This window comes from Furipterus horrens, unplaced genomic scaffold, assembly GCF_987537825.1.
Source record: "Furipterus horrens unplaced genomic scaffold, mFurHor1.1.pri manual_scaffold_13, whole genome shotgun sequence".
Classification (NCBI taxonomy): domain Eukaryota; kingdom Metazoa; phylum Chordata; class Mammalia; order Chiroptera; family Furipteridae; genus Furipterus; species Furipterus horrens.
The window spans coordinates 55,801,532-55,908,370 of NW_028327183.1; the positions used below are offsets into that span (position 1 = coordinate 55,801,532).

The 106,839-nt window shown below is 49.6% G+C and overlaps 3 protein-coding genes, 1 long non-coding RNA gene and 1 pseudogene across 4 annotated transcripts; all 5 read left to right on the forward strand.

The window, feature by feature from the left end:
- The first annotated feature begins 259 nt into the window (after nucleotides 1–259).
- LOC149995471 (leukocyte immunoglobulin-like receptor subfamily A member 6) lies at nucleotides 260–14,381 on the forward strand. The gene is made up of 11 exons (XM_090259243.1): nucleotides 260–382; nucleotides 463–498; nucleotides 662–946; nucleotides 1,091–1,438; nucleotides 1,681–1,731; nucleotides 2,013–2,063; nucleotides 2,442–2,591; nucleotides 3,293–3,394; nucleotides 13,300–13,584; nucleotides 13,729–14,034; nucleotides 14,320–14,381. The coding sequence occupies exons 1-11, from the start codon at nucleotides 349–351 to the stop codon at nucleotides 14,379–14,381; spliced, it is 1,710 nt and encodes a 569-aa protein (XP_090115369.1). The 5' UTR covers nucleotides 260–348.
- A 1,065-nt stretch (nucleotides 14,382–15,446) lies between these two features.
- LOC149995472 (uncharacterized) lies at nucleotides 15,447–17,592 on the forward strand. Its single transcript, XR_016507867.1, has 3 exons — nucleotides 15,447–15,470; nucleotides 16,253–16,305; nucleotides 17,114–17,592. It is a non-coding gene; the product is annotated as an uncharacterized LOC149995472 (long non-coding RNA).
- A 7,000-nt stretch (nucleotides 17,593–24,592) lies between these two features.
- LOC149995473 (leukocyte immunoglobulin-like receptor subfamily A member 6) lies at nucleotides 24,593–38,841 on the forward strand. The gene is made up of 6 exons (XM_090259244.1): nucleotides 24,593–24,695; nucleotides 24,776–24,811; nucleotides 24,975–25,259; nucleotides 25,404–25,709; nucleotides 38,148–38,450; nucleotides 38,735–38,841. The coding sequence occupies exons 1-6, from the start codon at nucleotides 24,662–24,664 to the stop codon at nucleotides 38,839–38,841; spliced, it is 1,071 nt and encodes a 356-aa protein (XP_090115370.1). The 5' UTR covers nucleotides 24,593–24,661.
- A 10,289-nt stretch (nucleotides 38,842–49,130) lies between these two features.
- On the forward strand, nucleotides 49,131–65,387 carry LOC149995474 (leukocyte immunoglobulin-like receptor subfamily A member 6). The gene is made up of 11 exons (XM_090259245.1): nucleotides 49,131–49,200; nucleotides 49,364–49,648; nucleotides 49,793–50,098; nucleotides 50,392–50,409; nucleotides 50,692–50,742; nucleotides 51,169–51,261; nucleotides 51,961–52,062; nucleotides 61,580–61,855; nucleotides 62,019–62,303; nucleotides 62,448–62,746; nucleotides 64,654–65,387. Exons 1-11 carry the CDS (start codon nucleotides 49,131–49,133, stop codon nucleotides 64,774–64,776), a joined length of 1,908 nt encoding a protein of 635 aa, XP_090115371.1. The 3' UTR covers nucleotides 64,777–65,387.
- A 9,040-nt stretch (nucleotides 65,388–74,427) lies between these two features.
- LOC149995475 (leukocyte immunoglobulin-like receptor subfamily B member 3) lies at nucleotides 74,428–98,193 on the forward strand (annotated as a pseudogene).
- The last annotated feature ends 8,646 nt before the right edge of the window (nucleotides 98,194–106,839 follow it).

A 106,839-nucleotide genomic window follows, 5' to 3' on the forward strand; every position in this document is an offset into this window, starting at 1 on the left:
TGAGTGGTCAATCCGTTCTGGAATCAGCCTGTTGAGGGTGGACTGCGGACCAGAGTCTGGGTACCGCCCTCTCTGAGCAGGAGCTCAGACCAGGCAGAGGGTCCTGGGAACAAGCAGAGACCCCACAACTGGGCTGAGTGGCTCCAAGGGACCTGCCGGCCTCCTGAGCTCACGTCACGGAAAAACCCAGCGCCAGGCCCAGGGCGGGGCGTCCACCCGCAGCAGGTCCACAGAGGTGGGAGCCCGGAAGGGCGGCAGCAGCCCCGGACTCACCACATCCTGTGCGTCTCTGTCCTTCAGGCCCAGGGTCTCGTCCCCCTGGGGAGCGGGAGCACTCACAGCGACGGCATGGTGTCCATCCTCCCTGCTCTTCTCTGCCTCGGTCAGTGTGGGGACGGGCAGGGGCCGCAGGAGGGCACAGGGCACTGACGGGGCAAACCTCTGACAGGGACTCTATTCCAGGGCTGAGCCTGGCCCAGAAAACCCGCGAGCTGAAGGGTGAGTCCTCCCCAGGGTCCCTGTCCCAGCTTCTACTTCACCCCTGGGGCTCGGGAGGCAGCAAGGGGTCCTGGGATGAGGTGGTAATGAGGAGGGACCTGGGCTGAGCGGGGGAATGGGGGGTGGGGGAGCCCTTTCCAATGCAGCCTGTGGTTCCTTCCAGGGACCCTCCTCAAACCAACCATCTGGGCTGAGCCAGGACGTGTGATCCCCAGGGGGAGCCCCGTGACCATCTGGTGTCAGGGGACCGTGGAGGCTGAGGAGTACTATATGGACATAAGGGGAAGACCAGTTCCCTGGGACAGACAGAAGCCACTGGAGCCCAGGGACAGGGTCAAGTTCTCCATCACACGTGTGACAGAGGGACATGCAGGGAGCTATCGCTGTCACTACCTCAGCCCCGCTGGCGGGACAGAGCGCAGTGACCCCCTGGAGCTGGTAGTGACAGGTGAGAGGACACTCAGGGGACCCAGACTCAGGCTCTGTCCTCAGGAAGGGGGTGCTCTCAGGGTGTCTTCCCCTCACAGCCCAGCCCTGGGGGACGTGAGGGAGGTGTGAGCCCCATTTCACACGCTGCCTCCTTCTCTCCTAGGATCCTACAGCAGCAAACCCAGCCTCTCAGCCCTGCCCAGCCCTGTCGTGACCTCAGGAGGGAACGTGACCCTCCAGTGTGGCTCAGGGCAGGGATTTGACAGGTTCATTCTGACTGAGGAAGGAGAGGACAGGCTCCCCTGGACCCTGGACTCACAGCCACACCCCAGTGGGCAGGAGCAGGCCCTGTTCCCCGTGGGCCCCGTGACCCCCGGCCGCAGGTGGACGTTCAGATGCTACGGCTGTTACAGGAACACGCCCCATATGTGGTCACTGCCCAGTGACCCCCTGGAGCTCCTGGTCTCAAGTGAGGCCCGTGACCCCATTCTCCCTGAGCCGTCAGCTCTGGGTTGTGTCCCCAGGAGACATCTGAGGTTGGAGGGGACTGAGGGGTCTAAGTGATGGCCGCCCAGCAGAGGTGTGCCCCTCAGAGACCCTCCCTGTCCTGCCTCCCCTCCCGCTCCCCTGGGTTCAGAGGTGACAAGTGGGCAGGGAAATGTCTTGGGGGCCACACAGCTGATGGAGGAAAGGGTCTGATGACAGCTCCAGGGTTAGTCCCTGACCTTCAGCCGCTTCTGTTCCCCTTCCCAGGACCCCCTGGGGGCCCCTGCCCCCGACCCACAAGGACAATCCCCACAGCAGGTGAGTCACTGAGACCTCTGCTCAGAGGGAGCACAGAGCAGCCCTGGAAGCTCTGAGGGTCCATCAGGAGTCTCATATCCCCTGGCCACTCAGGGATGGGCTGGGTCCCCAGGGCAGGGAGTCAGGCAGAGGTGCCTGGAGCCAAAGGCCCTCAGGGCTCTGAGGGTGCATGTGATGGGGGGGCATGGCAGAGGGACATGTGGGGCCAAGGCTGGGGGAGGAGCCAGGCTCAGGTGCGGAGAAGGCAGCCCCCACCACTCACCCTTATCCTGAATTTCCAGGCGGCCCTGAGGATGGAGGACCCCCCACCACAGAGTCAGGTCAGCAGAGCGGTAAGTGAGGGTCCCTATGGGGGGCTGGTGGTTTCCTCGTTCTGGTCCCAGCTCTGCTGCTCCCGCGGTGGGGTCAGAGATCCCTTTTCTGCACTGAGGGTCGGGTTCATGTCTGTTCATCCTGGTCACCCTCCTTCTCACGGACTGCAGTGACATTAGCTGACATCAGGGACCTCACAAGGTCAGGAAGGCAGTGCCCCAGCCCAGCCTGCCCCCTCTCTCTAGAATGAATGCATGACAGCCCCTCCCTCTCAGTGCAGCCAGGCCCAGCGTTGGCTCGGCTCCGGAGAGAACACGGCCCTGCTGGGTCAGTCACGGAGCCCGGGAGTCACTTTCTGTCCATGACATATCAGCCCATTCCCCTCCCCCATGTCGTAGATAAACTACTGGACTGGGTAGACGTAGGCCCAATTCTTCATGAGCTCTGTGACCTCAGCCCACGGGGGCACCTACAGGTGCTACAGCCCACTCAGCACCTCCCCCTACATCGTGTCACAGCCCAGTGCCTCCTGGAGATCCTGGTCTCAGGTGAGGAGACCCCAACTCTGTCCTTCCTAAGCTCACACTGCGCAGGGCTCTGTCTCTCCAGGGTCTGAAGCAGTAATAATTGGGGAGTTGTTGGGACTCCACTGAGGAGGCTATTCAGGAACCCCAACAGCAATCCCTCCCCCATGGACCCTGGGATGTCAGCTGCTGAGTTAGTGGGGTCTCAGAGCTGGAGGGAAGGAGGTGGATGGGGTCTGTCCCCCCCCCCACAGGACACAACCATTTCTATATGGTGACCATTTTCCTTACCACCCTTGGGCTCTGTGGGACATTAGCTGCTCCAAAGTGAATCCAGGCACGTTCATACACCAGAGGCTGAGATCACCCAAGGAGGGGACAGGTCACCTGGCAGAGATGGGACGGAGCTCATGGAAGGACTGTGAAGAAGTTGTGATCTGAGGGTGGGGCATTGGAGAACACAGACCCCAGGAGGAAGGTCTGTGGTCCCCCCAAGTCCTCACTCACACCCTCATTCATGATTCTCAGGAGCAGCGGGCACCATCCGCCCATCACAGAACAGCCCAGGTGCCAGGAGTGGGGATCAGGGGAACTCCTCAGTGACGGGGCTGGGGCAGAGGGTCAGGTCCTGTCATAGGGACGCAGGTGCCCTGGGAGGACAACCATGATTCAGGGGTGACTTCTATCTTTCTTATTTCTGTGATCTGTTTCCCCACAATCCCTAGCCTCCCACCCCCAGGACTACACGGTGGAGAACCTCATCCGCATGGGCGTGGCTGGTTTGGTCCTGGTGGCCCTCGGGGTGCTGCTGTTTCAGGCTCGAGACAGTGAGAGGAGGGCCCACGCTGCAGCCGGGACGTGAACACAGAGGGGACGGGCACCGTTCAGAGTGGGGGAGCGTGGAGCCCATCTGATGACCCAGGACGTGGTGGAGGACAGTCTGGGCCGCAGCTGGGGCAACTGTCTGCGAATCTGTCTGGGAGAGGAAACATGGTTTGGGTGCATGGGGTGCCTGTGGACCCCTGTACAGGACTCTGCCACAGTAAATGTGTGTTTTCTCTCCCTTGGTCTTTGCTGACTTTCTTTGTTGACTCTCTGTAATGACCCCCCTTCTTTCCTCACCCCTGTGACATCAGGGTCCACCTGCATGGCTGTCTGGGTCCACACATCTAAAACCTCATGCCCTCTTCCACTTGTAGATGATAAAATGTCCTTAATTTCTAACCACCACACAACCCGATGCATGTCATGGGGTCTTCATCTCCTCAGATCACAGGAGTCGCCTGTGAGCCACAAGTAAATAAATGGGCAAAAGCAGAGACAACCCTGAGAGATGAATGCAAACCACTGCCTCCTGCCCTCTCTGGGCCCCCCGTGCTCCCCGTCTTCTTCAGATGCCGCGTGTGCTTTCCCCAGAACTGTCCTCCCTTGGTGTTTGAAGGGACAGCCTGGTGGGGGTGTCACCTTAAAATGTTACGATGTTTAAGAATGATAGGATTTGTGGAATATTCCAAAGTCTGAATATAAATAAAATGGAATTTTACTCAACCATGAGAAAGAAGAACAAGTAGAAACAGAGGCAGGACACTTGGAGCAGACAGACAGAGGTCAGAGGGGAGGGAGGAGGGGACCGGATGAAAGAAGGTGGAGGGATCAGTCCAGGAACACACATGCATGACCCACAGACACTGTCGGCAGGGCAGTGACGGCCAGAGGGAAGGGCAGCGGGGGCTGGGTGGAGGCGGGCAAAGGGGGTGGGGTAGAAATGGGGACACCTGTAAGAGTGTCACAGTAAAAATAAACAAAAAGCCCTGCCATTTGAGGCAACGTGAATGGACCTGGAGGGCATTTGTTAACCCAGCTTGATCGCACAGAGAAAGAGAAATCCTGGATGATCTCACGTACATGTGGGATCTCTAGAAGCCGATCTGTAGACACAGGGAGTGGCACGGTGCTCACCAAGCAGAGTGCAGGACAAGGAGACGGTGGGCAAAGGGCATCGGCCTCCAGTCATAAGGCTAACAATTCCCGGGGTGTCTAACGGACAGCCTGATGGTTACACTGAGCTATACTGTGTTATGTACTGGAGAGTGGCTTAGGGAGGTGCATCTGAGATGTTCTCACCACAAAAAATAAGTGGCAATCATATGACTTCTTTTATTTTGTAAGTATATTTTATTGATTATATATTTGCAGTAGTTCCAATTTTTTCCCCTTCGCTCCCCTCTGCCCAGTACCCCCCTTTCCTCCAGCAATCCCACCCCTCTTAGTTCATGTCCATGGGTCCTGCATACAAGTTCTTTGGCTTCACACTTTCCTATATTATTCTTAACTTCCCCCTGTCTATTTTGTACCAACCGATTATGCTTTTAATCTTTGTACCGTATCCCCATTTCTCCCCTTACCCCCTCCTGGCTGATAACTTTCCAAAGGATCCCCACACCTATGATTCTGTTCCTATTCTGGTTTCCTTATTTGGATTTTGTTTTTATTTTTTTAGATTCAGTTGTGAATAGGTGTGAGTTTGTTGTTATTTTAATGTTCATAGTTTTCATCTTCTTTTCCTTAAATAAGTCCCTTTAACATTTCATGTAATAATGGCTTGGTGATGATGAACTTCTTTAGCTTCACCTTGTCTGGGAAGCACTTCATCTGCCCTTCCATTCCAAATGATAGCCTTGCTGAATACAGTAGTTCTGGTTGCAGATTGCCTTTCATCACATTGAATACTGCTTTCCAGTCCCTTCCTGCCTGCAAAGTGTCCTCTGAGAAATCAGCTGATAGTCCTATGGGCACCCCCCTGTATGCAACTCTCAGCCTCTCTCTTGCTGCCCCCAGGTCTCTGTCTTTACCTTTCACCTTTGGCATCCCAACCATGATGTGTCCTGGTGTGGTCCCTTCTGGGTCCAGCCCGCCCGGGACCTTCCATGCTTCCCAGACCCGTATGTGCATCCTTCACAAGATTTGGGAAGTTTTCCTCATGTTTTTCAATTCTTGCTTCCTCATTCTGTACTGGCTGACAGTTCTTTTCTTCCTTATGTTCCAAATCGTTGATTTAAACCCGTTTCCTTCCCTTCATAATTGGTTTTGTGTAGATTTTCCTTCGTTTCACTTAGCATAGCTTTCACTTCTTCCGTTATGTGTCTGCCGTACTCAAGCATATCTGTCAAGTCTGTGAGCTACTTTATCACCAGTGTTTTGAATTCTGGGTCTATTAGGTTGGCTATCTCCTCGTTTGTTAGGTTGGTTATCTTCTTGTCGCTTAGGTCTCCCACTGGAGCCTTGATCCGTTTCCCATTTTGGGTCATACTTCTCTGTCTCCTCATTCTGACAGGTTCCTGTGTTTGTTTGCCTCCGCATCCCAGGTAGAGCTGTCGCTCCTGTTACATTGTAAGAGGCAGAGCCTTAGGTATTCTTCAGTACAGGGCGATCTGTTTCACCACGTTGTGGCGCTGTATGTGGGGAAGGGATTTGGGAAGGAAAAATATCACTGGCCCAGCATTTGCCCCTTTTCCAGACACCTCTTTCACTGCCGCTCCGGAATGGGCGCCCCTCTAGCTGCTGCCCTGGTTATCGTTCCCATATGAGGTGGCTCTGTGGATGTTCTAGGACCATGGGGGCTCTTTAAACAAGTGGATTCTGCTGAGACAGGCAGTTTCTGCCTCTACCCCAACCCCACTGGTCTGCACAGTCAGGAGCAATGAGGCTTGATTTTCCCCCGCGCTGGGACCTTGAGCTGTGAGGTCCAGTGAGGAGCTGGAAACGCTCCCCAGGTGTCCCTCCTGACTGCGCTTTCCACTGGCTTGCCAGTGCCGCCACCACACCACATCCTCTCCACCCTGGCTCTGCTTCTCCTGCCTGTCTCGTTGAGTATTTCTTCTTGATAGCTTTGTCTGTTGGACTTCCATGCAGCCTGATTTTCTGGAACTTCTGGGTGTCTCTGGTTCTGAGGTAGTTGTGTTCCTTCTAATTTGTGGAGGGAGACACAGCGTGTCTGTCTATGTCTCTGTCTTGGCCAGAAGTGTCTGTCTGCATTCTTGATGTAAAAAATATCACTCACAGCAGACAAATGTCATGTGATCTGATGACTGAAAATATCACAGAGTTTGTGAATCTATGTATTTATGTATCCATTTCTCTCTCTCTCTGTATCTCTAACTCTCAGGTGCTTTTTCTCTCTCTTTACCTATCTTTCAATCAATTTATCTATATATCGCCATCTGAGAATCATCTATGGCCTTCTTTCTGGAAAAAATAAAATAAATTTCTCTTTTCCAAAGCTACCCAGTTATTTGTAATTTGTTACAACAACTTGACAAAGCTCCTCTCTTTTCTTCCTGTCTCTTTTCTTCTCCTTCTTATATTTTCCTTATTGCGCTCCTTCCTCTCTCTCTCTCTCTCTCTCTCTCTCTCTCTCTCTCTCTCTCTCTCTCTCTCTCTCTCTCTCTCTCTCCTCTCTCTCTCTCCCTCCATAGAGGGAGAAAGAACTCGGTTTTGACTAATACACAAGAAATACTTTCAGCTGAAATAAGACTCTGCAAGTTTTCTTCTCATCTGAAAACGCAGTATCAAACTGCCCAGTTAATGACTTTCTTTTGTAGCAGAGTACAAAGACAATGGGGGGGAAACTGACACAACAATAAAAAAATATTTTTAAACTTCACAAATGTAAACAGGTATAAGTGATATTTAAATAATTAAACTTAAAAATGATTTTTTGATATGTTTGCAATCTCATACTTCTTGTGTTATTAAAGATGTAAACTATAACAAATATGCAAGTGATACTAGGCGTAATAAATATTAGGTGGAAGTCAATTATCATATGCCTTCTGAGAATGGTTTTTATTATTAACTCTTCTATATATTCGCTTTGCCAGGAAATGCTGACTGCTATAAACTGAATAATTGTTATGGTTCTCCAATAACAGCAAACTAGGCTAAATCCTCCTATGACTGTAGGGTTTAGGAAAATGAATTGTGACACCTGAGACGTGAGGGGTGTTTAGTGATGTGGCTCAGCTCAGTCCCTCAGCACCTGCTATTTGTAGGGAGAGGAGAAGCTGGTCTTCTTCCTGTGTGGCAGGCACCTCGTGCACAGAACTGACTGTGCTGTGGGGACAGTGCCCACCACATCCTATGCCTCTGTCTCCTGAGCTGCACTTGAACGACGGAAAAACGAGTCATCAAAAGCTCTGCTATAAAAAATGTCCACTGAGAGTTTGCCCCTTTTCCTAAGGCATGGACAGGAGGAACATGATGCAGCAACGAAAATTCAAAATAGTTGTCCCAGGATCCAAAAGTCAGGACAGTGTGTCTCCTGCCCAGAGGCTGTGCTGACCCAGGCCCTGTCCAGCCTTGAACAGAAATGCGCATGTGTATCTAGGAGGCTTTCCTCAGAACCATGGGTCACCTCCACTTCCGCTGATTCTATCCTGGTTTGCACATGAATCCCAAGAGGTGGTGGAGAATTCAGCACTGGGTCCTGGACAGCTCCACCCCACCCCCACCCCAGCACACCTAGCCATCTAGCTGTCTCTTTTCTAATGTTTCTTGAATTTTATGTAAAAGGAGCATGTAAATATGAGTATATGACTTACATATACTTTATGCAGAATATTTTATGGGTCTCTGTATTCTAAAGTGTTTCTCTTCACTACAGTTGTGTTTTAATCTTATATAGGTATTTTATCCTCTCGGTGGGCTGAGCACCAAGAACACATTCAACAGAAGGAATGACAGCTTGTTTTAAAAGCAGTGACAGAACCACATAGTTCATTTTAGGTCCTCGGAATTGGGGCGATAATTGATCTGAACACAATAGTGAGGTAGATTCACGTTGCCAAAGAGTTGAAATTTCCCCTGTACACCCATTAATTTACTCACAGGAAAGTATGCATGAGTGCCTGGGGATGATCCTTTGTTGAGTTCTCTTAAAATTACGAAGAGGATTGGACATTGACTTAGAAGCTGAAATCTTCCTGTGGACAATCTGTGTGTACTGTTAGGAAGGATATAAAACTGTCCTGAGTAGGAAGCACTGTCTGGGTGGATGAGCCTGAGAAGCATGAATGATGAAATAATCCTGGCATTTCCACGACATAAAAAGTCAGCCACTCAACTCCCACTTTCCAGTGTAAGTGTCTGCACAGAGACACTTTTAAAAACTTCACTAGGGTGAAGCATCTCAAGTTCATGCTTTACATATGGACAAGATGATTCTGAAGTTTATGTGAAACTCCACAAGATTGCCACAAGAGCCAAAAATAATTCTGAAGGAAAACATAGTGAGAAAGGAGGACTCACAGGATCACATTTCAAATCTTACCACAAAGTTCCCTTAATAGAGGAATTTCGGGTTTGGTTAAAAGATAGACATGTAGATCAATGAAATATACTAGTGATCTACAAATAGACCCGCACAAGGACAGTCCACTGAGTTTAGACAATGATGCCCAGACAAACCAAGAAAGAAAGGATGTTCTTTGCATCACATGATGCTCAATATTTGGATATCAAGGCTGTTGGCTGTGCTGACTTTGATAAGATGCCAGGAAGGCCTTGCCCATGGTGGCCACACTATTTCACTCCCATCATCAGTGCCGGGCTCTCACAGTCAATCCACACCGTTGTCAACTGTCAGTGCTCCTGCCTTTATATTTGAGACACTCTGTGTGTGTGTTGTTACCACACTGATGGTTCATGCTCACTTTTGATAAATTATGAAGTCGAGGAACAGTTTCAAAAATAACCGCACATTGGGTAGCAATGTTTGTAAGTTGCATGTTAAAGTATTTGTTTGTCTCCTATTGATGTCAGCTGTCATCTTACAGATGTGTAGATGTTTTAAATGTTCTCAGTCCCAGTCCCTTGCCTCATTTTGCCATTGCTAATATCTCCTCCCACCGTTTCCCATTGTGCGGCTTCAACTTCCCTCTCTTGTGGGTGTCCACAGGAACAGTTATTATTTTTAGTGCAGCCCATTTACCAATTTGTCCCCCATTGGCCTCCACTGCCCCTCCTACACCCCGCCGCCACCGTCAATCCCCACCATGTTGTCTGTGTCTGTGGATCATTAATGCTAGTTCCTTGACTAGACCCTTCCCCTTCTTTCCCCACTTCTCCCCTTACCTCACCCCTCTGGTCCCTGTCAGTCTGTTCCTTGTTTCCACGCTTCTGGTTCCATTTTCCCCATTTGTTTTTTGTTCATTAGGTTCCTGTAATACATGAGATCATATGGTATTGGCCTTTTTCTGCCTGGCTTATTTCACTGAGCACAATATTCTCCAAGTCCATCCATGCTGTCATGAAAGGTAGGAGTATGATCTCACCTATAATAGGAACTTAATGAAAAAAATAAACTAACAAACAAAATAGAACCTCAGGCATGGAACCATAGATCAGATTGATAGTGACCAGAGAGGAAGGGTGATAAGGAAAGAAATAAAGGGAAGAGTCTAGTCAAAGAACATGTATGAATGACCCATGGACATGACATGTGTGGAAAACAACTGTGGGTGAGGTGGTGGATTGGGGGGAAGAGGGCAAAGGAGAAAAACTGGAACAACTGTAATAGAATAAGTATAAAAAACTTTTAAAAACAAGTTAGGAGCAGGGGTGGTATTCTGAGTTTGTTTTCAGCCAGCCAAAATGTTTCTGTCACCACCTTCAACAGCCCCACACTGATGTGGTCACTTTATGACGTGCTCTTTGAACAACACTTGCTCTTCAAAATGCTGACATTCTATTGCTGTCAAGCTGAGGCTATTTATTCATTTCCCAGTAAAGCCTTCGGGGTTTGCAAAAACATCTACAGTTATGGAAAGTAGAAACCTCTGGGCTTGCTGTTGAAGAAAACGTGTAACCAAATACAAGACAACACTTTAGAGAACCCTCGAGACAAAGCGACTCTCTGCACTGCAGCAAAAGAGGGTGAGGTGTTGACAGGTCACGGGCATGCTCCCTGCCAGGCGAGGATGTTGGATTATGTTTATAAGACAAGAAGAATACACAGGGGAACCGGTATGGCCAAGTTGAATAATAAATGTCTTATGTGCCATGGATTACCAGTGAACTAGAGATAAACAATATGTGTCAATAAAATATAACATCAACAGTAACTGAACTCCAGTCTTGCATGTCCAACCATGGGACGTGGATGGCTTACATGGACTTACACACCATCCTTGCGTACTTCTTCCCAGCTCTCAACACATGTGAAGACGAGAAATGAGAAGGAGGAATCTCCATGTTCCTTCCATTTCTGAGCTTTTAGCTGGGGGCTTCGGAAGGGGTTGCCAGTTCTATAGAACGCTGAGAAAGCAGATATGGGGGAGAGCCGAAATGTCAGTAGCACCTACTGTGAGCGTGAGTGTCTGCGAGTGTGTGAAGGTTTGAGTGTGAGTGCGTGTGACTGAATGTGCTCATGGGGTAACGACAGCTCTGGGGGGCTGAGGAAACAGCAGTGAGAGCTGAGCTTGGAGGGTCACCTGTGGATGATCATGAATAGTTTTCAGTTCAGAAAGAAATGGCTGGAGGTACCTGAAGACAGGGCCACGGAGAAACTTTCAGCAGAAAATGGACAGAATCTGAAATGTAATTTGCAAAGACTGATGTGAAGGGTGAACTGAGAGGAAAGTGAGGGTGCAGGACTCAGTACCCAGGCAGGTGGAGGGTGTGACCACTGCCTGGGGTCAGGAAAGGTGACCATCTCTCCCCACCTCGTTGACTGGAATCCAAGGAGCCCTCAGGACAGTGAAGCAGGGGTCGCAGGGATGAGCCTGGGGTCTTTGCAATGCACTCTGCTTCCGCAGGGGATCCCAGCACTTCCACCTCGCCTGCAGCTCGGGGCTGAGTCTCACTGTTCCCACGTGACTTTGTGTCTCTGAGAGAAGTGGGCTCTTTCTCCTTCCCTCCCCTTGGGGGAATCATTGGAGTCCTTTCTGCCTTTCAGGGCGGCCAAGATTCTGGGTGTCACTGTCCTCTTCGAACTGTGGAGGCTCTTCAGGACTCAGAGAATCTTTATGCATGAGAGTCCTGTTCAAAAGCAGTAAACACACACACACACACACACACACACACACACACACAGACACACACACAGTACCACTTCCTGGATGGCTGAAGGACCCTTGAGCAGCCTACTTCCTCTCTAGCTCTCAGATCCCTCAGTCGAAGCCCAGTGAGACCACCCAGCCCCCACAAATGTCATCAGAATCCTTCTTGCCTGAGACATGGGGGAGAGGAAGCCAGTCACTGAGAGCCGATGAAGATTCTGGAGGTTTGAGAAACTGAAAAGCAGAGGTACCTGGTCCATGGAGCAGAAGGAAGGCTCAGACTCAGACCACAGCACAGTCACGTGAGTCACGGCAGAGACCCTCACAGGGCCGCGGGGAGCCCCTGGCCTCCCCATCACGGGCTGCAGGGTCAGCTGTGTGAGTGTCCAACAAGGTGACTTTCATACCTGCTTCACTCCGTACACAAAATGGATGCTGATGGGCCACAGGCTGAAGAGTAAATCAACGACTTCTTTAGCAAACAATGTAGAAAATGTCTTTTCATCATTTTTTATTGTTCTTCTATGACACTTGTCTCCATTTCTCCCGTTTGGCCTCCTCTGTCCATCACAACCCCCTACCCCGGCTCCCACAGTCAGTTCCCACCCTGTCGTCACGCCATGGCTCATTCATGCGTGTTCTTTGTCTAGAGATTTTCATGCTACCTGTTGTTCAATGCCTTCTAACATAATTATAATCACATAGAAGTTTTGTCATAATTCACAGAACATTTTAAATATTTATAATGTTTGGGGAAAATGTTTTTTCAAGGTCCCTGGTTCTCATAATTTTTCTCATTTCTCCTTTCTAAGCACCTTAATTGCAACAATCGCCTTAGAATGCCGATTTCTTGCTAAGAAGGGTTCTCAAAATACAGGAGATCAGTCCCCTGGATCTCAGACGCAGTTCTGGATCTGGCACAAACACCCGGCAGGTAGTAGGAGATCAGCGAGTGTCTGTCTACGGACAAGTCAGACACCAGAAGTATATTTTGTGTGTGGGCGGTGGAGAACATGAGTGGTCAATCCGTTCTGGAGTCCGCCTGTTGAGGGTGGACTGAGGACCAGAGCCTGGGTCCCGCCCTCTCTGAGCAGGAGCTCAGACCAGGCAGAGGGTCCTGGGAACAAGCAGAGACCCCACAACTGGGCTGAGTGGCTCCAAGGGACCTGCCGGCCTCCTGAGCTCACGTCACGGAAAAACCCAGCGCCAGGCCCAGGGCGGGGCGTCCGCCCGCAGCGGGTCCACAGAGGTGGGAGCCCGGAAGGGCAGCAGCAGCCTCGGACTCACCACATCCTGTGCGTCTCTGTCCTTCAGGCCCAGGGTCTCGTCCCCCTGGGGAGCGGGAGCACTCACAGCGACGGCATGGTGTCCATCCTCCCTGCTCTTCTCTGCCTCGGTCAGTGTGGGGACGGGCAGGGGCCGCAGGAGGGCACAGGGCACTGATGGGGCAAACCTCTGACAGGGACTCTATTCCAGGGCTGAGCCTGGCCCAGAAAACCCGCGAGCTGAAGGGTGAGTCCTCCCCAGGGTCCCTGTCCCAGCTTCTACTTCACCCCTGGGGCTCTGGAGGCAGCCAGGGGTCCTGGGATGAGGTGGTAATGAGGAGGGACGTGGGCTGAGCTGCGGAATGGGGGGGTCGGGGAGCCCTTTCCAATGCAGCCTCTGGTTCCTTCCAGGGACCCTCCCCAAACCCACCCTCTGGGCTGAGCCAGGCCCTGTGATCCCCTGGGGGAGCCCTGGGACCATCTGGTGTCAGGGGACCGTGGAGGCTGAGGAGTACCGTGTGGACAGAGAGGGAAGCCCAGGGTCCTGGGACAGACAGAAGCCACTGGAGCCCAGGGACAAGGCCAAGGTCTCCATCACACAGATGACAGAGTACACTGCAGGGAGCTATCGCTGTTACTACCTCAGCCCCGCTGGCTGGTCAGCGCGCAGTGACCCCCTGGAGCTGGTGGTGACAGGTGAGAGGACACTCAGGGGTCCCAGCCTCAGTCTCTGCCCACAGGAAGTGGGTGCTCTCAGGGTTTCTCCCCCTCACAGCCCAGCCCTGGGGGACGTGAGGGAGGTGTGAGCCCCATTTAACTCACTGCCTCCTTCTCCCCTAGGATCCTACAGCATCAAACCCAGCCTCTCAGCCCTGCCCAGCCCTGTCGTGACCCCAGGAGGGAACGTGACCCTCCAGTGTGGCTCATGGTGGGGATTTGACAGGTTCATTCTGACTGAGGAAGGAGAGGACAGGCTCCCCTGGACCCTGAACTCACAGCCACACCCCAGTGGGTATTTCCAGGCCCTGTTCCCCGTGGGTCCCGTGACCCCCGGCCGCAGGTGGACGTTCAGATGCTACGGCTGTTACAGGAACACCCCCCAGGTGTGGTCACAGCCCAGTGACCCCCTGGAGCTCCTGGTCTTAGGTGAGGGCCCCTGACCCCATCCTTCCTGAGCCGTCAGCTCGGGGTTGTGTCCCCAGGAGACATCTGAGGTTGGAGGGGACTGAGGGGTCTAAGTGATGGTCGCCCAGCAGAGGTGTGCCCCTCAGAGACCGTCCTTGTCCTGCCTCCCCTCCCCCTCCGCTGGGACAGAGGTGACAGGTGGGCAGGGGGAGTGTCTTGGGGCCCACACAGCTGATGGAGGAAAGGGTCTGATGACAGCTCCAGGGTTAGTCCCCGACCCTCAGCCACTTCTGTCCCCCTTCCCAGGACCCCCTGGGGGCCCCTGCCCCCCACCACAGGACCCATCCCCTCAGCTCGTGTGTCACTGAGACCTCTGCTCAGAGGGAGCACAGAGCAGCCCTGGGAGCTCTGAGGGTCCATCAGGGGTCTCATGTCCCCCGGACACTCAGGGATGGGCTGTGTCCCCAGGGCAGGGAGTCAGGCAGAGATGCCGGGAGCAACACGCCCCCAGGGCTCTGAGGCTGCAGGTGACAGGAAAGGGGGGGCATGGCAGAGGGACATGTGGGGTCCAGGCTGGGAGAGGATCCAGGCTCAGGAGGGGTGAAGGCAGACCCACCTCTCACCCCCATCCTGAATTTCCAGGCGGCTCTGAGGATGGAGGACCCCCCACCACAAAGTCAGGTCAGCAGAGCAGTAAGTGAGAGACTTTGTGGGGGGCTGGTGGGTCCTCGTTCTGGTCCCAGCTCTGCTGCTCCCACGGCCTGGACAGGGCTCCCTTCTCTGCACTGAGGGTCGGTTTCATGTCTGTTCATCCCGGTCCCCTCCTGCTCACAGACTGCGGTGACATTAGGTGACATAAGGGGTCTCAGAAACCACAGGAAGGCAGCGCCCCAGCCCAGTCTGACCCTCCCAAGGGGGTGCCAGGACCCTGTAGAGGGGATACAACCCAGGAGACACAGGACCCACCCCGTGCCCCTGCCCCTCCCGTGTCCCTGCTGTGCTGGGGCAGGTAGTAAGGAAGGACCCTCGGCTCCATGTGAGACAGGACAAGCCCCCTGCTGAGGAGGAGCCCAGAGCTCAGGGCTGGTGTCCACCTGGGGGGCAGCATGAGGAGAGCACAGGGACCCCACGTCCCAGGTCCCGTCCCCGCGCTGCCCGGCCAGGCTGGGTGACCTGGGGCACGTGGGTAACCTCTCTGAGCCTCAGTGCACTGGGGGTGGGGCCTCAGGGCTGTGAGGTCAGCGGAGATGAACAACAGACCCAGCATGTGCCTCACACACAGTAGGTGCTCATTAAATGGCATCTTTGGCTCACAGATGACGTCACTCCTGCCCAAGGTCTGCCATGGTACTGGGTCGTCCTGATCAGGGTCTCAGTGGTCGTGCTGCTGCCCCTCTTCCTCCTCCTCTTCCTCTTTCTCCAATACCGACAGTGTCAGAACAAAGGCAGGACATCAGGTGAGTAGGGAACGGGGTGGCTGGGACCAAGGAGTGAGGTGCCCAGAGCATCTGCCACAGGAGAGACAAGAAGATGGAGACGCTCAGCTGAGAAACAAACTTCTCCAGAATCTCAAATCAGAAAACCTAGAAAGAGCCCTCGCTGCTGTGACTCAGCGGATTGAATGCTGGCCTCCGTACCAAATAGTTACCAGTTCGGTTCCCAGTCACGGCACAGGCCTGGGTTGCAGGCCAGGTGCACAGTTGGGGGCGTGTGAGAGGCAACCACACACGGATGTTTCTCTCCCTCTGTTTCCCCCTCCCTTCCCCTCTCTCTAAAATAAATAAATAAAATCTGTTTTTTTAAAAAAGGAAAATCTAGAATGAAAACATCCAAGGTTAGCACAGACATACAAATAAATGTAAGTTAATTTTTCATTTTCAATCTCATGGAATTTGAAAAGCACCCATCAAGTCTGTTAAGGTTTCCTTCTTTCGTCTGGAATCACACGGGAGGGGTCCCTCCCCTCCCAGGGCTGAGACTCTCTGTCCTCCAGCCCAGCTGCAAACACCCAGGAAGAGCCCCTCTGTGAGAGGAAGGGACGGCTGCCCTGGGGGAGGGTTCATGGGGAAGGGGACAGCCTGGGAGGTGCAGGATCAGTGGGGAGAGGGACTGAAATCCACCCTGCGTGACCTGGCGCCTCCCCTCCCCCTGGGTTAGTGGCCCATCTGGGAGCAGGCGGGTCTGCAGCCCTGACATCCCAGGGACCTACCTGGAGACACACCCCGTTCTGTCCCCACAGATGCCACCATGAAGGACCCACAGCCTGAGGAGGGCGTGCAGCTGGACCCTCGGGTGAGATCCCTGCTCCTGTCCAGGCCACCAAGGACCTTCCTGCCGCCCCCTTTACTCCAGTGGTCCCTTCCCCGTCCTCACCTTACCTGGTTCTCATTAGCGTCCATGCTGACCTCTCCTTCTGGTCACCACCTCTTGCTGTGACTCACTCCTCCCACTTTCCTGTGGCCTCCTGGCCCTCCTAGGTGGTCCTCTGGGCTGGCTTCTTGTCCTCTGTCTGACCTTGTGCAGCCCCAGGTCTCAGGAGGAGGCATGAATAAGTGAACACCCACAGGTCCCAGGGTCCCCCGCACGCATTCATGCAGCTGCAGTGACAGGGTCACTGTTTACCGGCTGCAATTAGGTGCCACAGGGCAGCCCTCTCTCCACACTCCTCGTGCTCACCTGTGGGTGGGGGACACACAGGCACACAGGCAGATGGCATCCTGGAGAGCCAGGGCTGTGAGGGAGAATAAAGCAAGAGCAGGGGACAGAGTGTGTGGTGGGGGAGGGGCCAGAACAGAGACAACAGCAGGTGCAAAGGCCCTGAGGCAGCACATGCTTCTTCAGCCGGATGGGCCGTGTGGCTGGAGCCGAGTGAGCAAGAGAGACAGTGCGTTAGGTTAAGAAACAGATCCATGGAAGTACCAGATGCCCAGGGCTCAGGCAGTCCCTGCAGACGCCATCAGGACAGTGACCCATCTGATCTGCAGTGAACTTGTCACCTTGACGATACAGAGCGAATTGATGAAGGATTTCCACAGTGGCACCAAGGGGACGTGTTTCGGTCTCACTGTCTCTCCAGGTTTCGGTCTCACTGTCTCTCCAGCAGATCAGGTCCAAGGACGACCCCCAGGATGTGACCTATGCCCAGCTGAACCATTTGAGCATCAGACGGGAAACAAGGGCACCCCGTTCCTCCCCGTCAGAGGAGCCCCCAGATGAGCCCAGCATGTACGCTGCTCTGGCCGTCCGCTAGCCCAGGATGGACCCAGACCCCACACTCCAGGGAGGGGGACTGCAGGTACCCCAGAGGGTACAGGAGCTGCCCCCAAGGACACTCAGCTAGTGACCCCAGCCAGCCTGGAGGCCTAACATGGGCCCCCAGCAGTTCCTGGGACCCTGTGGGGGTCCCCAGATTTCATAGTTAGTGATAACTAATATCCCCACATTTTGGGAATAAAGCAAACAGACTTCTCAATGACCAATGTGTGAACCAAAATAGAAGTGAAGAGTTTAGATTAAATGATTGTGTAAATATTACGAGTCAAACCTGTGAAGTGAGAACAGTAAAAACCAGGAGTGAATTATCAGAAAATTAAAAGCCTTTAAAAATCACCAGCCTGAGCTATTCTATCAAGGGTTTAGAAAAAGATCTCATTGACTTGTTAGAACCACAGACCACTGGTTAGAAAGCTGTGGCCTGTACACCCAATGGAATGAAAATCTGCCGTATGAAATAATGCATCCTTCCATCTGTGACCGCCTGGATGGACCTAGAGCGTATCAGGGTGAGTGACATAATTCGGACAGAGAAAGATTTCACTTATATGTGGAATTTTTAACATCATGCAAACAAACAAAACAAAACAGACCCATAGACAGGAAGAAGAAGTGATGGTTGCTGGAGGGGGTGCAGCAGAGGGGTGGATGGCAAGGGGAACACAGTCAGTAATGTGTAATAACTTTGCACAGGACGCGTGCTTACTGGACTTAGCGTGGGAAGCGCATGGTAAGATCCACAAGTAGAAAATCAGTGCTGTACACCTGAAGCTAATATAATATTGCCTCCGGTTATATTTTAATAAAAGTATTCAATTAAAAAGAACTTGTATTCTCCAGGTCCATCCATGCTGTAACAACACAAAACATCTTGTTTCCTTTTTATGGCTGCGTAGTATTCCATTGAGAAGCACACCAGTCACAGAAAGACAAACACCATATGACTCTTTATATGTAGAATCTAATGGGGAAAATAAACTAACAAACAAAGCAGAAAAGGACTCATGGGGACCGAAAACAGATTGACAGCTGTCAGGGGGAGGGGATTGGGGGCTGGGAGAAAACGGGAAAGAGATTCAGCAAAGATAAAACAATCCCAGTATGGTGACTGCAAGAGGGGAAAGCATTTGGGGGAATAAATGGTGATGGAAGGAGACTTGGCTTGGGGTGGTGAACACAGAGTATAATTTACAGGTGATGTATTATAGAATTGTACCCCTGAAACTTATATACTTTTATTAACCAATGTCACCCCAATAAAGTCAATTTAAAAAGAAATAAACCCCAGAGCAAAAAGAAAAAGTAATAACAACAAAATGATAGTCTTTTTGTAACAAAATAACAATATGAAAATCTTTTTTAAATGATTGTTTTAACTCCTCAAAATAATTGTAAAAGAATAGCAAATTTTTCTAAGCAACAGTGTAACTCGGGAAATGATCATGACAGAAGTTACTATTGAGGAAAAACAAAAACAGATAATAAAGTCAAAAATTCAGTGTTTTTTTAAAGTATATTTTATTGATTATGTTGTTACAGTAGTTCCAATTTTTTCCCTTTGCTCCCCTCTGCCCAGTGCCCCCCTTCCCTCCAGCAATCCCACCCCCCTTAGTTCATGTCCATGGGTCCTACACACAAGTTCTTTGGCTTCACACTTTCCTATATTATTCTTAACTTCCCCCTGTCTATTTTGTACCAACCAATTATGCTTCTTAATCCCTGCACCATATCCCCATTTCTCCCCTTCACCCCTCCTGGCTGATAACTTTCCAAAGGATCCCCACACCTATGATTCTGTTCCTATTCTGGTTTCCTTATTTGGATTTTGTTTTTATTTTTTTAGATTCAGTTGTTGATAGGTGTGAGTTTGTTGTCATTTTAATGTTCATAGTTTTGATCTTCTTTTCCTTAAGTAAGTCCCTTTAACATTTCATGTAATAATGGCTTGGTGATGATGAACTTCTTTAGCTTCACCTTTTCTGGGAAGCACTTTATCTGCCCTTCCATTCCAAATGATAACTTTGCTGGATAGAGTAGCCTTGGTTGTCGGTCCTTGCTCTTCATCACATTGAATACTGCTTGCCAGTTCCTTCTTGCCTGCAAAGTTTCAATCTTATAGGCTCCCCTTTGTAGGTAACTCTCTGTTTTTATCTTCCTACTCTTAAGATTCCCTCTTTATCTTGAATCTTTGGCATTTTAATGATTATGTGTTTTGGTGTGATCCTCCTTGAATCTAGTTTGTTTGGGACTCTGCTCTTCCTGGACTTGCATGTCTATTTCCTTCATCAAATTTGGGAAGTTTTCCTTCATTATTTTTTCACATAAGCTTTTTATTTCTTGCTTTTCCTCTTCCCCTTCTGGAACCCCTATGATTCGGATGTTGCCACATTTAAAGTTGTCCCAGAGGTTCCTAAGCCTCTCCTCATTTTTTTCAATTCTTGTTTCCTCATTCTGCACTGGTTGACAGTTTTTTTCTTCCTCATGTTTCAAATCATTGGTTTGAACCCCAGTTTCCTTCCCTTCACCATTGGTTTTGTGTGAGCTTTTCTTCATTTCATTTAGCTTAGCTTTCATTTCTTCCCTTATGCGTTTGCCATACTTAAGTATATCTATCAAGCCTGTGAGCATCTTCATCACCAGTGTTTTGAATTCTGCATCTGTTAGGTTGGCTATCTCCTCGTCACTTAGTTCTCCCACAGGAACCTTGATCCGTTCCCCCTTTTGAGGTCATACTTCTCTATCTCCTAATCTTGACAGGCTGTGTTTGTTTGCCTGTGTGTCTTAGGTAAAGTTGTCACACCTGTTACGTTGTAAGGAGCAAAGCCTTAGGGATTCGTCAGTACAGGGTGACCCGTTTCACCACGTTGTGGTGCTGTGTGGGGGGGTCTGAGAGGGAACAATGCCGCCTGTCCAGCACTCGCCCCTTTACCAGGCACTTCTCCCACTTCCGTATGGGACTGACGCCCCTCTAGCTGTTACCATGACCATTGTTCCCAGAGTGGGTGGGTCTGCAAATGTTCTAGGACCGTGGGGGCCCTTTAAACAAGTGGACTCTGCTGAGAGACCAGCAGTTCCTTCCTCCGCCCCAACCCCCACTGGTCTGCACAGTCAGAAGCACTTGGGCTTTATCTTCCCCGGTGCTGGGACTGTGAGCTTCGCGGTCTGGTCTGGTGCTGGGAATGATCCCCAGGTGTCCCTCCCGACTATTTTAAATGTGTGGCTCTGCTTTCTGTGGGCCCGCTGCTGCCACCACATCACACCTTCTCTGCCTCGGCTCCGCCCCTCCTACCTGTCTAAATGAATATTTCTTCTTTATGTCTTTGTTTGTTAGATTTCCATGGAGCTCTATTTTCTGAAACTTCTGGTTGTCTCTAGTTCTGAGGTAGTTGCATTCCTTCTTAGTTGTGGTGGGAGATGCAGCGTGTCTGTCTAGGCCTCCATCTTGGCCGCAAGTCCCAAAAATTCAGTTTTGGAACTATTAATTACACTCATAAATCTAACCTTGAAAGACCAAGAAAATATGGAAGAATGCACACATTTCTTTTTTTCACATTAATTTTACTTTTTTATTTTAAATCAGTTTTTATGCCTTTTTAAAAATTGTTGTATTTTCCTTGTGCCCTGTGGGCGGGAATGCAGACTGGTGCAGCCACTGTGGAAAACAGTTTGGGATTTCCTCAAAAAATTTAAAATGGAACTGCCTTTTGATCCAGCAATCCCACTTCTGGGAATTCATTCTAAGAATTCCAAAACACCTGTTTGAAAGAATATTATGTATGCACCCTATGTTCATAGCAGTGTTGTTTGCAATAGCCAAGATCTGAAAACAGACAAATGCCCTCACTTTGAAGTCTATTTTGCCAGATATAACTATTGCTGCCCCAGCTTTCTGTTTGTTTGTTTATTTCCTTTTGCATAGAATTTTTTTATCCATCTCGTCACTTTCAGCCTATGTGACTCTTTTGTTCTGAGGTGGGTCTCCTGGAGACAGCATATATATGGGTCAAGTTTACTTATCCATTCCCCTACCCTATGTTTTATGATTGGGGCATTTAAAACACTTACATTAAAAGATATTTTTAATAGGTACTTATTTATTGCCATTTTTATGCCTACGTTCCTCTGTGTGTGTTACTTCTTAAGGCATTCCCTTTATTTTATTTTATTTTATTGCAGTACTGGTTTGGTGGTAATGAACTCCTTTAGTTTGGGGGCTTTTTGTTTGTTTGTTTTTGGTCTGGGAAGCTCTCTATTTTGCCTTCCATTTTAAATGGTAATATTGCTACATAGAGTATTCTTCGTTTCAGATACTTGCTTTCATTGCTTTGAATACTTCATGCCAATTTCTTCTGGCTTGAAGTGTTTCTGGTGAGAAATCAGCTGACAGTCTTATGGGAAGTTCCTTCTGGGTAACTGTCTCTCTCCTGCTGCTTTTAAAATTCTCTCTTTGTCTTCGAACTTTCACATTTTAACCATGAAGTGTCTTGGTGTGGGTCTTTTGGGATTCATCTTAATTGGGCCTCTCTGTGCTTCCTGAACATTTCTGCCTTTTTCCTTCACCAGGTTGGGAAAGTTTTCTGCCATTATATCCTCAAACAGGTTCAGATGTTGTTACATTTTATGTCGTCGCAAAGTTCCCTTAAAACTATCCTCATTCTTTTCTTTTTTTAAGTCATTTTTCTTTTCACTGCTCAGATTGGGTGTTTTGTTCTACCGTGTCTTTCTTTAAAGATTTTATTTATTTATTTTAGAGAGGGGAAGGGAAGGAGGAAGAGGGAGAGAAACATCAATGTGTGGTTGCCTCTTGTGAGCTCCCAACTGGGGACCTGGCCCACAACCCAGGCCTGTGCCCTGACAGGGGATCAAACCTGCGACCCTTTAGTTCACAGGCAGGCACTCAATCCAGTGAGCCACACCAGCCAGGGCTCTCCTTGTCTTTTAAAATCACTGATACAATCCTCTGCTTCATCTAGCCTACTTTTAATTCCTTCCAATGCATTCTTGATGTCAGATATGCTATTCTTTATCTTTGACTGGTCTTTTTATATGGTTTTTATGTCTTTTTTTGTGCTCTTGTAGTTCTCACTAAGTTCCTTGAGGATCCTGACGACTATTATTTTGAGCTCTAGAGCTCATCAGTTGTTTGCCTCCATCTTATTTAGCTCTTTTTTTTTCTTCTGGAGATTCCACCCATTCTTTTAAAATGAGGGTCCATTTCTTCGTCTCCCCGCTTTGGCTGCCTCACTGTGTTTGTTGGTTCCTTGTGCTGCTTGACTCCCACTCTCTGTGGGGTGGCTTTCTGTTGTAGGTGTTCTGCGGGGCTCGGTGATTGATGCCCATTGATCTCCTGAGCTGGGCACTCTAAGGACATCTCCTGTTTGGGTTTTGTGAGCTCTCCTAGTGTAGTCAAGTCTTGATTGCTGTTGACCCATTTGTTTGTGGGATCAACCCTCCGCGTGGATGATCATGAACAGTTTTCAGTTCAGAAAGAAATGACTGGAGGTACCTGAAGACAGGGCCACGGAGAAACTTTCAGCAGAAAATGGACAGAATCTGAACTGTAATTTGCAAAGACTGATGTGAAGGGTGAACTGAGAGGAAAGTGAGGGTGCAGGACTCAGTACCCAGGCAGGTGGAGGGTGTGACCACTGCCTGGGGGACAGGAAGGGTGACCATCTCTCCCCACCTCGTTGACTGGAATCCAAGGAGCCCTCAGGAGAGTGAAACAGGGGTCGCAGGGATAAGCCTGGGGTCTTTGCAATGCACTCTGCTTCCGCAGGGGATCCCAGCACTTCCTCCTCGCCTGGCGCTCGGGGCTGAGTCTCACTGTTCCCACGTGACTTTGTGTCTCTGAGAGAAGTGGGCTCTTTCTCCTTCCCTCCCCTTGGGGGAATCATTGGAATCCTTTCTGCCTTTCAGAGCAGCCAAGATCCTGGGTGTCACTGTCCTCTTAGAACTGTGGAGGCTCTTCAGGACTCAGAGAATCTTTATGCATGAGAGTCCTGTTCAAAAGCAGTAAACACACACACACACACACACACACACACACACACACTACCACTTCCTGGATGGCTGAAGGACCCTTGAGCAGCATACTTCCTCTCTAGCTCTCAGATCCCCCAGTCGAAGCCCAGTGAGACCACCCAGCCCCCACAAATGTCATCAGAATCCTTCTTGCCTGAGACATGGGGGAGAGGAAGCCAGTCACTGAGAACAGATGAAGATTCTGGAGGTTTGAGAAACTGAAAAGCAGAGGTACCTGGTCCATGGAGCAGAAGGAAGGCTCAGACTCAGACCACAGCACAGTCACGTGAGTCATGGAAGAGACCCTCACAGGGCCGGGGGGAGCCCCTGGCCTCCCCATCACGGGCTGCAGGGCCAGCTGTGTGAGTGTCCAACAAGGTGACTTTCATACCTGCTTCACTCCGTACACAAAATTGATGCTGATGGGCCACAGGCTGAAGAGTAAATCAACGACTTCCTCTTTAGCAAACAATGTAGAAAATGTCTTTTCATCATTTTTTATTGTTCTTCTATGACACTTGTCTCCATTTTTCCCCTTTGACCTCCTCTGTCCATCATAACCCCCTACCCCGGCTCCCACAGTCAGTTCCCACCCTGTCGTCACGCCCATGGCTCATTCATGCATGTCTTTTGACTAGAGATTTTCTATGCTACCTGTTGTTCAATGCCTTCTAACATAATTATAATCACATAGAAGTTTTGTCATAATTCACATAACATTTTAAATATTTATAATATTTGGGGAAAATTTTTTTTCAAGGTTCCCAGTTCTCATAATTTTTCTCCTTTCTCCTTTCTAAGCACCTTAATTGAAACAATCGCCTTAGAATGCTAATTTCTTGCTAAGAAGGGTTCTCATAATACAGGAGATCAGTCCCCTGGGTCTCAGACGCAATTCTGGATCTGGCACAAACACCCGGCAAGTAGTAGGAGATCAGCGAGCGTCTGTCTACGGACAAGTCAGACACCGGAAGTATATTTTGTGTGTAGGAGGTGGAGAACATGAGTGGTCAATCCGTTCTGGAGTCCGCCTGTTGAGGGTGGACTGAGGACCAGAGCCTGGGTCCCGCCCTCTCTGAGCAGGAGCTCAGACCAGGCAGAGGGTCCTGGGAACAAGCAGAGACCCCAGAACTGGGCTGAGTGGCTCCAAGGGACCTGCCGGCCTCCTGAGCTCACGTCACGGAAAAACCCAGTGCCAGGCCCAGGGCGGGGCGTCCGCCCGCAGCGGGTCCACAGAGGTGGGAGCCCGGAAGGGCAGCAGCAGCCCCGGACTCACCACATCCTGTGCGTCTCTGTCCTTCAGGCCCAGGGTCTCGTCCCCCTGGGGAGCGGGAGCACTCACAGCGACGGCATGGTGTCCATCCTCCCTGCTCTTCTCTGCCTCGGTCAGTGTGGGGACGGGCAGGGGCCGCAGGAGGGCACGGGGCACTGATGGGGCAAACCTCTGACAGGGACTCTATTCCAGGGCTGAGCCTGGCCCAGAAAACCCGCGAGCTGAAGGGTGAGTCCTCCCCAGGGTCCCTGTCCCAGCTTCTACTTCACTCCTGGGGCTCGGGAGGCAGCAAGGGGTCCTGGGATGAGGTGGTAATGAGGAGGGACGTGGGCTGAGTGGGGGAATGGGGGGTGGGGGAGCCCTTTCCAATGCAGCCTCTGGTTCCTTCCAGGGACCCTCCCCAAGCCCACCATCTGGGCTGAGCCAGACTCCGTGATCCCCTGGGGAAGCGCTGTGACCATCTGGTGTCAGGGGACCGTGGAGGCTGAGAAGTACTATATGGACATGAGGGGAAGCCTAGTGCCCTGGGACAGACAGAAGCCACTGGAGCCCAGGGACAGGGTCAAGTTCTCCATCACACGCGTGACAGAGGGACATGCAGGGAGCTATCGCTGTTTCTACCTCAGCCCCGCTGGCTGGTCAGTGAGCAGTGACCCCCTGGAGCTGGTGGTGACAGGTGAGAGGACACTCAGGGGACCCAGACTCAGGCTCTGCACTCAGGAAGGGGGTGCTCTCAGGGTGTCTCCCCCTCTCAGCCCAGCCCTGGAGGACGTGAGGGAGGTGTGAGCCCCATTTAACACACTGCCTCCTTCTCTCCTAGGATCCTACAGCATCAAACCCAGCCTCTCAGCCCTGCCCAGCCCTGTCGTGACCTCAGGAGGGAACGTGACCCTCCAGTGTGACTCATGGTGGGGATTTGACATGTTCATTCTGACTGAGGAAGGAGAGGACAGGCTCCCCTGGACCCGGGACTCACAGCCACACCCCAGTGGGCAGGTGCAGGCCTTGTTCCCTGTGGGCCCCGTGACCCCCGGCCGCAGGTGGACGTTCAGATGCTACGGCCGTTACAGGAACACCCCCCAGGTGTGGTCACTGCCCAGTGAACCCCTGGAGCTCCAGGTCTCAGGTGAGGACCCCTGACCCCATCCTTTCTGAGCCGTCAGTTCAGGGTGATGTCCCCAGGAGACATCTGAGGTTGGAGGGGACTGAGGGGTCTAAGTGATGGTCGCCCAGCAGAGATGTGCCCCTCAGAGACCCTCCCTGTCCTGCCTCCCCTCCCCTCCCCTGGGATCAGAGGTGGTCAGTGGGCAGGGGGAGTGTCTTTCCTGATGGAGGAAAGAGTCTGACGACAACTTCGGGGTTCGTCCCCGACCCTCAGCCACTTCTGTCCCCCTTCCCAGGACCCCCTGGGGGTCCAAACCCCACACCCACAAGGACCATCCCCTCAGCTGATGAGTCACTGAGACCTCTGCTCATAGGGAGCACAGAGCAGCCCTGGGAGCTCTGAGGGTCCATCAGGGGTATGATGTCCCCCAGACACTCAGGGACGGGCTATGTCCCCAGGGCAGGGAGTCAGGCAGAGGTGCCTGGAGCAACACGCCCCCAGGGCTCTGAGGCTGCAGGTGACGGGGAAGGAGGGGCATGGCAGAGGTACATGTGTGGCCCAGGCTGGGGGAGAAGCAATGGGGCTTAGGTGCGGAAAAGGCCGTTCCCACCCCTCACCCCCATCCTGAATTTCCAGGCGGCTCTGAGGATGGAGGACCCCCCATCACAGAGTCAGGTCAGCAGAGCAGTAAGTGAGGGACTTTGTGGGCGGCTGGTGGGCCCTGGTTCTGGTCCCAGCTCTTCAGCTCCCACGGCGGGGACAGCGGTCCCTTCTCTGCTCTGAGGGTCAGGTTCATGTCTGTTCATCCTGCTTCCCTCATGCTCACAGACTGCGGTGACATTAGCTGACATCAGGTACCTCACAGGCTCAGGAAGGCAGTGCCCCAGCCAAGCCTGCGCCCCTCTCTCTAGAATGAACCCCTGACAGCCCCTCCCTCTCAGTGCAGCCAGGCCCAGTGGTGGCTCAGGAGAGAACACGGCCCTGCTGGGTCAGTCACGGAGCCCGGGAGTCACTTTCTGTACATGACATATCAGCCCGTTCCCCTCCCCCATGTCGTAGATAAACTTCTGAACTGGGTACATGTAGGCCCAATTCTTCATGAGCTCTGTGACCTCAGCCCACGGGGGCACCTACAGGTGCTACAGCTCACTCAGCACCTCCCCCTACATCCTGTCACAGCCCAGTGCCTCCTGGAGATCCTGGTCTCAGGTGAGGAGACCCTAACTCTGTCCTTCCTAAGCTCACACTGCGCAGGGCTCTGTCTCTCCAGGGTCTGAAACAGTAATAATGGGGGAGTTTTGGGGACTCCACTGAGGAGGATATGCAGGAACCCCAACAGCAATCCCTCCCCCATGGACGCTGGGACATCAGCTGCTGAGTTAGTGGGGTCCCTCAGCTGGAGGGAAAGAAGTGGAGGGGGTCTGCCTCACACACAGGACACAACCATTTCCATATGGTGACCATCTTCCTTACCACCCTTGGGCTCTGTGGGACATTAGCTGCTCCAAAGTTATTCCAGGAACGTTCAGACACCAAAGAGGCTGAGACAATCCAAGGAGGGGACAGAGAACCTGGCAGAGATGAGATGGAGCTCATGGAAGGACCGTGAAGATGTTGTGATCTGAGGGTGGGGCATCGGAGAGCACAGACCCCAGGAGGAAGGCCTGCGGTCCCCCCAAGTCCTCACTCACACCCTCATTCATGATTCTCAGGAGCAGCCGACACCATCAGCCCATCACAGAACAGCCCAGGTACCAGGAGTGGGGATCAGGGGAAATCCTCAGTGACGGGGCTGGGGCAGAGAGTCATGTCCTGTCAGACAGAGGAAGGGACCCTGATGGACATCCAGGACCATGGAGTGACTTTGTCTTCCCTGACCTCTGTGACCCCTCTACCCACAATCCCTAGCCTCCCACCCCCAGGACTACACGGTGGAGAACCTCATCCGCATGGGCGTGGATGGTCTGGTCCTGCTGGCCCTCGGGGTGCTGCTGCTTCAGGCTCGAGACAGCGAGAGGAGGGCCCACGCTGCAGCCGGGACGTGAACACAGAGGGGACGGGCACCATTCAGAGTGGGGGAGCGTGGAGCTCTCTGATCACCTGGGACGTGGTGGAGGACAACCTGGGCCGCAGCTGGGGCAACTGTCTGCGAATTTGTCTGGGAGAGGAAACACGGTTTGGGTGCATGGGGTGTCTGTGGACCCCTGTACAGGACTCTGCCACAGTAAATGTGTGTTTTCTCTCCCTCGGTCTTTGCTGACTTTCTTTGTTGACTCTCTGTAACGACCCCCCCTTCTTTCCTCACCCCTGTGACATGAGGGTCCACCCGCATGGCTGTCTGGGTCCACACATCTAAAACCTCATGCCCTCTTCCACTTATAGATGATAAAGTGTCCTTAATTTCTAACCACCACACGACCCGATGCATGTCATGGGGTCTTCATCTCCTCAGATCACAGGAGTCACCTGTGAGCCACAAGTAAATAAACGGGCAAAAGTAGAGACAACCCTGAGAGATGAATGCAAACCACTGCCTCCTGCCCTCTCTGGGCCCCCCGTGCTCCTCATCTTCTTCAGATGCCACGTGTGCTTTCCCCAGAACTGTCCTCCCTTGGTGTTTGAAGGGACAGCCTAGTGGGGGTGTCACCTTACAATGTTACCATGTTTAAGAATGATAGGATTTGTGGAATATTCCAAAGTCTGAATATAAATAAAATGGAATTTTACTCAACCATGAGAAAGAAGAACAAGTAGAAACAGAGGCAGGACACTTGGAGCAGACAGACAGAGCTCAGAGGGGATGGAGGAGGAGACTGGATGAAAGAAGGTGGAGGGATCAGTCCAGGAACGCTCATGCATGACCCGCTGACACTGTCGGCAGGGCGGTGACGGCTAGAGGGAAGGGCAGCGGGGGCTGGGTGGAGGCGGACAAAGGAGGGGGTAGAAATGGGGACATCGGTAAGAGTGTCACAGTAAAAATAAACAAAAAGCCCTGACATTTGAGGCAACGTGAATGGACCTGGAGGGCATTTGTTAACCCGGCTTGATCGCACAGAGAAAGAGAAATCCTGGCTGATCTCACGTACATGTGGGATCTCTAGAAGCCGATCCGTAGACACAGGGAGTGGCACGGTTCTCACCAAGCAGAGTGCAGGACAAGGAGACGGTGGGCAAAGGGCATCGGCCTCCAGTCATAAGGCTAACAATTCCCGGGGTGTCTAACGGACAGCCTGGTGGTTACACTGAGCTATGCTGTGTTATGTGTGGAGAGTGGCTTAGGGAGGTGCATCTGAGATGTTCTCACCACAAAAAATGAGTGGCAATCATGTGATTTCTTTTTTTTAAGTATATTTTATTGATTATATTGTTGCAGTAGTTTCCATTTTTTCCCCTTTGCTCCCCTCTGCGCAGTACCCCTCTTTCCTCCAGCAATCCCACCCCCCTTAGTTCATGTCCATGGGTCATGCATATAAGTTCTTTGGCTTCACACTTTCCTGTATTATTCTTAACTTCCCCCTGTCTATTTTGTACCAATCAATTATGGTTCTTAATCCCTGCACCATTTGCCCATTTCTACCCCTCCCCTTCCCAGCTGATAACCCTCCAAATGATCTCCATACCTACGATTCTGTTCCTATTCTGGTTTGCTTAGTTGGATTTTGTTTTTATTTTTTAGACTCAGTTGTTGATAGTTGTGAGTTTGTTGTCATTTCAGTGTTCATAGTTTTGATCTTCTTTTTCCTAAGTAAGTCCCTTTGACGTTTCATATAATAATGGCTTGGTGATGATGAGCTCCTTTAGCTTTACCTTGTCTGGGAAGAACTTCATCTGCCCTTCCATTCCAAATGCTGGCTTTGCTGGATAGAGTAGTTCTGGTTGCAGATTGCCTTTCATCACATTGAATACTGTTTGCCAGTCCCTTCCTGCCTGCAAAGTGTCCTCTGAGAAATCAGCTGATAGTCCTATCGGCACCCCACAGTATGCAACTCTCAGCCTCTCTCTTGCTGCCCCCAGGACTCTGTCTTTATCTTTCAACTTTGGCATCTCAATCATGATGTGTCCTGCTGTGGTCTCCTCTGGGTCCAGCCCGCCCGGGACCCTCCATTCTTCCCAAACCCGTATGTCCATCCTTTACAAGATTTGGGAAGCTTTCCTCATGTTTTTCAATTCTTACTTCCTCGTTCTGTACTGGTTGACAGTTCTTTTCTTCCTTATGTTCCAAATCGTTGATTTAAACCCGTTTCCTTCCCTTCACCATTGGTTTTGTGTAGATTTTCCTTCGTTTCACTTAGCATAGCTTTCACTTCTTCCCTTATGTGTCTGCCGTACTCAAGCATATCTGTCAAGTCTGTGAGCTACTTTATCACCAGTGTTTTGAATTCTGGGTCTATTAGGTTGGCTATCTCCTCGTTTGTTAGGTTGGTTATCTTCTTGTCGCTTAGTTCTCCCACTGGAGCCTTGATCCCTTTCCCATTTTGGGTCATACTTTTCTGTCTCCTCATTCTGACAGGTTCCTGTGTTTGTTTGCCTCCGCATCCCAGGTACAGCTGTCGCTCCTGTTACATTGTAAGGGGCAGAGCCTTAGTGATTGTTCAGTACAGGGCGATCTGTTTCACCACGTTGTGGAACTGTATGTGGGGAAGGGATTTGCGAGGGAACAATGTCACCCACCCAGCACTTGCCCCTTTTCCAGACACCTCTTCCACTACCGCTCCAGAATGGGCGCCCCTCTAGCTGCTGCCCTGGCTGTTGTTCCCAGATGAGGTGGGTCTGTGGATGTTCTAGGACCATGGGGGCTCTTTAAACAAGTGGACTCTGCTGAGACAGGCAGTTTCTGCCTCCACCCCAACCCCCACTGGTCTGCACAGTCAGGAGCAATGAGGCTTGATTTCCCCGGCGCTGGTACCTTGAGCTGTGAGGTCCAGCGCGGAGCTGGAAACACTCCCCAGGTGTCCCTCCTGACTGCGTTTTCCACTGGCCTGCCACTGCCGCCGCCACACCACATCCTCTCCACCCCGGCTCTGCTTCTCCTGGCTGTCTTGTTGAGTATTTCTTCTTGATATCTTTGTCTGTTGGACTTCCATGCAGCTTGATTTTCTGGAACTTCTGGTTGTCTCTAGTTCTGAGGTAGTTGTGTTCCTTCTCATTTGTGGAGGGAGACACAGCGTGTCTGTCTATGTCTCTGTCTTGGCCAGAAGTGTCTGTCTTCATTCTTGATGTAAAAAATATAACTCACAGCAGGCAAATGTCATGTGATCTGATGACTGAAAATATCACAGCGTTTGTGAATCTATGTATTTATGTATCCATTTCTCTCTCTCTCTCTGTGTATCTCTAACTCTCAGGTGCATTTTTTCTCTCTCTTTACCTATCTTTCAATCAATTTATCTATATATCGCCATCTGAGAATCATCTATGGCCTTCTTTCTGGAAAAAATAAAATAAATTTCTCTTTTCCAAAGCCACCCAGTTATTTGTAATTTGTTACAACAACTTGACCAAGCTCCTCTCTTTTCTTCCTGTCTCTTTTCTTCTCCTTCTTATATTCCCCTTATTTGCCCTCCTTTCCTCCTCCTCCTCCTCCTCCTCCTCCTCCTCCTCTCTCTCTCTCTCTCTCTCTCTCTCTCTCTCTCTCTCTCTCTCTCTCTCTCTCTCTCTCTCTCTCCACCTCCATAGAGGGAGAAAGAACTCGGTTTTGACTAATACACAAGAAATGGTTTCAGCTGAAACAAGAATCTGCAAGTTTTCCTCTCATTGAAAACACAGTATCAAACTGCCCAGTTAATGACTTTCTTTTTGTAGCAGAGTACAAAGACAATGAAGGGAAATTGACAACAATAAAAAAATTTCTTTTAACTTCACAAATGTAAACAGCTATAAGTGATATTCAAATAATTAATCTTGGAAATGATTTTTTGGTATGTTTGCAATTTCATAGTTTTCTTGTTATTAAAGATGTAAACTATAACCAATATGCAAGTGATACTAGACCTAATAAATATTAAGTGGAAGTCAAATTTCATATTTCTTCTGAGAATGGTTTTATATTATTAACTATTTTATATATTCGCTTTGCCAGGAAATGCTGACTGCTATAAACTGAATAATTGTTATGGTTCTCCAATAACAGCAAACTAGGTTAAATCCTCCTATGACTGTAGGGTTTAGGAAAATGAACGGTGACACCTGAGACGTGAGGGGTGTTTAGTGACGTGGCTCAGCTCAGTCCATCAGCACCTGCTATTTGTAGGGAGAGGAGAAGCTGGTGTTCTTCCTGTGTGGCAGGCACCTCGTGCACAGAACTGACTGTGCTGTGGGGACAGTGCCCACCACATCCTATGCCTCTGTATCCTGAGTTGCACTTGAACGACTGAAAAATGAGCCATCGAAAAGTCTGCTATAAAAAATGTCCACTGAGAGTTTGCCCCTTTTCCTAAGGCACGGACAGGAGGAACATGATGCAGCAACGAAAATTCAAAATAGTTGTCCCAGGATCCACAAGTCAGGACAGTGCGTCTCCTGCCCAGAGGCTGTACTGACCCAGGCCCTGTCCAGCCTTGAACAGAAATGCGCATGTGTATCTAGGAGGCTTTCCTCAGAACCATGGGTCACCTCCACTTCCGCTCATTCTGTCCTGGTTTGCAGATGAATCCCGAGAGGTGGTGGAGAATTCAGCACTGGGTCTTGGACAGCTCCACCCCCCACCTGGAGCACACCTAGCCATCTAGCTGTCTCTTTTCTAATGTTTTTATGTAAAAGGAGCATGTAAATATGAGTATATGACTTACATATACTTTATGCAGAATATTTTATGGGTCTGTGTATTCTAAAGTGTTTCTCTTCACTACAGTTGTCTTTTAATCTTATATACGTATTTTATCCTCTCGGTGGGCTGAGCACCAAGAACACATTCAACAGAAGGAATCAGAGCTTGTTTTAAAAGCAGTGACAGAACCACATAGTTCATTTTAGGTCCTCGGAATTGGGGTATTAATTGCACTGAACACAGTAGTGAGGTAGATTCACGTTGCCAAAGAGTTGAAATTTCCCCTGTACACCCATTACTTTACTCACAGGAAAGTATGCATGAGTGCCTGGGGATGATCCTTTGTTGAGTTCTCTCAAAAGTATAAAGAGCCTGGATATACACTTAAAAGCTGAAATCCTCCTGTGGACAATCTGTGTGTACTGTTAGGAAGGATATAAAACTCTCCTGAGTAGGAAGCACTGTCTGGGTGGATGAGCCTGAGAAGCATGAATGATGAAATAATCCTGGCATTTCCACGACATAAAAAGTCAGCCACTCAACTCCCACTTTCTAGTGTAAGTGTCTGCACAGAGACACTTTCAAAAACTTCACTAGGATGAAGTATCTCAAGTTCATGCTTTACATATGGACAAGATGATTCTGAAGTTTATATGAAACTCCACAAGATTGCCACAAGAGCCAAAAATAATTCTGAAGGAAAACATAGTGAGAAAGGAGGACTCACAAGATCACATTTCAAATCTTACTATGATATTCCTGTAATAGAGGGATTTTGGATTTGGTTAAAATATTGACACATATTTTAATGAAATATAATAAAGATCTACAAATAGACCCACACAAGTCCAGTCCACTGCATTTAGACAATGATGCCCAGACACACCAAGAAAGAAAGGATGTTCTTTGCATCAAATGATGCTCAATATTTGGATATCATGGCTCTTTGCTGTGCTGACTTTGATAAGACGCCAGGAAGGCCTTGCCCATGGTGGCCACAACATTTCACTCCCATCACCAGTGCCGGGCTCTCACGGTCAGCCCACGCCATTGTCAACTGTCAGTGCTCCTGCCTTTATATTTGAGCCACTCTGTGTGTGTGTTGCTACCACACTGAGAGTTCATGCTCGCTTTTGATAAATTATGAAACCGAGGAACAGTTTCAGAAATAACCACACGTTGGATAGCAATGTTTGTAAGTTGAATGTTAAAGTATTTGTCTCCTATGGGTGTCAGCTGTCATCTTACAGATGTGTAGATATGTTTTAAATGTTCTCAGTCCCAGTCCCTTGCCTCATTTGCTATTGCTAATATCTCCTCCCACCGTTTCCCATTGTGCGGCTTCAACTTCCCTCTCTTGTGGGTGTCCACGGGAACAGTTATTATTTTTAGTGCAGCCCATTTACCAATTTGTCCCCCATTGTCCTCCACTGCCCCTCCCACACCCCGCCCCCACCTTCAATCCCCACCATGTTGTCTATGTCTCTGGATCATTAATACTAGTTACTTGACTAGACCCTTCCCCTTCTTTCCCCACTTCTCCCCTTACTTCACCCCTCTGGTCACTGCCAGTCTGTTCCTTCTTTCCATGCTTCTGGTTCCATTTTGGCCATCTGTTTTATGTTCATTAGGTTCCTGTAATACATGAGATCATATGGTATTGGCCTTTGGCTGCCTGGCTTATTTCACTGAGCACAATATTCTCCAAGTCCATCCATGCTGTCATGAAAGGTAGGAGTAAGATCTCACCTATAAAAGGAAGCTAATGAAGAAAATAAACTAACAAACAAAATAGAACCACAGGCATGGAAACATGGATCAGATTGATAGTGACCAGAGAGGAAGGGGGATAAGGAAGGAAATAAGGGGAAGAGTCTAGTCAAAGAACATGTATGAATGACCCATGGACATGACATGTGTGGAAAACAACTGTGGGTGAGGGGGTGGATTGTGGGGAAGAGGGCAAAGGAGAAAAATTGGAACAACTGTAATAGAATAAGTATAAAAAACTTTAAAAACTAGTTAGGAGCAGGGGTGGTCTTCTGAGTTTGTTTTCAGCCAGCCAAAATGTTTCTGTCACCACCTTCAACAGCCCCACACTGATGTGGTCACTTTATGACGTGCTTTTTGAACAACACTTGCTCTTCAAAATGCTGTGACATTCTATTGCCGTCAAGCTGAGGTTGTTTATTTGTTTTCAAGTAAAACCTTTGGGGGTTGCAAAAACAGCTGTGGATATCGAACATACAAACCTCTGGGCTTCCTGTCAAAGAAAACATTTATTGCTGTCAAGATTAGACTGTTTATTCATTTTCAAGTAAAGCCTTCGAGGTTTGCAAAAACATCTACAGTTATGGAACATAGAAACCTCTGGGCTTCCTGTTGAAGAAAACGTGCAACCAAATACAAGACAACATTTTAGAGAACCCTGGAGACAAAGCGACTCTCTGCACTGCAGCAAAAGAGGGTGAGGTGTTGACAGGTCACGGGCATGCTCCCTGCCAGGCGAGGATGTTGGATTATGTTTATAAGACAAGAAGAATACACAGGGGAACCGGTATGGTCAGATCGAGTAATAAATGTCTTATGTGCCATGGATTACCAGTGAACTAGAGATAAACAATATGTGTCAATAAAGTATAACATCAACAGTAACTGAACTCCAGTCTTGCATGTCCAACCATGGGACGTGGATGGCTTACAGGGACTTACACACAATCCTTGCATACTTCTTCCCAGCTCTCAACGCATGTGAAGACGAGAAATGAGAAGAAGGAATCTCCGTGTTCCTTCCATTTCTGAGCTTTTAGCTGGGGGCTTCCGAAGGGGTTGCCAGTTCTATAGAACGCTAAGAAAGCAGATATGGGGGAGAACCGAAATGTCAATAGCACCTAGTGTGAACGTGCGTGTCTGCGAGTGTGTGAAGGTTTGAGTGTGAGTGCGTGTGACTGAATGTGCTCACGGGGTAACGACAGCTCTGGGGGGCTGAGGAAACAGAAGTGAGAGCTGAGCTTGGAGGGTCACCTGTGGATGATCATGAATAGTTTTCAGTTCAGAAAGAAATGACTGGAGGTACCTGAAGACAGGGCCACGGAGAAACTTACAGCAGAAAATGGACAGAATCTGAAATGTAATTTTCAAAGACTGATGTGAAGGGTGAACTGAGAGGAAAGTGAGGGTGCAGAACTCAGTACCCAGGCAGGTGGAGGGTGAGACCACTGCCTGGGGGACAGCAAGGGTGACCATCTCTCCCCACCTCGGTGACTGGAATCCAAGGAGCCCTCAGGACAGAGAAACAGGGGTCGCAGGGATGAGCCTGGGGTCTTTGCAATGCACTCTGCTTCTGCAGGGGATCCCAGCACTTCCTCCTCGCCTGCAGCTCGGGGCTGAGTCTCACTGTTCCCACGTGACTTTGTGTCTCTGAGAGAAGTGGGCTCTTTCCCCTTCCCCCCCCTTGGGGGAATCACTGGAGTCCTTTCTGCCTTTCAGAGCAGCCAAGATCCTGGGTGTCACTGTCCTCTTAGAACTGTGGAGTCTCTTCAGGACTCACAGAATCTTTATTAATGAGAGTCCTGTTCAAAAGCAGTAAACACACACACACACACACACACACACACACACACACACACACTACCACTTCCTGGATGGCTGAAGGACCCTTGAGCAGCCTACTTCCTCTCTAGCTCTCAGATCCCTCAGTCACAGCCCAGTGAGACCACCCAGCCCCCACAAATGTCATCAGAATCCTTCTTGCCTGAGACATGGGGGAGAGGAAGCCAGTCACTGAGAGCCGATGGAGATTCTGGAGGTTTGAGAAACTGAAAAGCAGAGGTACCTGGTCCATGGAGCAGAAGGAAGGCTCAGACTCACACCACACCACAGTCACGTGAGTCACGGCAGAGACCCTCACAGGGCCGGGGGGAGCCCCTGGCCTCCCCATCACGGGCTGCAGGGCCAGCTGTGTGAGTGTCCAACAAGCTGACTTTCATACCTGCTTCACTCCGTACACAAAATTGATGCTGATGGGCCACAGGCTGAAGAGTAAATCAACGACTTCTTCTTTAGCAAACAATGTAGAAAATATCTTTTCATCATTTTTTATTGTTCTTCTATGACACTTGTCTCCATTTTTCCCCTTTGGCCTCCTCTGTCCATCCCAACCCCCTACCCCGCCTCCCACAGTCAGTTCCCACCCTGTCGTCACGCCCATGGCTCATTCATGCGTGTTCTTTGACTAGAGATTTTCTATGCTACCTGTTGTTCAATGCCTTCTAATATAATTATAATCACATAGAAGTTTTGTCGTAATTCACAGAACATTTTAAATATTTATAATATTTGGGGAAAACTTTCTTTCAAGGTCCACGATTCTCATAATTTTTCTCATTTCTCCCTTCTAAGCACATTAATTGCAACAATCGCCTTAGAATGCCGATTTCTTGCTAAGAAGGGTTCTCAGAATACAGGAGATCAGTCCCCTGGATCTCAGACGCAGTTCTGGATCTGGCACAGACACCCGGCAGGCAGTAGGAGATCAGCGAGCGTCTGTCTACGGACAAGTCAGACACCGGAAGTATATTTTGTGTGTGGGAGGTGGAGAACATGAGTGGTCAATCCGTTCTGGAGTCCGCCTGTTGAGGGTGGACTGAGGACCAGAGCCTGGATCCCGCCCTCTCTGAGCAGGAGCTCAGACCAGGCAGAGGGTCCTGGGAACAAGCAGAGACCCCACAACTGGGCTGAGTGGCTCCAAGGGACCTGCCGGCCTCCTGAGCTCACGTCACGGAAAAACCCAGCGCCAGGCCCAGGGCGGGACGTCCGCCCGCAGCGGGTCCACAGAGGTGGGAGCCCGGAAGGGCGGCAGCAGCCCCGGACTCACCACATCCTGTGCGTCTCTGTCCTTCAGGCCCAGGGTCTCGTCCCCCTGCAGAGCGGGAGCACTCACAGCGACGGCATGGTGTCCATCTTCCCTGCTCTTCTCTGCCTCGGTCAGTGTGGGGACGGGCAGGGGCTGCAGGAGGGCACAGGGCACTGATGGGGCAAACCTCTGACAGGGACTCTATTCCAGGGCTGAGCCTGGCCCAGAAAACCCGCGAGCTGAAGGGTGAGTCCTCCCCAGGGTCCCTGTCCCAGCTTCTACTTCACCCCTGTGGCTCAGGAGGCAGCAAGGGGTCCTGGGATGAGGTGGTAATGAGGAAGGACATGGGCTGAGCGGGGTAATGGGGGGTAGGAGAGCCGTTTCCAATGCAGCCGCTCGTTCCTTCCAGGGACCCTCCCCAAGCCCACCCTCTGGGCTGAGCCAGGCCCTGTGATCCCCTGGGGGATCCATGTGACTATCTGGTATCAGGGGACCCTGGAGGCTGAGGAGTACTATATGGACATAAGGGGAAGACCAGTTCCCTGGGACAGACAGAAGCCACTGGAGCCCAGGGAAAAGGCCAAGGTCTCCATCACACGTGTGACAGACATACACGCAGGGAGCTATTGCTGTTACTACCTCAGCCCCGCTGGCTGGTCAGAGCGCAGTGACCCCCTGGAGCTGGTGGTGACAGGTGAGAGGACACTCAGGGGACCCAGACTCACGCTCTGTCCTCAGGAAGGGGGTGCTCTCAGGGTGTCTCCCCCTCACAGCCCAGTCCTGGAGGATGTGAGGGAGATGTGAGTCCCATTTAACACGCTGCCTCCTTCTCCCCTAGGATTCTACACCAAACCAAGCCTCTCAGCCCTGCCCAGCCCTGTCATGACCTCAGGAATGAACGTGACCCTCCAGTGTGGCTCAGGGCAGGGATTTGGCAGGTTCATTCTGACTGAGGAAGGAGAGGACAGGCTCCCATGGACCCGGGACTCACAGCGACACCCCAGTGGGCAGGTGCAGACCCTGTTCCCTGTGGGCCCCGTGACACCCGGCCGCAGGTGGACGTTCAGATGCTATGGCTGTTACAGGAACACCCCCCAGGTGTGGTCACTGCCTAGTGACCCTCTGGAGCTCCTGGTCTCAGGTGAGGCCCGGGACCCCATTCTTCCTGAACCATCAGCTCTGGGTTGTGTCCCCGGGAGACATCTGAGGTTGGAGGGGACTGAGGGGTCTAAGTGATGGCTGCCCAGCAGAGATGTGCCCCTCAGAGACCCCCCCTATCCTGCCTCCCCTCCCGCTCCCCTGGGTTCAGAGGTGACAAGTGGGCAGGGAAATGTCTTGGGGGCCACACAGCTGATGGAGGAAAGGGTCTGATGACAGCTCCAGGGTTAGTCCCCGACCCTCAGCCGCTTCTGTTCCCCTTCCCAGGACCCTCTGGGGGCCCCTGCCCCCCACCCACAAGGACCATCCCCACAGCTTGTGAGTCTCTGAGACCTCTGCTCAGAGGGAAAACAGAGCAGCCCTGGGAGCTCTGAGGGTCCATCAGGAGTCTCATGTCCCCTAGCCACTCAGGGATGGGCTGGGTCCCCAGGGCAGGGAGTCAGGCAGAAGTACCGGGAGCCACAGGCCCCCAAGGCTCTGAGGCTGCAGGTGATGACGGGGGGGGGGGCATGGCAGAGGGACATGTGGGGTGCAGGCTGGGGGAGGAGCCAGGCTCAGGTGCGGAGAAGGCAGCCCCCACCCCTCACCCCTATCCTGAATTTCCAGGCGGCCCTGAGGATGGAGGACCCCCCACCACACAGTCAGGTCAGCAGAGCGGTAAGTGAGGGTCCCTATGGGGGGCTGGTGGTTCCTCGTTCTGGTCCCAGCTCTGCTGCTCCCTCGGTGGGGTCAGAGATCCCTTTTCTGCACTGAGGGTCGGGTTCATGTCTGTTCATTCTGGTCACCCTCCTTCTCACGGACTGCAGTGACATTAGGTGACATAAGGGGTCTCACAACCTGAGGAAGGCCGTGCTCCAGCCCAGCCTGACCCTCCCAAGGGGGCATCAGGACCCTACAGGATGAGACAACCCGGGAGAGACACAGGATCCACCCCGAGCCCCTGCCCCTCCCGTGTCCCTGCTGTGCTGGGGGCAGGTAGTAAGGAAGGACCCTCGGCTCCATGTGAGACAGGACAGGCCCCCTGCAGATGGGGAGCCCAGAGCTCAGGGCTGGTATCACCTGGGGGCAGCATGAGGAGAGCACAGGGACCCCACGTCCCAGGTCCCGTCCCCACCCTGCCCGGCCAGGCTGGCTGACCTGGGGCACGTGGGTAACCTCTCTGAGCCTCGGTGCACTGGGGGTGGGGCCTGAGGGCTGTGAGGTCAGCGGAGATGCACAACAGACCCAGAACGTGCCTCGCACACAGTAGGTGCTCATTAAATGGCATCTCTGGCTCACAGATGACGTCACTCCTGCCCAAGGTCTGCCATGGTACTGGATCGTCCTGATCGGGGTCTCGGTGGCCCTCGTCCTGCTGCTGTCACTCTTCCTCTTCCTCTTCCTCCGACACCGGCGGCGTCAGGGCAAAGGCAGGACATCAGGTGAGTAGGGAATGGGGGTAACTGGGTCCACAGGAGAGAGGTGCCCAGAGCACCTGCCGCAGGAAAGACAAGAAGATGGAGCTCAGCTGAGAAACAAATTTCTCCAGAATCTCAAATCAGAAAATCTAGAAAGAGCCCTGGCTGCTGTGACTCAGTGGATTGAATGCTGGCCTCCGTACCAAATAGTTACCAGTTCGGTTCCCAGTCACGGCACAGGCCTGGGTTGAGGCCAGGTGCACAGTTGGGGGCGTGTGAGAGGCAACCACACACGGATGTTTCTCTCCCTCTGTTTCCCCCTCCCTTCCCCTCTCTCTAAAAATAAATAAATAAAATCTGTTCTTTTAAAAAAGGAAAATCTAGTATGAAAACATCCAAGGTTAGCACAGACATACAAATAAGTGTAAGTTAATTTTTCATTTTCAATCTCTTGGAATTTGAAAAGCACCCATCAAGTCTGTTAAGGTTTCCTTCTTTCGTCCGGAATGACACGGGAGGGGTCCTTCCCCTCCCAGGGCTGAGACTCTCTGTCCTCCTGCCCAGCTGCAGACACCCAGGAAGAGCCCCTCTGTGAGAGGAAGGGACGGCTGCCCTGGGGGAGGGTTCATGGGGAAGGGGACAGCCTGGGAGGTGCGGGGTCAGTGGGGAGAGGGACTGAAATCCCCACTGCATGACCTGGCGCCTCCCCTCCCCCTGGGTTAGTGGCCCATCTGGGAGCAGGCGGGTCTGCAGCCCTGAGATCCCAGGGACCTGCCAGGAGACACACCCCATTCTGCCCCCACAGATGCAGCTCTGAAGGACCCACAGCCTGAGGAGGACGTGCAGCTGGACCCTCGGGTGAGATCCCTGCTCCTGTCCAGGCCACCAAGGACCTTCCTGCCGCCCCCTTTACTCCACTGGTCCCTTCCCCGTCCTCACCTCACCTGCTTCTCATTAGCGTCCAGGCTGACCTCTCCTTCTGGGCACCTCCTGCTGTGACTCATCCCTCCCACTTTCCTGTGGCCTCCTGGCCCTCCTAGGTGGCCCCCCGGGCTGGCTCCTCGTCCTCTGTCTGACCTTGTGCAGCCCCAGGTGTCAGGAGGAGGCATGAATAAGTGAACACCCACAGGTCACAGGGTCCGCCTCACGCGTTCATGCAGCAGCAGTGACAGGGTCACTGGTTACTGGCTGCAATTAAGTGCCACAGGGCAGCCCTCTCTCCACACTCCTCGTGCTCACCTGTGGGTGGGAGGAGATATAGGCAAGCAGGCAGATGGCATCCTGGAGAGCCAGGGCTGTGAGGGAGAATAAAGCAAGGGCAGGGGACAGAGTGTGTTGTGGGGGAGGAGCCAGAACAGAGAAAACAGCAGGTGCAAAAGCCCTGAGGCAGCAGATGCTGCTTCAGCCAGATGGGCGTGTGGTTAGAGCTGAGTGAGCAACAGAGACAGTGCGTTAGGTTAAGAGACAGATCCATGGAAGCACCGGATGCCCAGGGCTCAGGAAAGCCCGTCAGACGCCATCAGGACAGTGACCCATCTGATCTGCAGTGAACTTGTCACCTTGACGATACAGAGAGAATCGATGAAGGATTTCCACAGTGGCACCAAGGGGACGTGTTTCGGTCTCACTGTCTCTCCAGCAGATCAGGTCCAAGGACGACCCCCAGGATGTGACCTATGCTCAGCTGAACCATTTGAGCATCAGACGGGAAACAAGGGCACCCCGTTCCTTTCCGTCAGAGGAGCCCCCCGATGAGCCCAGCATGTACGCTGCTCTGGCCGTCCACTAGCCCAGAATGGACCCAGACCCCACACTCCAGGGAGGGGGCCTGCACGTACCCCAGAGGGTACAGGAGCTGCCCCCAAGAACACTCAGCTAGTAAACCCAGCCAGCCTGGAGACCTGACATGGGCCCCCAGAAGTTCCTGGGACCCTTCGGGGGTCCCCAGATTTCATAGTTAGTGATAACTAATATCCCCACATTTTGGGAATAAACCAAGCAGACTTCTCAATGACCAATGTGTGAACCAAAACAGAAATGAAGAGTTTAAATTAAATGATTGTGTAAATATTACGAGTCAAACCTGTGAAGTGAGAACAGTCAAAACCAGGAGTGAATTATCAGAAAATAAAAAGCCTTTAAAAATCACCAGCCTGAGCTATTCTATCAAGGGTTTAGAAAAAGATCTCATCGACTTGTTAGAACCACAGACCACTGGTTAGAAAGCTGTGGCCTGTACACCCAATGGAATGAAAATCTGCCGTATGAAATAATGCATCCTTCCATCTGTGACCGCCTGGATGGACCTAGAGCGTATCAGGATGAGTGACATAATTCAGGCAGAGAAATATTTCACTTATATGTGGAATTTTTAACATCACGCAAACAAACAAAACAAAACAGACCCATAGACAGGAAGAAGAAATGATGGTGGCTGGAGGGGGTGCAGCAGAGGGGTGGATGGCAAGGGGAACACAGTCAGTAATGTGTAATAACTTTGCACAGGACGTGTGCTTACTGGACTTAGCGTGGGAAGCGCATGGTAAGATCCACAAGTAGAAAATCAGTGCTGTACACCTGAAGCTAATATAATATTGCCTCCGGTTATATTTTAATAAAAGTATGCAATTAAAAAGAACTTGTATTCCCCAGGTCCATCCATGCTGTAACAACACAAAACATCTTGTTTCCTTTTTATGGCTGCGTAGTATTCCATTGAGAAGCACACCAGTCACAGAAAGACAAACACAATATGACTGTTTATATGTAGAATCTAATGGGCAAATTAAACTAACAAACAAAGCAGGAAAGGATTCATGGGGACTGAAAACAGATTGACAGCTGTCAGGGGGAGGGGATTGGGGGCTGGGAGAAAATGGGAAAGAGATTCAGCAAAGATAAAACAATCCCAGTATGGTGACTACAAGAGGGGAAGGCATTTGGGGGAATAAATGGTGATGGAAGGAGACTTGGCTTGGGGTGGTGAACACAGAGTATAATTTACAGGTGATGTATTATAGAATTGTACCCCTGAAACTTATATACTTTTATTAACCAATGTCACCCCAATAAAGTCAATTTAAAAAGAAATAAACCCCGGAGCAAAAAGGAAAAGTAATAACAACAAAATGATAGTCTTTTTGTAACAAAATAACAATATGAAAATCATTTTTTAATGATTGTTTTAACTCCTCAAAATAATTGTAAAAGAATAGCAAATTTTTCTAAGCAACAGTGTAACTCGGGAAATATAATGAGGAAAAACAAAAACAGAGAGATAATAAAGTCAAAAATTCAGGGGTTTTTTAAAGTATATTTTATTGATTATGTTGTTACAGTAGTTCCAATTTTTTCCCTTTGCTCCCCTCTGCCCAGTACCTCCCTTCCCTCCAGCAATTCCACCCCCCCTTAGTTAATGTCCATGGGTCCTGCATACAAGTTCTTTGGCTTCACACTTTCCTATATTATTCTTAACTTCCCCCTGTCTATTTTGTACCAACCAATTATGCTTTTAATCCCTGCACCGTATCCCCATTTCTCCCCTTCCCACCTCCTGGCTGATAAGTTTCCAAAGGATCCCCAGACCTATGATTCTGTTCCTATTCTGGTTTGCTTAGTTGGATTTTGTTTTTATTTTTTTAGATTCAGTTGTCGATAGGTGTGAGTTTGTTGTCATTTTAATGTTCATAGTTTTGATCTTCTTTTCCTTAAATAAGTCCCTTTAACATTTCATATAATAATGGCTTGGTGATGATGAACTTATTTAGCTTCACCTTGTCTGGGAAACACTTCATCTGCCCTTCCGTTCTAAATGATAACTTTGCTGGATAGAGTAGCCTTGGTTGTAGGTCCTAGCTTTTCATCACATTGAATACTTCTTGCCAGTTCCTTCTTGCCTGCAAAGTTTCAGTCTTATAGGCACCCCTTTGTAGGTAACTCTCTGCTTTTATCTTCCTACTCTTAAGATTCTCTCTTTATCTTGAACCTTTGGCATTTTAATGATTATGTGTTTTGGTGTGATCCTCCTTGAGTCTAGTTTGTTTGGGACTCTGTTCTTTCTGGACTTGTATGTCTATTTCCTTCGTCAAATTTGGGAAGTTTTCCTTCATTATTTTTTCACATAAGCTTTTTATTTCTTGCTTTTCCTCTTCCCCTTCTGGCACCCCTATGATTCGGATGTTGCCACATTTAAAGTTGTCCCAGAGGTTCCTAAGCCTCTCCTCATTTTTTTCAATTCTTGTTTCCTCATTCTGTACTGGTTGACTGTTTTTCTCTTCCTCATGTTCCAAATCATTGATTTGAACCCCATTGTCCTTCCCTTCACCATTGGTTTTGTGTGAATTTTCCATTGTTTCATTTAGCACAGCCTTCACTTCTTCCCTTATGTGTTTGCCATACTTAAGTATATCTGTCAAGTCTGTGAGCATCTTCATCACCAGTGTTTTGAATTCTGCATCTGTTAGGTTGGCTATCTCCTCGTCACTTAGTTCTCCCACTGGAACCTTGATCTGTTCCCCTTTTGGGTCATACTTCTCTGTCTCCTCATCTTGACAGGCTGTGTTTGTTTGCCTGTGTGTCTTAGGTAAAGTTGTCACACCTGTTACGTTGTAAGGAGCAAAGGCTTAGGGTTTCGTCAGTACAGGGCGACCCGTTTCACCACGTTGTGGTGCTGTGGGGGGGGGTCTGAGAGGGAACAATGCCGCCTGTCCAGAACTCGCCCCTTTACCAGGCACTTCTCCCACTTCCGTATGGGACTCACGCCCCTCTAGCTGTTACCATGACCATTGTTCCCAGAGTGGGTGGGTCTGCAAATGTTCTAGGACCGTGGGGGCCCTTTAAACAAGTGGACTCTGCTGAGAGACCAGCAGTTCCTTCCTCCGCCCCAACCCCCACTGGTCTGCACAGTCAGAAGCACTTGGGCTTTATCTTCACTGGTGCTGGGACTGTGAGCTTCGCGGTCTGGTCTGGTGCTGGGAACGATCCCCAGGTGTCCCTCCCGACTATTATAAATATGTGGCTCTGCTTTCTGTGGGCCCGCTGCTGCCACCACATCACACCTTCTCTGCCTCGGCTCCGCCCCTCCTACCTGTCTAAATGAATATTTCTTCTTTATGTCTTTGTTTGTTAGATTTCCATGCAGCTCTATTTTCTGAAACTTCTGGTTGTCTCTAGTTCTGAGGTAGTTGCATTCCTTCTTAGTTGTGGTGGGAGATGCAGCGTGTCTGTCTAGGCCTCCATCTTGGCCGCAAGTCCCCAAAATTCAGTTTTGGAACTATTAATTACACTCATAAATCTAACCTTGAAAGACCAAGAAAATATGGAAGAATGCACACATTTCTTTTTTTCACATTAATTTTACTTTTTTATTTTAAATCAGTTTTTATGCCTTTTTAAAAACTGTTGTATTTTCCTTGTGCCCTGTGGGCGGGAATGCAGACTGGTGCAGCCACTGTGGAAAACAGTTTGGGATTTCCTCAAAAAATTTAAAACGGAACTGCCTTTTGATCCAGCAATCCCACTTCTGGGAATTCATTCTAAGAATTCCAAAACACCTGTTTGAAAGAATATTATGTATGCACCCTATGTTCATAGCTGTGTTGTTTGCAAAAGCCAAGATCTGAAAACAGACCAATGCCCTCACTTTGAAGTCTATTTTGCCAGATATAACTATTGCTGCTCCAGCTTTCTGTTTGTTTGTTTGTTTCCTTTTGCATAGAATTTTTTTATCCATCTCGTCACTTTCAGCCTATGTGACTCTTTTGTTCTGAGGTGGGTCTCCTGGAGACAGCATATATATGGGTCAAGTTTACTTATCCATTCCCCTACCCTATGTTTTATGATTGGGGCATTTAAAACACTTAAATTAAAAGATATTATTAATAGGTACTTATTTATTGCCATTTTTATGCCTATGTTCCTCTGTGTGTGTTACTTCTTAAGGCATTCCCTTTATTTTATTTTATTTTTGCAGTACTGGTTTGGTGGTAATGAACTCCTTTAGTTTGGGGGCTTTTTGTTTGTTTGTTTTTGGTCTGGGAAGCTCTCTATTTTGCCTTCCATTTTAAATGATAATATTGCTGCATAGAGTATTCTTGGTTTCAGATACTTGCTTTCATTGCTTTGAATACTTCATGCCAATTTCTTCTGGCTTGAAGTGTTTCTGGTGAGAAATCAGCTGACAGTCTTATGGGAAGTTCCTTCTGGGTAACTGTCTCTCTCCTGCTGCTTTTAAAATTCTCTGTCTTCGAACTTTCACATTTTAACCATGAAGTGTCTTGGTGTGGGTCTTTTGGGATTCCTCTTAATTGGGCCTCTCTGTGCTTCCTGAACATTTCTGCCTTTTTCCTTCACCAGGTTAGGAAAGCTTTCTGCCATTATATCCTCAAACAGGTTCAGAGGTTGTTACATTTTATGTCGTCGCAAAGTTCCCTTAAAACTATCCTCATTCTTTTCTTTTTTTAAGTCATTTTTCTTTTCACTGCTCAGATTGGGTGTTTTGTTCTACCGTGTCTTTCTTTAAAGATTTATTTATTTATTTTAGAGAGGGGAAGGGAAGGAGGAAGAGGGAGAGAAACATCAATGTGTGGTTGCCTCTTGTGCGCTCCCAACTGGGGACCTGGCCCACAACCCAGGCCTGTGCCCTGACTGGGAATCAAACCTGTGACCCTTTAGTTCACAGGCCAGCACTCAATCCAGTGAGCCACACCAGCCAGGGCTCTACCTTGTCTTTTAAAATCACTGATACAATCCTCTGCTTCATCTAACCTACTTTTAATTCCTTCCAATGCATTCTTGATGTCAGATATGCTATTCTTTATTTTTGACTGGTCTTTTTATATGGTTTTTATGTCCTTTTTTGTGCTCTTGTAGTTCTCACTAAGTTCCTTGAGGATCCTGACAACTATTATTTTGAACTCTAGAGCTCATCAGTTGTTTGCCTCCATCTTATTTAGTTCTTTTTTATTCTTCTGGAGATTCCACCCATTCTTTTAAAATGAGGGTCCATTTCTTCGTCTCCCCGCTTTGGCTGCCTCACTGTGTTTGTTGGTTCCTTGTGCTGCATGACTCCCACTCTCTGTGGGGTGGCTTTCTGTTGTAGGTGTTCTGCGGGGCTCGGTGATTGAGTCCCATTGATCTCCTGAGCTGGGCACTTTAAGGACATCTCCTGTTTGGGTTTTGTGAGCTCTCTTAGTGTAGTCAAGTCTTGATTGCTGTTGGCCCATTTGTTTGTGGGATCAACCCTCCGCGTGGATGATCATGAATAGTTTTCAGTTCAGAAAGAAATGACTGCAGGTACCTGAAGACAGGGCCACGGAGAAACTTTCAGCAGAAAATGGACAGAATCTGAAATGTAATTTGCAAAGACTGATGTGAAGGGTGAACTGAGAGGAAAGTGAGGGTGCAGAACTCATTACCCAGGCAGGTGGAGGGTGTGACCACTGCCTGGGGTACATGAAGGGTGACCACCTCTCCCCACCTCGTTGACTGGAATCCAAGGAGCCCTCAAGAGAGTGAAACAGGGGTCGCAGGGATGAGCCTGGGGTCTTTGCAATGCACTCTGCTTCCACAGGGGATCCCAGCACTTCCTCCTCGCCTGCAGCTCGGGGCTGAGTCTCACTGTTCCCACGTGACTTTGTGTCTCTGAGAGAAGTGGGCTCTTTCTTCTTCCCTCCCCTTGGGGGAATCATTGGAGTCCTTTCTGCCTTTCAGGGCAGCCAAGATGCTGGGTGTCACTATCCTCTTAGAACTCTGGAGGCTCTTCAGGACTCAGAGAATCTTTATGCATGAGAGTCCTGTTCAAAAGCAGTAAACACACACACACACACACACACACAAACACACACACACACACACACACACACACACACTACCACTTCCTGGATGGCTGAAGGACCCTTGAGCAGCATACTTCCTCTCTAGCTCTCAGATCCCCCAGTCGAAGCCCAGTGAGACCACCCAGCCCCCACAAATGTCATCAGAATCCTTCTTGCCTGAGACATGGGGGAGAGGAAGCCAGTCACTGAGAGCAGATGAAGATTCTGGAGGTTTGAGAAACTGAAAAGCAGAGGTACCTGGTCCATGGAGCAGAAGGAAGGCTCAGACTCAGACCACAGCACAGTCACGTGAGTCACGACAGATACCCTCACAGGGCCGGGGGGAGCGCCTGGCCTCCCCATCACGGCTGCAGGGCCAGCTGAGTGAGTGTCCAACGAGCTGACTTTCATATCTGCTTCACTCCGTACACAAAATTGATGCTGATGGGCCACAGGCTGAAGAGTAAATCAAGGACTTCTTCTTTAGCAAACAATGTAGAAAATGTCTTTTCATCATTTTTTATTGTTCTTCTATGACACTTGTCTCCATTTTCCCCCTTTGGCCTCCTCTGTCCATCCCAACCCCCTACCCCGGCTCCCACAGTCAGTTCCCACCCTGTCGTCACGCCCGTGGCTCATTCATGCGTGTTCTTTGACTAGAGATTTTCATGCTAACTGCTGTTCAATGCCTTCTAATATAATTATAATCACATAGAAGTTTTGTCATAATTCACAGAACATTTTAAATATTTATAATGTTTGAGGAAAATGTTTTTTCAAGGTCCTCGGTTCTCATAATTTTTCCCATTTCTCCTTTCTAAGCACCTTAATTGCAACAATCGCCTTAGAATGCCGTTTTCTTGCTAATAAGGGTTCTCAGAATACAGGAGATCAGTCCCCTCGATCTCAGACGCAGTTCTGGATCTGGCACAAACAACCGGCAGGCAGTAGGAGATCAGCGAGTGTCTGTCTATGGACAAGTCAGACACCGGAAGTATATTTTGTGTGGGGGAGGTGGAGAACATGAGTGGTCAATCCTTTCTGGAGTCCGCCTGTTGAGGGTGGACTGAGGACCAGAGCCTGGATTCCGCCCTCTCTGAGCAGGAGCTCAGACCAGGCAGAGGGTCCTGGGAACAAGCAGAGACCCCACAACTGGGCTGAGTGGCTCCAAGGGACCTGCCGGCCTCCTGAGCTCACGTCACGGAAAAACACAGCGCCAGGCCCAGGGCGGGGCGTCCGCCCGCAGCGGGTCCACATAGGTGGGAGCCCGGAAGGGCGGCAGCAGCCCCGGACTCACCACATCCTGTGCGTCTCTGTCCTTCAGGCCCAGGGTCTCGTCCCCCTGGGGAGCGGGAGCACTCACAGCGACGGCATGGTGTCCATCCTCCCTGCTCTTCTCTGCCTCGTACAGTGTGGGGATGGGCAGGGGCCGCAGGAGGGCATGGGGCACTGATGGGGCAAACCTCTGACAGGGACTCTATTCCAGGGCTGAGCCTGGCCCAGAAAACCCGCGAGCTGAAGGGTGAGTCCTCCCCAGGGTCCCTGTCCCACCTTCTACTTCACTCCTGGGGCTCGGGAGGCAGCAAGGGGTCCTGGGATGAGGTGGTAATGAGGAGGGACGTGGGCTGAGCGGGGGAATGGGGGATAGGGGAGCCCTTTCCAATGCAACCTCTGGTTCCTTCCAGGGACCCTCCCCAAGCCCTCCCTCTGGGCTGAGCCAGGCACCGTGATCCCCTGGGGGAGCCCTGGGACCATCTGGTGTCAGGGGACCGTGGAGGCTGAGGAGTACCATGTGTACAAAGAGGGAAGCCTAGTGCCCTGGAAGAGACAGAAGCCACTGGAGCCCAGGGACAGGGTCAAGTTCTCCATCACACGCGTGACAGACGGACATGCAGGGAGCTATCTCTGTAACTATCTCAGCCCCGCTGGCTGGTCAGTGAGCAGTGACCCCCTGGAGCTGGTGGTGACAGGTGAGAGGGCACTCAGGGGCCCCAGCCTCAGGCTCTGCCCTCAGGGAGACAGTGCTCTCAGGGTGTCTCCCCCTCACAGCCCAGCCCTGGGGGACATGAGGGAGGTGTGAGCCCCATTTAACTCACTGCCTCCTTCTCTCCTAGGATTCTACAGCAGCAAACCCAGCCTCTCAGCCCGGCCCAGCCCTGTCGTGACATCAGGAGGGAACGTGACCCTCCAGTGTGTCTCATGGGGGAGATTTGGCAGATTCATTCTGACTGAGGAAGGAGAGGACAGGCTCTCCAGGACCGTGGACTCACATCCACACCCCAGTGGGCTCTTCCGGGCCCTGTTTTCCATGGGACCCGTGACCCCCGGCCGCAGGTGGACGTTCAGATGCTACGGCTGCTACAGAAACACCCCCCTGGTGTGCTCACAGCCCAGTGACCCACTGGAGCTCCTGGTCTCAGGTGAGGGGCCCTGACCCCATCCTTTCTGAGCCGTCAGCTCGGGGTGGTGACCCCAGGAGGCATCTGAGGTTGGAGTGGACTGAGGGGTCTAAGTGATGGTCGCCCAGCACAGATGTGACCCTCAGAGACCCTCCCCTGGGATCAGAGGTGACAGGTGGGCAGGAGGAGTGTCTTGGGCCCACACAGCTGATGGAGGAAAGGGTCTGATGACAAATCCAGGGTTAGTCCCCGACCCTCTTCTGCTTCTGTTCCCCTTCCCAGGACCCCCTGGGGTCCCTGCCCCCCACCCACAGGGCCCACGCCCACAGCTGGTGAGTCACTGAGACCTCTGCTTAGAAGGAGCACAGAGCAGCCCTGGGAGCTCTGAGGGTCCATCAGGGGTCTTGGGTCCCCCAGACACTCAGGGATGGGCTGGGTCCAAGCAGCGGGGAGTCAGTTAGAGATGCCGGGAGCCACAGGACCTCAGGGTTCTGAGGCTGCAGGTGATAGTGGGGGGTCATGGCAGAGGGACACGTGCGCCCAGGCTGGGAGAGGAGCTAGGCTCAGGAGGGGAGAAGGCAGACCCACCCCTCACCCCCATCCTGAATTTCCAGGCGGCTCTGAGGATGGAGGACCCCCCACCACAGAGTCAGGTCAGCAGAGCGGTAAGTGGGGGTCTCTGTGGGGGGCTGGGGGCCCTGGTTCTGGTCCCAGCTCTTCAGCTCCCATGGCGGGAACAGCGGTCCCTTCTCTGCTCTGAGGGTCAGGTTCATGTTTGTTCATCCTGCTTCCCTCCTGCTCACAGACTGCGGTCACATTAGGTGACATCAGGGGTCTCACAGGCTCAGAAAGGCAGTGTCCCAGCCCAGCCTGCCCCCCCTCTAGAATGAACCCCTGACAGCCCTTCCCTCTCAGTGCAGCCAGGCCCAGCGGTGGCTCAGGAGAGAACACGGCCCTGCTGTGTCAGTCACGGAGCCCAGGAGTCACTTTCTGTCCATGAGATATCAGTCCGTTCCCCTCCCCCATGTTGTAGATAAACTACTGAACTGGGTAGACGTAAGCCCAATTCTTCATGAGCTCTGTGACCTCAGCCCACGGGGGCACCTACAGGTGCTACAGCCCACTCAGCACCTCCCCCTACCTGCTGTCACTGCCCAGTGACCCCCTGGAGCTCCTGTTGTCAGGTGAGGAGACCCTAACTCTGTCCTTCCTAAGCTCACACTGCGCAGGGCTCTGTCTCTCCAGGGTCTGAAACAGTAATAATTGGGGAGTTTTGGGGACTCCATTGAGGAGGATGTTCAGGAACCCCAACAGCAATCCCTGCCCCATGGACCCTGGGACATCAGCTGCTGAGTTAGTGGGGTCTCGGAGCTGGAGGGAAGGAAGTGGATGGGGTCTGCCTCACACACAGGACACAACCATTTCCATATGGTGACCATCTTCCTTACCACCCTTGGCCTCTGTGGGACATTAGCTGCTCCAAAGTGAATCCAGGCATGTTCACACACCAGAGGCTGAGATCACCCAAGGAGGGGACAGGGAACCGGGCAGAGATGGGACGGAGCTCATGGAAGGACCATGGAAAGGTTGTAATTTGAGAGGTGGGGCATTGGAGAGCACAGACCCCAGGAGGAAGGCCTGCGGTCCCCCCAAGTCCTCACTCACCCCCTCATTCATGATTCTCAGGAGCAGCCGGCACCATCAGCCCATCACAGAACATCCCAGGTGCCAGGAGTGGGGATCAGGGGAAATCCTCAGTGACGGGGCTGGGGCAGAGGGTCATGTCCTGTCAGAGGGACGCAGGTGTTCTGGGAGGACATCCATGATTCGGGGGTGACTTCTATCTTTCTTATTTCTGTGATCTGTTTCCCCACAATCCCTAGCCTCCCACCCCCAGGACTACACGGTGGAGAACCTCATCCGCATGGGCGTGGCTTGTCTGGTACTGGTGGCCCTCGGGGTGCTGCTGCTTCAGGCTCGAGACAGCGAGAGGAGGGCCCACGCTGCAGCCGGGACATGAACACAGAGGGGACGGGCACTGTGCAGAGTGGGGAGCGTGGAGCCCATCTGATGACCCAGGACGTGGTGAGGGACAGTCTGGGCTGCAGCGGGGGCAACTGTCTGCGAATTTGTCTGGGAGAGGAAACACGGTTTGGGTGCATGGGGTGTCTGTGGACCCCTGTACAGGACTCTGCCACAGTAAATGTGTGTTTTCTCTCCCTTGGTCTTTGCTGACTTTCTTTGTTGACTCTCTGTAATGGCCCCCGCTTCTTTCCTCACCCCTGTGACATCAGGGTCCACCCGCATGGCTGTCTGGGTCCACACATCTAAAACCTCATGCCCTCTTCCACTTGTAGATGATAAAGTGTCCTTAATTTCTAACCACCACATGACCCGATGCATGTCATGGTGTCTTCATCTCCTCAGATCACAGGAGTCGCCTGTGAGCCACAAGTGAATAAACGGGCAAAAGTAGAGACGACCCTGAGAGATGAATGCAAACCACTGCCTCCTGCCCTCTCTGGGCCCCCCGTGCTCCCCGTCTTCTTCAGATGCCGCGTGTGCTTTCCCCAGAACTGTCCTTCCTTGGTATTTGAAGGGACAGCCTAGTGGGGGTGTCACCTTACAATGTTACCATGTTTAAGAATGATAGGATTTGTGGAATATTCCAAAGTCTGAATATAAGTAAAATGGAATTTTACTCAACCATGAGAAAGAAGAACAAGTAGAAACAGAGGCAGGACACTTGGAGCAGACAGACAGAGGTCAGAGGGGAGGGAGGAGGAGACCGGATGAAAGAAGGTGGAGGGATCAGTCCAGGAACGCGCATGCATGACCCACAGACACTGTCGGCAGGGCGGTGACGGCCAGAGGGAAGGGCAGCGGGGGCTGGGTGGAGGCGGGCAAAGGGGGTGGGATAGAAATGGGGACATCGGTAAGAGTGTCACAGTAAAAATAAACAAAAAGCCCTGACATTTGAGGCAACGTGAATGGACCTGGAGGGCATTTGTTAACCCGGCTTGATCGCACAGAGAAAGAGAAATCCTGACTGATCTCACGTACATGTGGGATCTCTAGAAGCCGATCCGTAGACACAGGGAGTGGCACGGTGCTCACCAAGCAGAGTGCAGGACAAGGAGACGGTGGGCAAAGGGCATCGGCTTCCAGTCATAAGGCTAACAATTCCCGGGGTGTCTAACGGAGAGCCTGGTGGTTACACTGAGCTATGCTGTGTTATGTGTGGAGAGTGGCTTAGGGAGGTGCATCTGAGATGTTCTCACCACAAAAAATGAGTGGCAATCATGTGATTTCTTTTTTTTAAGTATATTTTATTGATTATATTGTTGCAGTAGTTTCCATTTTTTCCCCTTTGCTCCCCTCTGCGCAGTACCCCTCTTTCCTCCAGCAATCCCACCCCCCTTAGTTCATGTCCATGGGTCATGCATATAAGTTCTTTGGCTTCACACTTTCCTGTATTATTCTTAACTTCCCCCTGTCTATTTTGTACCAATCAATTATGGTTCTTAATCCCTGCACCATTTGCCCATTTCTACCCCTCCCCTTCCCAGCTGATAACCCTCCAAATGATCTCCATACCTACGATTCTGTTCCTATTCTGGTTTGCTTAGTTGGATTTTGTTTTTATTTTTTAGACTCAGTTGTTGATAGTTGTGAGTTTGTTGTCATTTCAGTGTTCATAGTTTTGATCTTCTTTTTCCTAAGTAAGTCCCTTTGACGTTTCATATAATAATGGCTTGGTGATGATGAGCTCCTTTAGCTTTACCTTGTCTGGGAAGAACTTTATCTGCCCTTCCATTCCAAATGCTGGCTTTGTTGGATAGAGTAGTTCTGGTTGCAGATTGCCTTTAATCACATTGAATACTGTTTGCCAGTCCCTTCCTGCCTGCAAAGTGTCCTCTGAGAAATCAGCTGATAGTCCTATCGGCACCCCACAGTATGCAACTCTCAGCCTCTCTCTTGCTGCCCCCAGGACTCTGTCTTTATCTTTCAACTTTGGCATCTCAATCATGATGTGTCCTGCTGTGGTCTCCTCTGGGTCCAGCCCGCCCGGGACCCTCCATTCTTCCCAGACCCGTATGTCCATCCTTTACAAGATTTGGGAAGCTTTCCTCATGTTTTTCAATTCTTACTTCCTCATTCTGTACTGGTTGACAGTTCTTTTCTTCCTTATGTTCCAAATCGTTGATTTAAACCCGTTTCCTTCCCTTCACCATTGGTTTTGTGTAGATTTTCCTTCGTTTCACTTAGCATAGCTTTCACTTCTTCCCTTATGTGTCTGCCGTACTCAAGCATATCTGTCAAGTCTGTGAGCTACTTTATCACCAGTGTTTTGAATTCTGGGTCTATTAGGTTGGCTATCTCCTCGTTTGTTAGGTTGGTTATCTTCTTGTCGCTTAGTTCTCCCACTGGAGCCTTGATCCGTTTCCCATTTTGGGTCATACTTTTCTGTCTCCTCATTCTGACAGGTTCCTGTGTTTGTTTGCCTCCGCATCCCAGGTACAGCTGTCGCTCCTGTTACATTGTAAGGGGCAGAGCCTTAGTGATTGTTCAGTACAGGGTGATCTGTTTCACCACGTTGTGGAACTGTATGTGGGGAAGGGATTTGCGAGGGAACAATGTCACCCACCCAGCACTTGCCCCTTTTCCAGACACCTCTTCCACTACCGCTCCAGAATGGGCGCCCCTCTAGCTGCTGCCCTGGCTGTTGTTCCCAGATGAGGTGGGTCTGTGGATGTTCTAGGACCATGGGGGCTCCTTAAACAAGTGGACTCTGCTGAGACAGGCTGTTTCTGCCTCCACCCCAACCCCCACTGGTCTGCACAGTCAGGAGCAATGAGGCTTGATTTCCCCGGCGCTGGTACCTTGAGCTGTGAGGTCCAGCGCGGAGCTGGAAACACTCCCCAGGTGTCCCTCCTGACTGCGTTTTCCACTGGCCTGCCACTGCCACCACCACACCACATCCTCTCCACCCCGGCTCTGCTTCTCCTGGCTGTCTTGTTGAGTATTTCTTCTTGATATCTTTGTCTGTTGGACTTCCATGCAGCTTGATTTTCTGGAACTTCTGGTTGTCTCTAGTTCTGAGGTAGTTGTGTTCCTTCTCATTTGTGGAGGGAGACACAGCGTGTCTGTCTATGTCTCTGTCTTGGCCAGAAGTGTCTGTCTTCATTCTTGATGTAAAAAATATAACTCACAGCAGGCAAATGTCATGTGATCTGATGACTGAAAATATCACAGCGTTTGTGAATCTATGTATTTATGTATCCATTTCTCTCTCTCTCTCTGTGTATCTCTAACTCTCAGGTGCATTTTTTCTCTCTCTTTACCTATCTTTCAATCAATTTATCTATATATCGCCATCTGAGAATCATCTATGGCCTTCTTTCTGGAAAAAATACAATAAATTTCTCTTTTCCAAAGCCACCCAGTTATTTGTAATTTGTTACAACAACTTGACCAAGCTCCTCTCTTTTCTTCCTGTCTCTTTTCTTCTCCTTCTTATATTCCCCTTATTTGCCCTCCTTTCCTCCTCCTCCTCCTCCTCCTCCTCCTCCTCTCTCTCTCTCTCTCTCTCTCTCTCTCTCCACCTCCATAGAGGGAGAAAGAACTCGGTTTTGACTAATACACAAGAAATGGTTTCAGCTGAAACAAGAATCTGCAAGTTTTCCTCTCATTGAAAACACAGTATCAAACTGCCCAGTTAATGACTTTCTTTTTGTAGCAGAGTACAAAGACAATGAAGGGAAATTGACAACAATAAAAAAATTTCTTTTAACTTCACAAATGTAAACAGCTATAAGTGATATTCAAATAATTAAACTTGGAAATGATTTTTTGATATGTTTGCAATTTCATAGTTTTCTTGTTATTAAAGATGTAAACTATAACAAATATGCAAGTGATACTAGACCTAATAAATATTAAGTGGAAGTCAAATTTCATATTTCTTCTGAGAATGGTTTTATATTATTAACTATTTTATATATTCGCTTTGCCAGGAAATGCTGACTGCTATAAACTGAATAATTGTTATGGTTCTCCAATAACAGCAAACTAGGTTAAATCCTCCTATGACTGTAGGGTTTAGGAAAATGAACGGTGACACCTGAGACGTGAGGGGTGTTTAGTGACGTGGCTCAGGTCAGTCCATCAGCACCTGCTATTTGTAGGGAGAGGAGAAGCTGGTGTTCTTCCTGTGTGGCAGGCACCTCGTGCACAGAACTGACTATGCTGTGGGGACAGTGCCCACCACATCCTATGCCTCTGTATCCTGAGTTGCACTTGAACGACTGAAAAATGAGCCATCGAAAAGTCTGCTATAAAAAATGTCCACTGAGAGTTTGCCCCTTTTCCTAAGGCACGGACAGGAGGAACATGATGCAGCAACGAAAATTCAAAATAGTTGTCCCAGGATCCACAAGTCAGGACAGTGCGTCTCCTGCCCAGAGGCTGTACTGACCCAGGCCCTGTCCAGCCTTGAACAGAAATGCGCATGTGTATCTAGGAGGCTTTCCTCAGAACCATGGGTCACCTCCACTTCCGCTCATTCTGTCCTGGTTTGCAGATGAATCCCGAGAGGTGGTGGAGAATTCAGCACTGGGTCTTGGACAGCTCCACCCCCCACCTGGAGCACACCTAGCCATCTAGCTGTCTCTTTTCTAATGTTTTTATGTAAAAGGAGCATGTAAATATGAGTATATGACTTACATATACTTTATGCAGAATATTTTATGGGTCTGTGTATTCTAAAGTGTTTCTCTTCACTACAGTTGTCTTTTAATCTTATATACGTATTTTATCCTCTCGGTGGGCTGAGCACCAAGAACACATTCAACACAAGGAATCAGAGCTTGTTTTAAAAGCAGTGACAGAACCACATAGTTCATTTTAGGTCCTCGGAATTGGGGTATTAATTGCACTGAACACAGTAGTGAGGTAGATTCACGTTGCCAAAGAGTTGAAATTTCCCCTGTGCACCCATTACTTTACTCACAGGAAAGTATGCATGAGTGCCTGGGGATGATCCTTTGTTGAGTTCTCTCAAAAGTATAAAGAGCCTGGATATACACTTAAAAGCTGAAATCCTCCTGTGGACAATCTGTGTGTACTGTTAGGAAGGATATAAAACTCTCCTGAGTAGGAAGCACTGTCTGGGTGGATGAGCCTGAGAAGCATGAATGATGAAATAATCCTGGCATTTCCACGACATAAAAAGTCAGCCACTCAACTCCCACTTTCTAGTGTAAGTGTCTGCACAGAGACACTTTCAAAAACTTCACTAGGATGAAGTATCTCAAGTTCATGCTTTACATATGGACAAGATGATTCTGAAGTTTATATGAAACTCCACAAGAGCCAAAAATAATTCTGAAGGAAAACATAGTGAGAAAGGAGGACTCACAAGATCACATTTCAAATCTTACTATGATATTCCTGTAATAGAGGGATTTTGGATTTGGTTAAAATATTGACACATATTTTAATGAAATATAATAAAGATCTACAAATAGACCCACACAAGTCCAGTCCACTGCATTTAGACAATGATGCCCAGACACACCAAGAAAGAAAGGATGTTCTTTGCATCAAATGATGCTCAATATTTGGATATCATGGCTCTTTGCTGTGCTGACTTTGATAAGACGCCAGGAAGGCCTTGCCCATGGTGGCCACAACATTTCACTCCCATCACCAGTGCCGGGCTCTCACGGTCAGCCCACGCCATTGTCAACTGTCAGTGCTCCTGCCTTTATATTTGAGCCACTCTGTGTGTGTGTTGCTACCACACTGAGAGTTCATGCTCGCTTTTGATAAATTATGAAACCGAGGAACAGTTTCAGAAATAACCACACGTTGGATAGCAATGTTTGTAAGTTGAATGTTAAAGTATTTGTCTCCTATGGGTGTCAGCTGTCATCTTACAGATGTGTAGATATGTTTTAAATGTTCTCAGTCCCAGTCCCTTGCCTCATTTGCCATTGCTAATATCTCCTCCCACCGTTTCCCATTGTGCGGCTTCAACTTCCCTCTCTTGTGGGTGTCCACGGGAACAGTTATTATTTTTAGTGCAGCCCATTTACCAATTTGTCCTCCATTGGCCTCCACTGCCCCTCCCACACCCCGCCCCCACCTTCAATCCCCACCATGTTGTCTATGTCTCTGGATCATTAATACTAGTTACTTGACTAGACCCTTCCCCTTCTTTCCCCACTTCTCCCCTTACTTCACCCCTCTGGTCACTGCCAGTCTGTTCCTTCTTTCCATGCTTCTGGTTCCATTTTGGCCATCTGTTTTATGTTCATTAGGTTCCTGTAATACATGAGATCATATGGTATTGGCCTTTGGCTGCCTGGCTTATTTCACTGAGCACAATATTCTCCAAGTCCATCCATGCTGTCATGAAAGGTAGGAGTAAGATCTCACCTATAAAAGGAAGCTAATGAAGAAAATAAACTAACAAACAAAATAGAACCACAGGCATGGAAACATGGATCAGATTGATAGTGACCAGAGAGGAAGGGGGATAAGGAAGGAAATAAGGGGAAGAGTCTAGTCAAAGAACATGTATGAATGACCCATGGACATGACATGTGTGGAAAACAACTGTGGGTGAGGGGGTGGATTGTGGGGAAGAGGGCAAAGGAGAAAAATTGGAACAACTGTAATAGAATAAGTATAAAAAACTTTAAAAACTAGTTAGGAGCAGGGGTGGTCTTCTGAGTTTGTTTTCAGCCAGCCAAAATGTTTCTGTCACCACCTTCAACAGCCCCACACTGATGTGGTCACTTTATGACGTGCTTTTTGAACAACACTTGCTCTTCAAAATGTTGTGACATTCTATTGCCGTCAACCTGAGGTTGTTTATTTGTTTTCAAGTAAAACCTTTGGGGGTTGCAAAAACAGCTGTGGATATCGAACATACAAACCTCTGGGCTTCCTGTCAAAGAAAACATTTATTGCTGTCAAGATGAGACTGTTTATTCATTTTCAAGTAAAGCCTTCGGGGTTTGCAAAAACATCTACAGTTATGGAACATAGAAACCTCTGGGCTTCCTGTTGAAGAAAACGTGCAACCAAATACAAGACAACATTTTAGAGAACCCTGGAGACAAAGCGACTCTCTGCACTGCAGCAAAAGAGGGTGAGGTGTTGACAGGTCAGGGGCATGCTCCCTGCCAGGCGAGGATGTTGGATTATGTTTATAAGACAAGAAGAATACACAGGGGAACCGGTATGGTCAGATCGAGTAATAAATGTTTTATGTGCCATGGATTACCAGTGAACTAGAGATAAACAATATGTGTCAATAAAATATAACATCAACAGTAATTGAACTCCAGTCTTGCATGTCCAACCATGGGACGTGGATGGCTTACATGGACTTACACACCATCCTTGTGTACTTCTTCCCAGCTCTCAACGCATGTGAAGACGAGAAATGAGAAGAAGGAATTTCCGTGTTCCTTCCATTTCTGTGCTTTTAGCTGGGGGCTTCAGAAGGGGTTGCCAGTTCTATAGAACGCTAAGAAAGCAGATATGGGGGAGAACCGAAATGTCAATAGCACCTAGTGTGAGCGTGAGTGTCTGCGAGTGTGTGAAGGTTTGAGTGTGAGTGTGTGTGACTGAATGTGCTCACGGGGTAACGACAGCTCTGGGGGGCTGAGGAAACAGAAGTGAGAGCTGAGGTTGGAGGGTCACCTGTGGATGATCATGAATAGTTTTCAGTTCAGAAAGAAATGAATGGAGGTACCTGAAGACAGGGCCACGGAGAAACTATCAGCAGAAAATGGACAGAATCTGAAATGTAATTTGCAAAGACTGATGTGAAGGGTGAACGGAGAGGAAAGTGAGGGTGCAGGACTCAGTACCCAGGCAGGTGGAGGGTGTGACCACTGCCTGGGGGACAGGAAGGGTGACCATCTCTCCCCACCTCGTTGACTGGAATCCAAGGAGCCCTCAGGAGAGTGAAGCAGGGGTCGCAGGGATGAGCCTGGGGTCTTTGCAATGCACTCTGCTTCCGCAGGGGATCCCAGCACTTCCTCCTCGCCTGCAGCTCGGGGCTGAGTCTCACTGTTCACACGTGACTTAGTGTCTCTGAGAGAACTGGGCTCTTTCTCCTTCCCTCCATTTGGGGGAATCACTGGAGTCATTTCTGCCTTTCAGAGCAGCCAAAATCCTAGGTATCACTGTCCTCTTCAAACTGTGGAGGCTCTTCAGGACTCAGAGAATCTTTATTCATGAGAGTCCTGTTCAAAAGCAGTAAACACACACACACACACACACACACACAGTATCACTTCCTGGATGGCTGAAGGACCCTTGAGCAGCCTACTTCCTCCTCTCTAGCTCTCAGATCCCTCAGTCACAGCCCAGTGAGACCACCCAGCCCTCACAAATGTCATCAGAATCCTTCTTGCCTGAGACATGGGGGAGAGGAAGCCAGTCACTGAGAGCAGATGAAGATTCTGGAGGTTTGAGAAGCTTAAAAGCAGAGGTACCTGGTCCATGGAGCAGAAGGAAGGCTCAGACTCAGACCACAGCACAGTCACGTGAGTCACGGCAGAGACCCTCACAGGGCCGGGGGGAGCCCCTGGCCTCCCCATCACGGGCTGCAGGGCCAGCTGTGTGAGTGTCGAACAAGGTGACTTTCATACCTGCTTCACTCCGTACACAAAATTGATGCTGATGGGCCACAGACTGAAGAGTAAATCAACGACTTCTTCTTTAGCAATGTAGAAAATGTCTTTTCATCATTTTTTATTGTTCTTCTATGACACTTGTCTCCATTTTCCCCCTTTGGCCTCCTCTGTCCATCCCAACCCCCTACCCCGGCTCCCACAGTCAGTTCCCACCCTGTCGTCACGCCCATGGCTCATTCATGCGTGTTCTTTGACTAGAGATTTTCATGCTAACTGCTGTTCAATGCCTTCTAATATAATTATAATCACATAGAAGTTTTGTCATAATTCACAGAACATTTTAAATAGTTATAATGTTTGGGGAAAATGTTTTTTCAAGGTCCCCGGTTCTCATAATTTTTCTCATTTCTCCTTTCTAAGCACATTAATTGCAACAATCGCCTTAGAATGCCGATTTCTTGCTAAGAAGGGTTCTCAGAATAAAGGAGATCAGTCCCCTGGATCTCAGACGCACTTCTGGATCTGGGACAAACACACGGCAGGTAGTAGGAGATCAGCGAGCGTCTGTCTATGGACAAGTCAGACACCGGAAGTATATTTTGTGTGTGGGAGGTGGAGAACATGAGTGGTCAATCCTTTCTGGAGTCCGCCTGTTGAGGGTGGACTGAGGACCAGAGCCTGGATCCCGCCCTCTCTGAGCAGGAGCTCAGACCAGGCAGAGGGTCCTGGGAACAAGCAGGGACCCCACAACTGGGCTGAGTGGCTCCAAGGGACCTGCCGGCCTCCTGAGCTCACGTCACGGAAAAACCCAGCGCCAGGCCCAGGGCGGGGCGTCCGCCCGCAGCGGGTCCACATAGGTGGGAGCCCGGAAGGGCGGCAGCAGCCCCGGACTCACCACATCCTGTGCGTCTCTGTCCTTCAGGCCCAGGGTCTCGTCCCCCTGGGGAGCGGGAGCACTCACAGCGACGGCATGGTGTCCATCCTCCCTGCTCTTCTCTGCCTCGGTCAGTGTGGGGACGGGCAGGGGCCGCAGGAGGGCACGGGGCACTGATGGGGCAAACCTCTGACAGGGACTCTATTCCAGGGCTGAGCCTGGCCCAGAAAACCCGCGAGCTGAAGGGTGAGTCCTCCCCAGGGTCCCTGTCCCACCTTCTACTTCACTCCTGGGGCTCGGGAGGCAGCAAGGGGTCCTGGGATGAGGTGGTAATGAGGAGGGACGTGGGCTGAGTGGGGGAATGGGGGGTGGGGGAGCCCTTTCCAATGCAGCCTCTGGTTCCTTCCAGGGACCCTCCCCAAGCCCACCATCTGGGCTGAGCCAGACTCCGTGATCCCCTGGGGAAGCGCTGTGACCATCTGGTGTCAGGGGACCGTGGAGGCTGAGAAGTACTATATGGACATGAGGGGAAGCCTAGTACCCTGGGACAGACAGAAGCCACTGGAGCCCAGGGACAGGGTCAAGTTCTCCATCACACGCGTGACAGAGGGACATGCAGGGAGCTATCGCTGTTTCTACCTCAGCCCCGCTGGCTGGTCAGTGAGCAGTGACCCCCTGGAGCTGGTGGTGACAGGTGAGAGGACACTCAGGGGACCCAGACTCAGGCTCTGCACTCAGGAAGGGGGTGCTCTCAGGGTGTCTCCCCCTCTCAACCCAGCCCTGGAGGACGTGAGGGAGGTGTGAGCCCCATTTAACACACTGCCTCCTTCTCTCCTAGGATCCTACAGCATCAAACCCAGCCTATCAGCCCTGCCCAGCCCTGTCGTGACCTCAGGAGGGAACGTGACCCTCCAGTGTGACTCATGGTGGGGATTTGACATGTTCATTCTGACTGAGGAAGGAGAGGACAGGCTCCCCTGGACCCGGGACTCACAGCCACACCCCAGTGGGCAGGTGCAGGCCTTGTTCCCTGTGGGCCCCGTGACCCCCGGCCGCAGGTGGACGTTCAGATGCTACGGCCGTTACAGGAACACGCCCCATATGTGGTCACTGCCCAGTGAACCCCTGGAGCTCCAGGTCTCAGGTGAGGACCCCTGACCCCATCCTTTCTGAGCCGTCAGTTCAGGGTGATGTCCCCAGGAGACATCTGAGGTTGGAGGGGACTGAGGGGTCTAAGTGATGGTCGCCCAGCAGAGATGTGCCCCTCAGAGACCCTCCCTGTCCTGCCTCCCCTCCCCTCCCCTGGGTTCAGAGGTGGTCAGTGGGCAGGGGGAGTGTCTTTCCTGATGGAGGAAAGAGTCTGACGACAACTCCGGGGTTCGTCCCCGACCCTCAGCCACTTCTGTCCCCCTTCCCAGGACCCCCTGGTTGTCCAAACCCCACACCCACAAGGACCATCCCCTCAGCTGATGAGTCACTGAGACCTCTGCTCATAGGGAGCACAGAGCAGCCCTGGGAGCTCTGAGGGTCCATCAGGGGTATGGTGTCCCCCAGACACTCAGGGACGGGCTATGTCCCCAGGGCAGGGAGTCAGGCAGAGGTGCCTGGAGCAACACGCCCCCAGGGCTCTGAGGCTGCAGGTGACGGGGAAGGAGGGGCATGGCAGAGGTACATGTGTGGCCCAGGCTGGGGGAGAAGCAATGGGGCTTAGGTGCGGAAAAGGCCGTTCCCACCCCTCACCCCCATCCTGAATTTCCAGGCGGCTCTGAGGATGGAGGACCCCCCATCACAGAGTCAGGTCAGCAGAGCAGTAAGTGAGGGACTTTGTGGGCGGCTGGTGGGCCCTGGTTCTGGTCCCAGCTCTTCAGCTCCCACGGCGGGGACAGCGGTCCCTTCTCTGCTCTGAGGGTCAGGTTCATGTCTGTTCATCCTGCTTCCCTCATGCTCACAGACTGCGGTGACATTAGCTGACATCAGGTACCTCACAGGCTCAGGAAGGCAGTGCCCCAGCCAAGCCTGCGCCCCTCTCTCTAGAATGAACCCCTGACAGCCCCTCCCTCTCAGTGCAGCCAGGCCCAGTGGTGGTTCAGGAGAGAACGTGGCCCTGCTGGGTCAGTCACGGAGCCCGGGAGTCACTTTCTGTACATGACATATCAGCCCGTTCCCCTCCCCCATGTCGTAGATAAACTTCTGAACTGGGTACATGTAGGCCCAATTCTTCATGAGCTCTGTGACCTCAGCCCACGGGGGCACCTACAGGTGCTACAACCCACTCAGCACCTCCCCCTACATCCTGTCACAGCCCAGTGGCTCCTGGAGATCCTGGTCTCAGGTGAGGAGACCCTAACTCTGTCCTTCCTAAGCTCACACTGCGCAGGGCTCTGTCTCTCCAGGGTCTGAAACAGTAATAATTGGGGAGTTTTGGGGACTCCACTGAGGAGGATATGCAGGAACCCCAACAGCAATCCCTCCCCCATGGACGCTGGGACATCAGCTGCTGAGTTAGTGGGGTCCCTCAGCTGGAGGGAAAGAAGTGGAGGGGGTCTGCCTCACACACAGGACACAACCATTTCCATATGGTGACCATTTTTCTTACTACCCTTGGGCTCTGTGTGACATTAGTGTCTCCAAAGTGAATCCAGGCACGTTCACACACCAGAGGCTGAGACAATCCAAGGAGGGGACAGAGAACCTGGCAGAGATGAGATGGAGCTCATGGAAGGACCGTGAAGATGTTGTGATCTGAGGGTGGGGCATCGGAGAGCACAGACCCCAGGAGGAAGGCCTGCGGTCCCCCCAAGTCCTCACTCACACCCTCATTCATGATTCTCAGGAGCAGCCGGCACCATCAGCCCATCACAGAACAGCCCAGGTACCAGGAGTGGGGAGCAGGGGAACTCCTCAGTGACGGGGCTGGGGCAGAGGGTCAGGTCCTGTCAGAGGGAGGCTGCGGCCCTGGGTGGACATCCAGGACCTTGGGGTGACTTTGTCTTCCCTGACCTCTGTGACCCCTTTACCCACAATCCCTAGCCTCCCACCCCCAGGACTACACGGTGGAGAATCTCATCCACATGGGCGTGGCTGGTCTGGTCCTGCTGGCCCTCGGGGTGCTGCTGCTTCAGGCTCGAGACAGCGAGAGGAGGGCCCACGCTGCAGCCGGGACGTGAACACAGAGGGGACGGGCACCATTCAGAGTGGGGGAGCGTGGAGCTCTCTGATCACCTGGGACGTGGTGGAGGACAACCTGGGCCGCAGCTGGGGCAACTGTCTGCGAATTTGTCTGGGAGAGGAAACACGGTTTGGGTGCATGGGGTGTCTGTGGACCCCTGTACAGGACTCTGCCACAGTAAATGTGTGTTTTCTCTCCCTCGGTCTTTGCTGACTTTCTTTGTTGACTCTCTGTAACGACCCCCCCTTCTTTCCTCACCCCTGTGACATCAGGGTCCACCCGCATGGCTGTCTGGGTCCACACATCTAAAACCTCATGCCCTCTTCCACTTATAGATGATAAAGTGTCCTTAATTTCTAACCACCACACGACCCGATGCATGTCATGGGGTCTTCATCTCCTCAGATCACAGGAGTCGCCTGTGAGCCACAAGTAAATAAACGGGCAAAAGTAGAGACAACCCTGAGAGATGAATGCAAACCACTGCCTCCTGCCCTCTCTGGGCCCCCCGTGCTCCTCATCTTCTTCAGATGCCACGTGTGCTTTCCCCAGAACTGTCCTCCCTTGGTGTTTGAAGGGACAGCCTAGTGGGGGTGTCACCTTACAATGTTACCATGTTTAAGAATGATAGGATTTGTGGAATATTCCAAAGTCTGAATATAAATAAAATGGAATTTTACTCAACCATGAGAAAGAAGAACAAGTAGAAACAGAGGCAGGACACTTGGAGCAGACAGACAGAGCTCAGAGGGGATGGAGGAGGAGACCGGATGAAAGAAGGTGGAGGGATCAGTCCAGGAACACGCATGCATGACCCGCAGACACTGTCGGCAGGGCGGTGACGGCTAGAGGGAAGGGCAGCGGGGGCTGGGTGGAGGCGGACAAAAAGGCGGGGGTAGAAATGGGGATATCGGTAAGAGTGTCACAGTAAAAATAAACAAAAAGCCCTGACATTTGAGGCAACGTGAATGGACCTGGAGGGCATTTGTTAACCCGGCTTGATCGCACAGAGAAAGAGAAATCCTGACTGATCTCACGTACATGTGGGATCTCTAGAAGCCGATCCGTAGACACAGGGAGTGGCACGGTGCTCACCAAGCAGAGTGCAGGACAAGGAGACGGTGGGCAAAGGGCATCGGCCTCCAGTCATAAGGCTAACAATTCCCGGGGTGTCTAACGGACAGCCTGGTGGTTACACTGAGCTATGCTGTGTTATGTGTGGAGAGTGGCTTAGGGAGGTGCATCTGAGATGTTCTCACCACAAAAAATGAGTGGCAATCATGTGATTTCTTTTTTTTAAGTATATTTTATTGATTATATTGTTGCAGTAGTTTCCATTTTTTCCCCTTTGCTCCCCTCTGCGCAGTACCCCTCTTTCCTCCAGCAATCCCACCCCCCTTAGTTCATGTCCATGGGTCATGCATATAAGTTCTTTGGCTTCACACTTTCCTGTATTATTCTTAACTTCCCCCTGTCTATTTTGTACCAATCAATTATGGTTCTTAATCCCTGCACCATTTGCCCATTTCTACCCCTCCCCTTCCCAGCTGATAACCCTCCAAATGATCTCCATACCTACGATTCTGTTCCTATTCTGGTTTGCTTAGTTGGATTTTGTTTTTATTTTTTAGACTCAGTTGTTGATAGTTGTGAGTTTGTTGTCATTTCAGTGTTCATAGTTTTGATCTTCTTTTTCCTAAGTAAGTCCCTTTGACGTTTCATATAATAATGGCTTGGTGATGATGAGCTCCTTTAGCTTTACCTTGTCTGGGAAGAACTTTATCTGCCCTTCCATTCCAAATGCTGGCTTTGCTGGATAGAGTAGTTCTGGTTGCAGATTGCCTTTAATCACATTGAATACTGCTTGCCAGTCCCTTCCTGCCTGCAAAGTGTCCTCTGAGAAATCAGCTGATAGTCCTATCGGCACCCCACAGTATGCAACTCTCAGCCTCTCTCTTGCTGCCCCCAGGACTCTGTCTTTATCTTTCAACTTTGGCATCTCAATCATGATGTGTCCTGCTGTGGTCTCCTCTGGGTCCAGCCCGCCCGGGACCCTCCATTCTTCCCAGACCCGTATGTCCATCCTTTACAAGATTTGGGAAGCTTTCCTCATGTTTTTCAATTCTTACTTCCTCGTTCTGTACTGGTTGACAGTTCTTTTCTTCCTTATGTTCCAAATCGTTGATTTAAACCCGTTTCCTTCCCTTCACCATTGGTTTTGTGTAGATTTTCCTTCGTTTCACTTAGCATAGCTTTCACTTCTTCCCTTATGTGTCTGCCGTACTCAAGCATATCTGTCAAGTCTGTGAGCTACTTTATCACCAGTGTTTTGAATTCTGGGTCTATTAGGTTGGCTATCTCCTCGTTTGTTAGGTTGGTTATCTTCTTGTCGCTTAGTTCTCCCACTGGAGCCTTGATCCCTTTCCCATTTTGGGTCATACTTTTCTGTCTCCTCATTCTGACAGGTTCCTGTGTTTGTTTGCCTCCGCATCCCAGGTACAGCTGTCGCTCCTGTTACATTGTAAGGGGCAGAGCCTTAGTGATTGTTCAGTACAGGGCGATCTGTTTCACCACGTTGTGGAACTGTATGTGGGGAAGGGATTTGCGAGGGAACAATGTCACCCACCCAGCACTTGCCCCTTTTCCAGACACCTCTTCCACTACCGCTCCAGAATGGGCGCCCCTCTAGCTGCTGCCCTGGCTGTTGTTCCCAGATGAGGTGGGTCTGTGGATGTTCTAGGACCATGGGGGCTCCTTAAACAAGTGGACTCTGCTGAGACAGGCAGTTTCTGCCTCCACCCCAACCCCCACTGGTCTGCACAGTCAGGAGCAATGAGGCTTGATTTCCCCGGCGCTGGTACCTTGAGCTGTGAGGTCCAGCGCGGAGCTGGAAACACTCCCCAGGTGTCCCTCCTGACTGCGTTTTCCACTGGCCTGCCACTGCCACCACCACACCACATCCTCTCCACCCCGGCTCTGCTTCTCCTGGCTGTCTTGTTGAGTATTTCTTCTTGATATCTTTGTCTGTTGGACTTCCATGCAGCTTGATTTTCTGGAACTTCTGGTTGTCTCTAGTTCTGAGGTAGTTGTGTTCCTTCTCATTTGTGGAGGGAGACACAGCGTGTCTGTCTATGTCTCTGTCTTGGCCAGAAGTGTCTGTCTTCATTCTTGATGGAAAAAATATAACTCACAGCAGGCAAATGTCATGTGATCTGATGACTGAAAATATCACAGCGTTTGTGAATCTATGTATTTATGTATCCATTTCTCTCTCTCTCTCTGTGTATCTCTAACTCTCAGGTGCATTTTTTCTCTCTCTTTACCTATCTTTCAATCAATTTATCTATATATCGCCATCTGAGAATCATCTATGGCCTTCTTTCTGGAAAAAATAAAATAAATTTCTCTTTTCCAAAGCCACCCAGTTATTTGTAATTTGTTACAACAACTTGACCAAGCTCCTCTCTTTTCTTCCTGTCTCTTTTCTTCTCCTTCTTATATTCCCCTTATTTGCCCTCCTTTCCTCCTCCTCCTCCTCCTCCTCCTCCTCCTCTCTCTCTCTCTCTCTCTCTCTCTCTCTCTCTCTCTCTCTCTCTCTCTCTCTCTCTCTCTCTCCACCTCCATAGAGGGAGAAAGAACTCGGTTTTGACTAATACACAAGAAATGGTTTCAGCTGAAACAAGAATCTGCAAGTTTTCCTCTCATTGAAAACACAGTATCAAACTGCCCAGTTAATGACTTTCTTTTTGTAGCAGAGTACAAAGACAATGAAGGGAAATTGACAACAATAAAAAAATTTCTTTTAACTTCACAAATGTAAACAGCTATAAGTGATATTCAAATAATTAATCTTGGAAATGATTTTTTGGTATGTTTGCAATTTCATAGTTTTCTTGTTATTAAAGATGTAAACTATAACCAATATGCAAGTGATACTAGACCTAATAAATATTAAGTGGAAGTCAAATTTCATATTTCTTCTGAGAATGGTTTTATATTATTAACTATTTTATATATTCGCTTTGCCAGGAAATGCTGACTGCTATAAACTGAATAATTGTTATGGTTCTCCAATAACAGCAAACTAGGTTAAATCCTCCTATGACTGTAGGGTTTAGGAAAATGAATTGTGACACCTGAGACGTGAGGGGTGTTTAGTGACGTGGCTCAGGTCAGTCCATCAGCACCTGCTATTTGTAGGGAGAGGAGAAGCTGGTCTTCTTCCTGTGTGGCAGGCACCTCGTGCACAGAACTGACTGTGCTGTGGGGACAGTGCCCACCACATCCTATGCCTCTGTATCCTGAGTTGCACTTGAACGACTGAAAAATGAGCCATCGAAAAGTCTGCTATAAAAAATGTCCACTGAGAGTTTGCCCCTTTTCCTAAGGCACGGACAGGAGGAACATGATGCAGCAACGAAAATTCAAAATAGTTGTCCCAGGATCCACAAGTCAGGACAGTGCGTCTCCTGCCCAGAGGCTGTACTGACCCAGGCCCTGTCCAGCCTTGAACAGAAATGCGCATGTGTATCTAGGAGGCTTTCCTCAGAACCATGGGTCACCTCCACTTCCGCTCATTCTGTCCTGGTTTGCAGATGAATCCCGAGAGGTGGTGGAGAATTCAGCACTGGGTCTTGGACAGCTCCACCCCCCACCTGGAGCACACCTAGCCATCTAGCTGTCTCTTTTCTAATGTTTTTATGTAAAAGGAGCATGTAAATATGAGTATATGACTTACATATACTTTATGCAGAATATTTTATGGGTCTGTGTATTCTAAAGTGTTTCTCTTCACTACAGTTGTCTTTTAATCTTATATACGTATTTTATCCTCTCGGTGGGCTGAGCACCAAGAACACATTCAACACAAGGAATCAGAGCTTGTTTTAAAAGCAGTGACAGAACCACATAGTTCATTTTAGGTCCTCGGAATTGGGGTATTAATTGCACTGAACACAGTAGTGAGGTAGATTCACGTTGCCAAAGAGTTGAAATTTCCCCTGTGCACCCATTACTTTACTCACAGGAAAGTATGCATGAGTGCCTGGGGATGATCCTTTGTTGAGTTCTCTCAAAAGTATAAAGAGCCTGGATATACACTTAAAAGCTGAAATCCTCCTGTGGACAATCTGTGTGTACTGTTAGGAAGGATATAAAACTCTCCTGAGTAGGAAGCACTGTCTGGGTGGATGAGCCTGAGAAGCATGAATGATGAAATAATCCTGGCATTTCCACGACATAAAAAGTCAGCCACTCAACTCCCACTTTCTAGTGTAAGTGTCTGCACAGAGACACTTTCAAAAACTTCACTAGGATGAAGTATCTCAAGTTCATGCTTTACATATGGACAAGATGATTCTGAAGTTTATATGAAACTCCACAAGATTGCCACAAGAGCCAAAAATAATTCTGAAGGAAAACATAGTGAGAAAGGAGGACTCACAAGATCACATTTCAAATCTTACTATGATATTCCTGTAATAGAGGGATTTTGGATTTGGTTAAAATATTGACACATATTTTAATGAAATATAATAAAGATCTACAAATAGACCCACACAAGTCCAGTCCACTGCATTTAGACAATGATGCCCAGACACACCAAGAAAGAAAGGATGTTCTTTGCATCAAATGATGCTCAATATTTGGATATCATGGCTCTTTGCTGTGCTGACTTTGATAAGACGCCAGGAAGGCCTTGCCCATGGTGGCCACAACATTTCACTCCCATCACCAGTGCCGGGCTCTCACGGTCAGCCCACGCCATTGTCAACTGTCAGTGCTCCTGCCTTTATATTTGAGCCACTCTGTGTGTGTGTTGCTACCACACTGAGAGTTCATGCTCGCTTTTGATAAATTATGAAACCGAGGAACAGTTTCAGAAATAACCACACGTTGGATAGCAATGTTTGTAAGTTGAATGTTAAAGTATTTGTCTCCTATGGGTGTCAGCTGTCATCTTACAGATGTGTAGATATGTTTTAAATGTTCTCAGTCCCAGTCCCTTGCCTCATTTGCCATTGCTAATATCTCCTCCCACCGTTTCCCATTGTGCGGCTTCAACTTCCCTCTCTTGTGGGTGTCCACGGGAACAGTTATTATTTTTAGTGCAGCCCATTTACCAATTTGTCCCCCATTGGCCTCCACTGCCCCTCCCACACCCCGCCCCCACCTTCAATCCCCACCATGTTGTCTATGTCTCTGGATCATTAATACTAGTTACTTGACTAGACCCTTCCCCTTCTTTCCCCACTTCTCCCCTTACTTCACCCCTCTGGTCACTGCCAGTCTGTTCCTTCTTTCCATGCTTCTGGTTCCATTTTGGCCATCTGTTTTATGTTCATTAGGTTCCTGTAATACATGAGATCATATGGTATTGGCCTTTGGCTGCCTGGCTTATTTCACTGAGCACAATATTCTCCAAGTCCATCCATGCTGTCATGAAAGGTAGGAGTAAGATCTCACCTATAAAAGGAAGCTAATGAAGAAAATAAACTAACAAACAAAATAGAACCACAGGCATGGAAACATGGATCAGATTGATAGTGACCAGAGAGGAAGGGGGATAAGGAAGGAAATAAGGGGAAGAGTCTAGTCAAAGAACATGTATGAATGACCCATGGACATGACATGTGTGGAAAACAACTGTGGGTGAGGGGGTGGATTGTGGGGAAGAGGGCAAAGGAGAAAAATTGGAACAACTGTAATAGAATAAGTATAAAAAACTTTAAAAACTAGTTAGGAGCAGGGGTGGTCTTCTGAGTTTGTTTTCAGCCAGCCAAAATGTTTCTGTCACCACCTTCAACAGCCCCACACTGATGTGGTCACTTTATGACGTGCTTTTTGAACAACACTTGCTCTTCAAAATGCTGTGACATTCTATTGCCGTCAAGCTGAGGTTGTTTATTTGTTTTCAAGTAAAACCTTTGGGGGTTGCAAAAACAGCTGTGGATATCGAACATACAAACCTCTGGGCTTCCTGTCAAAGAAAACATTTATTGCTGTCAAGATTAGACTGTTTATTCATTTTCAAGTAAAGCCTTCGGGGTTTGCAAAAACATCTACAGTTATGGAACATAGAAACCTCTGGGCTTCCTGTTGAAGAAAACGTGCAGCCAAATACAAGACAACATTTTAGAGAACCCTGGAGACAAAGCGACTCTCTGCACTGCAGCAAAAGAGGGTGAGGTGTTGACAGGTCACGGGCATGCTCCCTGCCAGGCGAGGATGTTGGATTATGTTTATAAGACAAGAAGAATACACAGGGGAACCGGTATGGTCAGATCGAGTAATAAATGTTTTATGTGCCATGGATTACCAGTGAACTAGAGATAAACAATATGTGTCAATAAAATATAACATCAACAGTAATTGAACTCCAGTCTTGCATGTCCAACCATGGGACGTGGATGGCTTACATGGACTTACACACCATCCTTGTGTACTTCTTCCCAGCTCTCAACGCATGTGAAGACGAGAAATGAGAAGAAGGAATCTCCGTGTTCCTTCCATTTCTGTGCTTTTAGCTGGGGGCTTCGGAAGGGGTTGCCAGTTCTATAGAACGCTGAGAAAGCAGATATGGGGGAGAACCGAAATGTCAATAGCACCTAGTGTGAGCGTGAGTGTCTGCGAGTGTGTGAAGGTTTGAGTGTGAGTGTGTGTGACTGAATGTGCTCACGGGGTAACGACAGCTCTGGGGGGCTGAGGAAACAGAAGTGAGAGCTGAGGTTGGAGGGTCACCTGTGGATGATCATGAATAGTTTTCAGTTCAGAAAGAAATGAATGGAGGTACCTGAAGACAGGGCCACGGAGAAACTATCAGCAGAAAATGGACAGAATCTGAAATGTAATTTGCAAAGACTGATGTGAAGGGTGAACGGAGAGGAAAGTGAGGGTGCAGGACTCAGTACCCAGGCAGGTGGAGGGTGTGACCACTGCCTGGGGGACAGGAAGGGTGACCATCTCTCCCCACCTCATTGACTGGAATCCAAGGAGCCCTCAGGAGAGTGAAGCAGGGGTCGCAGGGATGAGCCTGGGGTCTTTGCAATGCACTCTGCTTCCGCAGGGGATCCCAGAACTTCCTCCTCGCCTGCAGCTCGGGGCTGAGTCTCACTGTTCACACGTGACTTAGTGTCTCTGAGAGAACTGGGCTCTTTCTCCTTCCCTCCATTTGGGGGAATCACTGGAGTCATTTCTGCCTTTCAGAGCAGCCAAGATCCTAGGTATCACTGTCCTCTTCAAACTGTGGAGGCTCTTCAGGACTCAGAGAATCTTTATTCATGAGAGTCCTGTTCAAAAGCAGTAAACACACACACACACACACACACACACAGTATCACTTCCTGGATGGCTGAAGGACCCTTGAGCAGCCTACTTCCTCCTCTCTAGCTCTCAGATCCCTCAGTCACAGCCCAGTGAGACCACCCAGCCCTCACAAATGTCATCAGAATCCTTCTTGCCTGAGACATGGGGGAGAGGAAGCCAGTCACTGAGAGCAGATGAAGATTCTGGAGGTTTGAGAAGCTTAAAAGCAGAGGTACCTGGTCCATGGAGCAGAAGGAAGGCTCAGACTCAGACCACAGCACAGTCACGTGAGTCACGGCAGAGACCCTCACAAGGCCGGGGGGAGCCCCTGGCCTCCCCATCACGGGCTGCAGGGCCAGCTGTGTGAGTGTCGAACAAGGTGACTCTCATACCTGCTTCACTCCGTACACAAAATTGATGCTGATGGGCCACAGGCTGAAGAGTAAATCAACGACTTCTTCTTTAGCAATGTAGAAAATGTCTTTTCATCATTTTTTATTGTTCTTCTATGACACTTGTCTCCATTTTCCCCCTTTGGCCTCCTCTGTCCATCCCAACCCCCTACCCCGGCTCCCACAGTCAGTTCCCACCCTGTCGTCACGCCCATGGCTCATTCATGCGTGTTCTTTGACAAGAGATTTTCTATACTACCTGTTGTTCAATGCCTTCTAATATAATTATAATCACATAGAAGTTTTGTCATAATTCACAGAACATTTTAAATATTTATAATGTTTGGGGAAAATGTTTTTTCAAGGTCCCCGGTTCTCATAATTTTTCTCATTTCTCCTTTCTAAGCACATTAATTGCAACAATCGCCTTAGAATGCCGATTTCTTGCTAAGAAGGGTTCTCATAATACAGGAGATCAGTCCCCTGGATCTCAGACGCAATTCTGGATCTCGCACAAACACCGGGCAGGCAGTAGGAGATCAGCGAGTGTCTGTCTTCGGACAAGTCAGACACCGGAAGTATATTTTGTGTGTGGGAGGTGGAGAACATGAGTGGTCAATCCTTTCTGGAGTCAGCCTGTTGAGGGTGGACTGCGGACCAGAGTCTGGGTCCCGTCTTCTCTGAGCAGGAGCTCAGACCAGGCAGAGGGTCCTGGGAACAAGCAGAGACCCCACAACTGGGCTGAGTGGCTCCAAGGGACCTGCCGGCCTCCTGAGCTCACGTCACGGAAAAACCCAGCGCCAGGCCCAGGGCGGGGCGTCCACCCGCAGCGGGTCCACATAGGTGGGAGCCCGGAAGGGCGGCAGCAGCCCCGGACTCACCACATCCTGTGCGTCTCTGTCCTTCAGGCTCAGGGTCTCGTCCCCCTGGGGAGCGGGAACACTCACAGCGACGGCATGGTGTCCATCCTCCCTGCTCTTCTCTGCCTCGGTCAGTGTGGGGACGGGCAGGGGCCGCAGGAGGGCACAGGGCACTGATGGGGCAAACCTCTGACAGGGACTCTATTCCAGGGCTGAGTCTGGCCCAGAAAACCCGCGAGCTGTAGGGTGAGTCCTCCCCAGGGTCCCTGTCCCAGCTTCTACTTCACCCCTGGGGCTCGGGAGGCAGCAAGGGGTCCTGGGATGAGGTGGTAATGAGGGGGGACCTGGGCTGGGCTGGGGGGTGGGGGAGCCCTTTCCAATGCACCCTCTGGTTCCTTCCAGGGACCCTCCGCAAACCCATCATCTGGGCTGAGCCAGGCCCTGTGATCCCCAGGGGGAGCCCTGTGACCATCTGGTGTCAGGGGACCGTGGAGGCTGAGGAGTACTATATGGACATAAGGGGTAGACCAGTGCCCTGGAACATACAGAAGCCACGGGAGCTCAGGGAAAAGGCCAAGTTCTCCATCACACATGTGACAGAGGGACATGCAGGGATCTATCGCTGTTACTACTTCAGCCCCGCTGGCTGGTCAGAGCACAGTGACCCCCTGGAGCTGGTGGTGACAGGTGAGAGGACACTCAGGTCTCCAGCCTCAGGCTCTGCCCTCAGGAAGGGGGTGCTCTCAGGGTGTCTCCCCCTCACAGCCCAGCCCTGGGGGGCGTGAGGGAGGTGTGAGCCCGATTTAACACGCTGCCTCCTTCTCCCCTAGGATCCTACAGCAAACCCAGCCTCTCAGCCCTGCCCAGCCCTGTTGTGACCTCAGGAGGGAACGTGACTCTCAAATGTCACTCAGACGAGGGATTTGGCAGGTTCATTCTGACTGAGGAAGGAGAGGACAGGCTCCCCCGGACCCGGGACTCACAGCGACACCCCAGTGGGCAGGTGCTGTCCCTGTTCCCTGTGGGCCCCGTGACCCCCGGCCGCAGGTGGACGTTCAGATGCTACGGCTGTTACAGGAACACCCCCCAGGTGTGGTCACAGCCCAGTGACCCCCTGGAGCTCCTGGTCTCAGGTGAGGGCCCCTGACCCCATCCTTCCTGAGCCGTCAGCTCAGGGTGGTGTCCCCAGGAGATTTCTGAGGTTGGAGGGGACTTAGGGGTCTAAGTGATGGTCGCCCAGCACAGATGTGCCCCCCAGGGACCCCCCCTGAACTGCCTCCCCTTCTCCTCCCCAGGATCAGAGGTGACAGGTGGGCAGGGGGAGTGTCTTGGGGCCACACAGCTGATGGAGGAAAGAGTCTGATGACAGCTCCAGGGTTAGTCCCCGACCTTCTTCTGCTTCTGTTCCCTTTCCCAGGACCCTCTGGGGGCCCCCGCCCCCCACCCACAGGGCCCATCCCCTCAGCTGGTGAGTCACTGAGACCTCTCCTCAGACAGAGCACAGAGCAGCCCTGGGAGCTCTGAGGGTCCATCAGGGGTCTCATGTCCCCTGGCCACTCAGGGATGGACGGGGTCCCCAGGGCAGGGAGTCAGGCAGAGATGCCGGTAGCAACAGGCCCTCAGTGCTCTGAGTCTGCAGGTGATAATGGGGGGTCATGGCAGAGGGACATGTGGGGCCCAGGCTGGGAGAGGAGCCAGGGTCAGGTGCGGAGAAGGCAGCCCCCACCCCTCACCCCCATCCTGAATTTCCAGGCGGCTCTGTGGATGGAGGACCCCCCACCACAGAGTCAGGTCAGCAGAGCAGTAAGTGAGGGTCTCTGTGGAGCGCAGGTGGGCCCTGATTCTGGTCCCAGCTCCACTGCTCCTGCAGTGAGACCAGGGCTCCCTTCTCTGCACTGAGGGTTGGTTTCATGTCTGTTCATCCTGGTCCCCTCGTGCTCACAGACTGCAGTGACATTAGGTGACATAAGGGGCCTCACAGGCTCAGGAAGGCAGTGCCCCAGCCCAGCCTGACCCCCCAGGGGGTGTCAGAGCTGTGGGGGTGAGACAACCCAGGAGAGACACAGTGTCCACCCCGCGCCCCTGCCCCTCCCATGTCCCTGCTGTGCTGGGGGCAGGTAGTAAGGAAGGACCCTCGGCTCCATGTGAGACAGAACAGGTCCACTGTAGACGGGGAACCCAGAGCTCAGGGCTGCAGCCACCTGGGGGCAGCATGAGGAGAGCACAGGGACCCCACGTCCCAGGTCCCGTCCCCGCGCTGCCCGGCCAGGCTGGGTGACCTGGGGCACGTGGGTAACCTCTCTGAGCCTCAGGGCACTGGGAGTGGGGCCTGAGGGCTTTGAGGTCAGCAGAGATGAACAACAGACCCAGCACGTGCCTTGCACACAGTAGGTGCTCATTAAATGGCATCTTTGGCTCACAGATGACGTCACTCCTGCCCGAGGTCTGCCATGGTACTGGGTCGTCCTGATCGGGGTCTCAGTGGTCGTGCTGCTGCCCCTCTTCCTCCTCCTCTTCCTCTTTCTCCGATACCGGCAGTGTCAGAACAAAGGCAGGACATCAGGTGAGTAGGGAAGAGGGGTAACCGTGGCCCCAGGAGAGAGGTGCCCAGAGCATCTGCCACAGGAAAGACAAGAAGATGGAGACGCTCAGCTGAGAAACAAATTTGTCCAGAATCTCAAATCAGAAAATCTAGAAAGAGCCCTGGCTGGTGTGACTCAGTGGATTGAATGCTGGCCTCCGTACCAAATAGTTACCAGTTCGGTTCCCAGTCAGGGCACAGGCCTGGGTTGCAGGCCAGGTCCCCAGTTGGGGGAGTGTGAGAGGCAACCACACACGGATGTTTCTCTCCCTCTGTTTCCCCCTCCCTTCCCCGCTCTCTAAAAATAAGTAAATAAAATCTGTTCTTTTAAAAAAGGAAAATCTAGTATGAAAACATCCAAGGTTAGCACAGACATACAAATAAATGTAAGTTCATTTTTCATTTTCAATCTCTTGGAATTTGAAAAGCACCCATCAAGTCTGTTAAGGTTTCCTTCTTTCGTCCGGAATGACACGGGAGGGGTCCTTCCCCTCCCAGGGCTGAGACTCTCTGTCCTCCTTCCCAGCTGCAGACACCCAGGAAGAGCCCCTCTGTGAGAGGAAGGGACGGCTGCCCTGGGGGAGGGTTCATGGGGAAGGGGACAGCCTGGGAGGTGCGGGGTCAGTGGGGAGAGGGACTGAAATCCCCACTGCATGACCTGGCGCCTCCCCTCCCCCTGGTTTAGTGGCCCATCTGGGAGCAGGCGGGTCTGCAGCCCTGAGATCCCAGGGACCTGCCAGGAGACACACCCCATTCTGCCCCCACAGATGCAGCTCTGAAGGACCCACAGCCTGAGGAGGACGTGCAGCTGGACCCTCGGGTGAGATCCCTGCTCCTGTCCAGGCCACCAAGGACCTTCCTGCCGCCCCCTTTACTCCACTGGTCCCTTCCCCGTCCTCACCTCACCTGCTTCTCATTAGCGTCCAGGCTGACCTCTCCTTCTGGGCACCTCCTGCTGTGACTCACCCCTCCCACTTTCCTGTGGCCTCCTGGCCCTCCTAGGTGGCCCCCCGGGCTGGCTCCTCGTCCTCTGTCTGACCTTGTGCAGCCCCAGGTGTCAGGAGGAGGCATGAATAAGTGAACACCCACAGGTCACAGGGTCCGCCTCACGCGTTCATGCAGCAGCAGTGACAGGGTCACTGGTTACTGGCTGCAATTAAGTGCCACAGGGCAGCCCTCTCTCCACACTCCTCGTGCTCACCTGTGGGTGGGAGGAGATATAGGCAAGCAGGCAGATGGCATCCTGGAGAGCCAGGGCTGTGAGGGAGAATAAAGCAAGGGCAGGGGACAGAGTGTGTTGTGGGGGAGGGGCCAGAACAGAGAAAACAGCAGGTGCAAAAGCCCTGAGGCAGCAGATGCTGCTTCAGCCAGATGGGCGTGTGGTTAGAGCTGAGTGAGCAACAGAGACAGTGCGTTAGGTTAAGAGACAGATCCATGGAAGCACCGGATGCCCAGGGCTCAGGAAAGCCCGTCAGACGCCATCAGGACAGTGACCCATCTGATCTGCAGTGAACTTGTCACCTTGACGATACAGAGAGAATCGATGAAGGATTTCCACAGTGGCACCAAGGGGACGTGTTTCGGTCTCACTGTCTCTCCAGCAGATCAGGTCCAAGGACGACCCCCAGGATGTGACCTATGCTCAGCTGAACCATTTGAGCATCAGACGGGAAACAAGGGCACCCCGTTCCTTTCCGTCAGAGGAGCCCCCCGATGAGCCCAGCATGTACGCTGCTCTGGCCGTCCACTAGCCCAGAATGGACCCAGACCCCACACTCCAGGGAGGGGGCCTGCACGTACCCCAGAGGGTACAGGAGCTGCCCCCAAGAACACTCAGCTAGTAAACCCAGCCAGCCTGGAGACCTGACATGGGCCCCCAGAAGTTCCTGGGACCCTTCGGGGGTCCCCAGATTTCATAGTTAGTGATAACTAATATCCCCACATTTTGGGAATAAACCAAGCAGACTTCTCAATGACCAATGTGTGAACCAAAACAGAAATGAAGAGTTTAAATTAAATGATTGTGTAAATATTACGAGTCAAACCTGTGAAGTGAGAACAGTCAAAACCAGGAGTGAATTATCAGAAAATAAAAAGCCTTTAAAAATCACCAGCCTGAGCTATTCTATCAAGGGTTTAGAAAAATATCTCATCGACTTGTTAGAACCACAGACCACTGGTTAGAAAGCTGTGGCCTGTACACACAATGGAATGAAAATCTGCCGTATGAAATAACGCATCCTTCCATCTGTGACCGCCTGGATGGACCTAGAGCGTATCAGGGTGAGTGACATAATTCCGACAGAGAAAGATTTCACTTATATGTGGAATTTTTAACATCATGCAAACAAACAAAACAAAACAGGCCCCTAGACAGGAAGAAGAAATGATGGTTGCTGGAGGGGGTGCAGCAGAGGGGTGGATGGCAAGGGGAACACAGTCAGTAATGTGTAATAACTTTGCACAGGACGCGTGCTTACTGGACTTAGCGTGGGAAACACATGGTAAGACCCACAAGTAGAAACTCAGTGCTGTACACCTGAAGCTAATATACTATTGCCTCCGGTTATATTTTAATAAAAGTATTCGATTAAAAAGAACTTGTATTCCCCAGGTCCATCCATGCTGTAACAACACAAAACATCTTGTTTCCTTTTTATGGCTGCGTAGTATTCCGTTGAGAAGTACACCAGTCACAGAAAGACAAACACCATATGACTGTTTATATGTAGAATCTAATGGGCAAAATAAACTAACAAGCAAAGCAGAAAAGGATTCATGGGTACCGAAAACAGATTGACAGCTGTCAGGGGGAGGGGATTGGGGGCTGGGAGAAAACGGGAAAGAGATTCAGCAAAGATAAAACAATCCCAGTATGGTGACTACAAGAGGGGAAAGCATTTGGGGGAATAAATGGTGATGGAAGGAGACTTGGCTTGGGGTGGTGAACACAGAGTATAATTTACAGCTGATGTATTATAGAATTGTACCCCTGAAACTTATATAATTTTATTAACCAATGTCACCCCAATAAAGTCAATTTAAAAAGAAATAAACCCCAGAGCAAAAAGAAAAAGTAATGACAACAAAATGATAGTCTTTTTGTAACAAAATAACAATAGGAAAATCTTTTTTAAATGATTGTTTTAACTCCTCAAAATAATTGTAAAAGAATAGCAAATTTTTCTAAGCAACAGTATAACTCGGGAAATGATAATGAAGAAAAACAAAAACAGATAATAAAGTCAAAAATTCAGGGTTTTTTTAAAGTATATTTTATTGATTATGTTGTTACAGTAGTTCCAATTTTTTCCCTTTGCTCCCCTCTGCCCAGTACCTCCCTTCCCTCCAGCAATCCCACCCCTCTTAGTTCATGTCCATGGGTCCTGCATACAAGTCCTTTGGCTTCACACTTTCCTATATTATTCTTAACTTCCTTCTGTCTATTTTGTACCAACCAATTATGCTTCTTAATCCCTGCACCATTTCTCCCCTTCCCCCCTCCTGGCTGATAACTTTCGAAAGGATCCCCATACCACTGATTCTGTTCCTATTCTGGTTTGCTTAGTTGGATTTTGTTTTTATTTTTTTAGATTCAGTTGTCGATAGGTGTGAGTTTGTTGTCATTTTAATGTTCATAGTTTTGATCTTCTTTTCCTTAAATAAGTCCCTTTAACATTTCATGTAATAATGGCTTGGTGTTGATGAGCTCCTTTAGCTTTACCTTGTCTGGGAAGCACTTCATCTTCCCTTCCATTCTAAATGATAGCTTTGCTGGATAGAGTAGCCTTGGTTGTAGGTCCTAGCTCTTCATCACATTGAATACTTCTTGCCAGTTCCTTCTTGCCTGCAAAGTTTCAGTCTTATAGGCACCCCTTTGTAGGTAACTCTCTGCTTTTATCTTCCTACTCTTAAGATTCTCTCTTTATCTTGAACCTTTGGCATTTTAATGATTATGTGTTTTGGTGTGATCCTCCTTGAATCTAGTTTGTTTGGGACTCTGTTCTTCCTGGACTTGTATGTTTATTTCCTTCGTCAAATTTGGGAAGTTTTCCTTCATTATTTTTTCACATAAGCTTTTTATTTCTTGCTTTTCCTCTTCCCCTTCTGGCACCCCTATGTTTCGGATGCTGCCACATTTAAAGTTGTCCCAGAGGTTCCTAAGCCTCTCCTCATTTTTTTCAATTCTTGTTTCCTCATTCTGCACTGGTTGACAGTTTTTTTCTTCCTTATGTTTCAAATCATTGGTTTGAACCCCAGTTTCCTTCCCTTCACCATTGGTTTTGTGTGAGTTTTTCTTCGTTTCATTTAGCTTAGCCTTCAATTCTTCCCTTATGCGTTTGCCATACTTAAGTATATCTAACAAGCCTGTGAGCATCTTCATCACCAGTGTTTTGAATTCTGCATCTGTTAGGTTAGCTATCTCCTCGTCACTTAGTTCTCCCACTGGAACCTTGATCCGTTCCCTCTTTTGGGTCATACTTCTCTGTCTCCTCATCTTGACAGGCTGTGTTTGTTTGCCTCTGTGTCTTAGGTAAAGTTGTCACACCTGTTACGTTGTAAGGAGCAAAGCCTTAGGGATTCATCAGTACAGGGCGACCCGTTTCACCACGTTGTGGTGCTGTATGTGGGGGCGGGGGTGTGAGAGGGAACAATGCCGCCTGTCCAGCACTCGCCCCTTTACCAGGCACTTCTCCCACTTCCGTATGGGACTGACACCCCTCTATCTGTTACCCTGACCATCGTTCCCAGAGTGGGTGGGTCTGCAGATGTTCTAGGACCATGGGGGCCCTTTAAACAAGTGGACTCTGCTGAGAGACCGGCAGTTCCTTCCTCCGCCCCAACCCCCACTGGTCTGCACAGTCAGAAGCAATGAAGCTTTATTTTCCCCGGTGCTGGGACTGTGAGCTTCGCGGTCTGGTCTGGTGCTGGGAACGATCCCCAGGTGTCCCTCCCGACTATTTTAAATGTGTGGCTCTGCTTTCTGTGGGTCCGCTGCTGCCACCACACCACACCTTCTCTGCCTCGGCTCCGCCCCTCCTACCCGTCTAAATGAGTATTTCTTCTTTATGTCTTTGTTTGTTAGATTTCCATGCATTTCTATTTTCTGAAACTTCCGTTTGTCTCTAGTTCTGAGGTAGTTGCATTCCTTCTTAGTTGTGGTGGGAGATGCAGCGTGTCTGTCTAGGCCTCCATCTTGGCCGCAAGTCCCCAAAATTCAGTTTTGGAACTATTAATTACACTCATAAATCTAACCTTGAAAGACCAAGAAAATATGGAAGAATGCACACATTTCTTTTTTTCACATTAATTTTACTTTTTTATTTTAAATCAGTTTTTATGCCTTTTTAAAAATTGTTGTATTTTCCTTGTGCCCTGTGGGCGGGAATGCAGACTGGTGCAGCCACTGTGGAAAACAGTTTGGGATTTCCTCAAAAAATTTAAAATAGAACTGCCTTTTGATCCAGCAATCCCACTTCTGGGAATTCATTCTAAGAATTCCAAAACACCTATTTGAAAGAATATTATGTATGCACCCTATGTTCATAGCAGTGTTGTTTGCAATAGCCAAGATCTGAAAACAGACCAATGCCCTCACTTTGAAGTCTATTTTGCCAGATATAACTATTGCTGCTCCAGCTTTCTGTTTGTTTGTTTGTTTCCTTTTGCATAGAATTTTTTTATCCATCTCGTCACTTTCAGCCTATGTGACTCTTTTGTTCTGAGGTGGGTCTCCTGGAGACAGCATATATATGGGTAAAGTTTACTTATCCATTCCCCTACCCTATGTTTTATGATTGGGGCATTTAAAACACTTACATTAAAAGATATTTTTAATAGGTACTTATTTATTGCCATTTTTATGCCTACGTTCCTCTGTGTGTGTTACTTCTTAAGGCATTCCCTTTATTTTATTTTATTTTATTTTTTTGCAGTACTGGTTTGGTGGTAATGAACTCCTTTAGTTTTGGGGCTTTTTGTTTGTTTGTTTTTGGTCTGGGAAGCTCTCTATTTTGCCTTCCATTTTAAATGGTAATATTGCTACATAGAGTATTCTTGGTTTCAGATACTTGCTTTCATTGCTTTGAATACTTCATGCCAATTTCTTCTGGCTTGAAGTGTTTCTGGTGAGAAATCAGCTGACAGTCTTATGGGAAGTTCCTTCTGGGTAACTGTCTCTCTCCTGCTGCTTTTAAAATTCTCTCTTTGTCTTCGAACTTTCACATTTTAACCATGAAGTGTCTTGGTGTGGGTCTTTTGGGATTCATCTTAATTGGGCCTCTCTGTGCTTCCTGAACATTTCTGCCTTTTTCCTTCACCAGCTTAGGAAAGTTTTCTGCCATTATTTCCTCAAACAGGTTCAGATGTTGTTACATTTTATGTCATCGCAAAGTTCCCTTAAAACTATCCTCATTCTTTTCTTTTTTTAAGTCATTTTTCTTTTCACTGCTCAGATGGGGTGTTTTGTTCTACCGTGTCTTTCTTTAAAGATTTTATTTATTTATTTTAGAGAGGGGAAGGGAAGGAGGAAGAGGGAGAGAAACATCAATGTGTGGTTGCCTCTTGTGCGCTCCCAACTGGGGACCTGGCCCACAACCCAGGCCCGTGCCCTGACTGGGAATCAAAGCTGCGACCCTTTAGTTCACAGGCCAGCACTCAATCCAGTGAGCCACACCAGCCAGGGCTCTACCTTGTCTTTTAAAATCACTGATACAATCCTCTGCTTCATCTAACCTACTTTTAATTCCTTCCAATGCATTTTTGATGTCAGATATGCTATTCTTTATTTTTGACTGGTCTTTTTATATGGTTTTTATGTCCTTTTTTGTGCTCTTGTAGTTCTCACTAAGTTCCTTGAGGATCCTGACAACTATTATTTTGAACTCTAGAGCTCATCAGTTGTTTGCCTCCATCTTATTTAGCTCTTTTTTATTCTTCTGGAGATTCCACCCATTCTTTTAAAATGAGGGTCCATTTCTTCGTCTCCCCGCTTTGGCTGCCTCACTGTGTTTGTTGGTTCCTTCTGCTGCTTGACTCCCACTCTCTGTGGGGTGGCTTTCTGTTGTAGGTGTTCTGTGGAGCTCGGTGATTGAGTCCCATTGATCTCCTGAGCTGGGTACTCTAAGGACATCTCCTGTTTGGGTTTTGTGAGCTCTCTTAGTGTAGTCAAGTCTTGATTGCTGTTGGCCCATTTGTTTGTGGGATCAACCCTCTGTGTGGCTGTGAGGTCACTGCGTGCTGGCCCTTGTGTGGGTGCTGATCAGAATGTAGACAATAAAGAAAAAAGGAAAGAGAAAAAAGAAAAAGCATACATGGTAACAAATAATAGTATTTATCAAAAACCTTTATGTAACTAAAAATAAAATATAGAAAAAATAAAAAAGGAAAAAAGAATAAGAAAAGCAGAAAGAAAAAACAAATTAGAAAAAAACTAAAAAGAATAACCAGTGAAAATCAAAACAGAAACGATGAAGATTTTAAACCTTGAAATTAAAGAAGCAAAACATGAAAAAAAATCCAAACATAAAAAAATTTTTAAGAAAAAGAATGAATTCCCCTCTGCACAGCGGTAGCCTTCTGCACTCTCCTGCTGACATGCTGCTGCTGATGTGCGTGGGCTCTCGCTCCATTGGAGTCTGACGCTGGTTCCTTGCTGATGGGTTAGGGCCCCTAGGAGAGACCGTGGCTCAGGACAATGGCAGACGTGGCATCCCAGCCTTGCCCCGGGCAGCCGGCTTGAAGCCACAAGCAGACCTGGCTGTCCTGGGAAGTGTCCTAGCTGCTCTGCAAAGCCGGCCTTTCCCAGCAGCAGCCCCAGAGGGCAGGCCCGCAAACCCCGCCAGGCCCCTGGTATCTCCCCATCTGCCTTGTCAGGCCACCAGCTGCCTGTTAGGCTTAGTCACTGAAAAGAGCCCCTGGCAGAATCCAGAGGATGGAGCTAGTGGGTCTGCGCTGAGGGGGAGGTGCCGTTCAGGCTCAAGGGAGCTGGTGGCTGTGGCCTTTGTCCCAGAGCCACTGAGTCTGCCCTGGTTTTGCCCTGACCTCTGTAGGGTGGAGCCCCTAACACTCAGGTAGCTGCGGCCTTTGGAGCCCAGAGGTCGGTTCTGCCAGAAGCAGGGAGGGTGTTTCTCTGGGACGTCTCCTGAGGGGTAAGAGCCATCAGGCCCACGGAAAAGTGACGGATGGCCCCTCCCCACAGCCAGTCACTGAGGCCCCCAACCCCCATGCGTCTGCCCAGACGGCTGCGCACAGGCCTCTGCTGTGACTCCGGCTGGACTAGACAGATTCCTGGGTGTGGGGCAATAGCCTTGCTGCGGGCTGACGCCGGTGGGAGGGACCTGCCCTGCCCAGAAAAGGCATCTGCTGTCGGCGTTCGGGGTGGACTCAGCACCGGGGCCTGGCAGCTGTCCCGCCACGTCTCTCCCCACAGCCCCGAGCCCCAGACCCCCCTCCTCAGGGGACTCCAGTGCGCACCGCCCTCCCTCCCTGGAGCGCAGGGTAAGTGGGTCCGTCCAGTTTTGCGTGTCGGCCTGTTAGGAAGAGGATGCCCGCGCCTCCAGCGGCTTCGCGTCTCCTTGGCAGACAGAAACCCTGTGTTTCACCGCCTGACACTACGTGGGCATCTCTTCCTGGCTCTGGGAGCCGCGCCTGGGGTTTGGGGCCCGCGTCTCGCAGGGGAAGATCCCAGAGCTGACACCTCCTTCCAGTGCAGCAGCCCGAGGCCACAGGAGCGGTGGCCCCTTTCCCTTCTCCGCCCTTCCTCTCCTCCCCGAGGGGCTTCATTCCCAGCTGCGCCGTATTCCATTGCGTAAAGGTAACGCTGCTTTTCTATCCGATCCTCTACTGCTGGGCACTTGGGCTGTTTTCAGGCCTTACATATTGTACATAACGCTGCTCTGAACAGAGGGGGTGCAGAGGTTCTTTCTGATTAGGGTTTCAGAATTCTTAGGATGTATTCCCAGAAGTGCGCTCACTTTGTCAAAAGGCAGTTCCCTATTTAATGTATTTTATATAACCTTTATTGTATTTTTTTCATTACCGTTTAGTCCCCTTATATGCAACTACCCCCAGCAATCAGCAGTCACCCTACTGTGTCTGAGTCCTCTTTCCTTCTTTTTTCTCAGTCCCCCACCCCGTAACCTCCCCCACCCTCCTTAGCTATCCTCCTGCTCTCCATCTATGAGCCTGTCCCTTCGTAATTTTTTGAGGAAATTTCACACTGTTTTCCACAGTGGCTGCACCAGTCTGCATTCCCACCAACCACGCACTAGGGCTCCCTTTTCTCCGCATCCTCGCCAGCGCTTGTTTGTTGATTTGTTGATGATGGCCATGCTGACTGGTGTGAGCTGGTATCTCACTGTGGTTTTAATTTGCAGCCCTCTGATGGCTGGTGATGTTGAGCTTCCTTTCCTATGCCTATGGACCCTCTGTATGTCCTGCTTGGAGAAGTGTCTGTTCAGGTCCTTTTTTAATTGGATTGTCCGTCTTCCTGGGGTTGGGATGTGTGAGTTCCTTATGTATTTTGGTAATTAACCCCTTATTAAATATATCATTGGCAAAGACGTTTTCCCTTTTCATTTTGAGGTGCAGAGCTTTTTCGTTTGATGTAGCTCCATTTGGTTATAATTTCCTTTATTTCCCTGGTCCTAGAAGATGTATTGGGAAGAGTATTGCTAGGACAGATATCTGAGATTTTACTGTCTCTGTTTTCTTCTAGAACTTTTATAATTTCATGACTTACCTTTAAGCCCTAAATCCATTTTTTTTAGTTTATCCTTGCGTACGGTGTAAGTTGGTGGTCAGGTTTCATTTTTCGCATGTCCTGTCCAACTTTCCGTACACCATCTATCGAAGAGACTGTCTCTCCTCCACTGTATGCTCTTGCTTCCCTTGTCAAATAGTAATTGACCTTAAAAACATGGGCTGGTTTCCAGGCCCTCCGTTCTGTTCCGTTGATCTAGATGCCTGTTCGTATGCCAGTGCCGGGCTGTTTTGATTACAACGGCCTTGTATAGTTTAATATCAGGTATCGTCATCCCTCCAACTTTGTTCTTCTTTGTCAAGATCGCTCTGGAAGTGGGGGGAGGGCTGGGCAGAGGGGGGCAAGAGGGCAAATAATTGGGACTGGAAAATATAAAAATTAAAAAATGAAATAATAAAAACAAACAAACACATAAATTCTCCTCTTTGAGTAAAGTGGGGGGAGATTGCAGAGTCTATCTGGGGTCTTTTTTAGTTCCATATAAATTTTTGAAATATTTGTACTAGACCTATGAAATATGCCATTGGTATTTTAGGAAGAACTTTATGGAATTTACAGATTACCTCGGGTAGTATGGACATTTTAGTGCTGTGAAGCAATTCTTCCAGTCCATGAACATGGTGCTTACATCTTCCAAGTCCTATAGTTTTCCAAATATATGTCGTTCATGTCCTCGGTAAAGTTTATTTTTAGGTTCCTAATTTGTTTTGTTGTTGTTGTTGTTGTTGTTGCAATAGCAAAAGAGGTTGTTTTCTTTGTTCCTCTTTCTGGTAATACATTAAGGTGTATAAAAATGCCACCAATTTCTGAATATCAATTTTGGTTCCTGCTACTTGGCCAAATTCATTTATTAGATCTAGTAGTTTCTTTGCGGAGACTAGGGTTTTCCCTGTACACTATCATGTCATTTGTGAATAATGACAATTTTACTTCCTCCTTTCCAACTGGGATGCCTTTTGATTTTTACTCTTGTCTGGTCCCAGTGGCTAAGACTTTCGGTACGATGTTGAATAAGAGTAGAGAACATGGACATCCCTGACTTGTTCTGATCTTAAAGAAAATGTTTTTAGTTTTTGCCCGTTGAGTATGATGTAGGCAGTAGGTTTTTCATATATGGCCTTTATTATGTTAAGGTATGCTCTCACTATTCCCACTTTGCTAGGAGTTTTTATCATAAATGGATGCTGGATTTTGTCAAAACTTTTTTCTGCGTTTAATGATATACAATCATGTACTTTTTATCTTTAACATAGTTTGTGTGAAGTATCACATTTATTGATTTGTGAATATTGTACCAACCTTGCATCCCCAGAATAAATTCCACTTGCTCATGGTGCATAATCTTTTTAATGTATGGCTGGATCCGATTTACTTACATTTTGTTGAGGATTTTGGTATCTATGTTCATCAGGGCTATTGGCCTACAATTTTCTTTCATTGTAGTGCATTTAACTGATTTTGGATTTGGAATAATTTCAGCCTCATATAAAGAGCTTGGGAATCTGCACTCCTCTGAAGCTTTTCAAATAGTTTGAGCAGGATAGGTGTTACTTATTCTTTAAATGTTTGGTAAAACTCACCTGTGAAACCATCCAGTCCAGGACTTTTGTTTGCTGGGCATTTTATTTGCATCACTGCTTCAGTTTCGTTAGTTGTTATCAACCTCTTCAGGTTCTCTGATTCTTCCTGATTGAGTTTTGGAAATTGTTATGTTTTTAGGGATTTGTCCATTTCGCCAAAAATGTCCAATTTGAGGGAATATAGCTATTCATAGTATTTTCTTGCAATATTTTGTATTTCTGTTATGTCAGCTCTTGCATCTCTTCAGTTTCTGATTTTATTTATTTGAGTCCTCTCTCTTTTTTCCTGATGAGTCTGGTTAAAGATTCATTAATCTAGTTTATCTGTTCAAAGAACCAGCTCTTGATTTCATTGATCTTTGTATTTTTTCTTAGTTTCTAAGTCAATTATTCCCACTCTTAATTATTCCCTTTCTTCTGCTTACTCTGGGCTTCACTGGTTATTCTTTTCCTAGTTCTTTTAGGTGCAGGGTTACATTGTTTATGTGAGACTTTTCTTGCTTCCTGAGGTAGGCTAGTAATGCTATGAACTTTCCCCTCTCAGGACTGCTTTGCTGTGTCCTATAGATTTTGAGTTGTTGTGAATTAACTTTCATTTGGGTCCAAGTAATGTTTGATGTGTTCCTCTAGCTCATTGGTAACCCATTCATTGTTTAATATTATGCTATGTAGCCTTTATATGTTAGACTGCTTTTGAGCTTTTTTATTGTCTTGTTTCTTGCCATTGTGATATGAGAAGATGCTTGATATAAGTTCAATCTTTTTTATTTTGTTAAGACATTTTGTGTCCTAACATGTGACCTATATTTAAGAATGTTCCATGTGCACTTGAGAAGAATGTATAATCTCCTGTTTTGGGATGAAATGTTATGTAAATATTGATTAAGTCTATCCAATTGAGTGGGTCATTTAAGGTTGCTGTTTCCTTGTTGACTTCTTGTCTGAATGATAAACCCATTGATAACAGTGGGGTGTTAACATCCCCTACTATGATTGTATTGCTGTCGCTCTCTCCCTTAAAGTCCACTGAGGTTTTCTTTATATACTTAGGTGCTCCTATGTTGGGTGCATATGTGTTTACAAGGGTTATATCCTCTTGTTGGATTGATCCATTTACTATTATGTAGTCACCTTCTTTGTCTCTTGTTTTGGCCTTTCTTTGGAAGTCTATTTTGTCAGAAGTATTGCTACCCCAGCTTTTTTTTTTTTAATTTGCATGATTTTTCCCCCCACTTTTTCACTCTGCCTCTGTGAATCTTGTGTTTTGAGGTGGATCTCTGGTAGACAGCATATATATCGGTCATGTTTACTTATCCATTCAGCTACCCTATGTTTATGATTGGAGCATTTAATCTGTTTACATTTAAGATTATTACTGATAGGTACTTACTTATGGCCATTTTCCCCTATTTTTCTCTGTTTATTTCTTCTTTATTTTAAAGATGTTCATTTATCTTTTCTTGCTATGCTGGTTTGGTGATAATGAACATTTAGCCTTTTGTTTGTCTGGGAAGCTTTTTTATTTCTCCTTTAATTTTAAGTGATAGGCTTGCTGTATACAGTGGCCTTGGTTTCAGGTACTTGCTTTCATTACTTTGAATATTTTATGACAATCCCAACTGGCCTGAAGTATTTCTGATGAGAAATAATCTGACAGCCTTATGGGAACTCCCCTGTAGGTAACCAGCTGCCTTTCTTCTGCTCCCTTTAAGATTCTCTCTTTGTCTTTAACCTTTGCCATTTTAATTATGCTGTTTCCTTGTGTGGGTCTCTTTGGGATCACCTTGACTGGGACTCTTGTACTTCCTGCACAACTGTGACTATTTCCTTCGCCAGGTTAGAGACATTTTCTGCCATTATATCTTCAGAAAGACTCTCTACTTCTTGCTCACTTTCTTCTCCTTCTGGTACCCCTATGATGCAGAAGTTACGTCTCATGTTGTCCACACTTTCCTTAAACTATCCTCATTCTTTTTGTCTTTTTTTTTCCTTTTTGTTGTCAAATTGGGTGTATTCTATCTTGCCTTTTAAATTACTGATAAGATCCTTTGCTTCATCTATCCTACCTTCTATTCCATCCAGTATACTGTTCATGTCAGATGTTATTCTTTATTTATGACTGGTCTTTTTTTTTTTATGGTTTCTCTGTCCATTTTCATGCTCTTCTACTTCTTACTAGTTCCATGAGCATCCTTCTAACCATTACTTTGAACTCTAGATCCGGATCAATTGCTTGCCTTCTCTTTTTCTGGAGAGTCCTCCTGTTCTTTTACTTGACACCTATTTCTATGTCTCCCCATTTTGGCTGTCTCTTTGTATTTCTTTCTTTGTATTAGATAGGCCCGCTATGACTCCTAGTCTTTGTGGGTGGCTTTCCACAGGATTCTGTGACCCAGTGGTCTGGATCCTTGACATCTGAGCTAGGTGCTCTGGGAATATTTCTGGTTGGATTTTGTGGGTTCTCCCATTATAATGGAGTCTTTGTTTTTTAAGATTTTACTTATTTACTTTTTGACAGAATGGAAGGGAAGGAGAAGGGGAGGGAACAAAACATTAATTTGAAAATCATCCATCAGTTGCCTCTCATATGCACCTCTACTGGGGACTGAACATGCACCCCAGGCATGTGCCCTGATGGGGAATCGAATCAGCGATTCTTCATTTTGTGAGATGACACCCAACCCACAACAGCCACTGTTGTAATGGAGCCTTGATTGCTGTTGGCCCGTTTGTACCGGGGACCAAGCCTCAGTCTGGCTGGCTGTGGGTCACCACATGCTGGCTGCTGTGTGGGTGCTGATCAAAAAAAAAAGGAAAGAAGAAAGGAAAAACAAATAAGAAGGAAACAAAGAACAATAACATCAGAGAAAAAGGAATAGAAGGGAGAAAAGATAAAAATTAAAGAAATAGAAGTTAAAGAGCAAAAATATCATAAGAAAAGCAAAAACTGAAAACATTAAGAAAGAAAAAGAAGGAATTCCCCTCTGCACAGCGGTAGCCTCCTGCACTCTCCTGCTGACATGCTGCTGCTGCTGACATGCGGGGGCTCTCACTCCATTGGAGTCTGACGCTGGCCCCTTGCTGATGGATCAGGGCCCCTAGGAGAGACCACGGCTCAGGACAATGGCAGACGTGGCATCCCAGCCTTGCCCCGGGCAGCCGGCCTGAAGCCACAAGCAGACCTGGCTGTCCTGGGAAGTGTCCTAGCTGCTCTGCAAAGCCGGCCTTTCCCAGCAGCAGCCCCCCGGGGCAGGCCCGCAAACCCCGCCAGGCCCCTAGTATCTCCCCATCTGCCTTGTCAGGCCACCAGCTGCCTGTTAGGCTTAGTCACTGAAAAGAGCCCCTGGCAGAATCCAGAGGATGGAGCTAGTGGGTCTGCGCTGAGGGGGAGGTGCCGTTCAGGCTCAAGGGAGCTGGTGGCTGTGGCCTTTGTCCCAGAGCCACTGAGTCTGCCCTGGTTTTGCCCTGACCTCTGTAGGGTGGAGCCCCTAACGCTCAGGTAGCTGCAGCCTTTGGAGCCCAGAGGTCGGGTCTGCCAGAAGCGGGGAGGGTGTTTCTCTGGGACGTCTCCTGAGGGGTAAGAGCCATCAGGCCCACGGAAAAGTGATGGATGGCCCCTCCCCACAGCCAGTCACTGAGGCCCCCAACCCCCATGCGTCTGCCCAGACCGCTGCGCACAGGCCTCTGCTGTGACTCCGGCTGGACTAGACAGATTCCTGGGTGTGGGGCAATAGCCTTGCTGCGGGCTGACGCCGGTGGGAGGGACCTGCCCTGCCCAGAAAAGGCATCTGCTGTCGGCGTCGGGGGTGGACTCAGCACCGGGGCCTGCAGCTGTCCCGCCACGTCTCTCCCCAGAGCCCCGAGCCCAGACCCTCCTCAGGGGACTCCAGTGCGCACCGCCCTCCCTCCCTGGAGCGCAGGGTAAGTGGGTCCGTCCAGTTTTGCGTGTCGGCCTGTTAGGAAGAGGATGCCCGCGCCTCCAGCGGCTTCGCGTCTCCTTGGCAGACAGAAAGCCTCTGTTGCACCACCTGACACTACGTGGGCATCTCTTTCTGGCTCTGGGAGCCGCGCCTGGGGTTTGGGGCCCGCGTCTCGCAGGGGAAGATCCCAGAGCTGACACCTCCGTCCAGTGCAGCAGCCCGAGGCCACAGGAGCGTTGGCCCCTTTCCCTTCTCCGCCCTTCCTCTCTTCCCCGAGGGGCTTCATTCCCAGCTCTTTTGTTATAAATCTCTTCAGCCAGTCTTCAGTGGATTGTTCACGGGGACTTTTACCCAATTCTGTTCGAGTTTCGGTTCGGTTCTGTGGGGGGGTGAACACAAGATCCATCTCCTCCAGAACCACCTTGAGAAAACTTGGTCCTATTTTGTTCATCTGGGTTTTTTTAATTTATTTATTGAATTCCACTGGAGAAAAAAAGTGAAATCATATGGTATTTTGACTTCGTGTCTCTGTAAGAAGTGGGTTCTTTCTCTCTCCCTCCCCTTTAGGGGAATCATTGGAGTCATTTCTGCCTCTTCAGAGCAGCCTTGATGCTGGGTGTAACTCTCTTATTTTTAATTTTTTAAATTTATTTTGAGAGCAGGGGGAAAGAAGAAAGAGGGAGAGAAACATCAATGTGTGGTTGCCTCTCACACACCCCCAACTGGGGACCTGACCCACAACCCAGGCATGTGCCCTGACTGGGAATCAAACCAGTGACCCTTTGGTTCAGAGGCCGGTGCTCAATCCACTGAGCCACACCAGCCAGGGCACAAACAGGGAATTTCCTCCAGGATTTAGACAAGAATGCCATTCATAAAAGTTTCTGCTAGAAGCCAGTGAACACACGCACATACGTCATAATCAGCTGCGGCACCACCATGTCTGGAATGTTGGAAGGGCACTGAATCAGGCCACTTCCTCTCTTGCTCTTACTTCTCTCAATTACTCCTCGGTGATACCAGCCCCGCACCCACAAATGGGGTCAGAATCCACCCTCCCTGAGATATTGGGGGCGTGGGGGGGAAGGAAACCATTCACTCAAAGCAGCTCGTTTCAGAAATACATACCAGCCTGTTATGTGACAACAGACAAAGAAGCAAAAACTTTAACGAGCAACTGACCTTGAGGTGCAAATGAACCGTCATATTTTCAAAAGTGTCCAGCATCATTCTTCATGGAAGAAATGTCCCCTCCACCACAGGGTGGTCCCAATACTCACGCTAAGCAGCTACAACCACAAAGGGAGAAACACCAAGGGTTGGCACGGATGGGGACCTAGCAGCACCCTTGACCCGGGAAGAGGTGGGAGCGCTGTGGCAGAGCCGCGGTTGGCTGTCTCATTGTGCTGTTTGGAATCAGACAGTTAGGGGCCGAGTCAGAACCGGAACCTGGGTCCCCTCTTCTCTGAGCCAGAGTTCAGACCAGGCAGAAAGATGAGACCCCGGCCATCAGGTGACACCTCAGGAACTGCGAACCTGTGTCCTGAGAGCCAGAAGCATCCTGAGCCTGCAACCTGGGGAAATAGCAGCTCCAGGCCCAGGGCAGGGTGTCCACCTGCAGCGGGTCCACAGAGGTGGGAGTCCGGAAGGGCGGCAGCAGCCCCGGACTCACCACATCCTGTGCGTCTCTGTCCTTCAGGCCCAGGGTCTCGTCCCCCTGGGGAGCAGGAGCACTCACAGCAGACGGCATGGTGTCCATCCTCCCTGCTCTTCTCTGTTTTGGTTAGTTGTGGGGACAGGGACAAGGTGGCAGGAGGAAACGGGGCACTGATGGGGCAAATCTCTGAGATGAATTCCCTTCCAGGGCTGAGTCTGGGCCAGAACACTCACATGCAGGCAGGTGAGTCCTCCCCAGGGTCCCTGTCCCACCTTCTACTTCACCCCTGGGGCTCGGGAGGCAGCAAGGGGTCCTGGGATGAGGTGGTAATGAGGAGGGACCTGGGCTGAGCGGGGGAATGAGGGGCGGGGAAGACCTTTCCAATGCAGCCTCTGGTTCCTTCCAGGGACCCTCCCCAAACCAACCATCTGGGCTGAGCCAGGCTCCGTGATCCCCAGGGGGAGCGCTGTGACCATCTGGTGTCAGGGGACCCTACAAGCCCAGGAGTTCTGTCTGTATAATGAAGAGAAGGGTATGCCCTTGGACAGACAGACACTACAGGAGCCCGGGGACAAGGCCAAGTTCTTTCTGGAAGACATCGATGCAGGGAGATATTACTGTAACTACTTCAGCCCTGCTGGCTGGTCAGAGCTCAGTGACACCCTGGAGCTGGTGGTGACAGGTGAGAGGGCACTCAGGGGTCCCAGCCTCAGGCTCCGCCCACAGGAAGGGGGTGCTTTCAGGGTGTCTCCCCCTCACAGCCCAGCCCTGGGGGACATGAGGGAGGTGTGAGCCCCATTTAACATGCTGCCTCCTTCTCTCCTAGGATTCTATAGGAAACCCAGCCTCTCAGCCCTGCCCAGCCCTGTCGTGACCCCAGGAGGGAACGTGACCCTCCAGTGTGTCTCATGGGGGGGATTTGACAGGTTCATTCTGACTGAGGAAGGAGAGGACAGGCTCTCCTGGACCCGGGACTCACAGCCACACCCCAGTGGGCAGGTGCAGGCCCTGTTCCCCGTGGGCCCCGTGACCCCCGGCCGCAGGTGGACGTTCAGATGCTACGGCTGTTACAGGAACACCCCCCAGATGTGGTCACTGCCCAGTGACCCCCTGGAGCTCCTGGTCTCAGGTGAGGGGCCCTGACCCCATTCTTCCTGAGCCATCTGCTCGGGGTGGTGTCCCCAGGAGACATCTGAGGTTGGAGGGGACTGAGGGGTCTAAGTGATGGTCGCCCAGCAGAGATGTGCCCCTCAGAGACCCTCCCTGTCCTGCCTCCCCTCTCCCTCCCCTGGGTTCAGAGGTGGTCAGTGGGCAGGGGGAGTGTCTTGGGGGCCACACAGCAGATGTAGGAGAAGCTCTCAGTGCTTTGGGGACTTCAGCTTTAGGACCGGACTCTCATCCCCATTTGTGTCCTTATTCCCAAGACACTGTGGAAACCCCACCCCACCACAGGGCCCATCCCCACGGCTGGTGCGTCACTGAGACCTCTGCTCAGAGGGAGCACAGAGCAGCCCTGGGAGCTCTGAGAGCCCACCAGGGGTCTTGTGTCCCCTGGACACTCAGGGATGGGCTGGGTCGCAGGGGCATGGAGTCAGGCAGAGATGCCGGGAGACACAGGCCCTCAGGGCTCTGAGGCTGCAGGTGATGGGGGGTGGGAGTGGCTATGACAGAGGGACATGTGGGGTCCCAGCTGGGAGAGAAGCAATGGGGCTTAGGTGCGGGGAAGGCAGCCCCCACCCCTCACCCCCATCCTGAATTTCCAGACGGCTCTGAGGATGGAGGACCCCCCACCACAGAGTCAGGTCAGCAGAGCAGTAAGTGAGAGACTCTGTGGGGAGCAGGTGTGTCCTCATTCTGGTCTCAGCTCCACTGCTCTTGCAGTGAGACCAGAGCTCCCTTCTCTGCTCTGAGGGTCGGGTTCATGTCTGTTCATCCTGCTTCCCTCCTGCTCACGGACTGCAGTGACATTAGGTGACATAAGGGGCCTCACAGGCTCAGGAAGGCAGCGCCTCAACCCAGCCCGACCCTCCCAATGGGGTGCCAGGGCCCTGTGGGGGGGAGACAACCCAGGAGAGACACAGGGCCCACCCCGTGCCCCTGCCCCTCCCGTGTCCCTGCTGTGCTGGGAGCAGGTAGTAAGGAAGGACCCTCGGCTCCATGTGAGACAGGACAGGCCCCCTGCAGATGGGGTGCCCAGAGCTCAGGGCTGCAGCCACCTGGGGGCAGCATGAGGAGAGCACAGGGACCCCACATCCCAGGTCCCGTCCCCGTGCTGCCCGGCCAGGCTGGGTGACCTGGGGCACGTGGGTAACCTCTCTGAGCCTCAGGGAACTGGGGGTGGGGCCTGAGGGCTGTGAGGTCAGCGGAGATGAACAACAGACCCAGCACGTGCCTCGCACACAGTAGGTGCTCATTAAATGGCATCTTTGGCTCATCCATGATGTCAATCCTGCCCAAGGTCTGCCATGGTACTGGATCGTCCTGATTGGGGTCTTGGTGGCCCTGGTCCTGCTGCTGTCCCTCCTCCTCTTCCTCTTCCTCCGACACCGGCGGCGTCAGGGCAAAGACAGGATGTCGGGTGAGTAGGGAACAGGGGTAACCGGGGCCCCAGGAGAGAGGTGCCCAGAGCACCTGCCGCAGGAAAGACAAGAAGATGGAGATGCTCACCTGGGAAATGGGTTTCTCCAGACCTGAACTGAGAAAATTAAAAAGCATACACTGAGTACCAGCAGAAATGTACAAATAAATGTAAATTTATTTTTTGTCATTTTCAATCTCATGAAATTTGAAATGCACCCATCAAGTCTGTTAAGATTTTCTTCTTTCGTCTGGAATCACACGGGAGGGGTCCCTCCCCTCCCAGGGCTGAGACTCTCTGTCCTCCTGCCCAGCTGCAAACACCCAGGAAGAGCCCCTCTGTGAGAGGAAGGGACGGCTGCCCTGGGGGAGGGTTCATGGGGAAGGGGACAGCCTGAGAGGTGTGGGATCAGTGGGGAGAGGGACTGAAATCCCCACTGCATGACCTGGCGCCTCCCCTCCTCCTGGGTTAGTGGCCCATCTGGGAGCAGGCGGGTCTGCAGCCCTGAGATCCCGGGGACCTACCAGGAGACACACCCCGTTCTGTCCCCACAGATGCCACCATGAAGGACCCACAGCCTGAGGAGGGCATGCAGCTGGACCCTCGGGTGAGACCCCTGCTTCTGTCCAGGCCACCAAGGACCTTCCTGTCACCCTCTTTACTCCAGTGGTCCCTTCCCCGTCCTCACTTCACCTGGTTCTCATTAGCGTCCACATGGGCCTCTCCTTGGGGTCACCATCTCTTGCTGTGACTCACTCCTCCCACTATCCTGTGGCCTCCTGGCCCCTCGCCGGTGGCCCCCCGGGCTGGCTCCTCGTCCTCTGACCTTGTGTAGCCCCAGGTCTCAGGAGGAGGCATGAATAAGTGAACCATCCGCAGGTTCCAGGGTTCCCCTCATGCATTCACGCAGCAGCGGTGATGGGGTCACTGTTTACTGGATGCATTTAGGTGCCATGGGGAAGCCTGGTCCCCACACTCTTCACACTCACCTGTGGGTGGGGGACACACAGGCACACAGGCAGATGGCATCCTGGAGAGCCAGGGCTGTGAGGGAGAATAAAGCAAGAGCAGGGGACAGAGTGTGTGGTGGGGGAGGGGCCAGAACAGAGACAACAGCAGGTGCAAAGGCCCTGAGGCAGCACATGCTGCTTCAGCCAGATGGGCCATGTGGCTGGAGCCAAGTGAGCAAGAGAGACAGCACGTTAGGTTATGAAGCAGAGCTGTGGAAACACCAGGTACCCAGGGCTCAGAAAATCCCTGCAGATGACATCAGGACAGTGACCCATCTGATCTGCAGTGAAATTGTCACTTTGATGACACTGGGAGACTTGATGGAAGATTTCCACAGTGGAACCAACGGGACATGTTTCTGTCTCACTGTCTCTCCAGCAGAACAAGCATGAGAATGACCCCAAGGGAGCGATATACGCCCAGGTGAACTACTCAAGGTCAAGACTCAGGCAGGGAATGGCCACCTCCCCCTCCCCTCTGTCAGTGGAATTGCTGGGCTCAAACAGCAGACAAACAGAAGAGGACAGACAGATGGACAGTCAGGTGGGTCCCATCCTCTCCAGACCCCAGGCCTCCCCAACTCCAGCCACATCTCATCCCTCTCCCTCTCCCCCTGCTCCAGGCTGCTGCATACGCTGCTCCCCAGGATTTGACCTTCACCCAGCTGAACCACTTGGGCCTCCAACAGGAGACAAGTGCACCCCCTTCCTCCCTGTCAGAGGAGCCCCCAAATGTGACCAGTGTGTATGCTTCTCTGGCTGTCCACTAGCTCAGAGAGGACCCAGATCCCACACTCCAGGGAAGGGGCCTGCAGGGACTCCAGAGGGTATAGGAGCTGCCCCCAGTGACACTCAGCTAGTGACCCCAGCCAGCCTGGAGGCATGACGTGGACCTCCAGCAGTTCCTTGGACCCCCTGGGAATCCCTTGTTTTTATATTCTTAGATTTTGGCAATAAAGCAATAAAACCCCCACTAATCAATGTGTGTACCAAATCGGAAGTGAATATTTTTTTAATTGAATGATAATGTATATATATTACACATCAAACCTATGAAATGAGAAAATTTAAATCCATGAATGACTATCTTAGAAAATAAAGAGCCTTTAAAATTCAATGTGCTGTGCTATTATATTAAAGACTCAGAAAAAATAGATTGCATGGAATCCTCAGAATCACAGACATGGCCTGTACACACAATGGAATGAAAATCTGCCCTAAAAAAGAATGCGATCCTTCCATCTGTGACCACCTGGATGGACCTAGAGGGTATGATGCTGAGTGAAATAGGCCAGTCAGAGAAGGACAAATACCGTATGATCTCACTTATATGTGGGATCTAATGAACACAATAAACTGAGGAACAGAATAGAGGGAGCGGCACAGATACATGGGGCAGACTGACAGCTGTCAGAGGGGCGGGGGAGGGGCTGGATGAAAGAAGGTGAAGGGATCAGTCAAAGAACATACATGCGTGACCCACAGACACAGTCACCAGGGCGGTGACGGCCAGAGGGAAGGGGCTGGGGGCAGGGGGGAGGTGGACAAGGGGGCAATGGGGACACCTGTAATTGTGTCAACAATGAAAATTAAAAGAAACATGAGGTAGACTTTAAATGGGAAACATTTTATATTTTAAGAAGATTCATGTCATGGGGTAATGGGCTTTGATATATGGCATGAAGTAGATTCTCAAATAGTTTAGAAAAAAATCATGTGTGGTGTGTTTGTACTAAAGAGACAAGGGGTGGGGTGGGGGGAGGGAGAACCCAGGAGCAAATGGCCCGAGAAATGAAAATAAAGTGATAACAGGAGGTGAACCTGGGCAAAGCACATACTGGTATTCATTTTATTCTCTTTTAGTCTGGCGACACTTTGTACACTGGAAATTATTCCCAAAGAAAAAAAGCTAAAAACAAAAGGACAAAAAATATTAAGAAGTGAAAGAAGAGCGTTTTTTTTTTTTTTTACAATGTAGGTCTAAGGCGGAATGCGATCGTGACAGGAGGATGTACCGCGGACGATCAAAAAGAGCAGAGGAACATCAACAAAGCCGAAGAATTCGGTTTTGAAAAGATGAATCCCACTTACCCAGGTCAGCTTGAAATCCCGAGAAAACAAGGGAGAACGCACATGTTTCTCATATTAAAGATGAAACGGGCAGGACACCTTGTTCAGGCTTCAAAGAGACAGTAGAACATGATGAACAATTTCGTGCCAGTATATTAGAAAATGTGTCGAAAATGGACACCTCCTGCGAAGGGATGAGCCAACGCACACATTTGCATGACTCACAGATGCAGGCGACAGTGTGGTGACGGCCAGCGGGATGGGGGCGGGGCCTGGGTGGAGGCGGGCAAAGGAGGAGAGAGCGGGGATATCTGCCATGGTGCCTAAAAATAAGCATAAAATGGACACCTTCGAATGCCAAATGTACTAAATGGACATGATCAAGAAGATTGAAGATCACCCTGGCTGGTGTGGCTCAGTGGATTGGGCTCTGGCCTGCGAACCAAAGGGTTGCAGGTTCAATTCCCAGTTTGGGCACACGTCTGGGTTGTGGGCCAGGTCCTTGGTTGGAGCCAAGCGAGAGGCAGCCACACATTGATGTTTTTTTCCCTCTCTTTCTCTCTCCCTTCCCCTCTCTCTAAAAATAAATAAAATCTTTATTTTTTTAAAGCTGAAGATGGCTGTAGAGTGGCTGGAAGCTCCGTCTTGCTCCCTGCCCCAGACAGCACTCTGAGCTAAGCTCCAGAGTGATCAGCTTGGAACATCAGGTGACATGTAGTGACCTGAGATATTATAATTAACCCAGGAGCACAGAAGGAGCCAGAGGAGACTGGTCGCAGGGGCAGGACGCAAAGAGGGTGAGCCCCCTGATGCAGGTGTGGTGGTGGAGAAGTCGAAGGGATATTTCAGCTGCAAAACCCGCTCCCCACCCCCCGCAGCGAGGGTTGGGGGCAGCGGTCTACTCACTACACCCAGTGGTGACGTTTAGGGGCCGCTATCCTCTGCAAGGGCTTCGGGCATACACCTGGTCAGGGACTCCCCTGTGTAGCTTGGAAAAGAGAATTGGTCCGCCCACCTCCTGTGCGCAGGGCTGATTTCCCGCCCCCTCCTGCTTGGCTTGGCAGCGTGGGGAGGCCGGAGAGCCAGGCAGAGCTGGGTTTGGGGGACTGTGTCTCCTGGGGAGGCTTCTGTCCAGGAGTCAGGTGGGAGAGTTCTGGGTCCTGCGGCTGCACTGGGGGGAGGCCAATCTGAGATCCCCCCATGAGATCAGCCAGGGCTGCCCCATAAAGGAGAGAAAAGGCTCACCCTCCTTCCCACAGGTTGGGAGCAGCAGACTGTTTGGGTGAGGGTGGGGGAAGGAAAAGCAGCTCAGTGCAGGGATCTTCACGTGGAAGACCTGCAGCAGACCCACCCTCTGGGCTGCGGAGGCCCCACCCACCAGACTACTAGGACCTCCCCATTGCCCTGCCCAGCTGAGTTCAGAGGAAAAGTCCAGACAGATTCAGCTGTGTGGTTCACAGGTGGATGAACAAAGCCACCTTCTTCCCTAAAGTCTGAAGGGCACCTCCCCCTCATGGAGATCCAGTGGCCCCACTCTCCTGACTCCAGCAGAGATACTTTCGGAGACTGAGCCTTTCCAGGGACTGAGCCTGGCAGCTGGCTGGAAGGCAGAGATGGGTGGAGTCTGAGCCCAGGTGCCCTGGATGTTTGGAGACCTTCCCCTGGGTTCTGTGCTAATAAAAGCCAGCCTGCAGCCAGCTTGGTCCTTCCCATGTGAAACCAAGCCTGGCAGTGGCAGCCACAAACTGTGTGTCGCCTGTAGCTTCAGACAGGTTGCTAAGGACCAGGCTTGGACAGCATCTGACATTGTCTTGCACCAGAACCCACACACCCAGTGGCCTGCTTCAGACATCACAGCAAGAGACCACAAGCTTCACAAACAGCATATCCAAAAGAAGAACGCAGTCTGCAGGGTGGACTCCATTTTTATCTTTTCTATTCTTTTCTTTATTCTTCTTTTCTATTTTATTTTTTCCTTTTCTTCTCTTCTTTCTTTTATACTTCTTATTCTCTTTTCATTTCTTACTCTATTTTTTCTTTTCTTATGTTTTACCACTTTTCTTTTCCCATTCTTTCTTTCTTTATTTTACTTTTTCATACCTCTTTCATTTCATATGCTTCCCCCCCCCCTTTTTTCTTCTCTTATTATTTTTCCTTTGGCATTTTTTTCCCTTTTTTCCTTTTCTTCTTTATTTATTGTTGTTGTTGTTTTTGGGTTGTTTTGGTTTGGTTTTAGTTTTGGTTTGGTTTGCCTCATATTGTTCTGTCAGCACTGGTACAACAGCTTGCAGGATGTGGTCGGGGTTGAGCCTCACAGTCAGTCAGCCTGAAGGTCAATCCCACCCACAAATGGGCCAACAACAAACAAGATAAAATTACAATAGGAGACCCTACATAACCCACATGAGGGAAAAGTACCTAGAGCATCCAGCTGGGTCCCATAAAGCACCTACTACAGAAAGCCACCCCATGAAGACTGGGAATCATAGCAGTTCTAGTATACAGAATCAACACAATGTGACAGATCAAATGTGGAGACAAAGAAACAAGCTAAGAAAAGAACGAGAGGAATCTCCAGGGGAAAAAACAAAAGCTAAATGAAATGGAGGCAAGCAATTGATCAGACACAGAGTTCAAAGTGATGGTTATAAGAATGCTCAAGGAACTTAGTGGTAATTTAAGGAATTTAGTGAGAACTACAAAGCATGATAAAGGACATAGAAATAATAAATAAGAACCAGTCATAAATGAAGAATACCCCATATGACATCAAGAATACGCTGGGGACTTCCGGCCAAGATGGAGGCCTAGACAGACACACTACATCTCCCTCCACAACTAAGAAGGAACACAACTACCTCAAAACTAGAGGCAACCAGAAGTTCCAGAAAATCAAACTGCATGGAAGTCCATGAAGCAAAGATATAAAGAAGAAATATTAATCTAGACAGGTAGGATGGGCAGAGCCCAGGTGGAGAGGATGGTGTGGTGGTGGCAGTGGCAGGCCAGTGGAAAGCGCAGTCACATGTTTTAAAAGGTGTAAAGGGACACCTGGGGAGCATTCCCAGCTCCTGACCAGACCTCGCAGCTCACAGACCCAGCAACAGGGAAAATCAAGCCTCATTGCTTCTGACTGTGCAGACCAGTGGGGGTTGGGGCAGAGGAAGAAATTGCCAGTCTCTCAGTAGAGTCCGCTTGTTTAAAGAGCCCCAAGGGTCCTAGAGCATCCGCAGACCCATCCACACTGGGAGCAATGGCCAGGGAAACAGCTAGAGAGGCACTAGTTCCATATGGAAGTGCGAGAAGTGCTTGGAAAAGGGGCGAGTGCTGAGCAAGTGGCATTGTTCCCTCTCAGACCCCTGCCCCACATACAGTCTCACAACGTGGTAAAATGGGTTGGCCTGTAATGATGACTACCTAAGGCTCCGCCCCTTTAATATAACAGGTGCGACAGCTCTACCTAAGACACGAGACAAACAAACACAGGAGCCTGTCAAGATGAGGAGACAGAGAAGTATGGCCCAAAAGGGGAAGAGATCAAGGTTACAGTGGGAGAACTAAGCGATGAGGAGACAGCCAACCCAACAGATGCAGAATTCAAAACACTGGTGATAAAGATGCTCACAGGCTTGATAAATATGCTTGAGTATGGCAAACACATAAAGAAAGAAGTGAAGGTTATGTTAAGTGAAATGAAGAAAAATTCACACAAAACCAATGGTGAAGAAAAGGAAACAGGGGTTCAAATCAATGATTTGGAACATAGGGGGGGAAAAAACTGTCAACCAGTACAGAATGAGGAAACACGAGTTGAAAAAAATTAGGAGAGGCTTAGGAACCTCTGGGGCAACTTTAAATGTGCCAATATCCAAATCATAGGGGTTCCAGATGGAGGAGAGGAAGAGCAAGAAATAAAAAGCTTATGTGAAAAAATAATGAAAAAAAACTTCCCAAATTTGGTGAAAGAAACAGACATACAAGTCCAGAAAGCACAGAGAGTTTCAAAGAAGCTAGACCCAAAGAGGACCACACCAAGACATATCATCATTAAAATGCCAAAGGTGAAAGATAAAGAGAGAATCTTAAAAGCAGGAAGAGAAAAGAAGAGTTACCTACAAAAAGGTGCCTATAAGACTGTCAGCTGATTTCTCAAAAGAAACTTTGCAGGCAAGAAGGGACTGGCAAGAAGTATTCAATGTGATGAAAAGCTAGCACCTACAACCAGATTACTCTATCCAGCAAAGCTATCATTTAGAATGGAAGGGCAGATAAAGTGCTTCCCAGACAAGGTAAAGCTAAAAGAATTAATTATCACCAAGCCATCATTATATGAATTGTTAAAGGGACTTATTTAAGAAAAAGAAGATCAAAACTATGTACACTAAAATGACAACAAACTCACAACTATCAACAACTGAATCTAAAAATTGAAAACAAAATCCAGCTAAGCAAACCAGAATATGAACAGTATCATAGGTATGGGATCATTTGGAGGGTTATCAGCTGGAAGGGGGAAGGGGGAGAAATGGGGAAATGGTGCAGGGATGAAGAAGCATAATCAGTTGGTACAAAACAGACAGGAGGAAGTTAAGAATAATATAGGAAAGGGTGAAGCCAAAGAACTTATATGCACGACCCATGGACATGATCTAAGGTGGGGTGGGATTGCTGGGGGAAGGCAGGTATTCGGTAGAGGGGAGCAAAGGGAAAAAATTGGGACTACTGTAACAACATAATCAATAAAGTATGCTTTAAAAAAAGAGTACACTGCTGGGTGGAGGGGAGCAAGGGGGAGAAAATTGGAACTGTAGTAACAATATAATCAATAAAAAACATTAAAAAAAAAAAGAAGAAGAAAAAGAGTACACTGAAAGAATCCTGGCCATTGTGGCTCAGTTGGTTGAAACATCGTCCCATAGACTGAAAGATCAGATTTGATTTCTGGTCAAGCACCTATGAGACAACCAATTAATGCTCCTTTCTCACATTGCTATTTCTCTCCCTCTCTCTCTAAAATCAATGAGCATGTCCTCAGGTAAGGATCAAGAAATATAAAAATACATAAAGCAATAAAAAAGTTTTATAGGAAAATGCCTGATATGTCAAATAAAAAGCATGCAAGCCAATATATATATATATATATATATATATATATATATAGTGCTCCTTGTTTAAAAAAAATAAAAAAGAACACACTTGGAGTAATTAAAAGTATGTTGGATGGCACAGAGGATTGAATTAGTGAATCTCATGAACACAATAAACTAACAAAGTGGGGACAGACACGTGGATACAGAGATCAGACTGACAGCTCTCAGAGGAGAGGAGATTGAAGGCTGGGTGAGAAGGGTGAAAGATTGAGTAAAGAGAAGGACCCATGACTGATGTGGTTCAGTGGATTGAGCCTCAGTCTGTGAACCTAAAGGTCACCGGTTCGATTCCCAGTCAGGGCACATGTCTGGGCTACCGACCAAGCTTCTGGTTGAGGGTGTGCGAGAGGCAGCCAACTAATACTTCTCTCTCACATCAATGTTTCTCTGCCTCCCTTCTCCTCTCTCTGAAAATATTTTTTTAAAATATTTTTAAAAAAATAGAAATAAAGACTCATGGGCACAGACAACAGTATGGTAACCCCCTATCTACCGTCCACATTGTATGTGAATACTGAGAGGGGAGGGTCAATTCAGCACTGGGTTGCGGACAGCTCCATCCAGATGGTGGGCACCCAGGTGTGTCTTATCCAGTGTTCCTTGAATCTTATATAGAAAAGGAATATAAATATACAATTTTCGTGTTTTATGAAAGGGTTAGCATTAGAGTTAGGTATTTTTCCTGTTCAAAGGCAGTAACAGACACAGTTTAAATATAAATTATGGCACTACTGTATTCCAAGTAATTGAATGGTCAGATCTCCACCACTGGAATTTAATTTCTGCTTTCAGCCAATCCATAAGCAAATATTTATTGATCAAATGCTTCCAGTTGGATAATTGTGCCAGACACAAGAAATACATCTTGATTAAGAAGGACTCGTTTCCCAGGCTTTGAGACTTCATATTAGCAGAATATGACCCTTCAAAGACTAACGTGGCAACTAATTTCCTCACAAACAAGAGAAGAGAGAAAATATGAGAGTAACTTGGACCATGGCTGAACTATGGCTGAAGGAATGGTGGCTACTTGGAGCAGTGAAAGGCAACCATGCATTAAGGTTTCTCTCCCTCTCTTTCTCCTTCCCTTCCCCTCTTTCTAAAAGTAAATAAATAAAATCTTTTTTAAAAAATTAAGAAGAAAAAGGAAACAATTTTCAAATATGGTTAACACAAACATGCCTCTCAAGATAATTTTATCCTCAGGGTTTTACATGCTATTGGGGTCCATTGTTCCACTCTGAGTGGCCCATTGCACCCCAGGTCTGCACCGATGAGTTCTGTTGCAAACAGAGGGGGAACTCAAAACTTCTTTTTTAACGAGAAGGAGAGAAACATCAGATGTGCAAGAAATACATCTATCAGTTGCCTCTCACACGCCCCCAACTGGGGGCCTGGCCCATAACCCGGGCATGTGCCCTGACTGGGAATTGAACTGGTGACCCTTCAGTTTACAGGCCAGCATTCCATCCACTGAGCCACATCATCCATGACTAAAATTATTAATATTATATGTTCTACCCATTTCCACATGCACATTAAAGACTTACTATAAAACTAAAATAATCAAGACAGTGTGGTATTGGCAAAAGAACAGACAAGCAGATAGATGGAACAGGACAGAAAGCCCATAAGCAGAGCCACACAAACGCAGTCAACTGGCCTTTGACAAAGAGGCAAAGGCAGTACAATGGAGAAAAGACAGGCTCTTCAACCGATGGTTCCAGAACAACTGGATATCCACCTGCAAAGATAATAATAATAATAATCTAGACATGGACCTTCCACTTTTCACAAAAATTTACTCTAAAGCAGGCTGACAGTGACCATGGGGGGGGGGCAGAGAAGTGGGGAAAGAAGAAGGGTCTAGTCATGGAACTAGTATAAAGGACACATGGTCATGGACAACAGGGTGGGGACTGACTCTGGAAGCAGGGCCAGGTGGGGCAGGGGAGAGAAATAGTGGAAAAATCGGGACAACTGTAACAGAACAACAGTTTTTAAAAGAAATTAAAAAAAAATAGATCAGAGACCTAAATTTGAAATGCAAACTATAAGGGTCCTACAAGATAGGAGGACTTTCTCACCGTTCCAGGGTATCTGTTTCCCTGCTTCTGACCCAGACACCCAATCACGGGTAACCTTACCTTCATCCTATGGATGAAGTTTAGGTTTAAAAAGATGAGAAATTGGCCC

Coding starts and splice junctions, on each gene's coding strand:
- LOC149995471 (XM_090259243.1), top strand. CDS start 349: ATGGTGTCCATCCTCCCTGCTCTTCTCTGCCTCG. Junction 383..462: donor CCCTGCTCTTCTCTGCCTCG/GTCAGTGTGGGG, acceptor ACTCTATTCCAG/GGCTGAGCCTGGCCCAGAAA. Junction 2,592..3,292: donor CCTGGAGATCCTGGTCTCAG/GTGAGGAGACCC, acceptor CACAATCCCTAG/CCTCCCACCCCCAGGACTAC.
- LOC149995473 (XM_090259244.1), top strand. CDS start 24,662: ATGGTGTCCATCCTCCCTGCTCTTCTCTGCCTCG. Junction 24,812..24,974: donor GAAAACCCGCGAGCTGAAGG/GTGAGTCCTCCC, acceptor GGTTCCTTCCAG/GGACCCTCCCCAAGCCCACC. Junction 38,451..38,734: donor TCTGGAGCTCCTGGTCTCAG/GTGAGGCCCGGG, acceptor TCCCCTTCCCAG/GACCCTCTGGGGGCCCCTGC.
- LOC149995474 (XM_090259245.1), top strand. CDS start 49,131: ATGGGGCAAACCTCTGACAGGGACTCTATTCCAGGGCTGAGCCTGGCC. Junction 49,201..49,363: donor GAAAACCCGCGAGCTGAAGG/GTGAGTCCTCCC, acceptor GGTTCCTTCCAG/GGACCCTCCCCAAGCCCTCC. Junction 52,063..61,579: donor GCTGCTTCAGGCTCGAGACA/GCGAGAGGAGGG, acceptor GTCCGCCCGCAG/CGGGTCCACATAGGTGGGAG.